Below are 144,179 nucleotides of genomic sequence, written 5' to 3' on the forward strand. Positions count from 1 at the left end.
ATATATATATATATATATATATATATATATATATGTGTAGTGGAAACGTGCAGAAACAGTCTCTCTATCAGTTTTTCCTCTCTTGCAGCTGAGACGCATGCAGCAGATGATCGCTCAGATGCAAGCTCAGATGAAGATGAAACCAGGAGATGACTAAGTGTGTGTGTGTGTGTGTGTGTGTGTGTGTGTGTGTGTCTATTTGTGTCTTGTGGGAACAGGAAGTGCCATCTGACTGGAGGTTACATTGTCCTGCCTATTTCTAAACACTATATGCTTGTCCAATCCCTCATGTTTATCAGATTAATGGAACGTAATTTTAATGTCGTTTAATTCATATCACTATCATAGCTCAACTCATACGAACAACCTCAACGTGAAACAAACACTTTAATCTGTCAGGTTAAATGCTGTTTATAATGTATATCACCTGTAGCCAATCATGGTTTTATTGGCAATGTTCAGCATATCTGTAGATTTTTTTTTTTTTTTTTTTCTGTGCCAAACACTCTTTTTAAGCTGCTTTGCTTGTACCAGTCATGCATCAGACTGGCATATGTTTACCTGATCACCTCGTCAATACTTTAAAAAGCATATGCATGGGATAAAATAAGAGGACGATGCACTGGTAGATGCACCTGGCCAGGTTTACAATTTTAGAAAATGTACCTGTTCATAATCATCATACATGCACACAGACATGAATTAATATCAGAGTTTGTTGGATTGGTGTTTGAAAAAGCGGTCACGTGTTAGCACATACAAATTTAAAAGTATCGCTAACAAATAAACATGCTCTCAAATCATGTTTCTTTTAAATGGCATTGATTTGAGCTGTGTTTGGCAGCACTTCCCTCTAGTGGACTATACAGACAAACAACCTAGAAAGCACATTAAACTACATTTTGGGTCGTGAAAATACTAAGACTAATGGACAATCTCTTGACATCCTGTCAATAATGATGCAAAATCTGATCAGCTTGTTGAAGGGAGATCAGTTAATAAAGTGGAGCAGCAAATACTGTTCACCTTTCTTATCTGTAGAGTGGAAATCTGATAAAATGACGGTAAAGTTATCTGTTTATTGTGGATGCACGGGTTCAGCTGTTGGTTTATTTTTTGATTCACAGAAATGCCTTAAAACTCCATTTAGAGACATTTCTTTTACACTTTTATTCTTACGGTTTGGGGATTGTTTTCTATCACTTTTTCATTGCTTGACTTTCACTTTATTTACTACTTAATCATTGATATCTACCGCAGGGATCTTTATATTTCTTGTTTAACAGCTGGAACATTTATAACTGTATGTTTTAAAGCTCATCTAAACGGTACAAGGTCTAAGAAACGGACTGAAACGCACCATCACTGCCTGCACATTGATGTCTGAGTCATTTCACTGCATTGTAGGGAGCTATTTGACTAATTATTAATGTTATGTCTGCTGTAAACACACTGATTTTGTTTTGTTGTATTTGTGGTTCAGCCCACTTATTTTGATTGGGTTATCTCCTGTTTAGGGCTCTTTTAAAGGATTAACACAGTTACAGTGTGGTACAGTAATGCTCACTTCTCTGTTTTACATGTTCCTTTTTGTATTTGCAGATGTTGAGAAATAAATCACTTTCGGAGTCATTTGTTTTGAATGCTTTAGTTTCTTGCAAGTATAAAGTCTCAGAAATGGTTTTGTAAATATCATCCAGGTCTGTTTGTACACCATAAATACTATTTAGCTTAACAAGGATTTTTTTTCATTAACCAATTTTTGACTAGTTTTGTTGACCCTGCAAAAACAACCTGCAAAACTTTTTTACATTATTATTATTTTTTTAATTATGTGAAATTAATTGACACCAAATGTAGTTTTTTTTAAACTACTTATTAATTTTTAGATATTTATAAAATTAGGTGCAATAAAAAATGTTTTACTTTTTTTATTAAAACTAAAATTAATTGACACAATTAATAATTTTTTAGTAAATGTAAACATTTCGGGGTTTTTTAGGTAAATTTACAGCATGTTTTTATTAAGTAATGCAAAATGAATTGACACTTAATATAGCTTATGTTTTAACTAAATGTAAACTTTTAGATAATTTTACAATTAAGTACATTTCAAATGCATTTTTGAAATATAAACATTTGATTTTTAGATAATTTTCACGGTAAATTTAAAATGTGTTTTTATTAAAGAATGTAAAATTTACACCAAAAATACCTTATTTTTTTTAGATCTAAATATTTTTATGTCATTTTAAAATTAGCTACATTTAAAATCCTGAATTAATAAAGCAAATTCTTTAATAAAAGCCTTGAATATCATTGCTATAAAGCTATAGATTTATAAAGCAAATAAACACATTTAATTATTTGATTTTTGGTTTAATATATTGTTTTATATTTAACCTTATTTATATTTGTTTGTACACAGCAAAAAACGTTGGGTTGTTCTTTTTAACACAACCGTTGGGTTACACATGTTGGGTCAGTGAGTTGGGTTATCTTAAAAATTGTTGGGTAATTTTTTTTTCGTCGTTGGGTTATTTTTAGTCATAACCCAACTGTTGGGTTGAATATGTTTCCCGCTTCACTCCTGTTCCAATTTTAACGGTCCAGTCAGAGACTCAGCGCGGACATCAGCGGCAGTCTGCCTGATTATGAAGGGTAAGTAACTGTTAATATAATCGTACGATGTATATAACTGTCATAACATTAAGTAATGTGTCTGATACGTTCATTTCTTGTTTTTATAAACGTAAAAAAAAGTTTTAATTCCCTTTATTCCGTTTGTTTCCCCCAGATAATCAGATCGATTGTAAATGAATGCTATTCCTGTTTGTTCGCCGGTATTAAAAGATTAGCTGCAAAAAATGTTTAGACAAGCATACATGGAAGTGACGTCATCGGCCCGAGACGCAGCTCACTGATCCAGGTCCTGTCATGATGAGCAGAGACTTTCGAATGGATCGTGTATCTTTATTCGGTAGCATTAAAACATTCATGTTTTCGTTTTATTTACTTTATTAACAAATGTATGTGTGTTAGCAGCGTTTGCTCAAGTTAAATTAGTTGTTAACATGAACATCTGCTGTTTATTTCTCTCGATTTGGGATCGCAAATCATTTGATTCAGTTCGGGAGTTTGTAGCGGGTTCGCGAATCATTTGAGTCAATTTGATGATCGCGAATCATTTGAATAAATTCGGGAGTTCGTAGCGGGATCGCGAATCATTTGAGTCAATTTGGGGATCGCGAATCATTTGAATAAGTTCGGGAGTTCGTAGCGGGATCGCGAATCATTTGAATAAGTTCGGGAGTTCGTAGCGGGATCGCGAATCATCTGAGTCAATTTGGGGATGGCGAATCATTTGAATAAGTTCGGTAGTTCGTAGCGGGATCGCGAATCATCTGAGTCAATTTGGGGATCGCGAATCATTTGAATAAGTTCGGGAGTTCGTAGAGGGATCGCGAATCATCTGAGTCAATTTGGGGATCGCGAATCATTTGAATAAGTTCGGTAGTTCGTAGCGGGATCGCGAATCATTTGAGTCAATTTGGGGATCGCGAATCATTTGAATAAGTTCGGGAGTTCGTAGCGGGATCGCGAATCATCTGAGTCAATTTGGGGATCGCGAATCATTTGAATAAGTTCGGGAGTTTGTTGCGGGATCGCGAATCATTTGAGTCAATTTTGTGATCGCAATCTTTTAACAGTATCAAGTATATTAAAAAACTAAACAAATCGTGCCTAAAAAGTGCATGCATCTAGGCTAATGTTAAGTTACATGATGAAGTCATACTAGTGCGCATGTGCATTTTGAGTGCGTTCTTTCACTGCATTATTCGGTGTATTCAAATGCATTTATGAATGCATGTGAATGATCACAAAATTCAAGATATGAACCCTTTTTGCCAAGGGGCAAGGAACTCGACCGGAAGTTGAAGTCGGGTGGGGGCTGCCATCTTTTAGCAGAACTTCACTTGCGTTAGCATTCCCATTGACTCCCATTCATTTTGGCGTCACTTTGACAGCGAATAACTTTACATCTGAGGCGTTTAAAGACTCTGTTTGTCCATTATTTATTTCTAAAGATACACGACAATGTATAAAGGGCTCCATTACCTTCTATGTTACATTATGGCCCCGTATAAATAGTTTTTGTAAAAAATAGGCTAACGATTGCGTCATAACCACTCGGCTCTCTTTCGCATTACCGTACAGACAGGAGGAGAAGCTCGCAGGCAATTAACTTAATATGGCGTACTGGCGTTACATTTTAAAATACTATACAAAATAATTAATCAGAATACTTACTCCTGCTCATTCACGACAAAGAACTCCCCGCTCAAGCTCGCCGTCTCTGCAAGATTAGCGATGGCAGTTTGCACGCACAGCTACTAGAAGATTTACATCTGTCAGACAGTTGGCTGACGTCGTCAAGCTTCGTTTGAGTCTGCGCGTCAGAAACGGAAGTGCTAAAAAACGCTAAAACCGGGCTTCATTTGTCTCAATTGAGTTCCAATGGGGTCGCTGTGTCCATTTCTTTTACTGTCTATGCTTTTTGCCAAAAGGGTCCTTTCTTGTCATTATAGAACCTTTTTAGCATAAAAGGTTCTTTGGAGTTGAGTAAAGAACCCTATGGTTCTAAATAGAACGCCAATGATCCCTTTCTTCTAACAGTTTGTTGTCACGACTAACCTTTAAGAGGGGAGCGTAAAACAGAAGCCATGTTCTTCTTAGCACACCAGCACTAATTAATTGTAATGTTACTGTAAAAGTGTTTTTATGATTTATTCATATTGAATATTGTTATGCATCTATTGGAATACCCTATAATTACAGCAGTTTCTCTTATAAAGCTAGATTGATTGACATGTTTTTAAATGTGTTTATACTTATGTTTTAGACAATGGACTTTTTCATGAAGGAAAAAATGCAACAATAGAATTTCTGCCTGTTAACTGAAACATCTCAAGGTAAGTAACCTATTTAAATTAATAATACGTAAGTTTTCAATTTTATTGACCTATGACTTCCAAAAATTATGAAAAAGGACAAATGAGGTGAAATAAATGTATTGTTGCATTCCGTCCAACAAAGCTTCCTTTCATTTACAGTGTACTTTTGTTCCTCCCTACAAGTCCAAATCAGTCAAAGTGTAAAGGGTGGTAAAATTTACTCACATTAGCCGCAAATATTGCCACAAATTTTCTGGAGGGAGTGAAAACTGGTTTAGTCTGTCTCTTAGTGCAAATGATAGTAGATCCCCACAAAGACTGTGAAAATGTAAACTGTAAGCTTAGCATTTTTTTTTTACTTGTCTGTAAAATCTCTGTACTTTTGTCATTTAAAAGTCTTTGTGCAGACATTTTCTTTAAAACCCTTCCTGCCATCTGCACCATACCACATTAATGGAAAAATGGTGTGCACATCATACACGGAAATGAAGCGGTCCTTCATTGACATTCAACCTTTAAGTAAAAGCAACAATTAAAATTACAGTGCCCTGTGTAGTCAAGTCACCTTTATTTATTTTGTATAAGACACACGTTATACAATACAAATAGTCCCAAGAAGATATTTTGAATAAAGAAATGATGACAGAATTTTAATTTTTGGGTGAATTATCACTTTAACCAATTTAAATTTGCTATAGCTTTTAAATTCACTCATTTGTGAAGTGAGTTCATCAATGAAATATCATCACAAGGCATGTTAACAACTTATTATTATTTTTTTTTATTCTTTTAAGGTTGGCACTAATTAGTGCTGTACTTGAATAACAAGACAAGCCAGAATCCACATGTCCTGGTGCTTGGTGACAAGGAAATCTCCTCCCAAGTTTTTATTATATTAAAAGGTGCAGGCGATGGAACAGAAGACGATACTACAAGCAGTCGATCTGTGTTTTAAACTTTTCTTTGTATATGACATCTACTACCCAAAGCCCTCTGCTCATATTTGAGAGTTTTTGTAACACACAGTCTTTAATAGTTTCTTCTGAACACTGTCTCCTCCTTAAAAACTTTGTATTTAGTAATCAGTAATAAACTTTTTTATTTTATTGATCATCAGTAGGTCCAGCAATATGTTTTTTATTATTATTACTTGATTTTATGATTATTATTTTTTTTATTATATGTTATGTTCATTTTATTTGAAATCCGTAATATTTGCCAAGTGTGGTAACCCATATTCGGAATTGGTGCTCTGCATTTAACCCATCAAAGTGCACACACACAGCAGTGAGAAGTGAACACACACCTGGAGCAGTGGGCAGCTATAGATCCAGTGCCCGGGGAGCAACTGGGGGTTCAGTGCCTTGCTCAAGGGCACTTCAGCCATGAGTATTGAGGGTGGAAGAGAGCACTGTTCATTCACTCCCTCCACCTACAACTCCTGCCAGTACAGAGACTCAATCCTGTGACTTTCGGGTTACAGGTCCAACTCTAACCATTAGGCCACAGCTGTGAACTTTATTAGCACATTTGTGTGTTTTGATATGAATATGAATCAACACATTTGTACATCTTGAAAATGTCAGTTTTTACACGTTCTTGTATATTTAAATAAGATATTTTTAAATATATTTATAAATGTGTTACTTGCATATTAAAATAAAACATGTAAGTTAAAACAAAGCAGTTTCAAAATATGAGTAATTGTTAATTAAAATACTGATGTTAATTTATATAAATAATTAACTCAACTGTTGGGTAACTTTTAACCCAACAGGATTTTAACCCAATGGGTTGGGTTGAAATAATCCATAGATGGGAAGGTGCTATACCAACCTATAGTTGGGTTAATTGTTAGGTTATTTTTAACCCAACATTTTTTAGTGCGTAATGATTTTAATGTACGATTATTTTAGACAAGCTAAATTTTATATTTCTGCAATGCAAATTTTGTATTTGCCAAAGTTACGTTCAACAGCACTTTTTTTTTTTTTTTTTTTTTTTTTTATATATATTGCCATTTATATTTGAGTAGTTTTTTTTTTTTTTTTTTTTTTTTTTGCAAGACAAAAGAAATACAAATACAAAATAGCACTGCATTGTCATACAATGACACAAAAAACACGTTCAACAGCACTGTTGTGGAGTCCTGTCAATGAGTGACGTGTCTATGGGCGTGGTTTCGTCTGCGGCGGCCCCGCCCCTTTACTCCTGGGCTTCCCAGCGGAGCTGAGCGAGAGACAGACGGATCCCGAGCAGAACTGAGACAGGCTGAAACATGACCACCAACATCCGATATAAGAGCAGGCTGATGAAATCCGGTAATGACAAAGAGGCTGGCGCTGTTTTACTCTGTTTTTACTCTGTTTGACTGATGAAATGCTGATGATTTCTCTCTTCCTGCCTGTGTGTCTCCCGCATCCCGCACCTGCTGATGCTGACGCTGCTCGTGATGATGATGATGATGATGATGGTCGCATTCAGAGGACAGTGAGGTGAGAAACGACAAACTTCCGCACATCTCGCAATTTTACTTCACTTTTAGACTTCCTACGTATGCGGTTTATTTCCACACACCGATAAAACCGCGCGACGTAAAATCTCACGAGCCTTTAATGCATATTGTGTTTTGAAAACATGTGTTTGTGTGTTCGTGCACGTGTTTACGAGCTTTAAATCGTTTCGGCAGATCGTGTCACCCACCCTCGACTGACGCACTTTATTTCTCATCATCAGCATTTTTATAATGCATCAGTCTTACATTCATGCCTCGAGGAAGTCTGATGTCTGCTGGCTGTTTTGTGTCGTTCTGAGCTCTGATGGAGGATGATAGTGCTGTTTCTCTCTGGAGGTGTTGTCATGGTTACAGGAGCAGGAGTGTGTGAGAGGCTCATATAGCAGATACCTGAAGAGTTTATAGTATTTGGTGAACAGAGTGTTAACTGCTCAAGCATGAGATCTGGTGCTGTCTCACATATATACATACACTATACATTAATGTTTTATTTATGTGTTGGTGTATTAATAGACTTTAGTTCATGATACAATCCAATTTATGTGGTATTATCATGTTATTGGACACATATCCACAATTAGACATCAATATTTTTGAATTACTGTATATTTTAAATGCATATTTTAGACATTAAAATGTTTGGGGTCTATAAGATTACTTAAAAAAATGGATTGTTATTATTATACAATAATTAAAAAACATTAAATTGATCAAAAGTGACAATGAAGACATTTATAATGTTCAAAGAATCAGTTTCCAAAAAAAAAAAAACATGAAGCAGCTCAACTGTTTCCAGCATATAATAGTCGTAGATATGACACTGAAGACTGGAGTAATGATGCTGAAGATTCAGCTTTGAATCACATAAATAAATTGCAGTTTAAAATATATTCAAATAGAAATCTGTTATTTTAAATTGTAAGTTACAATGAAACTTTTTAAAATGTATAACTTAACTTTTATAACTTAAAAAAAATCATTTTGTACCATATAAAAGCATATTTTAAATAATAAAGCAATACTTTAATGCTGCAAACATTCTGTTTTACTGTAGAGACTGAAGCTGTTCAGAAGGTTAGTGGCTTCACACAGCCTCCAGCACTTGACCCATGAACATGAACACAGACACGCTTACACACATATGTAGTTACTAGAAAGCTCATCCTACGCAAAAGCAGAAATGCAACAATTCACACCCCCACATGCACACATTCTGTTAGTGCTTCAAGATCTCTCTCTCTCTCTCTCTCTCTCTCTCTGCATTGAGGCTTAATAAGTTAATGGCGTGGAAGGCTGGCTGCCATTTCAGACATCTCTTATTTATCTCTAAAAAGGTCACTGCATTGAAATAGGATTGTGTGAAAGTGTGTGTGTTTGTATTTAAGCTGTCTGCTGATATCTGCGCAGCTGCATGCAGCGTGACAGATGGCAGAATTGAAGTTTCCTTTGATCATGAAGTCAAATGGCTGTGCAGTTATTCAAATGCCACAGCAAGAATCATCCATCTCAGTATCTACAGTATGAGAGAGGACAGTGTTCTGGAAGTGACAAGTCAAATTCAACAACGAGTGTAATTTTGCCCAACGAGTTATGGTTCACTTATATTTGAATTGACTCAGTCATCATATTTACTCTAACAGAATTCTTATTCAGTGTATGAATTGAAATGAATGCAGGTAGTGACTCTGAAGACTAGAGTAATGATGCTGAAAATTCAGCTTTGCATCACAGAATTGTGAAGTACTGTGTAAGGTTGTTGGTTTAAACCCCAAAAGGGATGATTTATCACCACCATTGACCCCTGAGCGAAACACTTAACCTCATGTGACCCCAGAGGAACCGTCCCTGTGATAAGTGTACTGTAATAAGGATACAAGCTGCAGTGCTGGTGCAGTGAACCATTCAAAAACATGCCCGCAGTGTTACTCACAAACTGCTGAAGCAGAAAAACTGACATAGTCTGAAAGTAAGAGGAAAGCAGTTGTCCTCTGGGAACACCGTTCTATCTATCTGCCCTATCAGGTCTGTTTGTGTTTGACCCAGTAGAGCTGCCATAGAGGCCTGAGGACGTTTAGTGAGGTGCTGACATCTCTCCACCCGTCATATCATCATGACATCATCAGGGTGTTCCAGAGTGGTCACTCACTCAGTGTAATGTGAGACGCACATGTGACATTAACGGATGACATCACTCGTCCCACCTCACTGAATAGCAGACAGGAAATCACAGTCTGAGATGAGCAGGATATCTGCACCATCTGACCAAGACTTGCTGGAAGAAGACACTGTATTATCTCAATGTACCGGTCTGGTTAAGTAAATACGTTTGTGAAAATACAATAAAAAATGTTCATGTACATAACCAGCAGTTGCTTAAGTGATACAGTATATAGGTGCATTGCTGTGGGGTTACTAGGGTGTTTCGGTGGTTGCCAGTGCATTGTCGGGTTGTGTTTAGGGTTTGTCATCAAACTATGTGAAATGAATGCTGTTTGCTCCACGTCTTTTGATATGTTTGAAGATGTGTTTCTTTGATACTCTGGCCGTATTAGAGTTCCTAACTGATTAAAAACATTAGAGATATGGGTCTGTGTCTGGTGAGGGTCGCTCCAGGTGGCACTCAGGGATGGCAGCTGGACAGTGAGAGGGTGTTGTTCTGTGTTAGGAGGGGCGATTAAGGCTATTGTATCACTGAAGGACATCTGTTCTGCTCCATTCAGCAGACCCCCTCTGGACCCCCCACCCCCCACCAGCACACTCATCATCTATATGCATGACCAGACCCCCACCAACACCATAACGGGGTGAATCATGCTTAATATGAAGATGTCTATTAGTGCTGCTTGCTCAAACGTCACTAGTACTTAGCTCATGTAACGGTTAGAGATCTGAACCAACCCCAAACCTTTAACTCAAACCCTAACAGAGCTGCACAGGCTTCAGTATGAGTGTAATATTACACATTAGGCGAGAACTTTATGACACATTCAGTAATGAGGCTTTTAAAGCATTTAAGCTTACATTCATTAACTCTTGTGGTTCATTACAGGCCTATCATCTTAATATAATGTCAATTTATTCCATTAGTATTATATAAGCGAGAGTCACAGAATTGTGTCATAAAAACACTTAGCTGTGAGGTGTCAGGATGATTTGAGAAATATTGGAGCATTTTTGTTTCATAACACTAGCACCCCCTGGTGAAATTATATTTAGAAAGAGCGGGAGAGGAAAATAAATCTATGAAATATTATTACAATTTTAATAACTGTTTTAGATGTATTTATTAAATTTAATTTATTCCTGTGATGGTAAAGCTGATATGATCCTAATATGCTAATTTGCTGCTCAATAAACATTTCTGATAATTATCAATATAGAAAACAGTGCTTCATATTTTGTCGAAACTGTGAAACATTATTTACGTTTTTTTTTTTTTTTTTTTTGATTAATAGAAAGTTCAAAACAACAGCAACTATTTGAAATAGAAATCTTTGTAACATACTGAATGTTTCACTGTCACTTTTGATCAAATTCATCCGTTCTTGCTAAATTAAATGATACATTTTATTTAAAACAATCTTACTGTCCCCATGCATCATCATATATCTGAAAATAACACTCTAGTAAAGGTCAGGCTGCTGTGCTGTAGTATGTAGTAAAGCTGTGCCAGTCTGGCACGGTCTGTTGGGAAGGGTGTGGCTGCTGTCTTACTAAATGTGTCTTGTTCCCTAAAACACACACACACACACACACACACACACAGAAATCCTTGCACTCCAGAGCCGGCTGTGGAGAAAAATAGTGGGGGAGGAATGAACAGCTAAACGAATGAGTGTTTTTATACCCGTTTTCAGCTTCCCCCCTCCTTTCCGGTCTAAAATTGCTTCCATGCTTTTTTTTCCTTTACGTCTTTTCACTTCTCCTGCTCACCCTCTCTCTCTCTCACTCACTACCTTCTTTTGTCAGTCTTTCATTCATTCACACAGGGATTCCTCTCCCTGCCTGTCTGAACACGGCACGCTGGGATGTGTCGTAAGCAAGAGACAGACAGAAAACAGGGAAAGGGAAATCAGCGAGGGTATATAGAGACAGAGAGTGATAAAGTCAGGGTCACGCAAGTTTAAAGAGGGACGGCACACATTTCTGAGACGTCTGGTTCAGGATGGACACCATGATGCTACAGGAGAAACTGGTAGAGAAACTTCTGTGTCCCCGAACCAGAACCACACGACAGAAGGTTCGCTTCTATCTATCTATCTATCTATCTATCTATCTATCTATCTATCTATCTATCTATCTATCTATCTATCTATCTATCTATCTATCTATCTATCTAAGTTAGAAAAGCTGCTTCAATTTAGTTTATGAGTAGTATGCTGCCAGATGCATGATGTTGTGTACATTTAGTTTGTGTTAGGGATGTTTAAGATACTTAAAGGATTTAAACTGAATATTAAACTAGCAGCCACTTAGCAACACCCTAGCAGTCTTATAGTAACATATTTAAATAAATCAGAACAATTTAACTGCTGCACAGCAACACCCTTACACCCTTTGTTTTTTTTTGTCCTACCTTTTGCACTTTTTTCCTTACAGTTCTGTGTTAATATATAACTTATTTTGACTTTTTTTTAGATATTAACTCAATATTTCAAGATATGTGCTCAGAGTTGTGAGAAAGAAAAAGTCTGAATTGAGATAGAGACACAGAATTGCAAGAAAAATAAGAATTGCAAGATGAAAACTCAAAATTGCAAGAAAACTAAGTCTGAAATGTGAAATATGGACTCAGAAATATGACAAAAAAAAAAGATTTATCTATTGCGTTGCAGAAACAAGCTTATATAATAATGATGCATTTAAACACATGATAAACAACCAATTTTTAGATATGTAATCAAAGTTAATTAAATATTGATTAAATGTTTTTTTAGCTTTTATTTATGAAAAGATCATAACGCATCACAGTGTGCATTATGAATGCCTTTAAAATGCATTACACATGAAGGCTACAGGTAAAGTGTTACACTTTTTCTTCAGAAAATGTACAAATCTAGTTGATGTTGTGCACACATGCATCTTTATCCCTCTTCTCTCTCTCACACAATCACTGTGCCAGGGTTTCTCTTTTCTAGGATGATGGACAGCGGAAACACACATGACGGGTTGTGAGATGCTCTGGCAATGGGTTGAGTTTGGCCCAAGCTTGAGTGTGTTAAAAAGGCCTTTTCAGCTTATGTAAATATTGCTTCTGTGTGTGTGTTGATGGTCAGTGGGTTTGGCCTGGACACTGAGCTGCTTCTGCTGTCTGGTTTAATAGTGATTTTGTTTCCCGTCAGTAATTTCTGTGTTCTCAGTGTCAGTTTGAGCGGTTATGACTGCTGAGCGGTTTCCGGCACAGTTGCTGGATCTGCAGGAGACTCAGCACTGCTGGGCTTTTCATTCTCTGCTATTTTTGTGCCAGTCTGACGATTAACATACGTTCAGTCTTAAAGGGACAGTTCACCCAACCAGTCATCCTTCAAAACATGTATAACCTTCTTTCTTCCATAAAATGTGAAAAAGGTATACAGAACATTAATGTTTTGACTTTGACTCTGTTTTTGTCTTTCAGGACAAGCAGTATGTTGGCTTCGCTACGCTTCCTAATCAGGTCCACAGGAAGTCAGTGAAGAAGGGCTTTGACTTCACTCTGATGGTGGCAGGTACGGCTGAAATCATCACTGTATTTTTCACTGACTTCATGCTCGTCTTTGTCATTAACAAGAGCATTTGATGTGTTTTTAGGTGAATCTGGATTGGGAAAGTCTACTCTAGTAAACAGCCTCTTCCTCACAGATCTCTATAAAGACAGAAAATTACTAAATGCTGAAGGTAAGAATTGTCTTAAAGCAACAGTACACCCAAAACAACAGTTCTGTTATTCTTATATAAGAATACAACATACACTGCTGTTAATAATCTCTTTCTCTCTTTCTTTTAAGAAAGGAATTAATACTTTTATTCAACACAAATTCATTAAAATTATCAAAAGTAACGGTAAAGACATCTATAATGTTACAAAAGATTTCTATTTCAGATTAACTGTTCTTTTGAACTTTCTGTTCATCTAAGAATTATAAAAAAATCAATGTATCAGTGTGTCTACAAAAATATAAAGTGTTTTCAACATTAATAATAATCATAAATTTTTATTTAGCAGCAAAGCAGCATATTATACTGATTTCTGAAGATCATGTGACACTGAAGACTGGAGAAATTATGCTGAAAATTCAGCTGCACATCACAAAAATAAATTATATTTGACTATATATTCACATAGAAAACAGTTATTTTGAATTGTAATAATATTTTTAAGAATATTACTGTTTATATAATGTAGATATAGGCTTGGTGAGTAAAAGAGACAAAAAAAAATACAACAACATATAAACAAGACCCCCAAGCTTTTTACCAGTAGTGTAGCATATACAGAAGTGTACACCTCTTCAACAGGTTTGTTAGTTTGAGCATTATATTGTGTGTTTCCTGTAACAGAGCGTATTAATCAGACAGTAGAGATCACCAAACACACGGTCGACATCGAGGAGAAAGGAGTCAAACTCAAACTCACCATTGTGGACACGCCGGGGTTTGGAGACGCAGTCAATAACAATGAATGGTGAGAATTCAGATGTTCCCAGCATCCCATGAGCACAATTACAACTCTGATAGTTACGCTCGTAGACGCTGATTGCTCAATGCAGCATTTTAGGAAAGCAAAAAGAGCTTTAGTCATATCTGCAGCCAAGAGAGCCTGTAAGTGGTTTCCCAGACTGGGATTCATCAGTTGATATGAAGCAAAAATGTAAAAAAAATAACTGAAATAAAATACATAAAAACAATCCAAATTAAATACTTAATGTATTTGTTTGCATGCATGTCATGTGACCGTTAACTGATACTAGAGAACTGAACCGTGCACATGCAAATGAGTTGTTATTGTAATACTAACTTCTCAGAGTGACTCAAAGTAACTATTTTAGGTCAAATTAGTTCATCTGACAGAAAACAGCCTTAGTATGTTATTGTGTACAGTTCTGTCTCTGTGAAGAGTGTGTGTTTGTGTGTGTGTTTGCAGTTGGAAGCCCATCACAGACTACATCGACCAGCAGTTTGAGCAGTACTTCAGAGACGAGAGTGGACTGAACAGAAAGAACATATTAGACAACAGAGTGCACTGCTGTCTGTACTTCATCCCGCCGTTTGGACACGGGTACGAGCGGGTGTCACGGGTCTGTCTTATATGGGTCAGGTTCAAATGTGCATAATCAGCCTCTGACCAAGATCCAAGCTGTTTCTTCATCAGAACAGATTTGGAGAAATGTAGCATTACATCAGCAATGGATGCTCTGCAGTGAATGGGTGCCGTCAGAATGAGAGTCCAAGCAGCCTCCAGTCCACCAGTTAATGTCTTGTGAAGCCAAAAGTCATGTTTGTAACATACAAACATATCCATGTTTTTAACTTCAAACTGTTACTGAACTGAACTGATTCTCATGTAAATCAGGAGAGAAATCTGCACAGATTTACAAGCCAAAACTGTTTTAATCAAATGTATGGGTGGATTTTTATGTGAAGGACTACAGGAGATGGACTTTTCACTGCTTTACTATGGATAATGGACTCATATTTTGTCTAGAAGCAATGACTCAAAGTTAAAAACATATTAATGATGGTTTTGTCTCTTACAAACACACAAGTCATTAACTGTTGGACTGGAGTGGTGTGGATAACTTGTGTTGTTTTTATCAGCTGTTTGGACTCTCATTCTGACGGCACCCATTCACTGCAGAGCATCCATTGCTGAGCAAGTGATCTGATGAAGAAACAAACTCATCTATATTTCGGATGCCCCTCGGATTTTCATTTTACATGAAATATTCCTTTAACAAACTGACTCGCAGATGTGAATTCAGGATTTCATAAAATATTGACTTATTTGTTCTTGCATCATGAAAAGCAGTTAATGCAAGAGGTGTTTCATGCATAATAGAAGTGAATGTAATTGCAGTTGGAGTTAGCATCAGATAATCAGAGGCTGTTATTTCCGCTGTGCAGTTTGCGGCCGGTGGACGTGGAGTTCATGAAGGCTCTGCATGAGAAAGTGAACATCGTTCCTCTGATCTCCAAAGCAGACTGTCTCACTCCTAACGAGGTCAAGAAGCTGAAGGACAGGGTGAGTGCACACTATCTGATCGCATCTCAATAGCTAATCGGATTCTTTTTGCTAAGTGTGCTCCTGATGGAAGCAGTTGTTTTATACTAGGCCAAAGGCATCTGGTTCAAGCCAGCTGTTTCCTGCACATTTGATAGTGTGCATCTTTTGTCCTGCAGGTGCGAGACGAGATCGAGCGCTTCGGGATTAAAGTCTATCAGTTTCCCGAGTGTGACTCTGATGAAGAAGAGGAGTTCAAACAGATGGACAAAGAGCTGAAGGTCTGAAAGTCTTAAATCCCCAATCAGACTAAATCATTTCACTCCATTTGGTTTGATTTTACCCTCACAGTGGACTTTTTACTGCTGCCAACAGCTGGAGGAGTGAAGCTGATAAACTGATCAAACGTGCAGATGTTTTCCATGAAGCAAATTAAAGTGTTGCTGCATATAAATATGTGTTTATATTGAATATTACATGATTTATTTGTTGTGTGTGTGTGCTTTAGGAGTGCACTCCGTTTGCTGTCATTGGCAGTAATACAGTGGTGGAGGCCAGAGGTCAAAGGGTCAGAGGTCGTCTTTACCCCTGGGGTATCGTGGAAGGTCAGAAACACTCAAAAGGAGATTAATGCTTAGTAAATGGATTGTACATATTTATACTAGGTTAAAATCACTATATCCGAGGTGCCATGATGATAAACAGCATCATATCAAGATAAATGTGATGATCAGCTCTCAATGTTTTTACTCTGATGCACTTTTCATAGTTTCACCTGAGAAAATACTACATGCTAATACACACCGAAACTCAAAGACAAACTGCCAAAATAATTCATTAAATTATAACAGAAATATACTACTATTGTCAATTGAAGTATTTCTCAAAGTAATAATAATAATAGTAATAATATTTTCCAGGAATATCAACAAAAAGATTAATGTATGGAGCATCATCTTATTTGATTAAAAAAAATGCACAGAAATGTTTAGTTCCAGATTACTTGTTATATTTTCTTTCATTTGATTACATTTGAACATCATTTTTGATGATAGATTTGAAGAATATCATAAAACAGATAATACAGAAAAATAAAATAAAATGGAAACACAGTATTTAGGGGAAAATCTAATGTATTTCTTGTGGCCCTAAATCAAAAGGAAACAACTGTGTAGAGTTTAATTGTGAAAAAAGAAAACGGTTGCACTTTATTTTACAGTACGTGTACTAACATGTACTTATAGTGTACTTACAGTGTATTTATCTAAGAAAGTTCTGGTAACACAAGGTAACTACATGGGGTAGGGTTAGGTTTAGGGGTAGGTTCAGGGTTAGTACCTAGTTATTACATAGTTATTGTAATTACTATAATAAGTACATAGAATCTACATGAGGACCAGGACTGTAAAATAAAGTGCTACCAAGAAATTTATATAAATATATATAAATATATATATATATATATATATATATATATATATATATATATATATATATATATATATATATATATATATATATATATATATTGTGATAATTATCAATATCGTATAGTATTGACCATATCAGAAATCCATATACTGAAGTGTGCATGTTTTTTTAGGCTAATATTGTCCAGAACATTGCAAGTTTGTCCCACTATTAGTCTACTGCAAGAGTTTCTGGCCATTACAGCGTGCACTTGACAGATACCTGTATGTAATAGTGGTGTTACAGCAGGGGAACACATGACGTGATCTTTACATTAAATTCTCTTCCAAATGAAGAAATGTAAGTGTAGTTTGTGTGTTGGTGAGCGTGAACTCTAACACATTTCTTTGTGTGTGTTGTTCAGTGGAGAATCAGTCTCACTGTGACTTTGTGAAACTGAGGAACATACTGATTCGCTCTCACATGCACGACCTGAAAGACGTGACGTGCGACGTGCACTACGAAAACTACAGAGCCCTGTGCATCCAGGAGATGACCAGGTGTGGGACATTCACCAGAAGATGAAAACACAGTCAGCGCTGTTTTCCTGAGGCTGCTTCAGGTGCTTCATATAATGCATGTATGTGTGTGTGTGTGTGTGTTTCAGTAAACTGGCGCAGGATAACCGTACAGACAGTCCACTACCGATCCTGCCTCTGCCAACACCAGACGTGGAGACGGAGAGACTCATCAAGATGAAGGATGAAGAGGTACACAACATTCGGCACTGATATTAAACCAGCACTATAGCAGATGTGTGCTGTAGATTATTATAAAGCTATTAGGACACTAGTGCTATTTTACTGACACTGAGGTACTTATTATAGTTTTTAGTAATATGTTGAATTTGTTTTTATTAGTTTTATATTTTCAAATTCGTTTTAGTCATTTTGTGTTTTTGTCTTTTTTTGTATTTTTTTTGTATTTTTGTTTTTGTATTTTCATGTTATGTCTTATGTCAGTTTCAGGTTTAGTTATTTTAGTACAAGTTAAAATAAATGAAAATGAATAAATGAATAAATACCTGAAATAAAATAAGGTTACCCTTTGAATATATTTTATTTGAGTTAACATTTATTTTATTTCAATTAATGAAAATGTTTTTTTGTTTGTTTGTTTGTTTTGTTTTAGATACTGTAATAACTTAATATCCCTAGGATATATGCTAGTTTAATTAATATTTCATATGGATTCATTGTTATAGATACTTTTGATGATTTAATTGCTAGTATTTATCATGCTCATTATGGCCAGTATTAGAAATCTATACTTGTTGTGTTTTTTTGTGTGTTTGTGTGTGCGTTTATCTTTCAATTTAGCATTTTTTCCCCTTCATTTTAACATTTTAACTCAAACAATGAAAAACATAAGCAATTTATTGTAACACAGCCACACTGGGATAAAAGAGTTTGATTTAAAAAATGCAGAAAAGCAAAGCAAGTACACAGCTAGAGAAGTGAAATATTGAAATTACACTAACATTAAACATTTTTGGGTAAAACATACAAAATACAAAAACTGTAAAAAGGCAGGAAATATATATATATATATATATATATATATATATATATAGAGAGAGAGAGAGAGAGAGAGAGAGAGAGAGAGAAAGAGAGAGAGAATGTCTGTTTTACTTATAAAGGCTGTGTTAATTTGAGAGAAAAAAAATCCAGTAAAATATTAAATATTTTATCAAATTTAAAATAATCGTTTTTAAGTGAATATATTGTAAAATGTAATTTATTTCAGTGATGCACAGCTGAATTTTCAGCATCATTACTCCGGTCATTCTAATATGCTGATTTGCTCCTTAAGAAATATTTATGCTTATTATCAATGCAAAAAAACAAAAACAATTGTGCTGCTCAATATTTTTTTGAAATTTATGTTACTTTTTATTTTTCAAGATTCATTCATTATAAATAGAAATATTTTTCAACATTATAAAGGTTCACTTTTGACTAACTGAATGCACCCATCCTAAATAGAAGATAATAATAATACTTATAAAAACCTAAGTTACAATGCCGTTTTCCCGGCTGTGTGTTGTTTTGTCTGTGCAGCTGAAGAGAATGCAGGAGATGCTGGAAAAGATGCAACAACAGATGCACGAGAAAGACCAGTGATGACACACACACACACACACACACACACACACACACACACTACGGCCCTCACAGCAGCCCTCAGATGTGAATGCATTTAAATGATACTGTACAAATCTCATATCTATAGGTCTGAGCTTCAGATCTTCTCTGTTCATCTGCTCGATGCTTCTGTCTGCCTGCATCAAGAACATGATTCCCTTAAAGTAAATTCCCTTCTGAAGGCATCTCTTTATTATTGACTTTTGATTTGCTTAGTAAGAAAATGTGCAAGGGTTCATTGACGTGTGTGTGTGTGTTTGGAGAGACATTTGTGTACTTTTGCTATGAATTTGTTAGGTTCGATGGTGGTTTTGATTTTTATAGTGAATGTGAACATACAATACGGCTCCAACATCCTCAGTTCAGACGGCTGGGTTTCGCTCGTTTTATAACAATAATAATCAGAATAAAACCTATTTCATTACTGTATTAATGGCCTTTAATAATTTATATTATGTCAATTGTTTATGTAAATCTTGAAGTAAAGCTTGCTAATAAATGTGAATAATTTATCAGTTGCCGTTGTTGTTTGTTCACTATAGATTCATATCCGTACGATTGATCAGCAAGATATATAGTTTCCAAGCAGGGGCGGATCTAGAAAAATATTGTGGCAAGAAGGGGGCAGGAATTTTTGAGGTGTGGCAACATATGGCAGACATATATATACTGAATTTAGTCACAGTTATCACAGTTTGATGATAAATATATGTGCACACTACAAAAGGACACAGGCTATCATTTACAAACTTAATCTCATGCAATCAATGTCTTGCATTTGAAACAGTTCATATAAGGAATAAGTGACCATACCCCATAAGCACCACACACTCACTAATGCATACAGTATGCATCAACGTGTAATTAAGAGCGTTATAAAAGGTTCAGTGTTATCAATATGTCAATTTATTATGAGAAACATAAGATCTTAACAGCCAATGACATTTCCAGCTGGGGAGACTCAACTGATTTTCTACTGTTTAGTGTTAATCATCATCTAACTCAACCAGTCAAGAGCTACATTTAACCTTAGATGTTATATGAATATGGTCCTGAAGCAGAGGTTTTATTATCTGACAATAATAATAAATAAATAAACATTATAGGTACAAATACAAATGTACTTTTAGAAAAATAAAATGATTTTTGAAAAATATGGTGTTATTGTTTTGGCAAGCTTAAATTAAAACACCACGCGTGCTTCTGTGTGTGTGTGTGTGTGTGTGTGTGTGTGTGTGTGTGTGTGTGTGTGTGTGTGTGTGTGTGTAGTAGAGCACACATTTCCAGAGACGTGTATAACAACACCTTCAGGGCCGATGCTGGCCAAATGGGTGGAGCAGGATTGTATTGTTGTGCCCCCCTTCCTCAAATATGATGATGGAAAAAAAAACACCTACTATAGGATTGAAAATAGAACTTTAATCAAATAAAAAACTAAATTAATAAATTGTATTATTTACAAATCACAATTGTAGCTCTTGACATTTACCTGTGGCTATAACTTTATTATGACTCTAATTTATTTTATAGTCTCAAGCATTCAGAAATCATGCAAAAGGAAACTAAGCAGTTTTACTATGATAAAACTTTGAGATATGCACGTTTTTTGGGGGGTTTTTTTGTTGAAGAAATTATTAAGGCTGTGTCATCTAATAGCAAAAAGGTGGCCAAAAATGAAACATGAAGTGAATGTGAATTAAATGTTTGTCAGTAGCCTAAACAAGGATTTGATCGTCCTGTAAGTGTAACAGCAGCAATCACATGGCATTTGTAATAACATGTACATAAATTGTTTATTTTGTATTTGCCTACATTATGTATTTTAACAGTGTTATTATTAACCAATCATTATTGCCTCATTATTTTTTTATGTAATGCATTTTAAGTCATTTTAAAGGCTATTGATGGCTTAGGTCTGTTTTTATAGCAACAACAACAACCAAAAAATATTACAGTATATTAATACTCTGTAAATTATTATTTGAAGTAACAAAATCATGGTTAATTTGCAGTTACCATGGCTACAAGAACAATGATTGGTAGTTTTCGTAAGGGAACCTGAGGGGGAAAAAAAATGTTTCACAGGAATGTGCCTGAAAATGATAAACGTACCTCGTTTTTACCTAAATGATTTATAATTTATTTTATATATTAAAAAGGTGTGCATTGTAGCTGACACCTAAATGAACACATCACAATTGTTTTATGACTGCAAGTCTTTCTCCTCAAATGCTATTGAGCTTCAAATTTGCGTTTGAGCCCATGTGAAAGAGTAGAATAATTTACATATGATTTACAGATTTTTTTAATAAATATCAAACATTTAATACAATTGTACATTATAGCTGACACCTACATGAACAATTACAGTATTTTTTATGACTATAAGTAATTATCTTGTTCCCCCTCTGACTTCTTAGAAAAGTGTATACCAATGCCCCCTCTGGGAGTTGGTGCCCTACTCAGGGAGCAACGGTACTGAACACCTTTAATATTACAGACTAGTCCATATCGAGATTTGATTAAATGCTATACTTTTGATTTATTCATTTAAAAATGGCCGAATTCCGTGACGTTCTGCTTTATACAGCAAGTTCCAGTTCCGCGATTTAATCCCTGTTGCTTTTCAAACAGGGTTGTTATGTATCCTCACGCTTTTTAAAAGTGGTTAACTATGTTTGACAGATGCAATATTTGAAAATCGAAAATTATTAACTTATTTTTTAAATTACATTTATATCTGAATATATGTCAGAGTTCGGAGCAGGTTCGCGAATCATTTGAGTCAGTTCGGGAGTTCGGAGCGGGATCGCGAATCATTTGAGTCAGTTCGAGTTCAAAGCGGGTTCGCGAATCATTTGAGTCAGTTTGGGAGTTCGTAGCGGGATCGCGAATCATTTGAGTCAGTTATGGGAATCGCGAATCATTTGAGTCAGTTTGGGAGTTCGGAGCGGGATCGCGAATCATTTGAGTCAGTTCGGGAGTACGGAGCGGGTTCGCGAATTATTTGTGTCAGTTTGGGGATCGCGAATCATTTGAATCAGTTCGGGAGTTCCTAGCGAGATCGCAAATCATTTGAATCAGTTCGGGAGTTCAGAGCGGCTTCGCGGATCATTTGAATCAATTCGAGAGTTCGGAGCGGGTTTGCGAATCATTTGAATCAGTTCGGGAGTTTGTAGCGGGTTCGCGAATCATTTGAGTCAGTTCGGGAGTTCGGAGAGGGATCACGAATCATTTGAGTCAGTTTGGGGAACACAAATCATTTGAATCAGTTCGGGAGTTGGAAGCGGGACCACGAATCACGAAAGATTCGCGCTTGTAAAGTATCAAATTGGCCATAACCTTTAATTCGTTGTTGCCAACTGGGGTGGCAGCAGTGGTGGCAAGGCTTTCTTTTAGGGTGGCATTTGCTATGCCACCCTGGTAGATCCGCCCCTGTTTCCAAGTTATTTTGCTCCATCAAATTTACTGAAAGAAACTCAGTTCGTGTTTCTTACTAATTCTGAGATGCTTATTCCAAAAATAGTGGCTTTTGGTTTTAATATGTTTTATATAGGCCTATTACATTTCCATGGATGAAATATACTGTCATATAGTTGCTACATATAAAACAATATGTGTCCCTGGAGTACAAAAGCAGTCTTAAGTCTCTGGGGTATGTTTGTAGAAATAGTCAATAATACATTGTATGGGTAAAAATTATAGATTTTTCTTTTAAGTAAAGATCATGTTACATGAGGATATTTTTTCAATTTCCTACTGTAAATTTATAAAAAGATTTGATTAGTAATATGCATTGTTAAGAACTCCTTTGAACAACTTTAAAGGTGAATTTCTCAATATTTATATATATTTTTTACACCCTCAGATTCCAGATTTTCAAATATCTTGGCCAATCATGTCCTCCTAACAAACCATACATCGATTATTTATTCAGCTTTCAGATGATTTATGAAACTCAATTTTGAAAAATTGACACTTATGAATGGTTTTGTGTTCCAGGGTAACATATAAATAAATACAATTAACTAATAAATTAAAAATAAAAACAATGTATTTCTGACTTATGGAGTGACAAAAAGTAATGTGCAAAAACTTCTGTATAAAAAAAACCCATAAAACTTTATTTCAGCTTGTTACCAAGGCAATATTTTATTTTATTTTAATAAAAAATAAATAAATGTATGCATTTAGCAGATGCTTTTATCCAAAGCGACTTACAGTGAATTCAGGCTAACTAATTTTCATTATTTTAATTTCTCATTTGATGTACCAAAATAAATATAACTGGAAATAAAATTCAAATAAAAATAATAAAAACTATACAGACAGATAAAAAAAAAATAATAATAAAAAAAAAAATATATATATATATATATATATATATATATATATATATATATATATATATATTTTACTACAAAACACAAACTTCAACTAAAATTTAAATAAAATCAGAAAGTATAAAAATATAAATTATACAATGATATCAACAGAATGAAAACTGTTGAACCTTAAATGTATGCAAATCTGTGAATTGAAAATAATTATATATTTTTTTTAATAATTAATAAATATGTTATACAGACATTTAATATTTTATTTGGTGTTTGATTATTTTAATTGCATTTAATGTTTTTATACTTTCAATAAAACATTTGTAATGGGTTTGTGGAAGCCGATGTAGGATGTTCTGGAACAAACTACAAAGGGGAACCATGAATCCCGGAACCTTTTATCGCTGCTGAAGTGCAACGGGCTCATTTAAAGGTTGCATAACATCATCACAGGATCAACAAGTGAGTCTTTTTGAATGTTGTTATATTAATATGTTACAGTTATTTTTTAAATGGATGAAGGACGACGCGAACATTATTTATATAATCAATATTCGATACGTAGAAGTTTTTCAGCGTCAGTAATTTTGAAGTTTTTAATGAATTATATATATTTTTTAATCTGATCTCGAGCAGCGTAAACACTGACATCCAGCAGCACATATGAGCAGATGTGAAAATATGATCTCTATATCTCATATTATAACACAGAACAAACTCTAATAACCCGAAACGAGTGGTTAAGATGTGTTTGTCAACATTAGCTGTGGAGAAACTACCCACAATATCGATGTCACATTTCAACCCCAAATTTGCTTGAAATAAAATGAAGCCTAGTTGGGGGCCTTTAGTATTTCTGTGAAGTGACACCTGCATTAAGTTTCTTGCCATGTTCTTGACAGATTCTCATCACGTTCTGGGCTTCACATCTCTGAGGGTTTGTGTTTGGAGCTGTAACTCCTGCCATGGGCGGATTGAGAAAGAAACACAACTGGAAAAGCAGACAGAGCACATCTGGACAGACAGCTGCTTTAGACAGACAGACAGATGTGCAGGTGGAGGTACAAGGTAAGATGCATGTGCTATCATCATTGTGAGGGATGCAATAAGAAGCAGAAACATTCATTTAATATGTAACGATGCTACCATAAAAGATTCAAATACGTGTTTTCATGCTCGTGCACTAAATCATCCTGCACTATTCCTCAGCCAGCTGCTTGACTTACAGTGTTTCTCTTTGCACATGTACAGTATTATGGGAAGCATTCTCATAGTCTATATATTTTTCCTATTCAGTCTATATATGAGTAAACATTTGTATATAGTATATTCATATTCAAATCTGTAGGTAGTGTTTATGTGTAGCTTTTTTATAGTTAGTTTTTTTGTTTTTAGTTTATGCATAGGTTAACATTTATATATAGTATTTAAAGTCAAAAGCAGCATGCAAATTGCAAAGTACTTAAATGCAACACAGTTTATTACGGCAAATGTAGTATTCACTGTAAATTACCCTAATTTCTGTGCATATTTACAGATGAACGTGAATGTTTGTTTTTGTTATTCGTTTATATATCAGTTTCTTTTTATTTCTTAAAATTCATTAAATTTAGAAAATTAGTTTAAAATTGCCAAAAAACAAAGCATCATTATTATTCTCTCTGCTACAATTAATAAAAATTTAATAATTTTTTTGTGTGTGTTTTCAATAATTAAATTATATTGATTATATTAGATTGATTATAAATGCAGAAGAAAAAATATATATATATTTTTTTTAATAAATAAAAATAAAAAAACATGAAAAATGTTAATGTTCAAAAACTTTTGACTGGGCAAAAAAATATATAGTAAAATATATATTTTAAAAATATATTTAAAAAAAATATTTAACATTTAACGTTGCATATATAACCATTTTCTGAGCTAAGAGTGTATTTGATTAATTCCTTGCTGATTTCCGTACTGGTAATCTGTGCTTAATCAAATTGAAAACAATTTGCCCAGGAGTGTAATTTGTTTAGTTTTTGTAAACAAAGGCTAATTCCCATTGAATTTTTTAATCGTATTATAATTATTCATAATTGTTTTATGCCCCTCTCAAGATATTCAGTGTGTCAGCACTCTTTCAGTGTGAATGTGTGTGTTCTGGAGTTAATAACTGTGTAATGTGATCGTGTGCAGATGGATCCATGCTTAAAGGTGTAGACACCTGCAATGCTCTTGTTCTGCCCGCCACCAAAACCAAGAAACCCAAAGTAGAGCATCCTGTAGCCAAGAGAAGAGACCTGACAAAGAAGCAGAGGAAGAACCTGGAGAAAGTTCTGGAGCAGAAGGAGAAAAAAAACCACGTAAGGAGAGAAAGAGTTTTTAGTTGGTCTAGAGAGCAAACCCTCCAGGACTCTGAGCAGCTCATACTGAAGATGTGTAAATACATCACTGTGTGTGCTCGCAGATCTGTGAAAGAAGATCAGGAGACTGATTCAACCCCCATCTGAGCAGAGCAGAGAGGAAGAGAGGAGGAAGAGGGATCTGAGACATCAGAGGAGGAGGAAGAGGAGGAAGAAGATCTGCAGCTGCTGAGAGAGGAGGCCAAACAGAAGCAAACCCATGTTAAGGAAGAGAAGAAAGATCAAGACGTGAAAGAGGAAACGCAGAAGAAGGAAGAATGTAAACCTGCAGTGTTTATTCCTGTGGATCGACTTCCCGAGATTCAGGTACAGGAACCAGACTGGTCTAAAGTGTGTGAGGGTCACAAGAGTTTTAATACAACGATTGCATTATATTATATTATATTATATTATATTATATTGTATTATATTATATTATATTATATTATATTATATTATATTATATTATATTATATTATATTATATTATATTATATTGCAACTGATTCTGAAGAAAACTGGTCACAAACTATACTTTTTTCATAATTGTTACTATTTTATTTATTTATTTATTTAATTATTTTAGTATGTTTCACATATTTTATATTATTTTATACGATATACTATATATTATATTATACTATATTATATAGACCACATTGCAATTTATTCTAATGAAAACTGGTCACTTAGGCATTTAGTGATTACAAACTTTTTCATCATTATATTATATTATGTTTATTATTATTTGATTTATTTACTTATTTTAATTTGGTGTGTATCACATATATTATAATTTAATATAATTTTATTGTATTATATTCCATTATTTTTATTTATTATATTTATATTGTATTGTATTATAGTATATTATATTATATATTATATTATATTATATAGTATATTAATATAGTATATTATAGACCACATTGCAACTGATTCTGAAGAAAACTGGTCACTTAGACATTTAGGGACCACAAATTAGAGTTTTTTTCATTATTATTATTTTATTTATTCATTTTAATTTGGTATGCATCACATATAGTATAGTGTAGTATAGTACAGTACAGTATATTTCAGGTTTTGAAATGTTTCTCGCTGTGAAAGTTCAGTTTGACCGCAGGGAAACAGCACGTACATGTAGATTATGATGATGATTTATAAACTGATAAATAGATGAAAGTTCAAATATGATAATATATAATGCATTTCATTTTCTCCTTAATAATTGTAAGTACAGTTTGAATGCATTGTAATCCTTTATTTTACAACTTTAGAAAGCATAATGTATTAAAACACGTAATGAGAGATATGCATCATGGAAATTATGAATAACTATACCATGTTGTCACTTGGATTTGAATCACTTTGGTTTGATATGCACAGATCCGATTCAGTTCTGAAGCACGGTTCACTCGTAAGCTATTGATTCTGCCGTTCATAATCCAGCTATCGATTGACTTTGCATTTGTTACTTGCGTTTGGCCGTTGGTTTTGGACTCTATAATTGTTGATGTGGATTGCAGGAGGCTCGTCTGAGGTTGGTGATCCTGGCGGAGGAGCAGGTGATCATGGAGGCGGTGAGAGAGAACGAGTGTGTGGTGTTGTGTGGAGAAAACCACACAGGTGCCTCAGTTCCTGTACGTAACCTCGTCATACCTCACGAGCCCTTGCTTGTTTGTGCTCTGTGCTGTCTATCTCTCATGGTTAGCTTCTCTGTTCCTCAGCTCTGGGGTATTATTGGTGTGACGGTGTCCAGGAGAGTGGCGGCGATCAGCATGTCTCACCGTGTGTCAACAGAGATGAATTTCCCCAGCGGGTATGACATCTGTGCAGTGAAGAAATAAGCTGCTTCTGGCCATACAGTGATGTTAGCTCGCTTAAAAGCTGTTTTTAGGCTTGACATGACCGTATCAAACATATTAAAATCACTGTGAGTAGCTGTATAATAACAGATGATATTATTAAATATTAGATCAGAGTAAATATAGACATTTTATTAATTATCATCAGTATTATCGTAATTGTTCATTATCGCAATTTAAAGATACGTTGCAAATAATCAGATTTGGCACATACAGTATATAATTCAAGTGGCGTTTATGCATTTTTCATCTGAGCATGAGTCGTTTATTGGATCAAAAATACAGTAATATTGTGAAATATTTTTACAATTTAAAATGACTGTTTTCTATTTGAATATATATTAAAATGTAATTTATTCCTGTGATTTGCAGCTGTATTTTCAGCATCATTCCTCCAGTCTTCAGTGTCACATGATCTTCAGAAATCATTCTGATATGATGATGCGTTGCTTGAGGAACATTTCTGATTTTCATTGTTGAAAAAAAAATTTTTAAATAATTTTTTCAGCTTTTCTTTGATTCATCCAAATATCCATGCAGGCATTTTTACTCTTAAAATGTATCTCATGTTGACTTGAACCTGCTCTGTTAGCGTGTTTGTGTGCATGCCAGCAGTTATTTTAGACCTTTTACAAACATCCTGCATGAAGTCTGAACAGCTTTAATGCCAAACTGAAATATGTGTGTGTGTGTGTGTGTTCAGGGTGGTGTCTTATCAGATCAGGTACGAGGGGAATGTGACAGAAAACACAAAGATTAAGTTTATGACAGACGGTGTCCTGTTGAAAGAAATTCAGAAGGTAACACGCATGCACAAACATGCACCATGTATTACATTGTTTTTACACAATACTGGACTGTATTATACTTAAATGAGCAAAGTTTACACACTAGCTCTCAAAGAAAGCTTTTGTGCATCTTAAACCCATTTTTAGCTGCTGAAAAGAGAAGCTGCAAGAGAGCCATTGGTGTATTTCTGCTTGTTTGATGATGTATCTTCTGTCTCTTAATATCCCTGTCACGATGCATGTTTTTGCAGGATTTCCTGCTGCAGAAATACAGCGTGATCATCATAGATGAAGCTCATGAGCGCAGCGTCTACACTGATATCCTCATCGGGCTCCTGTCACGCATCGTCCCACTCCGTAACAAGGTGACACACGTGAACATGCTTGATGGTCAGGTTGTGAGGCTGGCATGTTTATAACGTGAACGTTAACGTGAAAGGCTTACCCATGAAGCTGATCATCATGTCGGCCACGCTGCGTGTGGAGGACTTCACTGAGCACTCCTCCACCGGTCATCAAGGTGTCTGATTTGTTTACACAAGCATGTTCATGTCATTGGCATGAAGTAGGGTCCGATGAAATATGTCTTTTTTTGTTTCTCAAATCGCATTTGACTTTTCCCAAATTCAGTTGTTTCCTATTTATTAAAATGTTTATAATTTTAGTAATCAAAAACCATAACTTATACAATTTAACAGCAATTAATTAAAAGTTGATGAATTCCATTTTCCCTCGTTTTTATTTTTGTATTTTTTCAAATTCAGTTTTTTTTTTTTTTGTCTGTTAACATTTTTCTGGATTTTTTTTTTTTTTTTTGTATTTTGGATTCCATTTTAATTGTTAAATGTAATTTTAGGAATAAAAAAAAAACCATGACTAATTATTGAAAATAATTAATTTCTTGCCACCTATGCAATAAGTGTAATTTTTTCCAAAATTCCATCAAATTTGGAAAATCCTCAAATTCAAGAGTTTTCTTGGATTCCATATATTAAATTCGGAATAATCAAAAAGCATGTCTAATTAATTCAGTTCATAAAACTTAATAATAAATAATTTATTGCCATAATTATTACAGCTGTCTAATTTTTTTAAATTATAGACTCCTATGAAATGAAAAAAAATCTGGATGTATGATTTAATACAAATGTATAATCAAAAACTGTAGAAAACAAATGAAGGCATCAGGTGTGTCTTCTGCAGATTACGATAAATTAAACATATTTTAGGAAATATTGTGTAGGTAATCAAAATAAATCATCAGTCACTTTCTTAACTGGAAGTTTAGTTTAAAAATAAAATCATCCTAACAATAACCAGTAGAGTTATTTTCAATGTCCTGTATAAGTTGGTGTTAGGTCATCAACCCCCCCCCCCCCCCTCCCAAAAAAAAACTAACTCTGAAATATTCTAGCATTGTTATTTTATGGTTGTAAAAATAGAACTTTAAACAATATTCTTGGAACATTATTATGGAATTCCCAACAAACGCTATCAGGAACCAAACACTAAGACACTTTTATATGGAGATAACTTCTGATTTGATCAAGAAAAAGAGCGTTGTCACATAAATGACCGTTTTAACGCTGTTCATGTGTGTGTATAGGTGAGTTTGCAGTCACGGTTCATTTTAATAAACGCACACCAATGGACGACTACACTGGAGAAGCTTTCCGTAAGATCTGCAAAATTCACCGCATGCTGCCGCCAGGTCGCTTAAACACAGAAACAAAGATACGTGATATGCACAGATGCATGCAGGGATCTAAACACGTGTGTGTGTTGTTGTAGGTGGCATGCTGGTGTTTCTGACGGGTCAAGCAGAGGTTCATTCTGTGTGTCGCAGACTGAGGAAAGCCTTCCCTTACAGACCCCAGCGAGGTCTGAAATATACTTCTCTCTCTTTCTGGCCGATCCAAATAGATTTGAAATGCTTTACAGTAAAGGTGTTAATTGTTAAAATTAGGTACAGTGATCTAATTATAACCAATTCAGCGTTTCACATCATTTACTCATGCACTTTTGAAAGTTCTGATATAAGTAAAGGATTTTTTAATATTAGTAAATGCACTATGAACTTACATAAACAATGAACAATGGTACTTTTATTAGATTACATTAACGGGTTAATAAATGCTGTAATAGTATTTTGTTCACTTCTATTTTAAAATGATGAATGGAAATGAAGTGGTGTAGTCAGTAGGGTTGCAAAGGGGTGGAACATTTCTGGAAAGTCCCTGGAATATAAAAAAAAATCCTGGAAATTTCTGGAATGTTTTTCTAAATTTACTGGAAATGTTCCACCTTTTTGCGACCCTAGAAGTCAATAATGTAGCTTATTACAGGTTATTTGACACCATTTATTAAAACCGTATTCAGTGTCCAGTATATTTTGTGCAAGAAGTGTGCTGTATACTCAACACGGTTACAATCTCTGTTTCAGGCGCTCCCAAAGATTAATCTGGACCGTTACTCGGCTCTGCCCGTGGATGAGGGGGATGAGGATCGGCAGGATTTTAATGAGGGTTCAGACCTGGAGCCGACCCGTCCATCCCGCTGTATGTGCTTCCTCTCTACTCTCTGTTGGCGACTGAGCTGCAAGCGAAGTTGTGTGCCTTACTTCAGTGGCCTTCACTTCATTTACTTTATTACAATACAATAGAACAATAGATACTATTTAATATTATAGGATAAATAAATATCATTTTCTGAAAATAATAATATATGCAATTATATAATTATATTATGTATGTATATATAGGGCTGTCACTTTTGTGAAAAAAATCTTTTTCGATTTTTAAGACATAAGTGTTCATTTAATCGATTGTAAAATCAATTTTCCATGTCTAAAAAAAGACGTTTCCTTTTTCAACGTCAAATAACGGACGAACGTAAAGAGACAATATTCGGCAATATTTCTTATTTATTGGCATTAAGTTTCGTGCAGAATAGCAAACAGCAACAGGAGTACAACGTTCTCGAAAAAATATATATGCAGAGGGGACGGCTGCCATAACATAAAAGAAAAACATCACTGCAGGCTTCAACCCAGCTGCATTTATGATTTAAGCAATTAATAATGATCAATCCATTTCAAACAACTGTTCAAAAAAATTATACTTTAAATGGACTTGAGAACAGGCCATGTGTGTTTTATTTTATTTTATTGAATTTAACCGATACTTAGTCTAGGCGGCACTAGGCAGGCATGCGCAAAAAGGCTAGGGCCATTACAAATTTATTGGACAGGAAAACAAGTCGATCAACATTTCGGGGTCCAGAGAAGAGGGTTTTTTATTCACTATATGTCCAGCTGTTGAGAAGACGCGCTTATTTTCTGTTTAGCTTTCGCAAGGCATACTGCACTTTCGGAATTTTTTTTTCTTTTTCTACTTGTTTGTGAATTTTGTTACATGTATATTTTTTAATTATTTCATTATTTTAAAATTAATAGTGTACATAATTGGTTAAAATCGATTCCCTATTTTCATTTTCGAAACTTTTTTTGGTTGGTTGTGCAATCGATTTTCGAACTAAAAGTGACAGCCCCAGTGTATATGTATATGATTTACATTAACATTACAAAATAGAACTACATTATACTATAATGTAAATTTATTTTCTGTTATATTATAAATAATTAATATAAATAATATTTTAAACTGTTTAATGTTATTGTTTCATGGAAAAATTAATCTCCACAGCCAATTTTGGAGTACACTTAACACTTAAATTTTAATTTAATTTAACTTAACATACATAAAAAAATATATATATACATGTGTGTGTGTATATATATAAGGATTTAGATAAGGATTTAGTCTGATCCTGTCTCTTTATAAATTATCTGCAAGAGCCTTTGAACCACTTTCTTTTTTCTGTCAGTTTGAAAAACTGTTCCATATTCAGTATTTAATCATTTTTGTAGACCATTTTTAATTATGAAGCTCTGAATTACAGAACCAAATTCAATATTTCTAGAGATAAATGAATAAACATTATCAATATGAAAAAATATCTGTTGTTTAATAATAGTAAGATGCTGGCAGATGTACTAGCATCAGATTGACTTCAACCCTCAGACGTGTCAAAATGAAACATTTGTGACTGTTCTGGTAGTGTTCAGCTCGTTTAGATGCGTTGTATTGTGTGTGTTCAGGTTTTCCGTCCTCCTCCGGCTGGAGCGCATCTGAGTGTCGTCGCCACTAATGTGGCTGAGACGTCTCTGACGATCCCCGGCATCAAGCATGTCATGGACTGCGGTCGTGTGAAGAAGAGGTTTTATGACTCTGGGAGCGCTGGAGGAACCTCCTCGACACGGACGGTACACCGCATTTCTCCTCTCTCTCGTTCATCCCTCACTCTTTCCTCTAACTGATCCATTTTATGTGCTCAAAGGAAGCTAGGATGACTTGATGGCTTTTATGAAAAATATAAACTGGTGTATGAAAATCCCATTGAAATGGGATGCAATCAAATTTGAAACATGCTTTTTTAATTGTTTTATACATGATATAAACTCAGAAATGTCACAGCCTTTCTGTGTACTGATATTTCATGTAAAATTATGACATTGTGCATTGTCTTATTAAATATGCACATATTTGCAAAATATTAAAATTAGTGATATAAACTGTTACTTTGTAACTGTCATGTCTAAAATACATATTTATTGTAATGTGTTCATGTAACAAAATGGTTAACAAACATGTGAATATGAACTACAGATCCCATAAAATTATGAAAAATAATACGTTCATTTATGAAGTCCAGTGTTGTTTTAGAATTTAAGTATAGTTGAGTTATAGTTTGTATTAATACTTTGACTTCATATTTATTTTTAAATTATCCTTTTTCATTGAAATTTTAGTTATTCAGCTTAAATTTTAGTAATTTCGAAGGTAAAGTATCGAAGGATTTAGTCCCAACAAAAGTCCTGAAAATTTAATTTGGTGCATTTCAGTGTAGCTGTAAATACAATGTATGAAATGTAATGTCATTAAAAGTGCACATATTTTCATAGTATTCCATATGATTGCTATTGTGTTTATTTATATTTTGTTATATAAAATATTAAATATTGTATAATAAAAAATTTAGATATTGTATCTATTGTAATGTGTTGAAAATAGTTCATAACCACATAAATGTGAACTATATAGGTCCCATAGAATGATAATAAAAAATTATTTTCCACAAAACCCTGACAGTCGAGTGTAATATAATTAAATGTAGTGCTTCGTACCTATTAAAAATGTGATCGTTGCATCGTATTTCGGAAAGTTGTTAAATGAAACCATATGATCATTTGCACTCATATGGCAGGGAAGAAAGCCAGATGTGTCCAGATGAGGAGGTTATAGGCTGGGCAAGGACAGTCGCTCCAGCTGGGAGATCTGATGGTTCTGCTGGGTATGAGTTTGAGTCCGTAATCAGTGTTTTTCAAATGTTCAGACATCCAGGTTTAATGTGAAAAAAAACTCTTCAAGATTTATATTGTCTGAAACCTTTCCTGCTATTTTAGTATTATTTATATACTGTTATAGTATTTATTCATATTTTGAATTAGCTTATTTATTTATTTTGTTTTCATTTTTTAAATTTTGTTTGTCTTAGTAATGTTATGTACTTTGTCTTTTTTATTAGTATTATTATTTCAATATTTCTATATTTCTGATCGTTTTTATTTGAGTTTTAGTCATTTTAGTAAAATGAAGTTTTATACTATTTTGAATGTTTCTGTGTGTTTTTTTTCATGTCTGTATAGGTTTTTTAATATATAATTTTTATTTCAGTTTTATTTAATTTAGCATATCAAGTTAAACTAAATGAAAATAATGAGAAATGTTGAGAAACTAGCTGAAATAATATTATGGCTGAAATTATGAATCTAATAGTAAACATACATTATTATTATCATTATTATTCATTTCTGTTTAAGTAAGTCTTTTTTATGGCATATTTTTAATTAACTAAAATAACCCTTGTTAGCAGCCAAGAAAACATTTCTAAAGATTCAAAAGATTTTAAGTCTTTTTTTCCCCGTCTAATATTTATATTGAATTTTTTTGGGTTTCAATTAATGGAAATGATTTGTAATAGTTTCTGTTAACAATATCAATGTCAGTGTCTTATAGAATTTTTTTTTCTATCTATATATATATGTCATTTGTATATATTTTTAATGATATGGCCAATAGCCGATATATACGATATCACCATTTAATTGAAAGATAGTAATTAACATGCATGCCAATCACTGCAATTAAATGCATAATATTTACTGTAATAACTGGAAATGAATGATTTGAATCTTCTCTGCATGTTTCTGTGACTAGCTGGTGTGGTTAGTGTAAGTGTTGGGATGTTGATGGTTGTTTAGGGGCCGTGGGTACTTGTGAATTTGCGGGCGGCCCTCAGCAGTTCTGTGAAGACAACGGGCTTCGGTACAAAGCCATGCTGGAAATCTGAAGACTACGAGGACAACTGACCAATGCAGGTACATACATGAAGAAACACGTGCTTTTTCTGTATCTGCCTGCTAGTGTATGACTGAGCCATGTCTCTCTTTCTCTCTCTCTGTCTCTCTTTCTCTCTCTCTCTCTCTCTCTGTCTCAGTGAACGCGGTCTGCTCTGATGCTGGTGTATTCGTGGATAATAAGATGGCTCCTCCGACAGAGTCTCAGGTGGTGTGTTTACGGCAGATCGTACTGGCAGGTTTAGGAGATCACATCGCCAGACGAGTGCAGGCCGAGGAGCTGCTCGACCCTAAATGGAGGAACGGCTACGAGGTGCCTTTAAAGATTGCTTCTGATTTTGCTGTTGAATCTCACAGAAGTCAGAGAGATTAATCTGCGTGTGTGTGTGTGTGTGTGTGTGTGTGTGTGTTACAGACCCCTCTTCTGGATGATCCAGTGTTCATTCACCCATCATCAGCCCTTCATAAGACCCTTCCAGAGTTTGTGGTTAATCAGGACATCATGGAGACCACCAAGATGTACATGAGAGGTGTGTGTGTGTGTATGTGTTTGATTTCTATACATCGGCCTAAAATACTTACAAGTAAACACGTCAGTTATAAAAAAAAAAAAGAATTTGTAAAATAAATGAGAGCTCTGTTGAAATAATACATTTGTTGTATTTCCCAAGTGTAAAGGACATGTTTCTTGCAGGTGTTTGTGCCATTCAGGAATGGATTCCGAAGCTCCTCCCACAATACTGTCACTTCAGCGCTCCGGAGGAAAGCCCCGCCCCCTGGTTCTGCCCAATGATCGGCCGAGTGAAGTGTCACAGGCAGAGCACCTTCTGTAAGAGCCGCAGCTCTAGTTTTTAGTGTGTGTGTGTGTGTGAGATCACAGTCACATGATGTGGGTGTGTCTCTCTCCACAGACAGAGTCAGTTGGAAGCTTCCTGCCATTAAGATGGATTACCCAGAGGGCCTTGAGTGTTACAAACTGTTCGGAAAAGTTTTTCCTGGAAGCACAGGTGACGTTTCTGTGTGTGTGTGTGTGTGTGTTTAAGTGTGGGTGTCAAACCAAAACAAGATGGAAATATCAGTTATTTGCACTACCAGTTTAAAACCATGACAGATTTGGTCATTATGAATAAAACCTAACGTATGGCCATAATCAAGATAATGATGGCTGAGTGTATATTTATCTTAATTATTACATGGCTACTTACAAAATAAATCCATTACAGTTTAATAAATCTCTTCTGAACAACGAGGCTGCGTTTATTTGATCAAAAATACAGTAAAATCATTCAATTGTTTTAAAATGTTTTTTTAAGTGTAATTTATTCCTGTGATGCGCAGCTGTATTTTCAGCACCATTCCTTCAGTCTTCGGTGTCACATGACCTTCAGAAATCATTCTGATCCATTCTGATTATTAGTGATGTTGAAAACCGTTTATTTGGAAACTTTGATGCATTGAATTTGTCAGGATTCTTGGATGAGCAGAGAGTTTAAAAAGATCAGCATTTATTTGAAAATGCTTTTGTAGTATTATAAATGGCACTTTTGATCAAGTTAATGCGTCTTTGGCAAAAAAGAGTATTCATTTCTAGCAGTCAGAAAAGTCTTACTGACCCCAAACTTTAAACAGCAGTGTAATTACACAAATTGAAACATACCATATTCATAAAATGACGTATGCACTCATTCCTGGCTGAATGTCTGCAGGTTTGTCCCAAGATTCAACAGTACAGCCGATGTTTACTGGTCCCCCTCCACCGTGCTGAAGACGTGGGCCAAGTAAGATCTAATACACACTTTAACTTCGTTGGGAGTGTAAATACTTATTGTTGAATAATCTCAGGCTGCAGCCGCGGAGTGAAGCTCTTCTGACGGCGCTCGTGGCAGAGAAAGTCGACAACAGAACGTCTTTAGAAGCTGCATGGAAGAAAGATGAAAAATGTAAGTTCCTATGCATATGAAAATATGATTCAGGTTCATACATTCTTGTAGTCATTTAGTGGAAAAGGATTGATTTTACCGTAGTACAGATCATGCAGTGCAGAGCTGTCACACATCATTCCTTAGAATGATTTCTGAAGATCATGTGATGCAGAAGACTGGAGTAAAAATGCTGATATTTATATTTATATTTTGCAATCTTGAGTTTTCCATGCAATTCTGAGGAAAAAAACTCACTCATACCTTTTTCCAAGAATTCTTTGGACATTTTGTATTGAGTTCTAAATTTACATCACAGAATGTAAATGATAAAAAAATACATATACTTAAAAAAAATTACTTTAGTTTTCAGAAATGAAATGCATGAAAATTAAAAAAAAAAATTGTCAGAAAAAAAAATCACAAATAGCTAGCTTTATTTTCCATAGAAAATAATTTAAGGAATACATTTTTTCAGTAAAACAATTGTACAATATTATTTTTGTTTTTGCTGTATTTTTCATCTGATAAATGCAGACTTTGGGAGCATAAGAGACTTCTTTCAAAAACATTAAATCTTACTGCCCCTAAACTTATGAATGGCATTGTGTGTGTGTGTGTGTGTGTGTGTGTATATATAATATATATGCTGATAAACATCAAAATGTAAATTTTTTGCTCTGACAAATACATTTGTGTGAAATCTGAAGTGTGGAAAGGATCTGCTGTCAGCGTTTTGTCAGTGGATCCCAGAGTCTCTTCATCCAGAGGTCGGTAAAGTCTGGCCACCGATCTGATATACAGTGACCTCTGACCTGTCTGCCCAGCACAGGCCTTTAACTCCGAGACGCTGCAGGATACACATGCCATAAGAGGTTTAATGAACAGGATCTTCCTGACATGGCACGGATGGATTCCTCTGAAAGCCTGTGGACAGATGAAGATTTCCAGTGTAAAACGATGGCTAGACCTCACACCGTATCTGCAGTGCAAACTGGACTTCTGTAAACATCTTCAGATCAGAACACCAGAGCAAATAAAGTCCTTTGTCTTGAACAAGCTTGTGTCTCCATACTGTCTGTTCTGTCACTATTGCATTGTCTTCAAACCTCTAACAGTATTCGAGTTGAGCAGCGTTTAGCTCCAGATATCAATGTTTTCAAGTTGAAGTGTGCTGGGGCTTTAGTATGTGGTCAGACGTACCATCTTTACCTGATGGAGCATAAAACAGATGGGAAAATACTATAGAAGTCAATGGCTACCGTCAACTGTCTGGTTACCAACGTTCTTATTCATATCTTCAGCAGAAGAAAGAAACCCATTCAGGCTTGGAACAAGTGGATGGTTGAGTAAATACTGAGAGATTTTTCATTTTTCAGGTTCATTATCTCTGTAAAGAATAAACCTGAGCCATATATAGTTGACAGGGGACTCTTTTGACCCTAGAAACACACTAAAGTTCACAAAAGATCACTTTAGTAACACAAAGAAACATGACTTTTTGGTTTAAAAAAAAAACTAAACTTGGATTATGGAAGTTTCCTTTTAACACTTTTTTTCTGTAACATTTTAATAATATTTCACCCTTGAGATTGCATTAATTTTTTTTTACAGTGTACTATACATTTCAATAACTCATTTCAAATCTACAAAATTACTTTTGTGACAGTAAAATATTTATTTTTATTACTATAATTTTTTAAAACCTCTATTCCATTGTGTAAGACATTACTTTTGTTATGCCTCGAAGAAAATGAAGCCTATTTTAAGCATCAATTTCATGACAATTATATGCATGCATGTATGTGTGTGTGTGTGTGTATATGCATATTTTTCATAGTCTGCATGTGTTGGTTTAAATGTGACTATCCCAAAGAGGTCATTGAGGGAGCAAAACAAGATCTCATGAATATTTCTCAACTTGTTAAGTGAGTTTGTAGCGTGGGCCCTTCCCTCGAGCGCTGAAATGGTGAAAGTGTTGTTTCTGAGTCACTTTCTAGAGCTTTGTTTTGTGATCCACTCAAGTACTTCTTTTTGTTGTCTGATCTGCTCAGCTGTGACTTATTTCACAACGAATAGGAGTTAAATGTCAGCAGCTGCTGGGATGCGTTATGTAACTGAGGTGCACATGAACGGCCGTGGTTTCCAGCTCAAACCAGCCAGCGCTGAACCACTTCTGGCCTTTTATTCGGATTTCTGTCACATTTCAGTCCTGAGAAGGCCAGCAGTGAGCGTTACTGCAGGACTGAATGCTAAAAGACCTTGAAATCAAGCTAAAGAGCTGGATAGGTGTGTAAAGGATTGGGAAATCAGTTACTCCCACACACAGTACATGCACAAGTACATGCACTTCTCTTTAAGGAGGTAATTTCTTTGACTATCCAGCAATTTTGAGTCATCCAGTCATCCAATCAAATGACCTGGTTTTCTTCCACAAAACCCTCTAAATTACTACTGTTTTTACTTTTTACTACCCCATTTTCAGGACCATTAAGGTGTTTTGGCAATAAGAAGAAATGCTCAAATGTTTTAATTAATGAAATCTATTTTGAAGTCTATTTATTATGTTTTGGTTTTTATTTTCCCGGTAAATATTTAAATTAATTAATAAAAAAAAAAATTTGGAGTAAAGAAATGCCCATTTTGAGGAGCATTAATATTATTTAGCATTGCATTTTTTTTTTTCATAACCTATTTATTTAGAAATTTAACTGGAGGAAGAGAACATGGATCATATTAGTGTTATATGTATAATTGTAGTGTTTAACTAGTTGGAAAGACACTGTTTTAATATTAATATTTTATTTTAAATTGTATACTTTTTTACAAAAAAACAATTTAAACATTTTTTTTTTAAGGAATATTTTTTGGTCTATTTTTTTATTTATTTTTATGTCCATTTTTGGTTTTTATTTATTAAATTTTTCTGTTTTCAATTTTTTCAACATTTTTAAGTAAACGGCCAAGGCAACATTTCAAGTTTTAATATTTATGTTCCTTACAGGTTACTTTTCAGGTCCATTTTAGTTTTTATTTATTTCTAGTTAATAATCTTAGTGCTTTGACCTAAACTTCTTTCAATTAGTCGCGAAGGCAACATTTCTAAGTTGTAATGTTTATTTTATTTTTAACTTGCCTTTTAGGTGTATTTTTAGGATCATATTAGTTTTTATTTATTTCCATTTAATAATTTTTGTCTTTTATCTTATTTCAGCTAGTTGCAACACTTTGTCTTTTGTGATATTATGCCTATTTAATTTTATTTTACCCTTTTTTTTATGATAATAACCCTGATATGTATGCATTGAATGAGAATTTGGAAATTAAATGCACTTAATTGCAATGAAAATAACTTTACAACACAAAAACTTGTACTGGCTTAAAGTTGTTTGTATTTTGTATATAATGTTATTTAATGCATTTATCTGTTCATTTTGTGCTGAATGCATTTGATGTGGTTGGTGAGATTCGCTCTGTGGGTGTGTGTGTGTGTGTGTGTGTGTGTCCAGGATCCCTCCCTGCCCTGAGGGAAGTCAGAGGGGGAGGGAAACACTCACTGATCTCTTGCAAAATGGAGTGAAGAGTCACGCCCAGCCAAACAACAGAGAGAGAGAGAGAGTGGGAGGAGAAGAAGCTCTGCCAGCGCTGGAGGGAGTGGCTGTCCGAGGGAAAGGAATGACAAACTAAAAAGACGTGTTGGGTAAGTCACACCTGACAGCTCTCCGAACACACTGTGTCCCGAGTCAAAGAGCAAACCAGCAGCCACAGAGAGAGAAAACCAGAGCAGAAATGAGGGACACGGCGAAGAAAGGAAACGGAGAGAAGAGAACTATGGGTAAGAGTTGAGTTGCTCTGATTCATGCAGTCTCCTCCCTCTCTCTCAACTTCTTCCTGATGTTTTCTCATTGCTTGGGATCAAGCTTTCTTTTGGTGTTTGTGTGAAAAGTTTGATGCATGCATGCATTATGTGCATGAAGACACAAACACATGTAGCTTGGATTATATTCATGGTGCTGCAGCTTTCACAAATAGCAAACTTCACCTTTGACCTCCTGGTGATGTATTCGTCTGTATACTTCTGTGGTTCTTTCCTGCTCTTCTGAACACACGTGTTAAACCGAGGAGGCAGAGCTGTGAGATTCCTCATGGCATCGGGCCAAACTCGCAGACATTACTGTCTCTCTTTAACTCTCGGGGCAAACGCAGCTTGTCATGATCGCGTCCCTCTCGAGGCGCTCGCTCTAGAGGGCTGATGTGTGCCCGTCTTAAAATTGTATGCTACTTAAACCACTTTAACACTCGTGCACTAATGTACCCCCTAAAGTTTTCAGATCAGCCCCTGGTGGAAACTGAAAGGCTGTAGTTCTGCATGGATTGATCTTTTTTGAGAACAGATTGGAACCAGTTAACTTTTTCTGTGCTTATGTTTTAGTTTAAACCACAAAAAAATAAATAATAATAATTAAAATAAAAACTTTTATGGAGATGAAGAGTACCATTTCTTTTAATTATTATTATTATTATTTATTTATTTTTTCAGGATAATTGCATGCACAATTTACCTAACTTTATGAAAATTAGAATTTTTATTATTATAATTTGACTGACATATTTACTACCAATGCATTTTGTTTTGCAGGATTTTTTTTTTTTTTTAAATGTATTGCATTGCATTGCAACATTATTCTCAGGACATTTGTAATTTTACATTGTATAATTATTGAAATGTTTTAATTTAATTTGATATTTGTTAGACATTTTATTTTTCCACATCACAGGATTTATTTTGGCAGTACAAATGCTATCATTAAAACTAAACTATTGAATTGATGTATTTTAGTTCATTTTAACATTTGGGTATTGAGAAAAAAAATCATAAATGCAATTTCGTATATTTACTCAAGTTTTGAAAATGTTACATTTTATATTAAATTTTTCAACATTACAGTAAAAAAAATATAGCTGAAAGATCAATCAAACTAGCTACAGGTTTGATAAACAAACACAGGGCGTGGTACAGCACTATATTTCTGACTATATTTCAGTATATTTCATGATATTTCATCTCGGGTTATTCCAGGTGAACTCTCCAAGCATCTGCTTCCCTAAATAACTTGTTACTAATAAAGCTAGTTATCTTAAAATCAAGACAGACTTCAGCAGGTCGACAGATGAAAAGAAATGCCCATCATTCATAAAATTCTACACATGCCTCAACCGCACTGTCTTTTGTTTACGAAATATTTTTATTTCATTTATGGATGATGATCAAAAAGCACACCCAGTTCCATTTAACACATTTACTCTCATTAAACACATTTCTTATTAACCACTGAAATGTGGCTTTACGAAAGGATACATTTATTTATATTTACTATGACCTATAAAGTATGCATGAACAATAGTCTTTGTCCTGATGATGCATCTCATCCTGGGTTGTGTTGGATGTTTGTGTGAGAGTATTTCCTTGCTAACGTCCAGCGAGTCTCGGAGATCAGTATCTGCCGTCAGTGAGGGAGTGTGGTGTGTTAGTACTAGTAATAGCGCCTGTTCTCCGCTCTCATTAGCTAGGGGGAAGTTTGGAAGATGTCTGGACATGCTCATGCCATATCAAGCCGAGTCTTGCTGTTATTAGAGATCTTAGACTTGCCTACAAATCCAACAAGAGAGACTCAGATCTGCGGCTCTAATGGATGTCAGATGAGTCAAACCTCTGGGAGACGTCCATCTGACGTTAGAATAGTATTTTGGCAGTACCACGTCAGATGGTAATACTGTGCTGCTCTGATATACACTCAAACGTTTGGACACGTTTGAATTTGTTTTTCATTAATCTATTAAAATGTTTAATATTCAAATTTTACTACCTTGTTGGTAGCCCCCCCACCCACATACACACACACAAATTGTTTATTCAAAAACTTAAATAAATTACTTAAAACTACTTCAATTAAGAAAAATATATAAAAACAAAGGATTTAAAAAAAATTTTTTTTTTTTTAAATATATATATAGTTGTGCTTCCCAATTAATTGTATCTTATTTTAAGAATGTTAAAATATTTTTACAGGAAAATAAAATCAGTCAATAAATAAAAAATAATAGTTTATTGCGCTGTGACAAAAGTTTGTAAGTTTTATTTCCTTTTTCGTATTTTTTAGTAAAACTAACAAAAAAAAAAAATGTTCTTACCTTATTGGCAATTTTTCTCCAGTTTGTTAACTCAAAAACTTCAAAATAAGATAAAAAACAAATATATATAGAGAAAAATGAATGCTTTTAAAATTTTGTGAGATATTTGTTCGTTTTAATTTAATTTTTTTTAGTAAAACTATAGTTATTTGTTAAGACGAAATTCCCATGTAATCTTGTTTTAAGAATGTTAAGATATTTTACAGGAAGAGAAATGCTTTAGAATGTAGTTCTTTGCACTATGCTAGAAGGTTTTTTTGTTTGTTTGGCACATATCCCTAAAACACTGTAATGCCAGGGCATCATGCCTAAAAAAACAAGCTAGTACCATGGTACTATTGTCTTGATAGATTCTAGGATGGAAAACTGCTTTTTCCTCCATTCCTTTCGTGACATTTGGACAGATTTCCTAACTCTCTTATGTAACTTCTGTTTTGGCTCGAAGCACATTTTTGAGCTCATGTTTGACCCTCTTCACTCCGCAGATGTCTCATGTTTAGCCAATGGAAAAAAAGCTACTGGAGGCAAAAAAGACGATGATGGATCGTTTCCAGTGAAGATTCAGGGTGCGGGTGTCGAACCCTTCGAGCTGCAGGTGAGCTCTACTCCAATTAACATCCAGGAATCAAGTGTAACCTTAGTAGTCTGATTTGTGTTGATCAGCAATGCAAATGTTTTCAAATATGTCTGTTAACAGAACATCAAAAGATTTAAAGCATGTGTCATCCATTAATGCAAGGATTGTATCTTCTATGCTGGTAATGTTTGCTTTGCAGGTTCATGGATTCTGGCCGGTCCAGGATGCCATTGTGACCCTACTGGGCCGAGAGGAGGTGGCACCGCGCACGTCTGTCGCTCTGGCCCTTTCAGGTGTGACCCTTGACCCCATGACGGAGCTCAAGGACGTCAAGGGCTTCAAAGCTGGAGTCACTCTCCGTCTGGTGGAAGGTGAACAGAAAGACCTTCCATTTGGAACGTTTACGTTTTGTGCTTTTGTAAAATACTGAAATATATTGTACATGGATATTTGGCGGGAAATTCTAATTACTACATGTTTTGAATGGATTTTGGAATGGAATTTGAATGTTTTATTTTATTACTTTTATTTAGCTTTTTTAAAGCTTTATTTTTAATTTTTTTACCCTTTTAACAGCCAAGCTTAAGTCCTTATTTTATTTTAGTTTTTATATTTAGTTTTGATGTGTGTGTGTTTGTGTGTGTGTGTATTTTGTTTGTTTGTTTTACTTTTAATAATAATAATAACAACAACAACACTGATCCAATATTTAGATTCTAGCTCATCCAGTGTTCATAAACCATTGGAAAACTCATGGAAATGCACAAGAAAGCTCCAAACGATCCAAAACCAGTTTGACCACCTGAAGCAAGAATGACCAGCAGGTGGTCTACAACCAACCTGAACCAGCTAAAAACCATCCACCATACTCCAAAATGCGGCAACCAGTTTAAGCTGGTTTTAGTGATAATTTCCACAGGGATCAGTGGGGTTTTGCTATACTGGTTTTGCAACTTCTTGATTTCATTGCGAATCGTTTGACGGCAAACTAATGAATCCTTTCTCTGAGCCAAGTGAGTCACATGGCCCTCATTATAAGCAGTGTGGGAAAATAAATGATAGAATAGAAGATGTTATTGCTCACTGGATAAATCATAGTTTTACAAGATGAGACGCCTTGAAATTCAGCATAGCTGGGGTAAAAGCCTGATTTTGGTATCATGAAGTGTTCTTGTGTGTGTTCTAGAGCCGTACTCGCCTCGATCCGCGCAGGCTCATCTGGCACGAGTGCAGGAGATGCTGAAAGCTGTCAGGCCCCAAGATGCCCTGATGGAGGGCCGATCTCCCGCTGTACTGAACACACTCACCCAAACGACCGGTAACAAATACACAATAATGCATTTAAGTTGCTGTTGAGTTCTGTGGATTTAATTATGTCTTTGTCCACAAATGTTATTATAAAGCACATAAAAGTGCTTTTATTTAGTAATGCCTCTAAATAATTTAAAATGCATTAATTATTTTTTTAAGCCCATGGCAATGGGATTGTCTGATTGCGTGTTTGATGTGTGTGTATTAGAAGTCCCTCCCACTCTGCACTCCTCAAAGAACAAACGAGCCAATAGTAAGACAGAGCAGTCTGCTGAAGTCCCGCCCCCTCCTGCTTACATTCTGCCTGGAGTTTCAGAACTTCCTCCTTTGACGACCCTGCTGCCCACCGTCACACACAGTGAAGTATGTCAAATGCACACGAATAAACCTTCAGGCATGTGACTTTGTTTCTCACTCAAACTGCTGCTCCTATAGGCTCCCAGTTACATGCTGGACCTGTCACTCAGCTGTTGGAACCCTCCCCCTGGTTTCCGGAAGCTGCAAGGTGACTTCATGTACATCAGTGTCCACACTCTGGAGGACAAGCAGTATGACATCACTTCCTGCCCACGTGGATTCTACATGAACAGGTAAGACTCTCCGTATAGCTAAATTCAGAACCACTGACTCTCATGCCACTTTTAGTATTTCTGCCTTCTCCAGTGTGACAAATGAACTGGAAATAGTTTTGAAAATCTATCCCTTGACTCACTATTTAATTGCACACTCAAAACTTACAATGTACACAAAACTGGAATAAAAAAGCAAAATAACCATACATTTTTTAAGATGAATTAAGGTCATGTGACAAAAATGTGACTTGCTACTATCTTAAATGTAGTTTATTGCATTTTGCATACTGTTTCATATATATATATACTATATACTATTTTTATAAATATAGTAGACATTACATGAAATATACTAGATTTTGCATAAGGAAAGTCTAATTTTAACAACTATATATGTTATAAAATGTAAAAAAAGGAAAATATCTGTATACATGTTATGCATATTATTTGTACAAAATATTATTTCTTTTTATTTAACTTCACATATGAGATTATTCTCATGAGATTTACCCAATAATATAATTTTGGAAGTAACAGACTGTTTGTGGCATATTCAATTCACAGAATTATAGAGATTTTTTTTTCTCAAAAACCATGCTGGAATGGAGTTAAAAAGTGAATAAAAAACTAAATCTATTCTCAAAAACCGAGCTGTATTTTGTGTTTCAGGTCGACTCCCGAAGTGTTTGACCCTCGTCCTGCTCAGTCGACTCCAGTGTGTCACTGTCTGACCGACCTGCTGTCCCACATCAGCCCACAGTTCAAACACAACCTGAGCACACTGCGGCACAGGTGACGCTCACACACACACACACACACACACACACACACACACAAACAACCCTACACCTAACCCTAAGCCTCACAGGAAACTTTGTGCATTTTTACTTTCTCAAAAAAACTCATTCTGTATGATTTATAAGTTTTTTGAAAAATGGGGACATGGGTTATGTCCTCATAAGTCACCCTCTCCTTGTAATACCTGTGTCATACCCATGTCATTATACAGAGTTGTGTCCTGATATGTCACAAAAACATGCTCACACACTCTCTTACACACACACTCACATCTCTCTCTTACACACACACTCTCATATCTCTATCTCACATGTTTGTCAGATAGTTGATTGAGCGTCTCTGTTCATTCAGGCCATCTCTGCCGTCTGAGGAGACACTGTCCACCCCGTACCGCACTCTCAGCTGGCTGGGCATCTCCTCACTTCACTCACACAAACCCAGCTTCAGCGGCCGGCTGGGTCTGGACCAGGACCTCAACGCCCAGGTGAACACCTATCAGTGCTCTAATACAAATCTCTTTATTGACACGACTGGGTGAGAAATAATGACGCATAGAAATGCATAATCATGAAGTAATGAAAATAATTTAAAGTAAAATGTTTAGGTATGCCTTCCTGACAAAACACTGAGCCGAAGACTGTCACCACTGCATAAATTAAATAGCTAAAATGTACTTTTTGACTTGGATTTTCAAAGAAAAAATGTAAAGTTTATCTCGGATTCTCTCTCTGTACCTGTCTATTCACATTGGTCTGTCACATTGTCCCCCTGCCTGTCTGTGTGTGTGTGTGTGTGTGTGTCATTCAAATGTTCTGCTTTGAATTTTAGGCTCCTGACTGGAACAAGGAGCTTCAAACAGCCAGAGATCTTCCTCAGAGGAGTCTGGAGGAGAGACTTCAGAGGGACCGAGCGTTACTTCAGGTCCGAGCACACGTTTGTTAAGATATCCACAGACTTCTGCAGTTTCCATATATAACTCATTATTATTACTACAGACTAAACCAGACTCTTTTCTCCTTCTAAAACAAAGCATACTGTATTCATTTACTTAGGAATTTTTATCTTTGAGAATGATGTTGTGTTTTCAGTTGTCTAGCTTAATTATACTGTAAGGACAAAGTAATCACCTGAAGTAAACACAAACTAAACAGAACAGATTTCAGCAGTACTGTTTAACTCCACTACATTCATCAGTAGTGTGACAGTAACTCTGTTTGTCTCTTATACTGTAGTAAGCATGATCAAAACTGAAGTCGAGTTTCTTTAGTGAATTAGTTGTCCACATGGTTCGGTTTAATGATTCAAAACCGATGCAACAATTCATTAAATTGTCTGAAATGTATATTTATTAGATTTTTTATATTATAATTCATATTTTATTGTTTATTCATTGGATTGCATTACATTGCATTGCATTTTTTGCATTGCACTTTTTTGTGTTTTATGAAATTGCATTGCACTGCATGAAAAACCATGGTTTTCATAGTTTACACCGCTTACTTGTCTTTGCTTGTTCTTGTAGGTGAACAGTGCTTTTGTGTGGGCTGTTGCTCAAGCAGCAGAGAAGGTGATGGATGGCTTTGTCGACCCAGTCAGTGGTTCTCACGAGGACCCGGCGTTCTTGTGCGGCGGCGTGTTCATGAGTATCCCGGCACACAGAGACCACTGGCTGGGAGGAGAGCGGAGTCACAGAGCCGCTCAACGCCACGAGCTGCGATGTGTTCAGGCTTACAGTGACCTGGACGGAGACCTCCAAAACCTGCACACCATCCCCACCGCGCTGGCCGACTACCGCGGCGTTCGGCTGTCTGCGCAGGGCCTGGCTCCGGGTATTCAGGGCCCCGAGCAGGCTGAGGTTCCCAATGGCCTTTTATACGGTTACAGCGCAGGGCCTTTGGAAAATCCATCCAGACGGAAACTCCTACAGCTGCTGGCTCAGTCCGCAAAGGCCCTTTCTCTGCAAAGACATGCAGTTCTGGGGCCGACCGGGCATCAGCTGCCCCTCTTCACCTCTGTAGATGCCCAGGGGATTCTGGGGGCCGATGGTCGGTTTTACTTGCTGGATGTGTATCGCACTATGCCAGCTGATGCCAACTTCCATGTAGAAGATGGAGAAGGAGGAGCAGAAACAGAAGGGAGTTTTCCCAGACAGTACCCTCATGTTTTGTGTCGGTTACGGCCGGAGCTAGTGAAGGCGTTCATTCAACACAAGTGAGTATTGACAGGTTTCCCAAGTGCTTTCATTGGTTAATTACATAGATAGCCACGCCCCCAAGTCCACGCCATTGGTTGAGCCAGTGTTGGTTTGTAAGAATGCTACAGCAAAGTATTTATTGTCTTTCTAGCAGTGTTATTATTGTTATCTAAAATTACTATTATTTCTTTTTTGTTAATTGAAATAAAATGTAACCAATTAGATTGAAAACTTTTCTAACATTTCACATTTTTGTTTAGTTTCATTTAGATTAAATTTACTAAAACTAAAAAGAAATAAACCTAAATAATACTATTTAAAATAAACAAAAACTAATAAAAATGACAAAAAATTTGGCTAAAATTAATATGAAAACTGAAAGTATAAAAAAGGCTATTTCAAAATTAACTATAATAGTTTATTAATATATTTATAATGTATAATATATATTTAATTATTATAGTTAATAAATATTACTAAAGTAACACTGCTTTCTATGTTGAAAATTAATCCGTTTTCTTGCTATTAAAAATTAACATTATTTGTGTATTAAATGTTTCAGACAGATTGAGTTTTAAGTTTCTCCAGTGCTTCCATTGGTCGATTACATTGAAAGCCATTGTGCTCAAAATAAAACTAAATTGTCTGAGTGAATTAGTATTTGTTCTAAAATGTAACATTATTTACAATTTATTATGTTAAGAATGCATCATATCGTGAGAAAGCAACAATTATAAATGCATGAATCAAACACACAGTTTTTCCACACATTCCAACTCATGCATATATGTAAAAGTTTGGCTATTAAACTGGATATTTCTGTTTGTTAATCTGTGTGCATGAACAGGATTTGTCTTGATGTTTCAGACATGCTCAGTTCTCGCAGCGAGTGAAGGCTCACATGGAGGAGAATGGAGGGCTGGAAGAGTGCATGGAATCTGGTGAGAACAAAAGCAAGTGTTCACGATTTGTCAAGGGATGTTGGACCGTGTGTCTGAGTGAGATCAGTTTGTTTAACAGGAATAATCATATGTGTTTATTTGTGATTTGTCAGCTGACTCCCGGAACATTGACGCAGTCAGGAAAGCATGCAAAGATGTCGGCTCCGTCAGTGACATCATCTTCGAGATGCGTTTCAACCCTGATGTCTACTCCCCAGGTCAGGAAACGCTCATACTCACATTAACACAATAATATGCATTAAAACAAACTGCATAGAAGCTCTGTTCCAGTTTACTTGTAAACTCTCGATTTAGGCAGTATCTTATGAAATTAAACCTTTTGAATGCTCATATGTGACTCTGGAGCACAAAAGCAGTCTTAAGTCTCAGAAGTATATTCGTAGCAATAGCCAACAATACATTGTATGGGTTAATATTATTACAAAAATCATTAGGATATTAAGTAAAGATCATGCTCCATTAAGATATTTGGTAAATGTCCCACTGTAAATGTATCAAAACTCATTTTTGATCAGTAATATGCATTGCTAAGAACTTAATTTGAACAACTTTAAAGGCGATTTTCTTTAATATTAAATTTTTTTTGGCACCCTCAGATTCCAATATGCCAAATATTGTCTTCTCCTAACCATGCATTCATTGAAAGATTATTTATTCAGCTTTCAGTTGCTGTATAAATCTCAATTTCGAATAATTAGCCCTTTTGTGCTCCAGGGTCATGTATGAACAACATGAGAGACTTGACATGTCGCTATGCTTATGAGAAGAAATGCATATCATATTGAGTTGAATATTCAGTTATTTAATGGATTATAAATATATTTAATTCAATACTTAAAGTATAATAAAAAGTTCAGTTTTTCTTATAATTTAAGTATTGAATTAAATATATTTATAATCAATGTTCAACATCTTGAATGGAAGTTATTTCAGTGTTTGTTATTTCACTTTTCCGTGTAGATGCTGCATTAGATTTATGCTCAAACGTTTCTTAAAAGCCAACATCATCACCTTAAGCCTTAAGATGCTGTCTATGTAGGCAGCTTTCAGAGTACAGCTAAAATAATCACGTCTGTCTTCAACAGAAATCATGTTTGGCTTTTTTACTGCTAAACATAAGAATTTCCCTAATTGGGCCCTTAAATCCTGTTTTCTGTCTCTCTGAGTAGGTGTGGAGTTTCCCAGCTCAGACAGTGAGGCCTTGGAGCTACAGAAGAGATTGTTGAAGGAAGCAGCATCGTTTATCATAAACCACCAGATACCAGAATTTGTGAGTGTATTTTTTTTTATAGATTTCCATTTGGCCAAAAAATAGTTTTATTCAACAAAGACACATTAAATAGATCAGAAGTGACAGTATAGACATTTATAATGTTACAGTTTTTTTTTTTCAAATAAATACTGTTCTTTTAAACTTTCTGTTCAGCAAATATTCCTGAATTATAAAATGTAGCGCAGTTTCCAAAAGATATGAAGATCATGTGACACTGAAGAGGAATGATGCTGAAAATTCAGCTTTGATCATCTTTGAAAAAGTTATCTAATGTTTCACAATGTTAGCGTTTCATTTTTTTACTGTATTTTGATTGAATGCACGTTAACTTTCAGATGAACGACTGCATTCACGGCACTGACATACCCATGGATGGTGCTTCTTTACGACAAGCCCTCCATCAGAAAGGCATAAACCTTCGTTATCTAGGTCACCTGATCTTATCTATCAACCAATCAGATCTCAAACACCAACTGAGACACATCACGGTAAAAGCTTTTAAAATCCTCTATATTGGGGGAGATTTTACGTTTAAGAACATCTTAATCATATCTGATCATCTCTCTCAGAGGTTGGCGTTTGCAGAGATTGTTGTGCGCTGTGCGCAGCGGTTCTTCAGTGGCTACATCCAGGTATTTCTTACCACTGAGTCAATCTAAGATGTTATGTTTATTTAAAAGATTTGTTTATTCATAAAAACGCAACTGTGTCTTCTGTTGCTCAGGGAGTGGAAACATCTAACCTGTCTGCAGCAGCGAGTCATTTCCTCTGCTGCTTATTGGTTCCCCACTTCAGTTCCGCATCAAATGGGGAGGAGTCTAAGAAGCGCTCTAGGAGGCGTGGCCGCGGAGGGGGCGGGGCTTCTGATAGCACAACATGGACCGCACTCAGTGGGAATGAACTGTGGAGTCTGATCTCTCAAGATGCTCAAGAAACATACAGACTTAAAGAAGGGCTTGGGTGAGCCAAGATAATCCGATCCAAAAGACTGAACCTTTACATGTCTCTCATACACCCTTCATAAAGTAAACGTTTTTACAGGTCAAACGTGGATCATCTAGTAGAGCAGTATGGACTCCAGAAGATATCCTTGTTGAGAGAGATGTGCCTGAAGACTGGCATTCAGGTATTGCATTGAACCAATCAAAAAATTGTTAAAATTGAAAGACTATAGTAATACTTTTTCTTTTTTGCATGCGATAATTTATCTTATAGTGTATGCTAGGCTCGCAGGATAATCTCTTAGGTGTAAGTCAGAAACACAAAGCAAGACATATGTAATAAAGTAGACTAAAACTAATTTCAGTTTTTTTTTTTTTTTGCCAAGGTGTCAAGAAATCTATTCATCAACAGAACAAATGTACAGTATTATTATACCACATGTAACTAGGAATGAAAAGCACCAATTATACAAATAAATAAATAATAATAACAATATACATCTCAGCAAAATATAGTGCATCTTCTAACAAAATATATTGAAAAAGCATGTTTGAGTCAGATATTTTTTTCAGGAATTAATACTTTTATTTAAGAAAGTGATCAAAAGTGACAGTAAAGACATTTCTACTGTTACAAATTATTTATATTTTAATTTTTGAATTTTCTATGCATCAAAGAATCCTGAAAAATGAATTTTCACACTTCTCACAACACAGCACAAGAGTTTTCAACATTGATAATAATCAGAAATGTTTAGAATGCAGATATAATATTTTCATGATTTCTGAAGGATCATGTGACACTGAAGACCGGAGTAATGATGCTGAAAATACAGCTTTGCATCACAGAAATAAATTACATTTTAAAATGTATTGAGTTATTTTAAGTAGAAATAATATTACTTTATTTTTGATCAAATAAATTCAGCTTTGGTGCACAAGTAAGATCATGCCTCCCTTGATTCCAGCTGTAGAGCAGTGCATTTGTGGAGATCTTTGCTGCTATCTTATGGTGTGTCTGTGCTGTGACTCTTTCTCATTGGTCTGTTTGTGAATGTCCCACAGCTCCGTCTCAGAGAATACATTCTTGACAGCCGTAACAAAGCGCCAGTCTCTCCTGAAGACGTGCTCAACATCCTGCCTGTCGTCAAGCACACAACCACAACAACCACCGACGCCAGCCGGATGTTCAGCGCGGCTCAGAACAGTCTTCAGAAAGGTATTCACGACGAGCCAGTGTGCAGTAACACAGTCACGTGTGAACAGCTTCGCCTGACTCTGTTCTCTCTGTAGGGTTACTGGAGAAGGCGTACGAGCAGCTGAAAGAAGCGGCGTACCTCTACGGTCGTGTGTGTGATGACCTTCACCCTGAAGCCTGCCGTTGTCTTAGTGAGCTGGCAAAAGTGGCCTATGTACAGGGTCATCCTGCTGAGGTGGGTGTGTGTGCACTATCTAGGGTGTGTCTTGCTGCCTTGTGGCTTAAAGAAATCTTGTGGTGTAATAAGATCATTTAGGTCAAATGAAAGCACAGACAGCTCACATTTAAAAAATTAATCAAGCAAGTTTTTTTTTTAAATCATAGAAAAATGTTTAATACAGACTATACCTTTTATAATAAATATAATATTTTATATCTATTTTATATAAAGTTTATAAATAAACTAGTGCTGTCACAATTAATCGCATGCAAAATAAAACGTTTTTATTTACATAATATATGTTTACTATCCATATTTATTATGTGTGTGTATATATATATATATAAATACACACACGTGTATGTTTATATTCAGAAAAAATATATTTTTATATTAAATATATTTATATTTTATATAAATATATACTTGTATGTATTTTTGAAATATATAGTTTATGAGTGTGTTTTTATTTATACATAATAAATATACACAATACACACATATATTTAATGTGAACAAAAAAATGTATTCTGGATGCGATTAATCATTTGACAGCAATTAAATAAACACAATATAAGATGCAATTTATAGTGATGAGTATTTTTTTATTATTATTATTATTGAAACACAGAAACCAAAATCTCATTTAGCCCAAAACCGAAACCTAAACCAAAAATATGTTTACTTAATAATAGATTAGCTAATAAACAATCAAGTTTGTAAAACATTCACATAAAGCAGTTTTTATGTCAAATGATTTATGAAAAATAAGCATTTAACTAGTAACTGTAATAAAAACTTGTTTTTATTCAAACATTTAATAATGAGGACAATAGGTTAAATCGAAATACAATTAATATATAATAAAACATAAAGTAGTCAACATTTGAATTGTAAAACCTTTCATCAGTCCTAAAACATAAAACCAAATCGATCTTGTCTTAGGATAACTACGATCCACTTCAAATGTTAAATACTGTATTTAGCAAAATGCTGCTGTCTAGAGCTATTTTCGTCTGCTTAAGAACTATTTTCAAAATGCTTAAAAACGTTTTGTTTTCTTTGTTATGTGAATGTTAAAGAAAACATTAAGGAGAATGGAACGTTACTATTGAAGGTTTTCTGAACATTCTAAAACAAGCAGTAAGTAGTAACGTTTAAAAAATATTCCAAACATTCCAAAAACCTTAGTCCTAGAGTTTTAATGTTATTAAAGACCATTACTTTGAGCAAACATTCTGTTAACGTGACTGGAAGAACGTTTGTTAGAATGTTAGCTAAGGTTCTAAGACTGTTCCGTTAGGTTTGTCATGTGCTCCATGTCTCTCTTGTGTCCTGTAGGCTCGCAGCGTGCAGCTGAGGGTCGTGGTCATCAGTGAAAGGGTTCTGGGTTTCGATCATCCCAACACCATTCAGCAATACGTGAGTCACATTCTCACAAAACCAGACAGACCTACTTTTTCAGATGCACAGAGATGATGATGATGATCTTCTGTTCCAGGTGTTGTTGGCAGTGTATCTGTTAGCTGGAGGTGAAACCGCTCTGGCTCAGCGATGCCTGTATCGTGCCAAAGTTCTTCTGCTGACGGTTCACGGAGCAGATCATCCTTACACTGCAGTCATTGATGTAAACCTCATCTTGCATCATCAAGCTATGACTGACCCCAAATAGAAATATTGGTTTGAGTAATAATGTTTCTCTCTTTTTTTTCTCCCTCAGGCTTCTCTGGGCTTGGTTCTTCAGGGAGAGCAGTCTTTACAGTATCTACAGAGCGCACTGAAACTCAACAGCTCCTTCAGAGGAGACACGGACCTGACCACCGCTCTGATGTAAGATGCTTTAACCATGAAAACAAAAACAGAGAGAGATGCAAAGTAATCTTTAAACACAATGGCTCTGTTCCAAACCCTAGTGAGCTGCTTATATAGACATCTTTTAAGCTTCCACTTCCAGTCAAAAACCAATTTTTAAATGCAACAAAACATTTAAAGGAATTTTCAGTTTTAAAAATACATCTATAATACTGACAAGACTGATAGAAAATAGTGCATTCATAATAAAAAATGGCCTTTTAATGCAATAGTTGATATTATTTTTATCATTTTATTTACGAACAATAAACCAGTAATATAAAATACTCAAAAACTGCTAATAATAATACAAAAACAGTGTGTAGATTATTATTTTTTTTAATGGAAAATCAAGTTTTGGAAAGAAGTGCCATCTAATTAGGACTTGTTAGAACTAATTAGAGACTTTAGGGCCATATTTTTGTTTGCCTTGTAGCCCAGTTATTTGTTTGCATTGTGACATTATTTTCATGATATTTAATTCTGAATCCGATTTTTTTTTTGTTCTAATTTTATTTCTCTGAAAATGCATAATTTATAATTAAAGACACACACACACACACACACACACACACACACACACACACACATATATATATATATATATATATATATATCTCAAATAATTAGTTGATGCCCATTAAGCGTAGTTGAGTTTTGGTTACCCTAAAGGTGATTGCATAATTAGAAACTGAGGCAGCCCATTAGGGTTCCAACTCATCTAAACGAAAAATTATTTTACCCGTGTGTTTAAAGTAGCTTGAGGTCATTTCTGATGTTCGGCAGGCACCATCTGCTGGCTCAGAGACTGTGTGTGGCTGGAGACTTCAGAGGAGGCATGAATCATGAAAAGGAAGCTCACCGCATCTTCCAGATCAAGGTCAGATCCAGTGTCCGTGTGTTGAACTTCTGCTTTGAATAAATGATCATGTTCTGAGCATGTTCATGTGGTGCAACAGTACGGAGAAGATCATCCTCAAACCAAATGCAGCTCTGACTTCCTGAGGAACATTACCCAGCAGGCCGTGCGTGTAGAACGGTCCATTCGTCAGGGAGGCGTGGAGCTTAGTGATACACCGCCTGAGGTAAGCACAGCTTTAAACCGCTGTCTAATAGAGCCCACGTGTGAAGACTTGCAGGTTTTTGTTGAACATGAGCTGTGTTTCAGGGTTTGGTTCCCTCACAAGACATCACGCTGGAGCAGCTCGCTCTGGTCAATGGCATACTGAAGACTTCATACAGGTAAGAGACTTTCAGGATTTAACCACAGTGAAATTCACAAACACGTCAACACTGAACATTAAGAATCCCTGGAATTTCAGGACAATTAATGTACTGTTTACTTTATATATGAATAATAATACAAATAATATAAAACAATACATTACATATAAAAATAAAATGTGTACCTGTAGTATTTATAAAGTATTGTCATGTTTGAAAATATATATATAAAAAGATTTATGCACACATTTTAATTTCTCATCACTTTTGTTATTTTGCTATTTTTTTTAATTAGATTCTCATAAATGCAGTGTTATTTAAATAAGCATAAATTAAAGCCAGAACGACAAATACTAACATATGATGTTAATTTCTGCATTACGGTAGAATGTAAAATGTGTTTTCATAAAAATATTGTGTATTTAAATAAAATCTTCGCTTGTTAGTGGGAGTTGCTACTATTATTACTTATTATAATTACATTTTGAAGAAACCAAAAAAAAAAAAAAAAAAAAGAACAACAACAGCAAAAACACTTCTGGGGAGTTGTAAAATTTAGTGAATAATAAGCATTTAGTTTCGGCAGAATTTCCAGGTTCTGATTCTGTATAAGGTGCATTTTTAATTAATGGAAAAAGCTAAATATATCACTTTTATTGTCGCTTAAGCACAAGAATGATGGAGTTCAAAGAGAAGCTGAAAGAGAGGAAAGCCGCAGAAGAGGCGGAAAAGGCCACACTTGAGAACTCTGAATCGACCAATGAGAACAAAGCTTCAGAGCTGCAGACCAATAATGGAGAGGTTACTGAGAAGACCACAGCCAATGGGGAACAGACGCAAGAGGCCACAGACACTAATGCAGAAACTGAAGCTTCTGAGAAACCAGACCACTCTAAAATGAACGGCCAGATCGAGTCCCATCTGCATAATGGAGACTGTGCCACAAAAAACAAAAGTGAGGAGGAGGAGTCAAAAGGCACTAATGGTGTCTCCACTGACAGCCAATCAAAACCGAGCAATATTATGATGTCAGTGAAAGTAGCACAGTCAGAATCAGCAGTGGTGAATGGAAAAGAGTGTGTTGTTGTGAAGGGAGATTCAGGAGATTCTGAGAAGCAGGTAGAGACCGAGTGAGTGAGATGGGATTGATCCAGTGTCTAATAACACGAGAGAGAAGTGTGGCGTGAAGATGAAGCCAAAAAAACACATTATCTTGAAGACAGTTTTTGAAGTCATTAAAATGTTTGACTAAATAAAGTTTAATTTCTGTGAGTAAACATCAGTTATGTGACTTTCTTCATTTCTTAGTTTCACCAACGTTTTTATGAAAGCTGTTTTTTTTTTTTAAACAATACTGACTTTATTTCCTGAAATTGACTTTTTTTATATATTGGTTTCCATTTAAAAGAAAAACGTGTCTTGATTTTTTTTGTTATACCACAGAATTAAAAATATTAATTATAATTGACTTTTTATCTCACAATTTTGCCTCCTTTTCTTGCAATCTTGATTTAATCTCTCATAATTACACATTTAAATCTCGCAGTTACTTTTTTTTTATCCTCCGGCAGAAACCGGCTTCCATACTGTCTCCAACTCTGTATGTTGACACCAGTTGTACAAAGAAAGAAACACTTAACCTTTAAGTCCCAATAAAACAAGACTCCAATTAAAAAAGACAAAACTACAGTATATTTATTTTTAGAATAAAAAAACATAACGTACACAAGAAACTGATTTTTCTGACACAATTTTTAAGGCTGTGATATTTTCAGCTCCTTTTCTCTTTCTGAATGATCTCGAGATCTTGGCAGTGTTGGTACAGTGGCTCTGAAGGCTCGGTCCAAATGCATTCTGGGAGTTTATTTAGATTTTCCAGAGGGAACTGAATAAGTGCTGTGTCATTGAACACATCCAGGAATCGCGGGGAGCAGGGCAGAGACGTCTCGTCACACACACATACCACCTAAAACAACACTTAGTCAAGGACTGGGGGACTTTGTGGAGGAAAAATTGTATATGACCCTTATATGAAACCAACAGTACAAGGGTCAACTTTTGTAACTAATAGACTCGAAAGAACAAGATATTCAACCAGATAATAAATAACATTTTTATCATACATTGCAGTGTAACTGCATAACAGGACATTTGTGTAAAAGGTGAGGATTTTTATGTCATCTCAGGTATTTCTCTACATTTATGATCTTTATAAACATGCATGAATTGTAACTGTGTAATGTAAGTTAGAAATCAAGGATACATTTGAAAGGAAGCTGTAGTCTCTCTCAAACTCTCTCTGAAGCATCCTAAGAAAAGAAAAAACTTATGGTTTAACTTATTCACAGTTTTGCATAAATTCTAGTAAATAGTGAGCACAGAGACTGAAGGAGTGTTATATATTTTATTAATATATAAGATTAGATTTTTGGAACCACAAGGCTATCAGTGCCCATTTCCATTTTAATCTTAAAGTTTAAATAATTGTGTTGTTTTTGTCATTTAACATTTTTGTCTGGTATTTCTTTATTTCAGTTTTAGTTGTATTAACTAATTCCTAATATAAATAATTCCTAATAATGTGTTTTATAGCACCAGAAGCCCACCTCTCTCCAATGCCATGAAAACTGTTGCCAATTATAATAATTTTTGGCAACGTCTGAAGCGTCCAGTTTTTCCACAGCAGGTTGTTATACAGAGCCTTCCCACAATGCATCAGGTAAAACAGGGTGGGTTGATAAACCACTCGCTTTCCCTCCTGTTAAGAAAAGAATGCTTAAAAACGGACAGCAGAACAGATGTCTTCGTTCACGCCAGTATATGTGTGCACCTCATTTTCGGTCAACACGGTGAAGCCCAGCTCCTCGAGTACATCACACTCTGACTCAGAAAACACAGGATCATACACAGAACAACTGCCCACTGGGATCTGAGGGGGAAAGAATATCTGTATGTTGAATTGACAAATCATATAGTCATATAACTCCTTAATGAAATGTTCATACCTGCAGTGTCTCTAGAAGCAGTAACAACATTGCAAGCTGATACCGGGCAGATACACAAGAAGCAAAGTGACCCAAACCATAACACACACAGTGCTGAAGAAAAACTTCTCCATTCTGCTCCGAGGAACCAGGAGCACCGGGTAGAAGTCGCTCGGAGATGAGATCTGAGGGTGGAGATGGGAATGTGGTCATTACAAACTGTGTTTTTATATTTGTAGACAGTACAGCTGTAATTCAACATCACCTTTCCACTCCATCCAGAAGTTTTCTCCTCTCAGTTCATTCCTGTGATGGTAAAGAACATTTCACAGAGCTCACTGACAACATGAACACAATTCTTAACATAATTTAAGCAGTTTCCTATTAACTTAAGTGTGTTATAATGCATAATTTCTGCTTGGATTCGACCCAGACACTCCGATGAACTCTTACATGGCATTTATTATCTTCTTCTTGTCCGGTTTGCAGTCAGACAACTGGTGTGAGTCTAGTTTGGGGTTTGAAGCGTGTTTTCCTCTTCTAGCAGTTCCTTTGCGGCGCGCAGCTACCTGCCAGTCATCATTACAAGCCATTATCGCAAAATCCTCCTATTTCAAAAGAATTATTTAGATTCGGACTGCTCGAAATCAATGGTCAGACTAAGTGGAAATCGATCGATGAACACATTTCGTATTTTTGTACGTGTAGATGTTCATTGTTTACATCTACAAACACCATGTGAGTGTTTCTGTGTTACACTATAATCGTTCCGCTCGCCCAGACGCCCACTGCTCTCAATATATTCAGTTCCTATAACTTACTTTGTGTTTAGGCACAAATCACTAATAAGACAAATTTTAAATAAATATGATATTTTATTATTATTTATTTATCGACATATCTATATATGTTTATATACATTTTTAAGGTTAAAACTTAAAGGTTAGTATGCATTCCCTTTTCAACAGTGTCAGGACGTTAAATATCACGCACCTTGAATTCTATTCTATTCTATTCTATTCTATTCTATTCTATTCTATTCTATTCTATTCTATTCTTGTAAACCCCCTTAAAAAATAAAAAAATAAAAACTCTAGTGAGAACACGAGCGCGCGCTCTGTTAGTTGGACACTAGATGGCGCGCGCTCGCTTCTTTTCCGCGCATTAGCTCTGAGGTAAAAAACAAACAAGAAAGCAGTTTATCGTTTTTATTCTCTAAATTAACTTTCCTCAAAGCTTTCCTTAGGTAAATATTGTGAAGTAAATAAAATGAAGTGTGTAATTGAAGGCAATGGCATTAAAGGTAGGGCACAATTTTACTCTTATCTAAATAAGGCTAAGTTAATGTAAATATTTTCTGACCGCCTTCCGTTAAACGTTAGTTTTTGTTGTTAATAAACATCTCTATTTAGTTTTTGGAAAAGCAGTTCATGCTCTGTCAAGAATTGGTGATGAGATATGGTTGGATCCACTGGAGAAAGGGGTACGTTAAAGTTAAATCTGATATATATATAAGGTTTGGGCCCTATGAAATCCGTTTTATTTTGGTCCAAATTCTTTTTTTTCTTTCGATTTATTTTTATGGATTTCATTTTTTTTCTGTTAAAATTTTTCTCAACTCCTGTTTTTAATGGTTAAATTAAATCGTATTAATCAAAAATCATGTCTAATTAATTAAAACCATAAAACGTATACATTTTCACAACAATTTATAAAAAGTTGAACAAAAATTACGTTAAAGTTAAATGTTTAGGGCCCTATGAAATTTTTTTATTTTTTCTTCACTATATATTTTATTTATTTTTTTTTACCTAATTCTGTGTTTTAGCATGTCTAACTATTTAAATGCATAAAAACAACTTAATTTATTCAAATTTATTCTTAAAATACCCTTATGAAATGTTTTTTCCCCTCAGAAATTCTGTTGTGTATTTAAATTTTTCTGGTTAGTCATTAAACATTAATTTAACATATCTTTTAATTACTGAAAATTAAGCTAACTTTATTTTTGGTAAACAAAGGGGATTTACTATTAAAAAATAAAACATGGAAGAAATGTGTGATTATTCCTTTGAAAAATAGTAGTAGTAGTAGGCTAAGTACAGTCTGCTGAACAATAGTTATAAATTTCTGGCAAATATTTGTCTTTAAACTAAACAGGACTTTTATTTTGACGGGTTCCGTGAATACCTTTACACTTCTGTGTATGTGATGTGATGCTAGTTTTACTCAAATCAAACGGTCAAATGCTCATGAAGTGACTCTCAGTGCAGTTTTAGAGATGTTCATGAGTTTTCGTCCTCATTTAGTGAGACGGCAGACGTTGAAATCACAACAAGCGTCGTGCGCTTCCATTTGTGTAATAAGCGAAGTTGGCTTCTGAGCCAGTCATTAACACATCAATATATTGTGGATAATAAATAAAGTCAAAATATAATGAGCTGCCTGTGATTAATTGACAGCATTTTTGGGCCTCATCATCTAAATTAGGTATGTTAGGCAGCTCACGAGGTTTTAATGCACAATCTTTTCGTTTTCAGTCTTAATCTTCAATTTTTGTCTAAGATTTATCGGTAACACTTTACAGTAAGGTTCCAATTTGTTAACATTAGTTAATTGTATTTGTTAACATGAACTATCTAACGTTATCTTATTTGTCTCTCATTTCTGATTCTCTGTCTCTCTCATCTGTAGTTGGCTGTAAGGACAGTGAACTCATCTCAATCGGCTTATGCCTGTTTCTGCTTCACTCCTCTGTTCTTCCAGCAATATATTCCAGAACCAGACATTCAGAAAGACTGTGAAGCAGTAAAATGCAAGTTAAACATTAAGGTACTAAGCGGCCAGAACCACAGTTTTCTTTAAGTCTTGCAGGATTGGACGATGACGTTATTACTCTAAAGTTTCCGTGGGTCTTAAAAAGGTCTTAAGGACTCCTTATTCAGTCTTCCACAAATTAAAGCTTTAAAAAGGTCTTAAATCAGAGCAGAAAATCTTAAATTCTCGGCTTACATTCTTAGTCATGGAATTAAATGTTGCATGCACTGTAAAAAACAAACAAAACATATATATTTCTAGATGTTTTTGCCTTGTTTTCCAATACAAACTTAAATGAAGATATATTTACTTTACATGCAAAGTGAAAATGTAAAGTCTTGTTTTCTGAGAAATGTAACAAAATCAGGGTGAGTTTATACGTACAACAAAAATCTGACAACATGGCATGTAAATTAAGTTGCTTTAAATTAATTAGATTTTTCTGAAACAATTAGCAGATATTTTTCTTTGGTTTATGTTAACTATAATAACTTCATTTTGATCCATTTCTCAGAAAGGGATCTTAACTTTTGCCATTTTGTATATACTGTACTATATATATATCTTAACCAATAATATTAATACCCAGTGCCTTAACTCATATGCATCAGTAATTATTAATTCATAGTACAGCATTTACTAATTATCCTATGCTTTTTAATAATTTTCAGTGTGTACTTCCCCTGTTCCGCTGTGCATCATGGAGAGAGCGCAGTGTGGACAAATGTGAGATATCCATCAACATCCCAAATAGCAGGGTGATATTTCAGTTTCACTGCAGACACGGTTAGTTCTATTGCATTGAATCTGGAACAGATTGGTGTTGGTGGATGTAATCACAGGGTGATAGCACACATCACTGGACTCTCTTCTGTGACGATGAGATGCTACAAATAATTTCCATATTGTATAATTCATCACAACTTATCACATTAGTTCTAATCAAGATGTTGGCACTTACATGTTTTAGGAATAACAAAGACCTATAATTTGGGGTATCAGGAATGTGAAGCTTTGCAGGCCGTGTTCCCAGCTCACCTCTGTCCAAATGTCCTAATGGCCCAGTCCAAGTAAGTGCACAAATAATTCAGCATTACTTTTTCTGAAACTCTTTGTGGAGTAGTTTGTAAAAAAAAATATTGTAAGTTTTTAAGTTATAAAAACAGTCATTGTCTGTGTCTGAAAACCTGCTGTATTATAATTTCTGGGCATCATAGTCTTGAGCATCCAAGCCTTTTTGATGCACATGCTATGTAGATATGCAGCTCATTAGGTTTTAAGACACAGTTTTTAGTTTCTAAACTTAATTACATTAGTTATTAGTTGAATAACTGGTCACCATACTTGGCTACACATCACTTTTATCATTCACTTCACTTATTAACAGTGCTTTAAGTGGGCCGGTACGCACCGGTACTCAGTACCGCCACTTCCAAATATAGCTCTTGAGTGTGCCGCCACCTCTCCGTGCGCCCAGAACGTGCTTTTAGCGTACCCTTCAGGAGTTTGTAGCGGGTTCGCGAATCATTTGAGTCAGTTTGGGAGTTCAGAGCGGGATCGCAAATCATTTGAATCAATTCGGGAGTTCGGAGCGGCTTCGCGGATCATTTGAATCAATTTGAGCGTTTGTATAGGGTTCGCGAATCATTTGAATCAGTTCGGGAGTTCAAAACGGGTTCGCGATTCATTTGAGTCAGTTTGGGAGTTCAAAGCTGGTTCGCGAATCATTTGAGTCCGTTTGGGGATCGCGAATCATTTGAATCAGTTCGGGAGTTCGGAGCGTGTTCGCGAATCATTTGAGTCAGTTCGGGAGTTCAAAGCGGGTTCGCGAATCATTTGAGTCAATTTGGGGATCGCGAATTATTTGAATCAGTTCGGGAGTTCGGAGCGTGATTCATTTGAGTCAGTTCGGCAGTTCGGAGCTGGTTCGCGAATCATTTGAGTCAGCTTGGAAGTTTGAATGCAGTAATGCAGTAGCTCTTTCTAAGGGAAATTGTATTTATGTTCAGTAGTTCTTTCTAGCTCAAGCAAATCTACAAACTAATAAAAAGATTTTTTATTAAGGTTGCCTGTTGACTGCTGTATGTAAAAGCCCTTCAGTAATAGTTGCTGTTACCCAGTGATGGGAATAACGGCGTTATAAATAACGGCGTTACTAACGGCATTACTTTTTCCAGTAACAAGTAATCTAATTGATTACTCTTCTCATCTTAATAACGCCGTTACCGTTACTGCCAAAAAATGCGGCGCGTTACTATAACAGATGATGAAGCTGTTCTTTTTTTTCATCAGACCAACTAGATCTCTGAGCGAGAGGCAAATATTTTTTTTTACTGTTCTTCCTTGGTTAGTGGGCAGAGCACGAGACAAGCCCATAAATGCTGACGATTGGCTGAGGTAGAGTAAAATGTCATTGTAAGCCAATCAGAGGTAGAGTTGGGCGGGTGTTCGAAAGCACGCATAGTAGTGATGGGAATTCGGCTCTTTTGACTCAGCTCACTGAAAAGAGCCGGCTCTTTGGCTCACAAACGGCTCTTTAAATGACTTTGACTATAATATTTCAATTTTTATTACATAATTATTTAATTTCTATAGGCTAAATTTGAAAAAATAGAGTCGGCTCTTCAGATATGCGAGCCAGCTCCCGAAGTTCAACTAAAAGAGCCGGCTCTTAGAGTCGGCTCATTCGCGAATCGCGAACGACTCATCAAAAGCTCATTCGCGAACGACTCATCAAAAGCTCATTCGCGAACGAGTCAATCCATCATCACTAACGCTCATTCGCGAACGACCCATCATCACTAACGCTCATGAATTGCGAACAACCCATCATAACGCATAGTCGGACAGGACAGGACACACAAGGAACAACACAAGCCAGTCAGTCAACGAGAGACAGGTATGGCGACGAGCCCAAATAATCCAACAGTAGCCTTCTCTAAATAGAAGTATACATTACTTTTTCCTTCAAGAAATTAAAGAAACAATAAAAGGAAATATCAAAAGTTCCCAAAAATCTATCGTGTTATTTGCATTGATCCACTATATAAACATAATATCTACATACATGGAATTTGATTGGAGGCTAGTCTCACTTCAGATGTGTGTACAATGTTTCATGTTTCTGTTAATAATGTATTGTATTAAGTGTCCATTTCATTATACTATTCAGATTTATCATAAATAATTGAACATGCACATGTATTTTAAGTTCCTTTAAAGAGGGGTAGAGGTGGGGTCACATTTGAGCATTTAAAATTTAATTTTACTTGAAAGTAACGCAATAGTTACTTTCTTTAGTAACTAGTTACTTTTAAAATTTGTAACTGAGTAACTAATTTAGTTACTTTTTGGAAGAAGTAACTAGTAACTGTAACTAATTACTTTTTAAAAGTAACTTGCCCAACACTGCTGTTACCTCAGGGGATGAGGGGAGTAATTTTTTTTGGCTATAATAGAGTACCTCTTTTGGGCCACTTAAAGCACTGCTTATTAACAAAGATTAATAAATACGTCACATATTTTAAATGTTAGTTGATGCATTAACTAATGTTAATTAATAAGACCTTTCATTTTTAGTAGAATAGTCCAACTTATAAGCTAACTTTAAGCCATTTTTGTTTTTCAGACTTTTAGGTGACATTGTGGTGCATTTTCCGGTTTCCCAAGAAGAGGTCACTCTTTCCATTTCCTCTTTTAAAGTAACCTTGAAGACCTTTTGTGAGGATGAAAATAGTAAGGAAACTTTTGCTGTCTTTATAGCATTCCACTAGCATGTAGTACTCTAACTATTATTGTAGTATAAACCATGAATATTATGAATATTACATATAATATTACACAAATATTTGATGCATAGGGTTATCAACTCATTTGAATATTATTGTTATATTACTATATATATATATATATATATATATATATATATATATATATATATATATATATTTGCAGTAAAATTATAATTAAATTAAAATTACAATATTATAATTTTTTTTAAAGCCTAATTTAAAATTACTAAAATTTACAGTATGATGAGGTCATGTGGTACTATTGTGTTTCTCATTATATAATGCCTATTGCTTAACTTATAATATTATATTAATAATGATATATTTGTATGGTTATTTTCCCAAGCTCAGAGTGCTTTACAATCAACAATAAAAATAAATACACTGAAAACAGGACAAATACAATAAACAATAGACTAAACACGTCAAACTCCACAGACAATAATGGAATCTGAGCCAAATGAGTGCATATATATATATGCTGGGCAACGATTATTATTTTTTTATTTATTATTTATTTTGATTTCCAGATAATTTTTTACCTATTTAAAGGATCTTTATTTCCCTAACCATATTACATACATGCACCGTCTTTCATATAAAAACAATTACATTTTATTATTAATTTTACTTAATATAATAAGACAGTAAAGGGCTGTTGCCAGTCAAATTCAATCAGTATTAGCAAAATCAATCTTTTCAGTGCAGAAGAAACCGAAGTGACTGAAGATACATTCAGATTAATTTACACAGACAGATGAAGCTGAAATATAGCATGAATGCATTTATACTGCAAAATTATAAAATCGTAAATATTGTTGTGTGTTTGGTGTTTGAACATAGTTTAGATATCCAAATAAAATGTTAGTACACAAATGCATTTGCTAATTACACGACGTGGCGCTGGACTGAAACTAGCAAACACACTTGCGCTGTGCCTTGTGTCGCATTGCGCCGGGTGTATTATAGGGCCCTTAATATATATATATATATATATATATATATATATATATATATATATATATATATATATTATTTAATTTGAGCCCATTTCATTTGACTATTGTGCTCATTCTATTTAGCAGTCCCTGGCTCAGTTGGAAGAGGTGGACAAGAGCGCGGTTCAGTTATATATAGATCATTGAGTGTGGGCACTAACCGTGATGGAACGTAGATCTCCTGATATGTGCTGCATGATTGCGTGAATATCTCTGAGCAGCAGAAGCAATAGAAGTGTAATATATTGTAAGAGGGCCGTGTGTTACCGTGTCCCATACGACTCACAAAGTTAACAAAACGATGCATTCCACTGTGTTGAGCGAGAGCGCTTCTCTGCTATTGGAAACTTCCTATTTCCCTCTTATGAAGTCATGATTATGAGCTCATTGCATTCTTTTCTGTTAAAAACAAAAGTGGACAGTGGTTTGTGAATGTGGATGCTTAGCCTTAATATTTTGATCAGGAGCATCCCCTCCTATGACCCATGATTTGTCTGTACATGTATATATACAGGGTCGCCGAGATTTTAACAAGTACGACATGTTCCTGGATCAAAAATATGGACTTAAACCAATCCCGACCCCTAAACCTAACCCTACCCATAATTTATTCCTAAAATCAGTGTGAAATTAACAAGAGTGTAGAATTACCTAACCCTGATTTTAATCCTAAAACAGATATTTCCTGAAAAGTGATATCTGAATTCTGATTGGTTGATTGGAATGTTGTTCCAGGATCAACAAGGATGTTGATCCAGGAACATGTTGTACTTGGTGAAATCACGCTCACCATATATACAGAGCCAGTGAGCAACGGTCTTTCATATTAAAAAAACCCTGAGTTATCACGTGCTAAAATAATTGTCAGTATTAATTAATGAATGTATTAATTGCTTGTTTGTTATCAGACTGTATCAGAGGCATGAACACCGAGCTGATGCTGCACGCAGATGAGTTTGACTATTTTCAGGTTGGAGAGGATTCAGCTGTGACCTTCTGCCTCAAAGAACTGAGGGTAAACGTTCAGCACAGCATGTTTTAAATATACAGGATATAGTAGGCTTAAGTTGCTTGTGTTCCCGTGCAAGTATGATTTATTTGATGTGTGTGCTGGCGAGTGCACGAGGGTCTGTCATATTCATTTTTATTGCCACTTATTTCTGTCCTGGGATGTCCAGTAGTCGTTGTGCCTATCATATTCATCCAAGCGAGTTCAGAGGTGTGTTATGCATGTAAACTGAACAGACTGCAATGTTCTTTTAACTCACATTCAGGTATGGTATTTTATTTATTTTGTTGCATTAAAATGCAATATTGCATTCCTCAAAAATGCATTAGTTAAGCATTTGTATTATGCAAAACATGCAAAAATACAAAAAAACTAAACAATAAAAAGTTATATGATTGCGTCCGTGATTTTGAAATTGTAATGCATCCAAGATAAATTATAAACATAATGTTGTTTTGTATCCTTGCGCTCAACTTTTGACCCTGATTTCCACGGAGATTTAGTGGCAGTGGATTATGCCCAACAGTACCCACCCTTTTCACTTACGGGCTTTGGCTGTGTGTCAGTGGCGTAACTTCTTGGCAGGTCACAGTGTATTTGTGTCAGTCATTGATGCAGTGGGACAGATGCTTGGATTCGAACCAAATAGCCTGTCACAATGAGTAACAGCACTGGACAGCACACTGTGATCTGGACACACATGACTGACCTTCTCCTCATGCAGTCTTAAATAGGGTCAAATACATCTGTACTGATCAGTGTGTCCCTTGTGTATAAAATACTGTTGGAATCTGTTTTGACATGTATTATATTAAATATTATTTTAGTAATTAATAATAAATTTTAAATAGTTGATATCTGTCTATCTAACATAGATAGATAGATTTATTGACAATTAATATACTAAACATAACTTTAATTTGTGTAATATATAATTAATAATATAAAATATAAAATTTGAATACAATTATATGATGTATGATTATATATCTCTCTCTCTCTCTATAAAATGCTAACATGCTATGCAGAGCTTGACATGAACTTTTTTTACTCATCAGCCACTGTGGCTAGTGGTTTTCCAAATTTACTTGCAACTCAGTATTTTCACTGGCAAGAATTTTGTTGTTGGGATGTTACGTTTTATATAACTTACACAAAATTTATTTTAATTGATTTCCAGATACTTTTTTACCTATTTAAAGGATCTTTATTTCCCTAACCATATTACATACATGCACCGTCTTTCATATAAAAACAATTACATTTTATTATTAATTTTACTTAATATAATAAGACAGTAAAGGGCTGTTGCCAGTCAAATTCAATCAGTATTAGCAAAATCAATCTTTCCAGTGCAGAAGAAACCGAAGTGACTGAAGATACATTCAGATGCATTTACACAGACAGATGAAGCTGAAATATAGCATGAATGCATTTATACTGCAAAATTATAAAATCGTAAATATTGTTGTGTGTTTGGTGTTTGAACATAGTTTAGATATCCAAATAAAATGTTAGTACACACATGCATTTGCTAATTACACGACGTGGCGCTGGACTGAAACTAGCAAACACACTTGCGCTGTGCCTTGTGTCGCATTGCGCCGGGTGTATTATAGGGCCCTTAATGTCAAGCACTGGTGTTATATATATATATGTATATGTATAAATGAAAATTATTATGTGTTATTTACAATATTTATAAGTATTATTAGTTTATAAGTATTATTAATTATTTATTGTTAAATTGCTTTTAGGGGCTGCTGTCCTTTGCTGAGTCTTATGGCCTATCAGTATCTAGTCAGTTTGGTGTGGCTGGACAGTAAGTATTTTAACTTTTTTGATACTACATCCACATGCATTTAGCATAAAATCATACAGTAAGCATACTATGCATAACCAGCTAACACTGTAGTTGATTCTGATCTCTTTCAGGCCTGTATTCTTCTCTGTAAAAGACATGACGCTGGAGGCCCATGTTGTGTTGTCCACCTTAACGGATCCAAACCACAAGAGCCCATCTCAGCCTGTACCTGGGTATTTCATTTTGTCCCTCATATTAACCTGAATGTACTGTATGTGTAAAATGTACTGGAACAGTTCACCCATAAATGAGCATTTGGTCATGATTTAATTACATTCATGTTGTTACCAACCTGTATGCCTTCCTTTTTTCTGTGAATATATTTAATAATCTGAATCTATATGATAGCTTTTTGTGTAAATGCTTTTGTGTTCCACAGAAGAAAGTAAGTCTTATGAGTGTAATTTTCAGGCTTTGGGTAAAATATTCTTAATTATTTGGCCCATATAGGTAAAATATTCTACCCGGTAACATTGTTTCATAGAATCTAATTCCTGTAATGTAAAATTATGGTTGCAGTGCAAATGCAAAATCATTGACATATAGGAGATATAATCAATGACATATACAGAACTAGAGCTGTGACATAATTATCACTTTAGCTCATCCAGTCCAGGCAGTGATGTCACTGAAGTTGCTCCGCCTCCTCGTGGCATTTGTGCATATTATTGTTTCTGTGTGTTATTCTCCAGCAGAAACAAACATCTGGGTCACCTGTTGCACGCAACTTACGTCACTGCTGACTGTTTAAACACCCTACATTCAATAATTTATTCTAACACAAGCTAAAGTAAATAAAAACTCTTGATTTTTTTTTTAATCTTTGATTTCAAAAGGGCAAAGGGTTTATTTGCATAGATGTCAGCAAAGCAGTTTAGTTTAAAGACAAAGTCTGTCATCCAAAAACAAGGCGATTTATGTTGATTCTTTGGCTGTAAATGATTTTTAATTATTATAATAATTAAAATAATATAATTTATTTATTTATAAATGTCATATGTATTTATAATTTTTATTTACTTTTGAATATGAAATATAATATAATATATATATATATATTAATTAATCATATAATAAATTTTTTTTTTACATTTATAAATGTATATACAAATTATAAATACAAATTAAATGTATATATCAAAAGTTATATGATTATAATTATTATAATATAAATATAAGTAATATCAATGACCAATATCTCTTCCATCACCTCTACTGACACTGGTATTTCTGATCACAAATTTCTTGATTTTAGCTTCAGCCTGCCTATGCATAAGAATTGTTCTACAACTGTCATATCTTACCGCAATCTCAAAGCTGTTGATACTGCATTATTTTGTACCTCCGTTTCCTCTTCTAATCTCTCTGATGTCTTTGATATCTCCTCACCCTCACTGATACAATCCAACTATAACTCCATAATCTCGGATATCTTAGATAAGCATGCTCCTGTCAAGACTAGAAGTGTCCCTTCCACACATTCGTCTCCTTGGTACACTCCTGAGCTCCGTATCTTAAAGGCCACTGGTAGACGGCTTGAGCGTTACTATAGGAAAACTGGCCTGACTGTTCACCATTTGGCATTCATCGAACATATCAAGATTTATAAATCGGCCCTGAGTTTGGCTCGTTCCAGTTTTGTATCTGCTATAATCAATAAATCAAGCAACAGGCCAAAAGCATTATTCAACACAATAAATAAACTTACCAAACCTCCATCTCATGTTGCTCTAGTTTCTGATGAACTTTGCACTTCATTCTTGGCTCACATGCTCGAAAAGACAGATGCCGTAAACCAGTGCCTCTTTAATGATGCCAGTAACATTAGTCATCTGCCGAATCAACCTTGTCAATCCCTGCCTTTTTTCTCTCTGTCTACTCCTTCTTCTGTCTCTGAGTTAATCTTGAAATCCAACCCTTCATCTTGTCATCTTGACCCTGCTCCTACTACTCTACTGAAACTTTGCCATTCAGTTATTTCTGCACCTATCTCTCACTTCATCAACGCATCTCTTACCTTTGCTTCATTTCCTCTGTCACTCAAAACTGCAGCTGTTACCCCTGTTCTCAAGAAACCCAACCTTGATCCCTCAGTTTTAACTAATTATCGTCCCATTTCAAATCTCCCCTTCATAGCTAAATTATTGGAAAGTACTGTTGCCTCCCAGCTTCAGTCTTTTCTAGTTGAAAATAATCTTCTTGATCCTTTTCAATCTGGTTTTTGCCCTATGCATAGTACTGAAACTGCTCTAGTTAAGGTACTAAATGATCTGCTTCTCTCTGGTGATTCTGGTTCTCTGTCTATGCTTTTGCTGCTCGACCTCAGCTCTGCCTTCGATACCGTCTCCCATCAACTACTCATTTCACGCCTTTCGGATGTGGGTATTTCTGGTGCTGCTCTTTCCTGGTTCTCCTCTTATCTCTCTGACAGACTGTTTTACATTTCACATTAGAATTTTCGCTCACCCACTGTCCCCCTGAAGCAAGGTGTCCCTCAGGGATCCGTTCTTGGGCCATTATTATTTATAATCTATATAATCCCTCTTGGTCAGATCCTCTGCCGTCATGGTTTTAATTATCATTTCTACGCTGACGACATTCAATTATATACTACCTGTACATCAACTTTATCTTTCACAACTGACAAAATCTCTGCCTGTGTACATGAAATAAAAGATTGGCTTCATTCAAATTTTCTAAAACTTAACATGGACAAAACTGAGATAATTTTCACTGGACCTTCATCACTCACTAATAAAATTCCTACTAACTTCACCTGTGAGATCGCCGGCTCTCTTATCAAACCATCTAGTACTGTTAAAAATCTTGGTGTAATTTTTGATTCCTCTCTATCTTTTCACTCTCACATTAATTCCATCACTAAATTGGCATTCTTTCATCTACGTCGTATCGCTCAGCTCTGTCCCTTTATCAGTATCTCAGATGCTGAAACTGTCATCCATGCATTTGTCACCTCACGTCTTGATTACTGCAATGCACTTTTCATCGGCCTACCAGCTAGCTCCATTTCCAAATTACAATACATTCAAAACTCTGCTGCCAGACTACTCACCCACACCAAGCGTTCTGCACATATTTCCCCAATTCTGCATGATCTTCACTGGCTTCCTGTGGCTTACCGTATTAAATTCAAAATTCTCCTTCTCGCTTTTAAGTCTCTGCATGGCCTTGCTCCCCCCTACCTCTGTAACCTGCTTCTCCCTTACACCCCAACTCGCTCTTTACGATCCGCTGATTCCAGCCTCCTCGTTGTCCCTCGGCATCGCCTTGCTTCAATGGGGGGCAGATCATTCAGTGTTGTTGCACCCAAAATGTGGAACTCTCTCCCCCCATCACTCCGTTTTGTTAACACTATCTCTGAATTCAAATCCATGCTCAAAACACACCTATTTTCTGAATGTTATAAGGTCTTAGTGTGTTTTTTTTTTTTTTTTTTTTTTTTTACTTTATTTTTTTTTTTCCTCTCTCTCTGCTGGTTGCTGCCCCATCTACACAATTCTCACTTACTGTACTTGCACTCTCATTTGCCTATTGTTGTTCTGTCTGCTCTCTTTGTCAATTGCCTTTATTGTTGTTTGTTTATTGTAACGTGTCCTTGAGCTCTGGAAAGGCGCTATATAAATAAAACTTATTATTATTATTATTATTATTATTATTATATAAATATAAATAATAAGTATATTTTACCCATTATACAATTATAAAAAATACAATTATAAATGTTAAAATAAATATAAAAAAAAATCTATATTAAAATATAAATATAAAACTATAGGGTTATTATTTTATTTTATATTATTTTAATCTATAAACTAACATTACATCTTATAGTTAAAAATATCGAAATGTTCTGTTACAAATTTAAGAAAAATAATAAAATTACACACGCACACACACGCACACACACACACACAATTATATTATAAATAGAATTAAATGTAATTTTAAAAAGTTGCAATAAAGCAAGTATATAGCTTAAGCATGAATAAGAGTAGATCAAATTGTCATTCACTTTTATTTAGTAAATGTTTTAATCTAACGTGATTTACAAATGAGGAGCCACACAGTGGATTACTATAAGAAAAGGAAACAAAAACGTAAAATATTTAAATGGATGCAGACAGCAAAGAGACAGACAGTCATACAAGTTTGAAATGACATGAGGGTGAGTAAATGATGACATAATGCTCATTTGGAGTAAATGAGATCATTTTAATAAAGAGTGCCCAAATTCCCTCTTTGTGGAGTGGATAAACAGATCGTTGCTAAGTTGAAACAGTTGTTGTAGTTGCTTTGCTGTCACGAGCAGTGGAGCATTTGTCCCGTGGGATGCAGTTCTGGAACAGGGCCAGACATGAACATAGAAATGCCCCGCCCCCCCGGGGCTCAATTCACATATTCAGAGGCATGCATTCATCTTTTCTTCACACACCCTCCCCCACTGACTCCATGTGATTCGTCCCATCTTTCTTTTGCCTCTGCTGTCCCTCACACATGCCTGCACGTGTTTTGTTAACCATAGCACTCACATCACTCAGGCCTCGGTGAAAACTCTTTGCTTACAGGCAGACATTTAGTAAAAAGTTTTTCGGCCATTAAAAATAAATAGCATGTTTTTAGAATATACACACTCACATAAGATGAGAACTTGAGTCATTTATCAGACACATTTATCCAAAACAACTTACAGTGCATTCAGGCTGTACTTGTTTTTGTTTTTTTTAATCAGCATGTGTGTTCCCAGGGAATTGAACCCATGACCTTTTGCACTGCTAACACAATGCTCTACCACTGAGCCACAGGAACAGCAGTACAACAGACTGCAATGGATTATGGGATTTGTTAGGACATTTTTGTTAGAAATTATTTTATCCCACATGGAAAAAACCTATATAAACATATATGTTTCAATATAGGTTTTTAATATATGTGGCATATATAAAATTGGCCGTTTTCCTATATTATATGTACATATATATGAACACTTATATGTACATATATGCACACATATGCACACATATATGTACATATATGCACGCATATATTTAAACATATATGTACACATATATATGTGCATACATACAATTTCATATTTTCGCACATACATAAGTTCTTGCATAATTTCTTTCGTTAATTCTTAGTTTTTGCCTTGATAATAGAAAATATGAGCTAGGCATCATGTATGACAGTCAAAAATGGTATATGAGCTACAAAATGACCAGATCCTGCCATTAGCTAAATAGAAGACATATCTTGAATGTATAGGGCTTATATGTGGATATGAAGAAGCAATACAGGAGACCTATATTTCCTATATATGCACATATATGCACCTCAATTTTGCCTATGTGTGGCATATATAGGCATTTATGCAGCATATATGTGCATATACACTGCATATAGGTTTCATATTTGTGCATATATCCACATATAGGTTCTTTCCATGTGGGATTCTGTGTAACAAGGGTCATTCATTGCTGGGGTGTGTTGAACAAACTTTAGATGAATTTACCTAAAACTCCAGTAAACCTCATGCTTCAGGAGGATTTGCATGAACCATTTATTTACGAAATGTAATTTTTTTTTGTATTATATTGTATATAATATATTGTACAATTATATAAAACATATATAGTATAAAATATATAGTTAATGAGAGAAAACATTTTTTTTATATAGTACTATATATCTATATATATATATATATATATATATATATATATATATCTATATATATATCTATCTATATATATATAGATATAGATATATCTATATATATAGATATATATATATACCTCGTTTAACGTTTATGTGAATTAAAAAGGAAAATGTGCAAGATTTAGTGATTAACATAAATATTATCTTTGATATAAAAATAGATTGTTGAATACCTTTCCAGATTTCTACATAATCACAACACAAGGCACTATGCCATTATTATTATTATTATTTTTAAATAAATTAAAAAGTATGCCTTAAATTTCTGTGATTTGAACTTTTTTTTTATTCCACTCACTAATGTTTTTTTTGTTTCCTAATCCTTATTTTCTTTGTCCTGTTTTATGATGCTTGTTTCACTAACACATTTTTTTATATTATACCAGGCCAATCCTGTTTGGTAACTTTCTACAGTTCAATAAAATCCTTGCATAAAAAATAAACAACAGTAATAATAAACCTTGTTCTCCAGAGCTGGAGGGGGCAGCAGAGCTCTTAATGCTGCTTGTTTAGAAAAACCAAAAAGAACCAAGGAACAGAGAATTCACTGGGCATGTTTAAATGATTAAATTGTAGCTTCAACAACAAATAGCAGTCTGTTTTTTTTTAGGGAGGATTGTCCTGTCGACGTCCCCAAGATCTCCACAGCAGAAGTCTCCACATGTGAAGGCCCTATGGAGACAGAGGTGTGCGTCGATGATGGGGAACAGGTGGCTTCCAGTCAGGGCAGTGAAGTTTTTAATCCAACCCCTCATATGAGGAAGATGTTTCAGCTTCAGACACCTGGAGAGATGCTGCCAAGACCCAGACTGGCACCTGAATCGACTTTGACTACACCAGTAACACCAGCCACTTTCAAGGTTAGAGTCTTCTATCAGACAAACAATAAATTGCATCAGATCATTTAGCATTTGAACATGATTTTTCCAAAGGATGTCTGGATAATCAAATAAACCTAAGTTGGTCAATCTTAGAAAGTGTTCGTTTTGAAATATCACTAACAATTTAATTTTATTCTCATTTACTTTATAAAAATCTGTCGACATTTGACAGAAAAACACACCTGAAACTTAACTTGCTGAAAGTGTACAAATGAGCAGTCAGACAACAGAAGGTATGTGCTAGATAGTGTGCAACAGGTTTTTCAACAAGTTTTGGTAAGAGGCCTTAGAAATGGATGTGTCAAATATAATACATCAGGCTTTACAAGGCACTACAAAATAGTAAGACATTGTTTTTATCTCTCTACAAAACTTGTTTGAGGTATTAAAGAAGCAGCATTTAGATCAAATGATTTTTAATATCACAAGAAACATAAATTGTGTCCAAACCAAAAGTCTTTCTGGGGTCTTTTATTCATTAAGTCATACTTTTAAGTCATACTTTTTTTTTTATTTGTATACATGTATGTATCCATGGGATACAAAAATGCACCAATTTTGTTGAATGATCCAACTACAATTTGGTCAAAAAAATCCTCAGATGTTTGCATTTACTGTAAAACTTGTGGGTCTCTTTTCAGATCCGCTCGCTGCTCTTTGGGGCTGTATACACTGATGTAGTAGACAGTAAAAGTGTGGATTTACCCAGCCTGGCATGTTCCAGTGACACAGAAGAGTGACTCGAGTAACAACGTAATCTAACCTCACACAGGTAACACCTACTGCAAGAATGCATGGACTTTACAACACGATGTAGCCTACAGTAACTCAGTAGATTATAAAGACAACCCACAGTGTGTTAACACAGTTCTTCCGTTTAAGGTTAATATGATTTAAAATTTGATGTTTTTCTTAAATATTGCTGTCGAGGCCATCACTAGGTCTTGTTAGGGCACATCTTGTATTACTTTGGTAATGTAAGAAAGGTGTAAACCAGTTGTTTGCTTCTGTTTCTGTTCTACCACAAACATCTTTGTAATGTAATTTTTTTTTAATGAGTTAAAAATGTTCTTGAAGAGGTAAAAGGAAAACTATAAGACTGTAGTAAAGTAGGGCAGGTGGGGCACAATCGCTTTCTGTTGCATAGCTGAGGAGTGTCTACCTAAACACACAGTTCAGATGAGTTCGGTTACTGTGGAGAAGATAAATCAAAACAGACACATTCTTGAGGATTGAAGGACTCCATGTTCTGTGTGTCCACCGATGACTCAGAGGAAGCTTTGACTCACTGCTGCTCGAGAAACTAACGTTATATAAGTCTGCAGCAATAACTGCTATTGTACGCATACCTCACCACATCCTCCAGAGAAAGCCTTGTGCTATACATGACCATTGAACTGAAATATATGTCAGTTAGAAGCTCGACAAATCAGATCATGTCAGAGTTCAGCTGGACAGCCATGCAAAACAGATTAACTTCATTTAGCATCACTTTTAGAGGCATTTTGTCATTTCAGCTCTTAATGTGATGGTTAAATCGATTGCTGTTGCATTAGTCCATGCTCATAATGTTGGGGTCACAACCATTGCTGCTGTTTTTGTTGACTGCTGACATACAAATTTCATCTCCAGCCACTGGCGATTGTAATGTGATCAGTATTTTAGGCTCTCATGCCTTTTTGTCACAATTTACACCTCATTTGAGCATTAAATGTAAGTTAGTTACACTATAAAATGTTTACCGGCATGATGCATGTAAAATTGCAAAAAAGAAAAGAAAAAAAAGAATGGAAGCATTAAAGCGTGTCAATTTGTCACTTTCTTTTCTCTTTTCTCTTGTATTCATCCCCATGATATCCAAGATGTAAATGAGTTTGTTTCTTCATCAGATTTGGAGAAATGTACCATTGCATCATTTGCTCACCAATGGATCCTCTGCAGTGAATGGGTGCCGTCAGAATGAGTCCAAACAAGTGCAAGTAATCCACAGCACCCCAGTCCATCAGTTAATATGTTGAGAAGTGAAAAGCTGCAAGTTTACAAGAAAAAAATCCATCACGAAGTTTTTAACTTTAATCCTGTCACTTCAGGCCAAAATATGATTCCATAAGGCTTCCTCCAGTGGAAAAGTACATCAATTGTTTTCCTCTCACATCAAAATCCACCCAAATATTGGTTTAGAGGTGTTTTGGCTTGTAAACAGTGTTTGAACTGCGCATATTTCTCTGGTTCAGACAAGACGACTTTTCAAAGGAGGAAGCAACACTATGGATAGAGTACTGGTATTTGTAGCTGAAAGCAATCTGTATTATTTATTTGTGGAATATTGTGATTCTGACAGCACCCATTCACTGCAGAGGATCTATTGGTGAGCAAGTGATAATGCTATATTTCTCCCAATCTGAAGAAACAAACTCATCTTGGATGGCATTAGGATGAGTCTGTCTGAAGCATATAACATTTTTGGGTGATCTATTCCTTTTACAAATTTGAAAACACTAGAACTAGATCCCCTTTTCTGCAGGTGGCCTTGAAGATTCATCTGATAGTGTAATCCAGTTAATTCATCAGGGTGCAAATGTGTGATTATAATAGCTATGTGGCTGAAGTAAGCATTGGTGTCTGTGTGGGTGGTACACATCGCTCTCCTGCAGTGTGAGATGCTATACTTTATCTAAAAATAGGTGTTTAATTATTATACATGTCTCTTGTGAAAGTCAGTTTAATTGAGAAATTACATGCAGCATTTGTTCTTTTAAAAATACATTTGTCACACAGCAGGACAATTAAGTAAACTTCAAAATAGATTTTTTTCAAGTAAAAAAAAAAGCACCCAGCTCTGATAAAATTACAATTACAGTTTTACAATTAAAAATGTATTTGTAAAGTGTTATGCGTGTGTGTGTGTGTGTGTGTGTGTGTGTGTGTGTGTGTGTGTGTGTGTGTGTGTGTGTATGTATGTGTGTATGTGTGTATATATGTGTGTATGTATGTGTGTATGTATGTGTGTGTGTATATATATATATATATATATATATATATATATATATATATATATATGAGATTATTAAGAATGTATTTTTTAAGATTATTAAATGTGAAATATTTCTTCAAATAAATATTAATAACAACTATTGACAGCATCTCTGACATTATCACGGACCATAATTTACACTCGTCAATTTAATATTTACTTTAAAACAGCGAAACCGTAATTTGCTGTGAAAAACTGTGACCTACAGAAGTTATAAAAATATAACTTTATTACATCATGTGATCCATGACATACCCACTGAAAGCATTCACAGATGCTAGCATTAGCTTTGTGCGTAAACACCTTGATGGATATTTTAAAATTACATTTTACAAAAAAAAAAAAAGCAAGAAAAATATTTTTACAGATTCCACACAAATATCAAATATACTCTCATATACATCTGATGTGTAATAGGCTACACTTTCCAAATACATACATGCCATATATAAATATTCAGCCGGTTTTCCAAATATCTACACATCGTAAAGTGGTTTAAGTGGAACTGCTTTTCATCTCAACACATCCCACAATCCCTTGCATTTTCTTGTTATGCTGTCATTACGTAAAAAATTTAATACGGTTTTAAATTAATAAATATTAACGGAAAAGGTCTCTGTCTTCCCTAGTTAACTGTAATTTGCCCTGTACTTTGAATCACTTAAACAAAACACCCATGAGAACTTATTCTGCTAAAGCGTCTCCACTAATTATTATCTCAAAGGAAAGGCATTTCTATGGTTGATTGTTAACTTTGACAGCATTCTGATGTTGTTAAGCTTCATAATCAATCTAGTACTGTAAAGTTATGCCTCGTCTGAATTCTCAACATACTTCCCAAAATACAAACTGTCCATTAGCTATTGAAGAGTTTGTAGTAGTCACTCGTGCCAATAAACATCACATCTCAGCTGGCATTCAGCATATGGCTATCCAGAGGTTACAGATCAAGTGTCTTTTTAAATGGCAAGTAAACAGGCAACATGTACCATCTCAAGACTCGTGTAACTTAAGCACATCTCCCATTGGCCTTTTGCAAAGTTAAACACTCCCACTGTTTGACGCATCTTAATGTCCTTCTTGGGAATTTTCTTTTCCCTAATCAGATTGGTATTCCTGTCTTGCCCATTCTTTCTAAATTTTTCTCTTCACAACCTTATCATCACCAAAATTTCTGGATGACTGGGTGAGTGTTCAACACCTGTTGTAGCCCTTGTCAAACATAACTCAATGTTTCCAGTCTGTATCAAGGTGGTCTTTGACTTGAGCCTGCAGACTACATCATTTGAAGAATGGTCTAGTAAGGGCGAAGAACACAAGGATCAGTTGTGGGATCCAAGTCCCTGCCAGAAACAGAAAACTCAGACAGCCCTCAATCCTGCCAGCAGGACCGAGAGGAAGACAACAAGAGAAGCATTTAGCACCCCTTGCGAGCATTAGTCTGTGTACTCTGCTACAATTGACAGCAGAACGGTGATGTCATCTGGTTTTCCTCCTTTGGGATGAAAATGTAGAGGGAATTATGTCAGGCAAATGTCAGCATTAAAGATTTACTCAACAATTACAAACCCTGTTTGTAAGGAGTGTAAAAAATGCATCAGTCTGATAATGAATTTAATGCATTTAATTCAAGTAACTGAAAATAATATAATGCAAGAATATAATTTGAAGCCACTGAATTCAAGTAAATGAAATGAAAAATGTTGCTTTGGCAAAAATAGTGAAATCGAAATTGGTCAAATTTCCAAGTGCACTGGTCTGATAAATTGCATACTTTCAGTGGAATGTAAATGCATCTCAAATGCGTAAAATGCAAAGAATTGCAATCAATTTGTTGTCAGAGCAAATGCACACACTCTTAATGCCAATGATGACTATCAGCAAGACCATTATCTCACAGAAAACTATAAAGATAAAGTCGGTCAAGAAAAAGGCTTTCTCATTTTAAAATCAATACATCTCACCTCTGACATTCAAACCATTATCGCAGGCAAACTGTGCAAATGGAGACATGTAATTGGGGTCGTATGCTAGAACATGGGCCTGTTCTGCAATACTCTTGGCTGTTTGCTGGATGCTTTCATAGTTGGTATTCTGAAAGAGGACACAATCCGTATTAGTGCCAGTGTAGGACAGAAAAGTGGACCGAGGGAAGTGTTGTTCATGGATGTTTGGTACCTTGAGCTTTTTGAGTTCTTGTAAAATCATGTAGTCTGGCATGTTGTCAAAGAGACCATCTGTAGCCGTGAGAATGATGTCCCCCAACTGGACATCGAAGGACGAGCTATCGGCAGCCTCAGGGCTGTGGGAAACAAGAGAACAGAAAGTTGTTACCTAAAAATCCAAGTAAACTTTTAATAGTTTAGTTATGAAATGTGATATTATGGATTTGAAGGTTCATATATGAGTTTGGAACTCTGAAATATAGCAAGCACTGCTGTTTGCTGACCATATTTAGGAGCACAAGTTTAGAGGAATAAAAGCAGTTTCAGTCTAAGAAGCTTATCTTGATCCTCATCACAGTATGAAGCACACGGAATCAGCTGTGAAGTGTCGTGTTCTGTTCCAGGAAGTCTGCGGCAGACGCTATGTATGAATACACTGGCTATCTTTCCCTCTGTCTGTGCCAGACTGGCCGGCCAGCCCCAGGTCATGTGGTTTAAACATGATACTTATTTTGGATAAAAAATTCTGAGATATTAAGAAGTGGAAACAGTTCTAAATTAGAACGGTTTAAGATTCAGACCCACAAACTGTAGAATATCTGGCCTCAGAGAACTTCTTCCACTAGCTCATCTGTCAAAAAGAAACCAACTAATTCCTGGATTTATAGAGGCCACGCTAAGGTCATCTCCACTTGCTCCATTGGCAAAATTTAAACTGACCGGATGTAGCTCAGTGCGAGAAGAGTCCAACAACACCGCTTAACCGTGATAACGTTACTGTAATTACTGTACTGTACTGTAATGCACTGATTTAAGGTCATGTTCACCAGACATCGATCAGAAATGTTTTTTGGCAACGTTTAGTGAATGCACAACTTAGAGCTGCAAGATTATTCCAAATAAAAATGAAGTGTGGCTAAGTATGGTGAGCTGTACTTTGTGTACTGTAATTTGTGCTCTGCATTTAAACCATCCAAGTGAACACACACACTGTGAACACACACCCAGTGCAGTGGGCAGCCATATTTGGTGCCTTGCTCAAAGGGGTCTCAGAGCAGCTTGCTGCACCACATATGTCAGAGAATTTAAAATCAATTTCAAACTACATATGTGTATTTCATGTTACAGGTTAAAGGATGTTACAAATCACAGGATCAGTTGATGTTAAGTTGCAGAAAACATGTTAAATGCTAAACCAAAGGGTGAATTTAGTCACATATTCTTTTCAATCATGCAAATTGCATTGACCCAGAACTGTTTGCAATTTACTCAAATTTACCAACGTTGCACTTTTTTTTTTAATGATTTCAGCAATCAGTCAACATTGCAATCAAATCAAAAGTGTGATTCAACCCCTGAATTTTGAATATAAAATATTAGTAATGAACAATTAATTAAAAGAACACATCTCAAAAAGCTAGAGAGTAAATCAGTGTTGTAAATAATATTGAGGTAGTAGATTATTTATTGACTATAATAAATAGTTAAGCCAGTAAACTGCATCTTAAAATTCTATCCATTTTTATCCATGTGCACAATTATAATTTATATCTTTTGAAGGTTTAAGCTGTTCTGATCTGAAATATGAGCAGGAGATCATTACATATCCTAAACTTCAGAGTAGACGCTGCTGTGTTCACACCGAGTGACTCATTTCTCACCAGGAGGAACTGATAATCCAGTGGGGTTAATAACCAGGCTCACAGAGTGAGGACCTAATCATGCTCTCATACTGACAGCCAGTGGATTACACCTCGCTTGCATCGAGCTCGGGGACACAGTGTCGTTGCATCATCAGAAAGCGAGAGGAAAAAGTCACATAACAGAGCAAACGGACTCACCTATCACTGAGGACGGAGCCCTCTGCCTCAGGAGGGGCGATAGAGAGCTGGAAAGGGGTGTTGAAGTAGTGCTGCTGTTCATCAGACCTGTGGACCACCTCTCCTCCTCGAACCACCAGAAAGCCAGAGTCGCCCAGGTTTGCCGTGTGTAACCGGTGACTCTGCCTGTCTAGTACCACGAGACACGCTGTACTGCTTCCTGAAGACAAGAAAGAACCTTAGTCAAAACAGAGGTACAATAAAATATTCATTTCTTTTTAAAATGCCCTACTGAGCCACAGTGTTCAATATTTATTTTTAAGTCATATTATTTAACTCTTGTGCTCTGCTGAAAATAGGTTTAGCTTATATGGTCTTTCCAGTGTAACTTTGCCCACACATGGTATAAACACAACTGCTCTCCCTAAAACAAAACAATTATAATTTTTGTACTTTAAGGGTTTTTATTTTCTCCTACTTGTGTTTTCGGTCAAAAATGACCAGTATTTAAAATATTGACTGTAAATCTCTCATTATGCTAGATCAGTGTATTTCAGTGTGATGCTAGTTTTGTATTTTGAAATTCTTGGTCATAGACCTCATAGATATGAGCATATGCACCTCTGTTTTTGAGCGATACAAAGGCATTATTTGTGGATAATTCTGGCAATGTTCACTCAAAAACTAAGCTGCATATTTCAGATCAATGAGGCCTACGATCAATCAGTTCCAAAAAGAAATACCAAACCTGTGCAATTTGAAAGAAAACATATTCAGTCATTTCTAACTGTTACAAGTATAACAAGGTGGGGAAAAATATATTACAAACATTATCCTCATTTTGGGGAAGCAAAATTAGTCAGATTTAGTCCAATGTGATAATATTAACAGAATATGCTTTCTGAGTTGGAATGAGCAGAACACAACACGAGAGTTAAACACTAACGAATTACTCTTCACTCCAAACGGTGGTTTTCACAGCAGTGCCATGGAAGAACTATTTTGGGTTCCCCAAAGAACCTTTCAGTGATCAGTTCTTAAAATAGCCATTTTCTTAGTGTGAAAAACATTCTAATAATAATCTAGAACACTTTTCCTCTATAAAAAAACAATGGAATGTAAAAAAAAAGTGAGGTTCTATGCATGTTGAATGCTTTCATGGAACCACTGATTTTATTATTTATTCATAACCGTGCTTATTTTTAAGAGTGTAATATCAAACCTGGAATATCCCTTTAAAAGGGTCAACAACAAAAACTGCCATTAAGCTTTGAATCTGTGCAAATTTACCAAAATCCAATCTTGTGACCCAGTAGTACACTCTGTTTGTGACTCATCCAGTCCACAGCGTGTTTTTAAGAGTAGCACAATGACTCATTTCTGTCCATTATATTTGAGTAACTTCTTTGATCTCATCCTGAGAAAAAAAATGAGCCAAGGCCCTTCCCAAAAACCATTTCCCCCCCAAGTCAGGAAAAATAAAACTTTACCCTTGATTGTCCCAGAACATAACATCCATTCCTCAGTTTTATGGCATATCCGTTTGTACGGTCTCACATGTCTCTGCATGCAGAGTAAAGTAAGTTGCCACTGCACCGAACACCTCAGGTGGGAATGATAGTCTGACTCTAAAGTTACATCACAGTCTGTGGATACTTGGACTAAACGTGTTGCAAATGTAATGATTAAAGAGAGGAATTTTAAGCATGCAAAATTAGTTGAACTTCAGTTGATACACAACTGAACTTTGTTTTGTAGTGAAAGCATGACGCATGCTCTTCTGTTTACGTCATATTTTTAATGGAAGTGAACAGAACACCAAATTGTGTGACCACGCCTTAATTGAAGCCAGAGCATAATGCTGCAATCTCAACAGCGTTAAACATATTAGAATATAATCTCCCTAATGTTTTCTTTAGAAAACAGAAAATATATTTGAGAAGTAAATCAAAAAAATATACATTTAAATGCAAATGCTTTTTCTGCAATTAATTTTAAATTCCATTGTACAGCATTGTACAACACTTCCATTTTGTAGCTTGAAATGAATTCACTACATAATCCATAATCTAAAAAAGAATGTTCTCACCTAATAGTGGTACTTTGTTCTGAAGTAGCTCATAATAGCTGGTGGTGAGGATTCCCACTGGGTTGCTTGGCACAAATCGTCCTTCTTTGACCATCCTCTCACACGTCCTCATGAGCGTCCCAGAGAACTGTGAGGGATCGACGCCATAGTCACGCCAGCCACCTACTCCATCAGCTACACCTATAGGTCATAGAAAAGACACACAGTTAGGACCAAAGCCATTAGAAGGCAGTAAAGACATTTAGAATGTTACAAAAGATTTCTATTTCAGATAAAAGCCTTTACACTTACCACAAAGATTTGAACCAGCACAACCATTTTCAACATTAAAATAATAAAAGACAATGATAAATAATACATAATATTTTACTTAAGAATGGAAAAATGTTGCCAAAAGCTTTCTATCACAGGATTACATTTTTAAAAAATTACATTTTACTAAATATTACCACAGAAAATAAGTGTAATAATATTTCACAATATTATGTTTTTTTTTATTGTATTTTTAATCAAATAAATGCAGTCTTCATGGGCAGAAGAGACTTCTGTTAGTGAGATAAAAAAAATAAATGTGACATTGTATATATGATATATATGGAATATATGGAAAAACACATAATAATCAAACATTAAGTAAATGAAATGATTTGCAAGATGCGCTGGCCATGAATATTAAGAAAGCAAACGTTTACAGCCTACACCCCACAGATGTCATGTGCATATCCAAATCTGTTCACCAGACGGGGGATTTTCCCTACGAAGCGCTCCCAGCTTCCCTTCTGACAGACAATGAGCAGGAACCCTCGTTTGTGACCATACAAGGAAAGTCCCCTCACATCGACCTTCATCCTCTCTAAAAGCAACTCTGGGATTTCCACAGCTAGATTTTATGGCTTAAAGTTGCTCAGAAGTCTCTGTTCTTCCTTCTTACAGCCATTTCAAAGACAAGAACCCATGGCAGATCCCTGCCCTTGTGTTTGAGCTGCAGAAGAGGATTTATATCCCGGGTTAATTTGACTTTGACATACGGCTGTCCAAAGTAGGCCTTGGCAGATGCTAAGAGACCTGCTAACATGTTTCCGTTTGAATGTGGAGGCGTACTTCTTATGAGTGGGTTAAACGACAGACAAAACAGGTACAAGGACTAATCAACTTTGAAGACTACTAAAAAAATGTCCTTCTAAAAATACAATTAACTAATTAATTCCCAAATGAACGAAGCATGAAATAAAAGAATTGCTTCCTTTGAAGATTGGCACTCTTGAGCACAGCCATACTCAAGACAAATGAAGACTGAAACCCTGGTCTGTTCTCTTCGATGTTCATCTTTTGTTTTGCACCCATCTTTCAAACTGACTTCCTTGTAACTGAAATAGTGGGTTTTGTGTCACATATAAACTAATGTGCACTCTTTATAACCCTAACAGTTTAAATTCTCAGGTTACAAACAATGTTGTGATGTAACAGGACTATTAGGTTATGGATTAGTAGTAAATTCCAGCAGCTATATCAAATGATCTACTTTCACTGCTACCAATGTTTACATTTTAATTTAAAGGTGTTACACTTACTTTGCGTAGCATAACACATGATTCTTTTTAATATCTTATCTCACTTTGTGCTCGTAACCCTCCATATCGCAGAACAGAAAGTACTGTGTGGTGCTTTTTTAACAGTAGCTAAAACAGTTCAGACCCTCCAGTCACGTGGAGTACTAAACCATAGAAAAACTCCCACTGGTTTTATACTTTGTTATTGTTTGCTGACAGCTGCAGCAAATTCTGGGTTCATTTTATTACATAGTAAATGTATACATGCAACAAGCATGAACACAATTTAATATATGTAAAAAAGAAATAAAACATCAAAGGGGAAAATAAAGAAGCAGAAAATTAATAACAGAACATTTTCTTCTAATGTAATAATGAGACTGAAGAAGGGAGTCTGTTTCCAATTAAAAGTGGGAGCACTTCATAATAAAATAGTAACAAACACTCTAATAATGATCTTTGGAATGAAAGGACTGGGTCATTTCAGTAGGTTTATGGAATGCGTCGTTCTTAACGCTACTGACGTCACAATGGGAAATGATACTTTGTTGCAGCAACATTGCTTTAAAATTCGATTCACAACGTTCGGCCCGTCTGACGAGTGTTACAATAAATTGTGCTCCCTTATTTATAGTAACAGTAATAACTGTGATGAAGGTTTATTATGTAAAATGTTTTTCAGTATAATAATAAAATACATTCAAATAAATATTAATGTTAAAAGTAAGATGAAACCGGTTTATGCTAATATACAGTGTGATGCTGTAAGGCTTTTGTTGATGCCACCGATGTGTGACGTCAGAAGCGAGTCTTTGCATGCATCATAAAGAGCCTTTAATCGTTTTAATGATTACATACCTAGCACATCAGCAGACCTGTGTCGGGCTATGAAGCACGCATCGTCTCCATAACACATCCCTTTCTTCAAGATCCCCTTCCGAAAATCCTTCCCGAAGCCGAAGCTGGCGGACACCAGGCTGTAATCGCGGCTGTCGGTTTGAGAGAGTCCGCCGATGACCGCTCGGGCCACCAGTCTACCGTACGAGAGAACGGACAGCATCACCCCCGGACTGCGCTGCAGGGGTGCTTGGGTTAGTTAGACTACTCAACAACAGATGCGCGGCTCGAGATGACGTCTGGAAGTGTCACAAAAAGCAATCCACAATGTCAATCAGAGACGTTAAAACAGCATCGACGTTCAAACTCTCTCTGTGTTTACGGATCAGCTCTCCATAGCGATCGATCCGATGCGATTCAGAACATCCACATCGATCCGGGTGTTATGAAACTCTTTCTTCTCGCGCTGAGCCCCATCGCTGCGCGCTCGCGTTTCTGTTCGTGAACTGCTGCCGAGGGCCGCGACGCGACTGAAGTCTTGTGACTGCTTTGACGTCACACGCCGTTACGCAACCCCTGTACTTTTAATAAAATTATTAAAAACTAGATAAAATATAGACACCAATGAAAGATATTCGTTGAAATAAAATAAGACATGTCAGAATGTAGCCCCTAAGTAAAAAAAAAAAAAAAAAAATTATATATATATACGTAAGTGTACACAAAATTTCAAAAGTAAAGGATAATTATAAATAATAAAATATAAATAATAAATATTACATATCCTATATATTGTCATATTAATAAGTGGTTCACAATATTTGTATTTTTCTAGTGATGCAGAGATCAAATGAGCTTGGCCCATCTATTTCTATTTGTTTAGGTGTTGTCTTGATATTGCAGTTCCTTACTTGGTAAAATACAAAGAAGTTCCAATTCAGATTCTGTTCATCATATTTTATATAGTTCAATGCAAATTGTGATTCGGGATGGTGCACTTAGAGGTTATAATGCATGAGTCAAGAGCTTTACTCTGAAACAGCTTGTGGTTTCAGTCACTCACATCAGGACACAGTCCAAGAACACGGACTTACAAAGCCAGCTTTTGAAGATCTCCGCACGTGTTAAGTGAACTTGGCTGAACCACAGATTCTTCAAATACATACACTAGATCAGCACTGACTCTGATGTTGATTTGTAACATTCTTGAAGGAATTAAAGCTGTACAGAGTGATAATTTGGTTATCTGTTGGAAATCTATTTTGTTGTTATGGTGAGTTATGAAACCCTGTATGAATTATGTAAGGCTTTGTCGCCATCTAATGGTCGTACTCGCGCAGTACATTTTATACGAACAGGATTTATTAGCAACACGACCAACTCGAATGTTATTAACTTATCTTATTTTTAGAGCGGCACAGCTATTTGTAACTCGAGTTTGTTTCTCTTCCAGATATTTTTTATGATCATAATCATAAAAATAGTTTGTAGTGCAAATAGCTTTACTGTTTATTGCACCTTGTTATGCATCTAGTCATTTCAGCAAGACTAATACATCGGATGTCTCTCACAATTACAGAAAATAGCTTGCTTGTTTTGCAAAGGTTGATAAGGTTAGTATGTAGAATGTTGTTAACGTTTTTATAACTGATCAATAAAAAAAGTTGCCTCAATGTATTTAAGATTTTTTTTTTTTAAATTTGCATTAATCTTAAATGTCTTGTATAGTTTTTGTAAAGGCAGTCTAATATGTTGTTTCTTATGACTCGGTAATCTCAAGCTTCTTTCTGTGCCAGTCTTTTGATATGTATTCTACATTTTATTCAAAGAGAGAGAGAGAAACTTGTCAAAGCACTGTAGAAATCAAGGTCATTCTATGCAATTGCTAAATAAAATCTTGTTGAGCTGTAATGTTTCACATCTGTGAAAGGCCATGATCTGTTGTGGTTTAATCAGTGTATTATTGAGGTTATATGAATTTGTGTTTGTATAGACTGTAATGACTCACTTCAGCAGAATTTAGTGTAAAACTGTGCTTTGACTGCCTTTGAGGTTCAGGGTTGTGTTTATAACAGGATCGGAGGCCTTGTAAGTACATCTCTCGGGCAGTAGGTGGCAGTAAAGACTAATGTACAGGTCTCTTCACTCGTGTTTTCTGCACAGCTTGGCTTCTGTGCCACTGAATGTGAGTTTGCCGTCTGCATTGGATGTCTGCGTACTAGTAAGGGCAATAAAAGACTTGTGTTTATATTAAACACGGGAGAACAACACAATTTAGAATGATGCGCAAATAAATGACTCGTATGAGTCGGTTCTTTATAGTGAGTCAAAAACATATAACACAAGTGTAATCAGATTCCTAAATAAATGACTCTTCTGAGCCTGTTCTTTTTAGTGACAAGTGTCATTCTATTCTCAAATATTACTCTCATAAGCTGTTTGTTATATTGAATAAATCAATAAATAAAGCATGACCAGCCTGCTCCATATGAGCCATTTTGTAGTGAATCCTACAGAACTGCCAGTGTAAATTATTTCATGAATAAAAGACTCATTTATGCCACTTAATGAAATGTTCAACAAGACAAGTGGACGGTTTGAGTAATTTTCAGAAATTAAAAGAATACTGGACTATCTTTCAAAATGGTTACTGAATCAACATCAGACTATGACTGAATTGCTACTCTACTCTTATCATTTGACCAATGGTGTAGGTTTGATTTTGATTTTGACCGCTCCGAACTGATTCAAATGATTCGCGATCCCGCTCCGAACTCCCAAACTGACTCAAATTATTCGCGATTCCCATAACTGACTCAAATGATTCGCTATCCCGCTACGAACTCCCGAACTGATTCAAATGATTCGCGATCCCCAAACTGACTCAAATGATTCGCGAACCCGCTTTGAACTCCCGAACTGACTCAAATGATTCGCGATCCCGCTCCGAACTCCCGAACTGACTCAAATGATTCGCGAACCTGCTCCGAACTCTGCCACTGTAAATTATTTCCTGAATAAAAGACTCATTTATGCCACTTAATGAAATGTTCAAAAAGACAAGTGGACGGTTTGACTAATTTTCAGAAATCAAAAGAATAATGAACTATCTTTCAAAATGGTTACTGAATCAACATCAGACTATGACTGAATTGCTTCTCTACTCTTATCATTTGACTTTGAGTTTGATTTTGGCTTTGGTGGGGACATAGCCGCAGACAACAGACATTTAATTGTCCTTACTAAATTCTACACTCGTGCATTTTACATGATGGCTGTTTTGATATAAATATTATATGTGAATCATTTGTTCACTTATGTCATTCCTACAAATGCGAATGTCAATCATTAGATGAAGTGTTTGTATTCTGCTCAAAATCTGCAGCAAAGTTTATCACATTGAACTTTTCTTCATTTCTGCCCACCGTATATCTCATCTTATATTCAACATTACACCTAATTATGATGTTTACAACGTTGAATCTTAAAAATGCATTTTTGTTTTACAGATGATTGTATTATTGTTCTTTAACTCAAATCACACTTGCTTCGATATTTAAAAAAAAAATCAAGTAAAATGACATTCATACTTAATTGTGCAAATACTGCTTGTGGCTGTTGTAAATTCAAATGAATGCAAATATGACTAATTTTACTGCACCTGTTTTACGGCTCCCTGTTTATCATTAAAATAACAAAACCAACTCCAATATTAGATGCATTTTATTCTCATTTGGTTTAATTGTTCAGTTCAGTTCTGTAAATGGAAGATTACAGTATATAGAGCAGGACAAGATTTATTGGCATACATGTGTCATGATGTTGTTGAACATGAGATATTCACTCCTGGTCCTTCTCCTCCCCATGTGTGATGATGTAGACCAGATTCTTATAGTCCAGATTACCTGCTGCGTCTGGAGGAAAAGCACTAAACATCTGCTCCATCTAAAGAGAGATGGATGAAAAATGGTATTATAATGTTTTTGTGGTTGTGTGGTTAACACAGTATACAATTCACTAGTCATATTCATAATCTATAGATAAACACAATATAATGTCACCTCCTGCTTTCTATTCACATAGAATATAAATGTCAATGTGACACGGCACAGTGCTGTCAAGGACACGGAGAGCTGAAGTGTTAGACATAAAACAAATACTCTCAGATGTCAGACCTCTTCTGGAGAAAATCGGTCCGCTTGCGTTGTCAACATCTGTGCCAAACTGTGAGGAGAGACAAACTTCAGTTTGACCTTTTGAGATAATCGAATTACTTCTGGCAAACACTTCAGACTCAGAAATATTTAGGCATGAATTTCAGATTTTAATTACATTATACACTGAACAAAATTATAAAAGCAACACTTTTGTTTTTGCTCCCATTTTTCATGAGCTGAACTCAAAGATCTAAGACTTTTTCTATGCACACAAAAGGCATATTTCTCTCAATTATTGTTCACAAATTTGTCTAAATCTGTGTAAGTGAGCACTTCTCCTTTGCCGAGATTATCCATCCACCTCACAGGTGTGACACATCAAGATGCTGATTATACAGCAGGATTATTGCACAGTTGTGCCTTAGGCTTGCCACAATAAAATACAGAGATTTAGACAGATTTGGGAACAATATTTGAGAGAAATAGGCCTTTTGCATACATAGAGAAAATCTTAGATGTTTGAGATCAGCTCATGAAAAATGGGGGCAAAAACAAAAGTTTTGCGTTAATTTTTTCTTTAGTGTAGAATTTCCATCCATTTGGATCACACAGTTTTAATGTAAACCATTAAACCTAATATATTGCATATTTTCAGACACATATAAATGAAACAAGTATGATTTCTGCACTCAGTACTCACCTGTTTAATTTATGTCTAACTGAAAATTATTCATCAACCTGAATAATAAACCAAATGGCTTTATTTTATATATATAAAATGTATTAATTATTATTCTTTTTTTATTTAATTTTTTTTTTGAGTGCACATGCATGCAGGGTTTGAAAAGTCTATATGTAGTGCATTTTTTACTTCATTAGCTTGTAAAGTCATAATATGAAAAACAAAGCAGAATCCCTGGAGAAATGGATTTGCAGAGAAGCAGGGCAGAATGTGTTGTTTTAATGGTACTCACAAATCCTTCCTCAAGGTCCCCTTTCCCTCTGGGTCGAACACTTTAAAGGCATTCAGAATGGTCTCCTCTGCATCGGCACCTGTTTTTTTTAAAAAGAGTGCACAACAGAAAACTGACAAGAGACCTAAGTGTCTTTAAAATCCTCCTGGAATGCAATAAGACATACTTTGTACAGGATTCCTTGTGGAAATTCTATCACAATTTTGAGCTTCATCCTATGGGAATCGTCATACAGGCTCATAGCTTCCAGAACATAGTTCCTATAATGATTCCCAGTAGGATCAAATGCTTCTGTAGGACTTCAGAAGGAAAGAAAATCCCTGTGTGATTTCTTGTCCACTCATGAGACTTTATTCCAAAATGCCTCGAGTTTTGTTTAAATTAAGTACAATATATTTTAACTTGATTATACATTAAACATCTGTTATGTTTTTGAAAGAATCTCTTATTGCTCACCAAGGCTGCATTTGTGTTTTTATTTAAAACAGAAAAATGTTATTATTTTGAAATATTACAAATTAAAACAACTGTTTTCAGTTGTAATATATTCTAAAATGTGATTTATTTCTGTGATGCGCAGCTGGATTTCCAGCATCATTCTTCCAGTCTTCAGTGTCACATGATCTTCAGAAATCATTCTAATATGCTGATTTGCTGCTTGAAAACATTTCTGGATATCATCAATAGTGAAAACAGTTGTGCATATTTTTGTGAAAATGGTGATATATTTTATTTTTGTAGATTCTTTAATGAATGGAAAGCTCAAGCTCATATATATCATATATATATGATATATGAAGCTCATATGAAGCTCATATATATATATATATATATATATATATATATATATATATATATATATATATATATATATATATATATATGTGTATATATATATATATATGTATATATATATATGTATATGTATATTTTATTTTTGTAGATTCTTTAATGAATGGAAAGCTCAAGCTCATATATATCATATATATATGATATATGAAGCTCATATGAAGCTCATATATATATATATATGTAAATGTGTATATATATATATATATGTATATATATATATATATGTGTATATATATATATATATGTATATATATATATATATATATATATATATATATATATATATATATATATATATATATATATGTGTATATATATATATGTGTATATATATATATATGTGTATATATATATATATATATATATATATATATATATATATATATATATATATATATATATATATATATATATATATATATATATATATATATGTAGGTCTTAGTTACTTAGTGGCATGTCGAACAGGGGCGGATCTATCAGGGTGGCAACAACGAATTAAAGGTTATGGCCAATTTGAAACTTTACGAGCGCGTGATCCCACTCCAAACTCCCGAACTGATTCAAATGATTTGTGATCCCGCTCCGAACTCCCGAACTGATTCAAATGATTCCCAAACCCGCTTTGAACTCCCAAACTGATTCAAATGATTCGCGAACCCGCTCCGAACTTTCGAATTGATTCAAATGATTCGCGAACCCGCTCCGAACTCTCGAATTGATTCAAATGATCCGCGAAGCCGCTCCGAACTCCCGAACTAATTCAAATGATTCGCGATCCCCAAACTGACTCAAATGATTCGCGAACCCGCTCCGAACTCCCCAACTGACTCAAATGATTCGCGATCCAGCTCCGAACTCCCAAACTGACTCAAATGATTCGCGATCCCGCTCCGAACTCCCAAACTGACTCAAATAATTTGGCGATCCCCATAACTGACTCAAATGATTCGCGTTCCGGCTACGAACTCCCGAACTGATACAAATGATTCGCGATCCCCAAACTGACTCAAATGATTCGCGATCCCGCTCCGAACTCCCGAACTGACTCAAATGATTCGCCAACCCGCTCCGGACTCTGACATACGTATATTCAGATATAAATGTAATTTAAAAAATAAGTTAATAATTTTCGATTTCCAAATATTGCATCTGTCAAACATAGTTAACCACTTTTAAAAAGCATGAGGATATGTAACAACTTCGTTTTGTGTCAGAACTTTCACACTTTCATTCATAAATTCACCCTGTTTGTATTTGAAAAGCGACTGGGATTGAATCGCAGAACTGGAACCTGCTGTATAAAGCAGAACGTCACGGAATTCGGCCATTTTTTTATGAATAAATCAAAAGTATAGCATTTAATCAAATCTCGAAATGGACTAGTGTCTGCAATATTAAAGGTGTTCAGTACCGTTGCTCCCTACACGCAGAGTAGGGCACCAACTCCCAGAGAGGACACCATCCCAGTTGCTCAAAAAAAAAAAAACTTCCTCCATTCTCCCATCCGCGCTCGCGACCGCTCGCACCTCATGTTTGCGGTTGAATGTTCATGAATGATGGATGAACATCTATGCCGGGTAGAGTACATCAGCAATCCAGCGAAGAGAAAAGAAAACTAAAAGTTAAAAAAACATTGGACGTTGGACGAGTCTCAATTTAGGGACCGTCTCTAAAGTTACATGCTATATTGGTATACACTTTTCTAACGTCAGTAGCATTTGAAGATAATTACTTATAGTCATAAAAAAATACTGTAATTGTTCATGTAGGTGCCAGCTATAATGTACAATTGTATTAAATGTTTGATATGTATTAAAATTAACGGGAAGTCGTGGCCTAATGGTTAGAGGGTAGGACTCCCAATCGAAGGGTTGTGAGTTCTAGTCTCGGGCCGGACGGAATTGTGGGTGGGGATAGTGCATGTACAGATCTCTCCACCTTCAATACCACGACTTAGGTGCCCTTGAGCAAGGCATCGAACCCCCAACTGCTCCCCGGGCGCCGCAGCAGCATAAATGGCTGCCCACTGCTCCGGGTGTGTGCTCACAGTGTGTGTGTGTGTATGTTCACTGCTCTGCGTCTGTGCATTTTGGATGGGTTAAATGCAGAGCACAAATTCTGAGTATGGTTCACCATACTTGGCTGAATGTCACTTCACTTTCCCTTTCACTTTCAAATAATCCGTAAATCATGCTACTCTTTCACATGGGCTCAAACGCAAATTTGAAGCTCAATAGCATTTGAGGAGAAAGACTTGCAGTCATAAAACAATTGTAATGTGTTCATTTAGGTGTCAGCTACAATGCACACCTTATACATTTTTAATATATATTAAAATAAAGTATAAATCATTTAGGTAAAAACAAGGCCCGTTTATCACTTTCAGGCACATTCCTGTGAAACATTTTTTTTCCTCAGGTTCCCTTACGAAAACTACCAATCATTGTTCTTGTAGCCATGGTAACTGCAAATTAACCATGATTTTGTTACTTCAAATAATAATTTACAGAGTATTAATATACTGTAATGTTGTTGTTGTTGCTATAAAAACAGTCCTAAGCCATCAATAGCCTTTAAAATGACTTAAAATACATTACATAAAAAAATAATGAGGCAATAATGATTGGTTAATAATAACACTGTTAAAATACATAATGTAGGCAAATACAAAATAAACAATTTATGTACATGTTATTACAAATGCCATGTGATTGCTGCTGTTACACTTACAGGACGATCAAATCCTTGTTTAGGCTACTGACCAAACATTTCATTCACATTGACTTCATGTTTCATTTTTGGCCACCTTTTTGCTATAGATGACACAGCCTTTATAATTTCTTCAACAACAACAACAACAATAAAAAAAAAAAAACGTGCATATCTCAACCCTTACAAAAATAAACCATGGTTTGGTTTTATCATAGTAAAACTGCTTAATTTCCTTTTGCATGATTTCTGAAAGCTTGAGACTATAAAATAAATTAGAGTCATAATAAAGTTATAGCCACAGGTAAATGTCAAGAGCTACAATTGTGATTTGTAAATAATACAAATTAATTCATTTCGTTTTTTATTCGATTAAAGTTCTTTTTTCACTCCTATAGTAGGTGTTTTTTCCATCATCATATTTGAGGAAGGGGGACACAACAATACAATCCTGCTCAGGACACCCATTTGGCCAGCATCGGCCCTGAAGGTGTTGTTATACACGTCTCTGGGAATGTGTGCTCTACTACACACACACACACACACACACACACACACACACACTGAAGCACGCGTGGTGTTTTCAGCTCTTCACTATATTGATGCATAATGTATGCTATACATGTGTACGTCAGCGCGCTATGAGAGGATTTTACCATTTCATGTGATAAAACTATCATCATTCATTCGTAACGTATACACAGACAGAAACGGAAATGTCTTTACGACAACCTATCAAAATAAAATTTCTATATAACTTGAAGAAATTCAAACAGAAATATAATACTATTGCACAGTAGAGTACGCTATACTTCAAGTAGGCCTATTAAAATAGTTAATTAAAAAACACAAACTCTGGTTACAACCCACCAAAATAAAAGTTTGGTCTAACTCAAAGAAATCATGTAAGAAATTGCTTAGTAAAATATACTTAAAAGATATACTAAAACATTATTTTAAAGGAATATCACACAAGTTTTCATAGAAGTTTTACTTTAAACTTGCCAAAACAATAACATCATCTTTTTCAGAAACAATTTTTTAAAAGTACATTTGTATTTGTGCCTATAATGTTTATTTATTTATTATTATTGTCAGCTAATAAAACCTATGCTTCAGGGACCATATTCATATAACATCTAAGGTTAAATCTAGCTCTTGACTGGTTGAGTTAGATGGTGATTAACTCTAAACAGTAGAAAATCAGTTGAGTCTCCCCAGCTGGAAATGTCATTGGCTGTTAAGATCTTATGTTTCTTATAATAAATTGACATATTGATAACACTGAACCTTTTATAATGCTCTTAATTACATGTCGATGCATACTGTATGCATTAGTGAGTGTGATGGTGCTTATGGGGTATGGTCACTTATTCCTTATATGAACTGTTTCAAATGCAAGACACTGATTGCATGAGATTAAGTTTGTAAATGATAGCCTGTGTCCTTTTGTAGTGTGCACATATATTTATCATCAAACTGTGATAACTGTGACTACATTCAGTATATATATGTCTGCCATATGTTGCCACCCCTCAAAAATTCCTTCCCCCTTCTCGCTACCCCATCAATATTTTTCCAGATCCGCCCCTGATGTCGAGGCAACATAAGATAAAAAGATAGGTGCTTTTATAATCCCGCTGGATAAATGAAAGTTTCAGATTTTCAGATTCTTAGTAACACTTCACCCCACCATTTACCTTTAAGCTTCTCCCCAAACATAGTGAGGAAGACGGTGAAGTTAATGGGTCCTGGAGCCTCCTTCAGCATCTCCTCGAGCTCCTCCTGTTTGACGTTCAGGCGGCCTGCGGAGGCAGAGGACAGAACTGCTGTCAGAGAGACGCTTCCTCCACCAATGCAGAACGACAGTGACGTATAGCAGAGATTATTACAGTTCACCTAAAGCTGCGAACGTATCCCTCAGGTCATTCTTGTCGATAAAGCCATCTCTATTCTGATCCATGATTGTGAAAGCCTGAGGCAGATGAAAGAGAGAGAATACAGAGTGTGTGTTAGAGGGATGCATAATGTAGTTTGGTGGTGTTTAAGGTGTTTGTCAAAGGTGAAGCATGTCATTTCTGCACCTCTAGTGGCATCCAATGGAATTGCAAAGAATTATAAAAATGAGTTGGACATTGTTCCTCATTGTTGAATCAGTAGTTGACATATATATTGTGTTGCTTTAGCATCTTTGATATTGATGTTTATCATTTTAGTGATCCTTTTGGAAAGCAGCATACATGACTTCTGCACTTTGACAAACTTATAACCAAACTTTTGAAAACATGTTTAAATGTTCCTCATGAGATGCGTAGAATTAAAACAGTTCTGAATGCATTTTTTAAGACTCTCAATTCGTTTGTTTTCACTTGAAAGTTAAACTAAAAATGAATAATTGATTTAATTTATTATAATTTATTTACTCAGGTTGTTTCAAACCTATTTGTGTTTTCTGTGCAATGCTAAAAGAGTATATATATATATATATATATATATATATATATATATATATATATATATATAATTTTTTTTTTAAGCTTGTGCATCATGAAGGCAAGTCAGTGTTAATTTAGTATCGTAGAGATACTGTGCTAGTCATTATGACTACATTGTGTTTTTTTATTTATATATTTTGTTTTAATTTTTGCATTTTTTAATATGCACAATACACAGTTTTTATGTTTTTTATGATTTAAATTTAGTGCATCAAGTTAAACTTAATGAACAATATTTCTTTAGCAACTATAGCTGAAATAAAATATTAAAAACCTATTTGCCAAGGCAACATTTATCATTTTCATTTAGTAACTTGATGTGCTGTGATGTGAAATAAAAATGAAAATATATATATATATAAATATTACAATTATTATTTTATTTCAGTTGAAGTTTATTTTATGCATGCATGTATTTTCAAGGTTTTAGTTTTTGTTAGTTGACTCAAACCAAAGACAAATTTTTGAGTTATTGTGTAATGACATGAGGGAGAGAAAATAATCCCAAACTCATTCTTTAACTAAAGGTCAGACCTCACTGTCACGCTGCTTATTTAGTGTGTATTTTTTGCCAAACTCCCTCAGTTGTGTATTTATAGTTCCTGTAATTCCGCTTCACTTGGTGTCTTTGTGTTTGTTTGTGAGAGACAGACTGAAAGAGAGAGCGAGAGAAAGACGGCTAGCATTTGTCTGCACGTTCTCATCACTGCCATCTCGGATCAGCGTCATGCTTATCCTGTTTGTCGTGATCTTTTCACAGCCGCTTTGAAACCAGAGAGAACGTCTGTCCTGCTGCATTTTCCACGCAAATCTCAGGGCCCTGACAGCAGGCTGGAGTGTGTGTGAGCGAGTGTGTGTTCAGGGTGTAAATCACTCCGCTGTGCTAATCGTTACTGACACATTCTGAATTATTCACTAGCGATGATGAACACAGACATATTGAAGTCACATACAGGAATCTTGCTGTAGATGCTCGATATCACAGTGAAGGAGTCACGATAAAGACAATTGTCACAGCAATTAGAGTCAAACGAGCGCTTGGTTTGTACCTCTTTGAACTCCTGGATCTGTGTTTGCTCAAACATGGAGAAGACATTTGAATTGGCTCCTTCTGCCCGCTTCTTTGCCTTTTTGGGTGCCTGCAGAATAATCACACGTGGCTTGCTATGCAGAAGTACACTTAGGCATGCCATTTCATTGGTGCACTTTAGATTCATGCTTCAAAAACCCTCTGAAATGTCTTTCCATTTGGCTGTAATAATCATAATAATATGAATTTGACCTCTTATTTTACTAGAAAATACACTTCTGTTCAAAAGTTTGGAGTCATTATTTTGGAAAGGTATATATTTGTTTCCAGTTAGGATGCTTTAAATTGATCTAAAGTGACAGTTAAGACATTTATAATGTTACAAATGATTGCAATTTCATATGAAAGCTTGCTTTTCAGTTTTCCATTCATCAAAGAATACTAAAAATAAAACTGTGGTTTCCATAAAAACATGAAGCAGCACAACTGTTTTCAACATTGATAATTATCAGAAATGTTCCTTAAGCAGCAAATCAACATATTAGACAATTGACAATTGCATTTTAAAATATATTCAAATAGACAACAGTTTTTAAATTAAAATAATATTTCAGAATATTGCTGTTTTTGCTGTTTTAATCAAACAGATGCATCACTGGTAAGCAGAAGAGACTCCTTTCAACAGCATTTACAGACTCCAAACTTTTTTTTACACCATGTAAAATGGGTTGCAAACGCCATTTCAAGTTGACTCTGATCACACTTGTTTCTCCTGCACTGAAGTCTGTTTAAATGCAAAATTTTACTGACGTCTCCTGCTAAAATGCCCCATAGATCTCACAAGACTACTCTCAAAGTGTACTACTAACTCAAAACTATCTTATCAAATTCTTCCTGAGCGGCTATTCACGTTCATTTGAGCTCTTGTGTGTTTTTGCATTTCTCTTCTTCAGTGTAGCATCCTCCTCTGAGCAGTGAGGATGTATAATTAGCCGGGAGAGCGAGGACTCAGCCTGTGGATCAGATGTGGGATTACAGACTGGCGCTGGCTGCTGACAGCCTCGTCTCGGAGCCTGTTGAGAGGTAATCCCACCAAGACAGGGATTAAGCGCTACTATTTACATTCCTGCCACACCATTCGGAAAACATTGCGAGGTGCGTTTCTGCTCGATGACATCGCAGCTCGACAGCTGCTCGTCTGCCTTCTGTCTGGATTACAGTTGTGCTTCAACCACGAAATATGCAGAGTATTTTCAAAAGATTTTTTTTTTAATGAACAGCATAAATAAACCCAGAGGAAAATGTTATTGCTCAAAGGATCATAACTCAGGGCAGATCTTATTTATGTATCAACTCAAGAATTCCTTAAGAGAAATAAAAGATGGTTTACATACAGTAGTATAACTATAAAATTAACAATGGATAGTAACTGGATAGTGCTCATCAAGGCTGCATTTATCTGATCAAAAATACAGAAAAAAAACAGTAATCTTGCAAAATGTTATTACAATATAAAAGAATGGTTTTTATTTGAATATCCTTTAAAATATAATTAATTTCTGTGATGCGAAGCTGAATTTCCATCAGCCATTACTCCAGCATAAAGTGTCACATGATTTATTATTAGCAGAGGCGGACAGTAGTGAAGTATTTTTACTCTGCTGTAAAAGTACTTTTGAAGTGTCAGTAATTTATCAGTGTTTTTCTTCAGAAAACTTTAATTGAAAGCATATTATTGTACTCTTTTACTGCACTACATTTCATATTAAATATCCTTAGAAATCTATTACTTTCTTACTTTTTCTTACCAAGTAAATGTAGTTCAAAGATTACTTGAGTATAAGAAAGTAGTACATTTTTTATGTTCTTAAGTATTAAAGGTAAAAAAAAACAACAACTTAAATTTTTGAAATGTAGTGCAGTAAAAAGGATGACATTATGCTTTGGAATGTAATGAAGTAAAGTGTTGTTCTCATGGGCCTCGCTAGGCTATTTTTAGGGGTCTATAGTTTCAGTCCCCTTTAAATTTCATATGAAAATGGCAGCAGACTTCGATCAGTTCCTCGGTTAGAGCATTTTTCTGCAGAGCGAGAAACAGAGGAGGTGTGTGTTTATCAATAGAGTGTATTAATATCTGCATCTGTGCAGTTCATTGTCATAAATGCAGTTTACAAAATATCATTGGGGGAGCAATCAGTTTTCCATTTCCTGTGAAGTTTTCGCTGTGTTCACCCCTTATTACACCACAGCCGTTTCCTCCAGCGAAAATGAAGCCCTAAAAATATATAAACACATACTATATAAAACGATCATGTTGCCATTTTTATTTGAAAATGTAACTTTCAATATAAAACATATTAATTACAGTGCATGTGGCAAATAGGTTTGCGTACCTGAGCTAAAGAAAGAGGGTTTTACTAGAAATCCAAACAGTAACATTTTGTGTTCGTAGAATAAACAGGTGTGTGTGTGTGTGTGTGATCAGGATTCAGGAAGACTGCTCTAATCTTATACCAGGGGAATACAAAATGCTGTAAGTTTAGTTTAACACTTTACCCTATTAGATAATTATTTTTAATTACTATACCCTCATTGGGGGCTGAGCCCAGCTAAAACGAAAGTCTTAGAATCGCCCCTGGCTCTTCTTTTTAACTTTTTATTCATCAAAAAATCTTGAAAAGAATTATCAAAGGTTCCAAAAAGATATTAAGCAGCACAACAGTTTCCAGCACTGATGATAAATCATCATATCAGAATGATTTCTGAAGATCATGTGACACTGAAGACTGGAGTAATGATGCTGAAAATACAGATGCGCATCACAGAAATAAATTATATTTGAATGTATATTAAAATAGAAAAACATTTAACATCATAAAAATATTTCACAAAATATTATTTATTTTTTCCCTTTGTTTTTGATTAAATAAATGCAGCCTTGATGAGCATAATTAAAAATTTAAAATCGTTCTGATCCCAAACGTTTGACTGGTGATTATATATAATTTTTTATTAGCACATTGTGACAGTGGTTTAAAGATATTTTTTCTAAAAGGTTACTTAAAATATAAATAAAATAAAAAAATAAAATAACACATTTTAAGCAAAAAGTCTTCATTTGCTCCCGTTTCTCTAGGATTTTATTAATAAAATGATAAATAGATGAGTCACCGATCTCCTTTTTAAATTTTTGGCTAATGAAAATGTTTGTATCTATCTTTGAGAACAAAAAGTTTACTTTTAATGTATTTATTTGTAGAAAATGAAATGAATAAAAGCTGGATGAGTCAGATGTAAGTGGCTCTGATGAAGCAGACTTAAACTTCAGACTCAAACACTGACAGCAGGAAAAATCAAATTATTTTTCATCTTCATTCGGATGCATCAAGAGAATATTGAATTAAATGTCTGCTTATAATCAAAGACAGAGTAAATCAATGAATAACTGTATGACAAAGCAAACTCACCATAATGGTAACTCTTGAATTCAGGAGACAAAGTGTGAATGATTTCAGACAGGGTGGAAATGCTGATTTTAATATATACATCCCCATTCCCCACCTCTGACTGTCTATAAATACATCCTCATGCGCTTCACCAGGTAGCCAATTGTGGACTTCATAAGTTATTATAAGAATCCTGATTAAAGGGGTTTAATCCAGGAGCCAAAGGGCTTCAACTTTCCTAAACCTGGAATGTGTGATTGACAGCGGCTTTAATGCTGTTTCTCAGTATTTGTAGGTTCATTATGTGATATTTAGTTGGAAACAAATGGATAAGAAAGCTCAAGTTTTGAATATTTAGACATGAAAGTGTCACTATCTTCATCATTTTTGATATCATTTGTGGTGGATGGATGAAGGCGGCTCTCTTCGAGGAAACTGCAGTGTTATTTTAGTATATTAAAGGGTACATAACACACACACAGTTTCACCTAATCTCATGCTAATCTTGAGTACCTATAGAGTACTGCATCCTTCATATATCCAAAATGTCTTTAGTTTTATCATATTTGTAAATAACAAATACAGCTTTCCGAATCTTTCTGGAAAAAGCCGAGCTCCTGGAGGCGTGCCGTGAGCGGAGCTATAATACTGATGTTTCATGTTGTTTCCATTAACATATATTCACTTATGTGCTGATTTCCAACAAAATACAGAAATCTGATGAAATTGTACTGACGTGTGTAATGATATTAAAACTCCATAATCATCGGGAAGAAGGAGGCGGGAACCGGCGCATAATCAAACGTCATTTTAATAATTAAAAATAAACATAAAACATAAATAAAAAGCAAAACATAAAAAAATGTCCCAGGCCTGGTCCTCTCTCGTCCTTCACTGTCGTCGCTCCAGTTTTATATCCTTCCATCTCCTACGTGGGACTCGAGACCGGCGGTGGGGCGCAGGTGTCGCTGATTTCCCAATCATCCCGCCGGCCTCACTCCTTGTTCCCACGTCCCTCGGCCCCGCCCCACTCGCCACAACATGAATGGGGTATTTTATCACAGGGACGGCCCCATGTTTTAATAGCAAACGATGTGCAAATAGGGCCAATAGGGCCTTGTTTCTAAAACATTCCTCACTCAAATGACCAGAACACACAAACACACTTGATACACTCCTGCCCTGGAAAAACAAACTTCATCCACTGTTCATGTAACAATGGGTTCTTGGGGAAGCTGAACACGGTAAACTTTCCCTCACATCCAAAAATGCACTTATTTGGAGGCATTCTCGAACAAATCCTGCAGCGCTGCCGACGATTTTGAAGTGTGTTGATGTGCGCGGTCTCGCTCTCCTCTGGTCAATGTGTGTGTGCGGGCGCACTTTTCCCAGAGAAGTGCTCATATAAGGAGTTCCGCTCTAGTCTACGTCATTAGATCCACGATCGAAAAAAAACAGCCGAAACTTTTACTAACAGAAATTCTCAGTCATTCTTCTAAATTATTTTTTACAACTTTGGCCATGTTTAGCATGAAAATCCATCTCTTTAAAACAACTAAGTTAATTTTATATTTTATTACATTCATATCATGCATTTCAAGTCATCTTAATGGCTTTAGTTTTACAGTAGTTAAATATAACTAGTTTTTTTGTTGTCATTTTTATTCGTTCTTAGTTTGTTTTCGAATTTATTTCATTTTCAACTTTATAAATTTTATTTTTAAGCAACAAAAGTTATAGTACCTCTGGTGTAGAGAATGCAATGTAATCAGTGTTATCCAGTAATATTAAAACAGTGTCTTCACGAATGCCTTTAAAACGTGAAAGGATCGTTTAGTCCAGTCGATGTTATCAGGAGAGAGGAGCACGACCTCTGCTTGACCTCTCATACTCAAACCCTGCAGTATGCACTAAAATTAGATTATACTACTACACATTTAGTGGCAAATTGTCATGACTGATAAGCTGTGTTTACATCAGGAAATACCGTTTAGCCTTCCAAAGATGATCATGTGATCAACTCAAATAGCATTGCTTTAGTGAAAGCAGCATAGAAGAATGTTTTCTATGAAGGTTTTGGTGCTGTTCCAGGACAAGCATTCATTTAGTGGGAAGTTGGCAGAATAATGTTCACCTGTTTTGCTCAAGAGATGCTTAACCTTTCCAGCCACCTGGTGGCAGTCTCAACAAGCTTCAGTTTCAAGGCCTTTTGCACTCCGAGTCGATCAATATATCAGAGTTCAGCAGCTCTCGTCAATATTCCTGGAATAACATTGAAGCGTAGTCAAACATTCATGTGTCCTGTATCTAGGCCACTGCGTTCCCGTCTTCAATCCACACGCACTCATCTGAGCACTCATCAGCTTTCACTTGTTTTTAGCATTCATTTTCATTCCACATTATTAGTATTGATGTTTTTAAGTCTCAAATATTACTTGATATTTTTTTTTTCACAAAACCTTTAGAAACAATCTCACAGCTTGCCCACTGAGGTTCGTAAAAGTCTCCCACTGGTTCATGCGCCCTGAAAATATCCGCATATTTAGATTTGAACAAAAGTAATAAGTGTTGCTGCATCAGGCTTGTATTTCAGAACTGATTTAAATTTCAAATTTAACACTGAGCCATATCAAAACAAGATATATTATTCCTTTCTTATAAGACCGATGCTGTGTTTTTTCCCCCCCTGAAGCAATAAATAAAAAGCAATAAAACAGAAACTTTTAATAAGCACCTTTTATATTCCCCGTAGGTGCCTTACAAAGTGCAAATACATTTCTACTTAAAAATAGACTTGCGTTTGGTTTTAATAGCGAAGAGGAGAATGACAGATGTGCTCTCTTAGTAATTGCTCGCAGTCCACAATCCACCGGAGCAGTTAACCTCTTAAACGCTTTCATTTCCAGACATTATTATACTGATATCAGTAATCCGCCGCATTTCGGATACGCAACTCAAACTACTTTTTCTAAAGAGGGAAATAAATCCATAGACTTTTTGTAATCGTCTGAATATAGTTTACCAAATGATGGCTCTGTTAAAATTTCCAGAACTGCAGCTAGTCATTATGCACAATGTGATAATGAAACTTCCTTACAGGGAAAGGCCACAATGGTGTGATGTGTTATTTTAAGGGGAATCTCGACTCTGTATGGTCATTCTGATGTTATACTAATGATAAAGATGTTATTTGGACAGTGTGTGCTATATTTAAAGCTACTAATGTCAGAATATAGTCTAATATTAGAAGGGCCACTCAGCTCGGTCCAGTAGAAACGTCCTGTTCCACAAGAGGGAGCACGTGTTAAGGTTTGAACACTATGTCCATTCACAATTTCACATCATGCATTGACCGCACAATCCCTTAATAACATTTATGCTTTTTTTCTTTGAATGCACTTTTTTTATTATTTATTTAACCGTATTCAGACATAGAGCTAAAGAGCTTTTGCAATATAAAAAAGAAACACCTTATGCATTTGCTTGCGTTAACAGTGAGTGCTGTATAACTGAAATAGTCCTGGTGTTTTTATTTTTAATTGCACACATTGCTGCACAGTGCATCTCTTTATTTAACTATAAGTGCATGGACTAAACTTAAACTTTTCGTGCACTGTATGTTTAATCGTGTTTTGTGTATAATGTTACCTTTTACATATTCTCCTCAAATGTTTGTATAAAAGCCTAGTAAGTGTTTGAATGGGCATAAGCACTATTTTATTACGCTTATCTCCGTGCACTTCATTATTCAAGGACACTATCAAAATACACATTCACTCTTTTCACTTCAACACCTGAAGCTTTCACCCATTCAGTGTTTATTTTATTCTCACGACTCTTTCGCTGCATTTATGACATGCATTACGTATTATTGAGCTAAGTTGCAAATCTCATTATGTGGGGCTCATTAATGATATGGAACGATTTCGCCGCTTTACGCATCAAACATCTGGCGATGCGCATTGGTTGCTCGTTGTTCTCCTTCCACTTCCCAGACGTTATTGATCAACCCGTTACGTCAGTATTGATAACTTTACCGAACCCAAAATCAAGTGCAATCCCGGGAGCAGCACTAATGCATCTATATGCATCTATATTCTGTTCATATCGCAATCCACCGGCTCTCGCGCGCTGCGCGTCCCGTCTAGTTTTCCACAACTGTTATTTTGTTATTACATTTTTTTCCATGTGGAGTGTAATCGTCAACGCTGTTTAACGGGGGGAATCCAGCCCATATATTTATTGTAGCCGCTCTTGAATATTGTGCTCAAGATGGCCGCCGATGTGGGATCGATGTTTCAATATTGGAAGAAATTTGATCTCCGGCGGCTTCAGGTTGGTCTTATTTCTCATCTTTTGTACACGACGCGATCATATAGGGGATAACGCACCGTGCATTTCATGCATTTTCTCTTTTGGTGACTTTTGAGGGACGGGATGGTGGTGTTGCATTGATAGTTATTAGTAATTGATCCTCTTCTGCCTTTTGTTCGGTTCAATCATTGATCAGGAGCGCGCAAGAGCAGCGGCAGCAGCCTCGCGCACACTAACGCGCTTTAACGGCACGTTTAGGGCTATCTGAACGCTTCATTCGCGAGCTTTGCTGGAAACAGAAACTTTTGATGCCTTTCCGAGTTGTGGACTTTAACTTTTTATCAGCCTAATGTGTTTTATTCTAATAGAAATACGGAACGGTGACGCGCGGTTGCGCGGCTCGTTCTGTAAAGTGCCGGTTTGTGATTCACCTCAGACTTTATGAAGCAAACAACTCGTGTATTTTACACCTTTAATGTTCAGTAGTATGTATATCTCTCACGTTTTGACTGTATTAGTGTGTAATTATGACGCAAAGCGTAATGATCAGAGTTTCTGTTTAGGAAAGTTTATGCATTTATTATTGTCGTCTTGATCTATTGCGACAACTTAATAGTGCTTAACTAAGTAGTAAGTATTCGTGTTATAAAAAGTCAGGTTAATGAATGCATATTTACTTGAACATGCTCATGTGTTAAGGTTATGCATTGCATGTAGTCTTGATAAGCTGTGCACATTGTAATTCATTAACAACGGAAAAAAATGCGCTTTTAAATACGATAGCTTGAAATCGACTTAAGACGCGATTCTGTTTAAAGATCAAAACTGATCCTTGCTGATGGTGTTGCAGGTTTGGCTGTAAATTGACTTACGATGTCAGGTTCAATGTCAAAAATGAATGTCCAATATGGTTAAAAAGAAATAAATCTTTGAAAAATATAGTTGATGTTGTTTTCATACGTTTTTGAAATACTATATTATACATTTTTTAAATACATTTTATTACTTTAAACACGTGGTGTAAAAATGTGACATTTAAAAAAATTGTATTATATTATTCTTTAGCATATATATGCATATATATGTGTGTGTATATATATATAACTGAAAAAAAAAATCTCATTAACCCCTTGCTAGCATTACTGTTTTCATGTCCAGTGTTGCTGGACACAATAGCTAATCTGGATCAGCCCCGGTTTCGTTCTGACCGCAGTGTGCACGCTCCATCCACACCGCTTGCGACGCGTCTAACCCAGAATGCTCGCTGACTGTTCGCGCTTCTCGGACTGTGTAATTGCATTCCCTGCTAATGTTTGTAAATCTGTTTCGGCCAGCGCAAGGGCACAGACTCAGCCCTATGATTGATGTTCTGTAACATAAGAAATGACAAGAGCATGCCAAGCCAAGCCGGAGAGGAATCAGATCCGTCTCTGTGTGTGTGTGTGTGTGTGTGTGTGGCCGATTGTTATTCAAGCCTTTCCAAAGAAGAGCTGCTCATGAAGGCTGTTATTGGAGGGTCTCTCTCTCATGTTTTCGGTTTGTTCTGAATACAGACAGACTGAGGTTATCCAAACCCTGAACCTGTTTCATGGACAGGGAGAGCAAACATGTTTTCAGCGAGGGCTCATCTGGACAAATATCAGATGGTTATTGTCTGGACTGTGCTCTGAATATTTCTGCCAGACTGATAAATCAAAACGCTCTTCATAAGAGTAACCAGACTGAGGAGATTAAACGTTAAAGTGTAAGAATTAGTCATTGACAAACACAGATCGACTGCTAATCTGAATATTGAACATTTGTACGGAGAGGAGTCACGTCCCTCACATAGTCTACGGTGACCTTAAGAGGACACGACAAACCGGTTTTGTGAATAAAAGTTGATCTTTTTGTTTTAAATACTGAGCAAGTTGTCAAATGACAGCTTTGTTTAATCAGCTTCGAGTTCAACAGTCAGGATCCATCTGTCATCATGAAAAGCACGCAGTACTGGGTTATTTCCCATGAATCCGCTGGGCTCGATGTATGAATCACACACACTTGCACATCGGAGTTTTTCTTTGTTTCTGGAGTTAGTCTAGGTCACACCTGGTTCAGGTTATTGATGTGCTCACCTGCAGCCTGTGACAGTTCAAGCTGTATTTAATGTGACGTGAATGCATCCACAGCATCTTTCATCTCAAAACGCGATCGCATGTGGGTGGAAGCTAAATAATACTGTGCTATTGAACCTTTTGTGGCCAATTCCACATCCAGTGTGTGATTTTAGTTTGTAGAAGCTATTTATTGAGACCTAATGCATTTGAGAAGCAAAAATGCAGTTTATGTAGTTTTATGTCTATAATATGTGCCATATAAGAGTTGCGTTACTCCTTTTTCCCATTCCATATGGATGCATTTTGCAGATTGCATTGATTGTGTTTAAAACACTTAAAAATGTGTTGAATAATTGGTTTCAAGTCAGATGAAGCTGTTTGATCACAAAACATTCACTTCCAAGTTATTATGCCTCATGTTCCACAGAAGCAAAGCTATAAATATGAAAACCAGAGGAAATATTCTTAGCTTACATTTAAGTCTTAAAAGTTTGTTGTTATCAGTTGCACATGCATACTTAAATTTTATGTGTTTATATCCATTTTTTCCTATTCCATATGGTTCTCTTTTACATTTTGCAGATTGCACTGATTAGGTTTTAAAACTAAATATGCTTTGGGTCGCAAGTCATAAAATGCACATATGGAGCGGTTTGCTCACAAAATACACACCTGAAAGTTATTCTTCCTCGTGTTACAACAGAAGAAAAGCTATAAATATGAATTCAGTGGAAGCAGTGTCAGCTCACATTAAGTCAGTAATCTTGAGAGTTGCTAGGTTTGTTGTTATCTGGTGCACATGCATGCTTTAGACATGTTAACTTTTTTTTTGTTGAGAAAATATGTGTCATTTATGAGTTGCATTAGCCATTTTTCCCATTTCACATGGGTAGCTTCTATTTTTCATATTGCAACGATGAGTTTAAAACTATTTATTAATGGTTTGCAAGTCATAAAATGCACATAGAGACATATGAAGCTGTTTTCTCACAGAACATCCTCTTAAAAGCCATTCTTCAGGTCGAAACAGAGGAAAAACTATGTCATTCAGAGGAAGCCCTGTCAGATCACATTAAGTCTGTAGTCTTGAGAGTTGTTATCTGATTGGACATGTTAACTGTATATATCTGAGGTTTCAATTTTATGTGTAAATGTCATTTAACAAGTGCGTTAGCCATTTCTCCCCATTCCGTGTGGATGCATTTTGCACTGATGATTAAAAATGCATTGATTAATGAATTGCAAGACCACAAGTTAGGCATGAAATGTGCATAGATGAAGCTGTTTGCTGAGAAAACATCCACTGAAATTTGTTTTCCCTCATGTTACAACAGCGTATGAAAAGATGCAAAGCTACAAATATGAAATCAGGAGCAGCTTTCATTAAGTACATGTAGTCGTTAGAGTGCACATTTTGGACATCTTAACTTTTTAAATATCCAGGACACATCGCTGTTAACTCATTTCATGAATGTAGTCCGGCGCTGTTTATTGCACGCTGTGATGGTCTTTGTTATTCTCCCGTGTGGCCCCTGCGGGACGTCGTGTCAACAGCGGCCCCCGAGGGCCCCTCACCCACTCTTGAACTTGGACTCCAGCAAGATCTATATATTGAGATGGGTAAAAAAGAAAAGATGGAAAATATTCAGCACATCTGCTGCAGCACCTCTAATTCGACTAAAGGTTCGAGTTCAAGCGCTTCTTCCCGGAAGATGGTTTTTCCTGTATTCCTCTAACCCCAGACCCCCCCTGAACAGACACCACTGCTTGTATTGACCAGCAGACGAATACGTTCAGGAGAGGGGGGTGTCTGCGGCTGACAGCTGATTTATGACCCTCTTTGTCTGTGTTGGTCTGTAGCGGAGCATCTGGCCGTGTCAGATGATTTTTTTCGCTGGGGTCTGTGGCTTATAGCTGTCGCTTTGGTTGCTCTCAAATTACATCATTTCATACAGCAGTTCCTGTACTGCCATTAATCCTCAGAGGTGTTTCAGTGATATTCCCTTGTGTTCCGGTCTCGTTGGGAATTCTTCACGAAAGGGAATATTTAACATCCTCTTGATTTGATATGAGGCGTAGCGATAAGGGCTTAAATTAAAAAAATGAGCATCATGCATGTGGTAATATGAGAAATTGTGGTAACTCTTTACAATAAGGTTTCATTTGTTGCCTATATTAACTAACTGGCATTACGAGTAATACATTTGTTACAGTGTTTATTAATCTTTGTTTACATTAGTTAATAAAAATACAACGTTCATTGTTAGTTCATTTTAGCTCAGGCCCGTTAAATAACATTAATATATATATAAGTGTTCATTTTAAATGTTGGAATCAACATTAACTAAGATGATCTAATGCTTTAGAAGTATTTTTCATCGTTAGTTCATGTTAACTAATAAATTGAATCTTATTGTTACTGAAACGGTTTTGGAAATAGGGTTGTTATAGTTTTTGTTATAATAATAAAAAAAAATCTAAATATCTTTTATTATAATTTCTAATATAAAAGTAGTGATAAAAGTAATAATTCTAGTAATAATAATAACAACAATAATGATATATATCATTTATTTTTTTTATCTAGATTTTGTTTCTCTATATAAACACACTTATAACATAAAAATATAAAAAAATTAAGTACTCCTAATCATATATATATGATATTAAATACTACATTAAAAAAAACTTTTAAAATATTTATTAATTATTTTCCAGCTTTCAATTGATTTCTGTTGACGTCTTAGAAAGGAATTTGTGGATGCTAGTATCTTGTGTAAATGGTAATGACCTTGTTTGAGACTTGTGAAGTGAAGATGAGAACGACACTGAATGATGTTCTTCATTTAATCTGTTTCCTAAGCGATAGGACACGTCCTCGTAAGAACGGACGCCGGGTTCTTCTAACCTCATAAAGGAGATGACACAGAAATAGACGGCTACAGGTTTTGGTGACCTTGGTTTCCACTGGTCTCAGGTCACATGGCCGTTGCTGTGGTAATAATTCACACCAGCCAGATGGCATTTCCGTGGGCGCTCGTGGAAAGGACAGGCCAAAAGGTCCCCGCTAGTCTCTTTTAGGACAGATCTGACCAATAGGGAGCAGGCTAACAAGATCCCTGTGCAAACAGACTGTCCTCTTTTGTCCCAGAGTGTGCAGAGCATTGGTGACCAATATGAAAGCTGATGAAATATGCAGTTGGTGCTTTCGCATTTTTATATTATAACACATAAATCAAACTATGAGGCTGTTTATTTTTGTATATTTGCGTTCTAGCTCGTCTTTCCTGTCATTTTTTGATGTTTAAAAACTTTTTCCTGTCCCAGTTTAATGTGCAGAGGCTACAACTACTCTCCAATGCATTTCAAGAATACGTTTTTAAGCAATAGTTTAGCAGAGTGTTTAAATGACTATTTTAAATGTTTGAGTAAACCATCCTTTTAACGACTTTAAAACAAATGATGTTTTTCAGGTAGCTAGCTATAAACCAGTGCTATTTTAGTATCATTGATATACTATTATAGTTTTTGTTAATATTTCGAATGAGTTCTCAAACAAATGTGAAAATGTTTTCAGTGATTTTATGTTGTTTTGTCATTTTTTAAATATATATATTTTTGTTTATATGGTTTAGTTATTTTTGTACTTTAAACAAACAATTTGAAATGTTGCCTTGGCAAAAAAAAAAAAAAAACCTTAATCTCATGCAGTAATGTTGCACATGCAATGCATATTTTACTTAATTCTTAATGCAACAAATGTTACTTACTTGTGTAGATAATTTTTTTTCACTTAAGAAACATTCGTAGGCTGTAAAACTCATCTTATCTCAGTTTGTTTTATGCAAAATAGATCATGACATGTTCAGTGACAGATGTGTTTAGGAAAACTGTTTAGAAACCATGACTGTTATGTTTTAGCATTTTTTGAAATTGTAAACCAAGCAAACTTATATTTTCATCTTTTAAAATTAATGTGCATTTAAAATGTGTACTATACACTTTTTTTGTGTGTTATCTATTGCCTTTGCGTTAAATTAAACTAAACACATTAAATTACACTGCTGCATGAGTGTTTCTAATGCAACTCAACACTTTCTCTTTTAGAAAATCAAAGAAATGCTATTATAGTATGTTAGTGTTATATAGTTTGCTGTTGGAGCCAAGATTATATTTGTTGTAGTTTCCGTTCATTGTTATAGAAGTTTACTCAACTTTAATGACTTGGCGCTTCTGAGAAGACTGGAAATGTGAAAAGTGTCCATTGTGGTGCAAAAAAGAGGCTTCATCTTGAAGTCTTAGGCTGTAGTGTGCTGTCAGTTTTTAGTAGTTTTTGTATTTTCTCAGAGACCGCGTTTTGCATGACTCAGGTGTTTGCATGTCGTCTTTACACCTCAACACATGACTGTAATATCGTCAAACAGTGCAATCACTCTTTCATGTGTGTGTGGCTTCTTTGTGCTGTAGTTTGCTCAGAGCTTTTCCCCAACCAGCTCAAATTGGCCGTGAAAAAGACTCATTTCAACTCCGAATTCATTCACGGCGGAGGGGGATCTGTGTTTATTGCTGTTATTGTTGCTGTCAAATGTGCTGGATCTGGAAACGGTTTAGAGAAATTCTGCAAGGCGCTGGGATTTGCAGGGATAAAATACTGTTGTTGAGAGGAAACGTCAGCCACGTTGAGCACAACAGAACTACAGACAGTTTATGCTGTGCTAATGCATGACATTCACATATGATGGCTTAATAGATACTGTACACATGAATTAAGTAACATAATTGCCTGTTGTTTAGAAACGCTGCTGTTTATTCCCATGTAGATCCACTGTAAGATGCATCAAACTCTTTAAAAGTTACTGCTCGCTTTTTGTTGGAAGATCTGCTAGTGCTAATTTAAAGACTTTTTAGATGGGAACCGTTTTATTTGTGCTTCATAACGATGCAAGGAAAACTGTAACAGATTTTAAATCATGTAAACATTTTGCTCACAATTTGGAGTCCTGATGCATATGAATCCACAGCTAGGTGCATTAAACTCTTTAAAGTAACATTTTTTTCCCCTATAGTTTAGAGCCACACTGCATATTAACACAAAGTAAGATGCATCAGTTTCTTTAAACTTACTCTTCACAGTTGTTAGGAGATCTGCTAGTTTTTACTGAAGTGGTATTATTTTAGTTGTACTGTATATGTTCAGGACTGATTTGTGAATGTTGGATTCATTCTTTAAATGAGAACCATCTCAGTTGTGCTTCATACTGTAATGATGCAATTGTTTAGTAATTATTTGTTACTTATTTTTTAACGTGCAAAATTTTCTGACTCTTTGTGTAATGACCTTTACTCTTCACCATTGTTGGAAGATCTGCTAGTGTTTGCAGACTTTTGCATACAAGTTCAGGACTGATTTTTCAATGTTTGGTTCGATAGATGATATAATTGCTCACAGTATGGAGTATCGACGCATATTAATCCACAGTAAGATGCATAAAACTCTTTTAATAAATTACTTTTTGTTAGAAGATCTTCTAGTACTTTTAGATACATTGTATGTTCAGCACAGATTTGTGTATGTTTCTTTGGTTGTTTAGATGAGAACCGGCTTCATAACAATGGAGCCCAGCAGACACAGGACGTCAGTATAACGTCAGGCAGACGTTGTTTAGATGTTGCATCTTGGTTGAGAATGAAAATCGTGTCGACATCAGTATTTGACGCCAATTTGACGTTGACTTAGCATTGGATTTAAGTACACAACCTAAAAACAACAATGTCAACGTTAGCTGACATCGGTATTGGACATCAAATTAACATTGACATTAGACATTTTGTTCACCCATTGCAAGTGAAATTTTACCAAATATGAATGTCTTAAGTCGTTGTGTGCCTGCTGGCAAGACTCATTGTTTTTAAATAGTTGACTTTTTTGTGACATTTTGCTTCTAATTTGGTCTCCAGATACATATTAATTATGAGAAACAGTGCTTGTGCATGTATGAGGCCATTAGGCACGTGAATCGGGTTGTAATGAAATCGACTCGTATGTGCGCGTGTTTGCGCTGACCATCATTAGATTGTTTTGAAAAGCTAATCTGTGTCGAATTAGGCAATTATAAACTCATATTCGCCACCGAGAGCTTCCGTCTGTGCTGAGAAACAAACATTTCCATAAGTGTGCACCCTAATGTCTCACCCTTCACAAAAAAGAGCTGCCTAGAACAATCTCTTATCCATCAGGCTGGCAGAATGGAAATTCCATCTCTCTCTGTGAAGCTACGGCGGAGGAAACAAAGAGGAGAGAAAAGCGTCGAGAAAAGGCTTTTACGGTGTCTGCAAATTGAGTTGTGAAGAGTCACATTCCCCTCCCGCTCAGCAGACAACATTAGAGGAGAAGTGAAACTGACTCAAGATTTAAGCAGTTTAACCTTCCTCTGTAGAATTAGCGCTTGAGACTTCAAAGCGGATACTTCAGCACTCGGAGAGGAATGATAAACCGTTTTTTGCTCTGCGCCGGGCGCCTATTCACCGAGCGAGAGAGCCGGTCTGTCATAAAACAGCCTCTTAATCGCTGTGACCCTCCTAGGGCTCAATTTTCATACCTGTCCACACTTATTTTCCCCCATTCACCTCCACTGTTCCTGGATTAACCCTCCGTGCATGCGCTTTGATTGAACGGTGCACTTTTTTTGCTACATTGGTGGCTTATTTCTTAAACTACACAAATCCAGTGACTCGCTAACACTGTGTGTGTTACACTGAGGTTATTAGCAATGGCCTGTCTTTTTGCGCTTTCACTTGGAGCAGTAAGAAACCCACTAGCAACTAGCAACTACCCACAATACCTTAGAACAGAGTGGTTCCCAACCCTGGTCCTAGTGGCATCCCAACACTGCACGTCTCCTTTCTCTAATGCACCAATTTCAGGTCTCTAAGTCTCCACTAATGAGCTGAAGACCTGAATCAGGTGTGTTGTGTTGGGGTGCCTCCAGGACCTGTGTTGGGAACCACTGCCTTAGAAAATGCATAGCAATGCCTTGGCAGTCACTCACTACATCCTTAAATCATGGTTGCGGGTTTTGCACGAGTGAGCATGCACTTTTGATTCAGTTTGATTAATTTGAGCAAATTAATTCATTTTCTTATTTTCTTCCTCCCCAACTTAATTGTATGTAAGTGACTTGTGCATATGATAGACTTATTCATGGATTAACTGGTTCTCACCATGAATGTAGACATAGATGCCGAAATGGTGATGAGAAAATAAACATTTAAAAAACTACATTTTTTGTGGTAAAAATGCTGATTATTCCAGTTTATTTTAAGGTTGTTTGTTTGTTTGTTTTAGATTTTAAGTTATGCCATATTCTGTTGTTCATAATATTCTCAGTGTTGTTGCTGTTAACAGTATTTCCAAAACTATTAACCCTATTAACTTCAGCATCTTGCCAATTGCAAACTGGTTCAGCTGAATCACTAAAAAAAAAAACTTTTGAACATAGAAGGAAAGAATAGTTTGGGTGATGTTTAAAATTTTTTTTTTTTAGTAAAAAGTATAATTATTCCTGTTTATTTGTTTTGTGATCTAGGTTAAAGGTTATGACATATTTTGTTGTTTATTATTCTGAACATTACAGTCGATCCTGTTCAAAGAATCATTTGGATCTGAATCATTGATTATTACTCATTCCTATGTAGGGTGGCCATATGCACCGTTCATACGGGACACGTCCCAGCCAGAATTTTAATAATGCCTTAAACATCCAGAGCAGCTTGACCAATAACATGCAGGTATTGTACATAGTCGACCAATCGTCGGGCTGCGTGTGAGAAGGTGAGATCTAGAGGGAACAATCAAAGCTATGCAAATATGCGCACCTGTTTGTGTTCAATTGACTTCAAGCGTCTCTGCGCACAAATCCAAAAAAAACAAAAGTGCGCCACAATCCTTCAAGTCAAACGAACGAACATACACGTAAAAGCGATTCAAAAGCATAAGGAGCCGTCTGCTCTGCTCTTTATAGCTCTCATGATTCACAACAATCAATCTGCACAGTACAAATAGCCAAAACCTGGATATTTTAGGCAATATTAAAATCCTGGCTGGGACGTGTCCCGTATGATCGGTGCATATGGTCACCCTATTCCTATGTGACATTTAAATTTTTGTAGTAAAATGTTGATGTTTCATTTTGTAGTAAAATTTCAGATTGTTCTTGTTTATTTGAGGTAATTTAGGTTATGTCATATTTAGTTGTTTTATTGTTCCAAACACAAAAATTGTCTAAATAATATTTTCAAAACCCCTGACACTACGTATTAAACTTCATCATGGTTTGTGAATCAGTTCAACTGAATCATTAAGACGATTCAGTTCAGCAGAACGATTCATTTGCTGATTGGCCAGAATCACTAGAATCAGAATGAATTAGTTATAAGCACCACACATAAGGTGATTTGCATTGACAGATCACACTGCTGACCCTTGCATTTGAGATGCCCCACACACACACACACACACACACAGCTAAACCATGACAGACACTTCCCGTTTAAGCCAGTTCCTCCTCTAAATCCTTAACAACGTCCCAAAAGCACAGATCCTTAATTTTTTCCCCATCGATCCACGCTGGAGTCTGAGTTCACCATGGCAATGAATCTCTGCATTTTCATATTAATATGCTCACACGCTCAGGGATGGTGATGGTCTCGGCACTTCAGTAAATAATGAGGTTTTAACAAAACTTCGGGGAGACATTAGTCTAGCACAGCGGAGCGGTAAAGCCCCGACTCTCGACGACCGCCTAAACCTGATCGCGGCCCCATAAACCAGATCGAGAGAGAGAGAGAGAGCTAATGGCTCATCTGTTGGAGTATATAGCTGTGTCTTCTCCCCGCTGGCAGCCGAAGCCGAGCGAGTGAGGCCATATTGAGCTGTGTACCTGTACGGCAGCCCTCTTTATTTGTTTTGACTGTCTGATGGCAGATGTATTGAGCACCGGCCTTTCTTGTTCATTTTACAGAGGCCTTATTGAATCCCCTCCATTCTTCTTCTCCTGCTCTCTCTGTGCCTCTTTTATATCAGCCAGTTCTTCAGTCACCATAATTCAGCTTTCTATTGTCCATTCTGCCCTTCAGGGATAGAGGAGACCCTGTGAGTGTGTGTGTGTGTGTGTGTGTGTGTGTGTGGCTGTACGTGTAATGTGTTTTTCTTTTTCCCCACCCAGTGAAGTAGAACTAAAAATCACTGTATCATGCAAAAAAATGACATCTAGAAAAATGACTACTATTTATTAAGGACGTCTTAACACTTGCACAGAAAAATTTTGTGTAACATTTCTCACTCGTAAATTTCACAAATAATTACAAAGAAACTGCAAGTAACCCAGGATGCATTGACTTGATCAGTAGCGACATCACATTGCAAAATAATTATTTGTCAAATAAATGCTGTATTTTGAACTTTCTGTTGATAAAGTATCACAGTTTCCACAAAAATATGAAGCAGCACAACTGTTTTCAGCATCGAATCCAATAAGAAATGATTAGCAAATTAGCATATTTGAATGTTTTCTGAAGGATTTTACACAGAAGAGTCTTTTTTTATGAACATTTTAAAATCCCAAAGCTTTTGAATAGTAGTTTGAATCATAAATGTTTAGTATCTTAGCATGTATCAAAGCACAGTGCCACTGTTGTTGTGTAAGGCTTGTGTTTTATAAACAAAATCACATTTTTTTGCATGTTTGGGGGCATGTAGTAGGAGAGTGCATTAAATTTGCATGTAATGCGTGCGCTTCCCTGTCAAGCAAATCTAAATGCAGTTTATCTGTAGTCTGTCGCCTTTTTTGAATTGTCATTTCTAGTTTTTAATATAACTGCTTCTGAGAGAAACAGAGAAAATCAGCTCTGACTGGAACCAGTGGGCAAAGTGCAGTTTAGATACAGGGACACACGCGTACAAACTGCTCCTAGAGATCTCTTTTTGATTATTTAATTAGTTACACTGCTTCAAATCATGTGTGAATGCAAGTTTAACCACCAAAAGATGCCACATTTTGGTGTCTGTTTACACCGCTTCAGCATTGCAAACGTGTTTCGTGAAGCGTATTGCCAGAAACAGGAAGTTGATATGGATTACAAATGTGATCTTTGTTGATAGAGACGTTATTACGCACGCTTTTCCAATGCAATTTGGATTTGGGAAGTTATCCGGAGTCGCCCAGGAGCTCTTTGACGGATGATGGAGTCGTTTTTCATTCCGGGATGATTTTGATCGGTGCGCCGGCGAATAGATTGTGCTCGATGACACCGTGATCATCTCCGCCGGTTTATTAAGGAGCTCCAGGCGCTTTGTTCTTCACTTTTTGCGAGTCTGGAAGTGCTTCCTGAACTCTTTAATATGAATTAATGGCGGGGGTCATGCTTTTTGGATGACAACGGTGGTCTCGGGGTCTTCAGGAAAACAGTTTACGGGGCGGTTTTGATTTTAGTAATTAAAAAAAAATAAAGACGGGAAGAACAAAGCATTGAATTGAATCGTTCCCGTTCAATTCCTCTTGTTAGTAGCTTACTGCATCCCCCCCATCTCTCTCTCTCCAGATGAATTTTATGTTTTTTCTTCTCGCTTTCTCTCCGAGGTTTTCCCCAGACAGATTCCACAGTGTTTTAGAGGGGATGGATTTAATTGCTCTGTGGGGATTGGTTGGCGGTGCTGGGCCCGGCTGTTTAATTAGTGTACCCTGCCGGGATTGGTTTAATGCTTCGTGATCTTGAAATTGTCTGATTGTTCAACCCTCTAGGGACCCCCTCTCTTTCTCTTCTTCCTCTCTTCCGCTCTCCGTTGCTTCTCCATCTCCGTGCCCCTATCGAGAGCAGCAGGTTTAGCTAAACGCCGCTGCAGGTCTTGTTGGAGAGGGCAGGAGCTGGCCGTTTCCCTCGGGACGCACCGACAGGGTGTAAGTGTGAGATGAGGGTCATCTGCTCTGATCTGTTCTGCCCCTCGTCCTGAAACGCATGGATGTAATAGAGGTCTCTGTACTTGTACTGTAGGTATTCCAAAGTGATTTTGTACTGGCTTGGTGGTTGATCACATGGTCTTTCCTGCTTGCGCTCCCATTGGTTGTCGCAGCATTGTATCACTGCATCTTTGCATAAAAGTGTATCTCACCAGTGGTGTCTCTTTGAAAGCAAATGACTTTAATGCTTTCAGGGAGAATGTTCCATTGTGTGCGATTCTGTAAGATTTGTACAGTGTTATTGTGAACTAAAACTAAAATGAAAATTGTTTTCGGTTAGTGAAATCAATTAAAATATAATCGAAATAACACAAATATAAATGTAAAATAAAATATAAACAGTAGATGGGAAACCGTAACTAAATATGCAAAAAAAAGAAAAAAAAGAAAAGTGTTGCTTTGGAAGCTAACCAGAATAAAATAATATTATGTTGAAGTACAAAAGTTATTAAAATAAAAAAAGTGAAAAAAAGTGCAAAAATAGAAATGTTGCCTTAGCAAAATCTAAAATAAATTATAGCTACAGTATAAGATGAAAACCCTTAAATGAAAATTAGGAAACTAACTGAAATAAAATTAGTTTGAGTTGAAGTATTAAAATTACAAAAACTAACACAAAAATAAAAATAAAGCTAAATAGATGCAAAAATAAAATAATAAAAATTACAAATGCACATAACAAAGTAACTAAATCTTTAACTAAAATGAAAACTGATGATTATAAATAAAGCCTAATTCAAACTATAAATAAAAGCTATAATCGTATTTGAATAAACCTAAAATAACAATGGTTCTTAAGAGATTCTGTACTGCTTGAGACTGTATCCCACAATGCAATGCATCCAACTTGACCTTTCACGTCCTCTGTTATGAATGAACAAGAAAAAATATATTTGCAGTCATTTTAACAATCTTAACAAAATGTTAAGGCATTTTTTACACAAAATTGGATTAAAAATGCAAAAGTATTTCTGAGGTAACCACACATCGCTCATTAAATTAATCATGCGACATTCTGAGACCGCTTGTCAACTGTTATGTACTGTTATATAACAGGCTACCGCTAGCAAGCGGCTAACCATGTCCTTTTAGTGATGCATTATTTATTTTCACTGCCTTTCTGAATACGGATTGACGCTTCGGGGAGCCTTTAAAATATCTTCTGTTTTCCACAGAATGAAGCAATTTCTACAGATTTAGATAACTTAATTGCACAATTTTCATTTTCTAAATGGTCACAACTCAATTGCATGCAACAGTTAATGTGAATTTTTTTCAACCCATCTTTTGCAAATAAGGCTCAATATTATGAAACTAAAGTATATGATGCACACTATTTGCTTTCTCTCAGTTTCTTTAGCTATTACTCTATTGCTACTGCTCTTTTGTCCGATTTCGTTTGCTGAAATGCAGGACTTTTAGTCGCAGACACAAAATATCAAAGGGCGACGAGCTTGATTCTTGTAGTGTGCACTTGGCTTAAGAATGGGAGTGTGTTTTTGTTGATGCTTCACAGAATTGTTCACTGTATCTGCCGCTTTCAGTGCATCTAATGGGATACCTGCACAGGTTTGGTTATTGTGCAGAGATGACCGATGTTACTGAAACAGAGGACTGTACCACACAAAATGCCTTTGTAAAATAAGAAAATCAATGAGGAGAAAATCAATTTGGTGAAAATACAATTTGCCTTCCAAAAGAATGACTGGACGAATGTGTTGGCAAAGCTAAAGCTTGCTGCTAACTCAATCATCTTCCACCGAGCTGTGGAACATTTTAATGGTTTGTTTTGAATTTTTTTAGATCTTTATTTCAAAAGGGAACACTTTTTGTGCCGGTGGCTCCGGCGTTTTGCTGTTTATGTATCGACGGGTTATTTTCCATAGAATATAAGCTATTACTTTGGTTCTATATGTAGGAAATCGGTGGTGCTATAAATCAATGTCATTTCAGTTGAAGTGTTCACAGTTCTTGCACTGAAAGCTCACAGTCTGTAAATACAGGAGCTGTCTGTATGGGTTCCACCAGCATTGAGCCGGAAATGATCAAAGCACCATATGAAGCATCTTTAGCTGAGATAGACTTCTGACCTGTGCATTAATCCCAGAATGCTCTTCTGGGGAGCCGCTTCACAGCTGTTTTACTGCCAGCAGCACAAGCGCTCGCATGCCTTTTGAAAAACTATATTCAACAAACCTGGTGTACAATAACTGCTGGATGAAGTGATGTCTGTCCTCCGAAGGGTTTACATTAAAATCACCTTTCGCAACTTGTTTTTCAATCTGACCCCATTCCACACATTTCCATCATTCTGGGCTGGAAAATTGTCTTTGCAGTGGCCTGCTGGGCTTGAACCACTAACATCTTCACCACCGAAATCTTCCAAACCAACAACAGTGGAATCATTACAATCTGTCTACACTGAAGCACTTTCAAGCCACTTTCATTTCCCCATGCATCTGAATTTTTATTTTATTTTTGTTTATTTGTTTGTTTGTTAATTTAATAATAATAGTATTATTGTTATTAATAATAAAAAGTAATAGAGAGCAATAACAACAACAATAGTAATTTATACTAATATTAATTAATATACATTTTATTAAATATAATTTTATTTAGTATGTGAATCGATTAATAATTTGTATTTATTTTCTATTTAAATAATTGTATGTTTAACGTAAGAAATACATTTTTATTTATTTATTAAAAATAACGTACTTGGGTCAAACATGTTCTAAACAAATAAGAAAAGGCTTATAAACAAAGTAATGCAGCACATATCTTTGAACATCATGTAGTAGCACTGTTTATCATTGTTCTGTGCATTAATCTGTGTAGGTACGGGCTGATGAGGGGTGATGTACTGCGCTGAATTGTGTTAATGGCTAAAATAAGTAGTTGTGAGATTAGTGTGTTCTCAGCTGGAGTGTGTGAATATGAGAGCTGTTCCTCTCCAGTGGTCCTTTCATATGAATAACACCAGCTCAAATAAGACTTTTGCTTGCTCAGCTGCCCCTGCTGGAAGGACACAGTGAAGGCAATTCAAAATGAAGGAAAAACTCTGATGTTATGTAATGTTGTGTCCCCTCTCTGTGTTTTTTCCTGGCTGCTGGGATCGCCCTCCGCGCTGCTGGATGACTTCTCTGCACACTCACCTTGATGGAGGGAGAGTGTAGCGTTTGTAAAGGGCGACTCCAGATGGGACACCTGCCCTTGAGTTTAGCTCCGTCACTGTTAACCTCCGCTGTTATGACACCAGACATCAGACGCACTTTAAGCACTTTGTCTCTCTGAACGTACACACAGGACAGGTTGCTGTGGCTTTCACTTTGTGTGTTTTTGTTTTCGCCACTCAGCTGAAAGATCTTGCATTCACTGAATTAGTATGCATATGCTTTGATCAGATTAATAATTGCTGGTATAAACTGTAGAGAAACACAGTTAGCAGAGTTAAAAGAAAAAGCATTTTAGCTTATACTAAAACTACTTCTTTATATATTTCCTCATATATTTGAAAAACACCAGTTTCTGTGATAGAGCTCAATATATCACATCCGTGTTTCTGAATCTTTTTGATGCTACTAGCCACTGAGTTTAAAAGCATCATAATTAACATTTTATCTGTTTGATGTGAAGTAGCTCCGCCCACACTGAATTCTCATTGGTCCAAAATCATGTAACCCATTTCAAATAACTGATACCTCAAAGGTGTTCTGATTGGCTTTGATCTCTTTCTGTTTGCTGAAATATTATTTTCTATTATAGTGTTTACTAATATTTTGAATTACTTTTTATATTTTCCATTTTAATTTTAGTTTAAATAGTTTTTTTTTTGTTTATTATTTATTACAGTTTTAGTTATTGCTTCAGCTTTTTAAATTTTAGTTAGTTATTGATCTGTTATTAATCAAAATAACAACAACTACAATCATAATAATAATACTAATAATATGAGTGCTTGTTTGGGGGAGTGTTTATTTATTTAAATATTATATTATTATTTATATTTTAATAATTTTGACTACATCAAAGCCATCTTAAATGATTATAACTTGTTTATATAATCTACTTTGGATGATCAAATATGCTGTAAAAATTAGAAAATGGCTCATGAATGAAGACTGTAATGTACTTTTATATTTAAAAGCACCATTTCTCTTTTCATCTAATATGTATAATTTAAATATTAAGTTTGTTTTATTTCAGCTTTTATTCAGTAATTCATAATAGATTTAGCTCAGGGTTGAAAATGAGTATTTTAAAATGTATTTTAAAACTCGTTAGAACAGATGCTTAGGTTAGTGTAGCTTTCTTTTGAAGAGGCTTATTCTCAAGTCTGATGTTTGACTACATAAGCACATTTTATACAGTACGTTTGCATCATGTGTGGCCTTTGAAATGTTATCCAGAACACATTTAGCTCTCATAATGATTCCACTGGGCAGTGGTGTAGGGAGGGACCTGACTTTATCCGTGGTGAAACATGTTAGTCTGTGATATTATCGGTTAATTGGCAGCCCACCGCTGAGCTGATAGGAAAACCTTACGCAATGCTTTTACGATCTTACTACTAGCCACAATTGCACACTTGAGGTTTGGTCAACGGGATCACCAAGGAGATGGTCTCATGACGACAAAACTGTTGCCAGCCGCCAGCACCCCCTCCCTCCTGCTTTTTCCTGGAAGAATGATTACTAAACAGGTTGGGCTGGTGCTGATGGTGCAGTAATTGTGTGTGTGGTGATAGTAGGTCGAGTATTGAGTGGCGTACGACGAGGCTCTAATCACAGGAGGTTGTGTGGGAGAGGCTCTCGGACTCTTTGGGGTTTTATAGATTAGAAGCTGGTTTATGGCATATAACACCAAAACATTTCTTCAGATTAGGACTGGTGACTGTTCAGTCACTGGTGAACAATTTCAAATGACATCACCAGTATTTACACAAGCTGAGGTATCATTTTTATTGGTAAATCTTTAAAAACTGCCAAAAACTGTAAAATATAAAATAAAATAAAATAAAATAAAATAAAATAAAATAAAATAATTAATAAAATAAAATAAAATTAATTAATAAAATAAAATAAAAAATGTTAATAATAATAATACATAAATTAATAAATAAAAATAAGTAATAATAATAAAAAGCTTATATTTAAATTAAAAATATGAAAGTAAAGTAAAATACGAAAAATGTAAAATGTATTGCGTTAAACATTATTATATTGAATCATATACTGAATGTGCATAAGTTTATATATAACTTAAGGGTTTGTGAGCTGCCAGCATGAATTGCTGCATGAGGAAAGTCAAAGTGTTAAAGTGTTTCTTTATGCTGTTGTTGTCATTATTGTTAGTTGTACGTCATGTGGTGATGCTAAAAGCCTTTTTTTCCATATTTAATGGTGTGTTGATGATTGTGTCACCATTAATGAAGTTTGTGTGTCTATTTCAAACTGTTGCACAAATTGTTTCCATTTTTTTGCAAGATGTTCTTTCTGGAGAGGCAAATATTGCTTTTTTTCTGCACACAAAAGTAATTTAAGTATTACTAATTACAGTACTGCTTAAAAGTTTGTTGTTGGTTAATAAAAAACTAAAAACACTTTTAATCATTATTTTATTAGATCAGTCAATCAAAAGGGACAGTAGAGATGTATAATATTACAAATACATATTTAAATAAAAACTTTGGTACATACCATTTACCAATATTGCTATTTTTTACTGGATTTGTTATTAAATAAATGTAATCTTGGTATGCAAAAAATACTATTTTTTTATTGTATTTGTATTGTTAATTGATCATTTGCTGAAGAAATCTGTAGTGACTTGGACATTTTACATGTAGCGAACAAACAAATTCATAATGGCTAAAATTAAGAAATGAGCTCAAATCTCAATGCTACTTCACCCATTTCTTTTTTTCCCCTTTTTTTGCAGTGAATGTGTAAAATGTGCGTTTTTCAAGGTTTTTTGAAGCACTAAAATCCAATATCTTTGAGAGATCAGTTGAATCATCTGAATGTTTTTGATTGGCATCAGCTGTTTAGCATTCAGATTGATCTGTATTCTTCCTCGCACTGGATGGAAATGTAAATTTTGGGCATTTATTCGTGTTTGATGCAGCCTTCTGCCCTCGAGACATGATAATATTGTACACTATCACTCCGCTGTTGTAGTGCATTTATATTCTGGCATCACTGTTGGTTTAGATGAAACATGACGAATGGGAACCTCGTGTCTAGTGGTTAAAGTATAATAATCAGTGTGGCGTGGGAAGCGCTCTTATTCCCAGCCCTCCTGTCTCACCCGCAGCTGGCTCTCGGACAAAGGCCAAGAGCGGCGGCCGTCTAGACGCGTGGCATCATTAACCCGCGCTGACCCCGCCAGCAGCCCACCGGCCGGCTCAGACGGCCCCGTCCCTCCGCTGACCGCTCTTCAGGGGCCCCGGATGGTCCATTAAAAGCAAGCGGCCTGCATAAATTGAGGTGAGGTGGCCACAGAGTCTCCTGAATAATTCAAGACGTCTGGGCCGGGGCCTTGAGGGAGAGCGTGCATGAGTGTGTGTTTGCGTGGCGGATCAGGGGTTAATAACAGGTCTGCAGCCCTCGTGTCAGCAGCTGTGCCCTCCTCATATGAAAGAATCCTGTTCTGTTGATTAGATTTTTCCAAAGGGATCAATTTTTAATCAGCGGAGCATCTGACTTGGTCAATAATGGCGTCGAGGGGAAGACAGTTGCCGGACAGCCGTCTTTATTTACAGGACTGTTTGTCTTTTAACTGTATGCAGATCTCTGGGTTTCATTGCAGATTAGCACGAATGTTGGAGTTTGTCTGGTGCACGCTTTTATTATGTAGGACGGTGGAGATGGGACAGAAGTGACTCTGCTACAGCTTTCCTCCAACTTTTGTTGAACCAGCTCTGTTATCCGTGTCTATACCACCATTAAATGTTTATTGCACTACCGAGAAACTGTAATGAGCGCGTCCTAAACATTGTTTTTGAGGTTCTCCTGGAGTTTGGGATTTGTGTGACTGCAGATGAATTCATGGAGCGATGGACTTATGTGTATGTCAGTCTGGACGCAGATAATATAATAACAGGATTTAAAAGTTTACAAATGAAGTGAAGCACTGTCTGTTGTTGGATATCCATCATTTTTTTTCAGCCTGAAGTATTAAAGGATGATATTTGCCAGCATGGCAAATAACTAAAGCTCTATATAATTTAAGACATACATATTAGCATTTTAGTTTCAGTGTTGTTCTGAAAAATATTATTCATAATAATAATAATAATAATAATAATGTTTTGTTATTATTATTATTATTATTATTATTAAAATTAATTATTATCTCAACAGTAATTGATTGTTTGTTTAATTTCATAATTTAAATACCTATAATTGTAAATTATTATTAGTAGTTGTAGTAAATTATCTTATATTATATTATATCTTATATTAACTTATATTTTTAGAAACTATATTATTATTATTATTATTATTAATATTATATTAACTAATAAAACACGCTATTTATTATTGCAAGAGTAAAATATAAATTTATTGTTATGTTTAATTTTAATACTTAAAACAATAATAATAATAATAATAATTAATAATAATAATTAATAATTATAATGTTTATTATTAGTTAACATTTTATTATTTTGACTGCAATAATGATCATAGTAAAAATAATCGTTGTTGTTGTAATATAATAAATTAAATTAATAAGAACTGTATTTTACACTAAATATGTTTTTGCAGTAGTAATGTATTTATTTATTGATTTGTTTAATTTTATAATATAGATCATGCAATGCAATAAATCATGCAAAATAATAAAAATTACTATCGTTATTATCATCATGATCATCATTATTATTAGCACAGCAAGTTATTATAGCAGGTTTTCCTTCTTTTTTTGCCTGTAGTGTATTATATTTGAGAGCTTTTCAGCAAATAGTGATTTCAGCTTTTTTTGTTTCTACAAAAAGCTAGTGTACAATTTCAAAATAGATGAAATCTTGTGCGTGATTTCAGTGAAACTTAGGGCTGGACGATTAATCGAAAAGTAATCGAAACCAAAATTAAATTTTTATGGTTTGGACATTCAAGTGATTAGATGATCGGATGTGTGTCATTATATCGAGCTCCCATGTTCGCGCAGCTACATTGTGGCACGAACACTCATATAAACAGTAGCTGTGAAGATTGCACGCACAGATGAACACAGAAACTAGTTGTCAGCGCTGTCCTGCGATTTATCACTAAAGTAGCTTAGAGTCTCAAAACTTCTTATTTTTCTACTTCTGAAGGAACTAAGCTATTTGCAACCCCCAGCTTCACAGTAATATAGAGACAGTATGACTAATTCACACACACAATCACTCGTACTGGTACTGTGCTAATTTATCTTTACCTGATTGTTATTTATCTCTTACACCGAGCAATAATCTGTAAGAAATAGGGATGGGTATCGAAAACCAGTTCCATTTTAGAACCGGTTGCAAATTTCCCAAAACCGGGTATTCGATAAGACGCGTGCATTTCGATTCTGCTTAACGATTCCTGCGTTCACATTTCAATTTGATTAAAAACGATTAAGTGCAGGAATAGAAAACATTTGCGCCCTGTTTGTGTGCACCATGCATGAAACGCAGAGAGCTGACTGCTTTCATATTTGTCCACCAATATACAGAAAACTTCATCAGTATTTCATCATAAACACAGCCGTTTTTGAAAGAAAACTAAAAATAAACACACTGCCTGTAATTAATGTTCATCAAAGAACAAAAGAAAACCACTGATCTTGATAGAATATATTTAATAACTTTAATTGATTAATCTTTATTTATAAAAAGAAACCTATGCAGTGTTTTTAAACGTTTAATTACAGTTTCGGTACCCGAAATTGTGTTTGGTTGTTAAATATTTGACTTAATTTTTTTTTCTATTGGATTTTTTGTCATATTGGAATCGAAACTAAGAATCGATCAGAATCAGAGTCGATAAGATTCAAACGATACCCAACCCTAGTAAGAAATGTTACGAACAAAGATAAATAAAAATATCTCACCTTTAATAGTCAATCATAATTACAGTACAAACCTTGTCAGTGGACTATAAGGGCAAACAACTAAACAGAAACAAAACAATCGTTCATTAATCGTAATCGAGGTAAAATGTTCAATTAATTGAGGTTTTGAGTCTTTAAGAGTGAGGTAGATGTTCTTATAGAGCTGCGTTTTACATTTGGGTATATTGTGATGTGTGTAAATGTCAAAAATCTTGTTCCTGTACCCAGTTCTTTTGGGCTTTGTGTTAATATCGCCTCAGTTGACCAGCACAGCAGCTCTGGTCTCCTGAAGCTCGCTCTTGCTCGGACCACACATAAAAACATGTTCACAGCCGTGTCAGAACAAAGAGACAATAGCTGGCCTTGCCTTCAAGATACTTTTATGGTGTCACATGGGAAAATGTTTGTGTGTGTGTGTGTTAAACGTGTGTGTTGTGTACCCCGTCTCATTCTCTTATTATAGAGCTCTGGAGGCCAGGCTAGCTTTTGAATTCCTCACTGATTGCATGCCTATAGCAAATAAGCTCTCCGCACTTCTTCTTTAGAACTTCCCCCTCTTGTGAAAGTGTCCTACTTTTAACATCGCAGCGCAATAAATCAGACTACTATCCTCCCCATGCACAGAGCAATAATAAATACGTCCCCTCCAATGTGATTTTTACAGTGTTTTGAAATCGGGAGCAACTGCGAAATGCTTGCCGCTAATAGGAAGTGCAGTTTTTCTCATTGACAGACGTGATGTAACGTGACAGCGGTGTGATGAACAAGAGTGGTGTTGAGTCAGTGCTGGGACGCCAGGAGTTCAGACTGATCCTTTGATAGTTTGGATGGGATCCTTGAACAGCCAATCAGAATGAAGACGGAATGGTGACATGCATTTAACAGTTAGCTTATACTACATTTTATTTTTTTGTTATAGGTTTTTGTTTAATAAATTAATTAAAGAAAATGTATTACAAAAATAATTTATTATTATTAGTATTATTATATTTATATAATATTATTTTGTCGTGTTAGTCTGTTTATCTAGTTATGTAAAAATTAAAAATAAATTTATTTTTACATTTATAAAGTGTTATTTTTATTTTTAAATATATTAATACAATAATTTATTTGTAAATGCATTCATAAAATGTATTAAATTAATATGCAATTAAATGCATTTTTATTTATTTTTCAAATGTATAATAATAATTAAAAAAGAAATGGTAAATTATTATTGTGTTGTGGTGCTCATGCTGTGTGTTCATGTTTCAATCTTATTCCCTCTGATCCCTGATCATTTTCAGGCTCTCTCACTAAATTGAAATAAGATTTGGTCCTGTGGTGTCCCGCACAAACACTGCTCTGTTTGGTTTGGTTGTTTAATATGCACTGCAGTCATTCAGGGAGTCATTTCAGTCCAGTGCAAACGAATCACCGTCGTTCATTATGTCGTTGAGACTCGAGTGTGTATCAGGAGCTGCGTGGCCCCTGAGCTGAGGTTTCCTGCGGCCCTTGGCCTCTGGCAGTCACACACTGCAGGCCTGAAGCGGCTCGTTCCTGATTGACTCCTTGTTCTTTGATGTTGCATCATGCTAAAAAGATAAAGGCAAGCAAACAAAGAGTTGAACGTTTTTATTTTTTAACCATATTAAATGCACAAGCCTGCCGTGCAACAGCGAGTCATAACTGCGAGCCTAAATTCTTGAAATATTTGCCTTCATTTGTTCAGTGGCTGATGGGTATGATCGCATCTCAGTTGAAGGACTCTGTGCACCATGCCTTTAATAGAGAACGGGAAGAATTCATGCCTAAAATACTTAATGGGTAATCGCACCATTGAAGAAATATAGATGATCAAAATGTCATTTCTGTTATCTATCTTAAAAAGAAGTGTAAATTGTGACTATAGAAGTGATAAAAAACAAAAACACTGTATAAATGTCCATTTTATATACAAAGTCATGTGTTAGAAACAGTCTGAACTTTCAGTGATTATCCGAGGCTCTCTGCTCTATAGTGCTAGATTGAAAAAAAGTTTTCACTCAGGTCAAGTCAAGTGAAGGATTCTGGGAAATGAAGTGTTCTTCCACTCTGCTCCATAAATGTATTAAAAAAAAAAAAAAAAATACATATATATATATATATATATATATATATATATATATATATATATATATATATATATATATATATATATATAATTATTATTATTATTATTATTATAATAATTTTAATTTTTTTACAATTAATTGGAAATTTGTGTGGGTGTCATTTCAAACATATGTATCTGTCTGTAAGTTTCTGTAACCTTAAATAAATTTTTTATTTTTTTAATTAATTCTTTTTAGAAATGTTTTACAATTCGACAAGATCGTTTTAACAAAAACATATCACAGTTTCTTTGAATTTCAGTCAGTGTTATTTTTTTTTTTTTCAGTTTAAATATTTTTTTACATTTTTGTTTTAATTTTAGTATTTTATTCATGCTTTTTGTCTTTTTTCTGAACTATTAGAAGATGTTTATTATTATTATTATTAGTTTATTATTTTGTTTGGCATTTTAAGTGGCCATTAAAGCAACATTTTTTATGTAATATTTATATTTCAATTATTTTAACTCTATTTTTAACAGTTTAACAATAACAACATTAGTTTAATTCTACTTTCTGTTATTCAAATTCAAAATGCAATTCCATATTCGGTGTTACCTCAATTCAAATTCAGGAAATAAAGTGGAAATAAAAAAGCATTCTGCATAACAGACTGTAAATTTGTTTCAATGCCATTTTTTTTTCAGTGTACATATAACCCAAGCATGTGATCGTCTGATTTGTCCAGACAGTTTCTGTCTTGTATGGGTGGTGTTGACGTCTGACTGTCCGCATATAGAGGTGAGTTTCACAGGAAGCCGTGCTCAGGCTTGGCGTCAGGCCACTGACAAGCTTTTATTTACTGTCCAGATGGATGACTCATTTTATGCACCTAATCGTAAAGCATCAGGATTTATGGTGGGTAATGGGACGGGGGGGACCCCAGGAGACACACTAATTGAAGCCCACTCTTTCTTCTGCAGTTGGAAGCAGGTTTGGTTCTCGAAGGGACGGACCTCTCTCTTTAGAGGGTGAAAAGAGTGGGGCGGCTGAAGCAAAAGTGAATATTTCTGCCTCAGTCGGACAGCTGATCGCTGGTGTAATAACAGAGAAAGACTCATAAACAGGTACATGTGATAACTGACGAATGTGTGGAGGAAAAACAGGGTTACCAGAAATGGTTAGTTCAAGATTTATAGCTTTACAAGAGGAAAATGGAGCCACCGGTGAAGTTCATGATGTCTGAATATATGCAAATTATTTAGAGATCTTCAGTCAAAGGGAATATTTTCACCAAATAATTAAAAAATGTAAATCTGTTTCTCACAAACTTGATTGATTTCTGTTTAGGGGTTTGTTCAAACTCCTGTTAGGGATGATATTAATTTGTTGTTGATTTAAAAGAGAAACCAATTCAACATCTGTCCAGAAAAACAGATTTGCTTTCCTTAAATTGTATTTTATCATTGAGATTCTCTTTTAGTTTTAATTAATATTTTAAATTTTTTGTTTTCATTTAAGTTGTAGCATAGTTGTTGTGTTTTGATATTTTTTATTATTATAATTTTACAAAAAAGAGAGAGCGCCGCGTATCACGGACAGCGACACTGAACCGAGCTCTCTTCTGCGAAGAGAAAGGCGTCTCAAAACACTAGAACATCGAATTTGCTTATTTTTGCTCTTGTGCCGACAAATACATACAAAATATGTCAAAATATGCACCTTGGAAATTATGCTCGAAAAAAACTGTCAGTTATTTCTTAAGTGAAAGTAAACAGTTGAGGAAAAAAATGGGATGTGTATTATATTGGATGCGTTCATTGTCTCTTAAAGTGACCGCGCCTAATTTAGCTACTGGCTGCTGTAATGTTAATCCAAGAAAATGAAAATGAAAATCACTCACTGCTCTTGACTGAATTTCTTTGTAGTTTTAACAGTCAAACCAAAATTTATTCAGACAGCAGGTATAATTTTTGATATATATAGCAAAGCTGTGATAATGTGAGAAATGAAGGTGTCTGAATAAATGTAGGTTTGATTGTATATTTCATTTTTACCTTGAAGACTATCCAGTGCTATTTTACATTTAATTATTTGGTTTCTGTACCTTGACACCTACAAACTTGAAAAAAACTTAAACATTGGTGTGAAACAGGAGTAATGTTGTTTGCATCTTGTGCAATGTGGAATTAGTTTACAGCTTTTCAAGCAGTTTGTGATACATTTTGGAAACAGAAGATGAGCCCCTTTTCTAATGCACCACCTAGCTTGATAAACCCCTTCTCAAAGACTTACTGTTTGTCAATTTTATTTGGGTAACACACATATTCTGAATGCCTTCGGCAGAATTCGAATGAGCCATTTTTATCTAGATTAATTTCAAGATCACAGTGAGATTAATCTAGATTTAAAAAATTAATCTATGCCCACCACTAATATATATACTTGGAGAGAGATTTTCATTTTATTTCAGTATTTATTTATTTATTGCAATTAAACACTATTTTAGTTTTTATTATTTTGAATTTGTTTCTATTTTTCACATTTTCATATTATTTTAAATTCGTATTAATTTTGTTGTGGTTCTGTCATTATTTTTTTTTTAAACGTCTGTTTATTTTTCTATTAATTTATATTAAAGATTTTCAGGTTTTGTTTATTTCAGTTAACACTGATTTTATTTCATGCAATATTTTTTTTAAGTCGTTTTAATTTAACTATAATAGTTAAATAGTGTTGATAGTGACATTTAAGAAGTTTATGTGAATGATGCTTCCACAATTAAAGTAACTGAGATGCTGGGAGGTTGTGGGTGGTTGCTAGGGTGTTCTGGATGGTTGCTAAGTCGTTCAGATTGGTTGTGAGGTCATTTCTTACTGGTCAACTTGAATTTCTTTTCTTTTTAATCTGATCACTAAAATAAATGAGAATAAGAGTAATAGTGATGCTTGATTTAGATGCAATCACTTCTGCTCTCTCAGTACCATTATGCTTCATATTGAAGTAAATGCTCAAATTTGTAAGCATGTCCCGCATGGCGATGTCCTCAGATATAGCTTAATTGTCTTTCCTCTGAAATATAGACTTTCTAATCTGTTCATGTTGTTGTTCTCATTAGGCCTAATGATAAGCTTATAAACACAGTGCTGAAATAACTTCTCTTCTCCACTGACCTCCATTGATTTTTTCCCAGCAACTCTTTAATCTGTGTAGAAAGAAACTAGCTTCAATAGGAGGTTGATTAAGGTCAGGGGAAGGTTTAGGGACGGGTTTAGGTCAGGTTTAGGTTGGTGCATGATCTGGGTTTAGTTGTGAACAAAAGGCCAAATTCTCAGCAGACACATTAAACTCATCAAAACCTTAAAGATCGTGCACGGTTGCAGTCGAAAGGTGTTCTCTGAGGCTAATTGGCTCAAATGCTTTACTAATCTTCGCTTTTTGTTTTTAAGAAAACAATTACAGTAAGCGCTTGACCCGGGAACGTCACAGGAAAGATCGTCAGACTCTAGTATCAGCTTTGAAAAAGAGGAAAAAAAGAAAACCCTCTTTGTTCTGACAAGTGTACTCCCAGAGCCGGCTTTGTGTGTACATCTTGTAAATGGATAATGAAAATTTCATTGTAGTGTGAGCGTGTGCAACATTTAATCCAATAATGATCTGATGTAACAAACTGCGCTAATATCTCTCAGCATAGTTAATCAGAGCAGACTTAGCCCTGTCGCTTTTTATTAACCTCTGTTGAAATGGGAGAAGGGCTTCACTAATCTGTGATTGTTGGCTCTGGCAGTCTGAAGCCGGCACAAAACATTCTTGGCAGTCTGCAAGAAAGTAACGGCTGTATAATGACGCCAGGGCCGGGCTGCTATTTGAGCTTATTAAATCTAATAACGTGGTGCGAGCGCTGAGTGGGATGCTGTTTAAATGAGGGTGGATCTCTGCTCTGATGGCTTTCTGGGTTTTTAAGAGCTCAATTCACGATTGTTTAACTTCCCCCTCCACCCTGTCCGGTCTTCCCAGACGTGCCGCTTCCGCTCCTGGTCCTCACAGGGAATTAGCCGTGCAATTAAAACCTAATGACCTTTAAATGAAGGCTTGTCCGCGTCCAAGCGTGTTGGGATGCGTCAGGATCTCCGGAGAATGTTTAAGGTCGGGTCAAGACCGCCTTCATGAGGGTTACTGTCCCAGAAATCAATGACTTTTTTTTTTACATCGCACTTGATCAGAAACCGTCAAGTCTGAATTTGAAAGGTTGCTCCATGCTGTATTTTATCGTTTTTTTTTTTTTATATTTATTTTTTTTAAATCTGTGAGGTGCCATAGTTATATTCAGATTTATTTTACATTTAAGTAACAATAATAGTTTATAATACATATATATATATATATATATATATATAAAATCGCATCCAAAAATAAAAGTTTTTGTTTACATATTATATGAGTGTGTAGTATGTATATTTATTATGTATATATAAATACAAACACATGCATGAATATTTTAAAGAAAGTTCTAAGTTTATATATTAAACATATTTATATATAACATAAAATATAATAAAATAAATATATAAATGTATATACATGTAAATATTTTCACAATATATACTCCATGTTTGTGTGTGTGTGTTTATTTGAATATTAATTACAATAAATGGTACTGAATATGCAAACAAAAATAAATGAATGCATTCATATTTTATTTGATTTATATATAAATAATTAAAATATAAGCGTTTTTTTTTTTTACTTATATCCACGCACACATAAAAAGCAAAGCAGTGAGGTAATTTATTTAATTATTTTTTACATGTGCATACTTAAAAAAGGGCACAAATGCATTGAGCGCTGAAGAAAGTGATGCGCTGTTTTCACTGCACTTTCCTCTGTTTTTACTTTGCAAATACCAACAGTACTATTACCATGACTTTCCCAGTGGTATTTTTATGATAATTCCTGAATTGTTTTTTATACGAGAGAAGCATGTGATCGGCTCACTCCTAGGCTTCTGTTCATTCATAATCACTCATAAAGATGAGATTTAAGCAGTAAGATTATGTGGCATCTAGTTTTCATCTGTTCCGGCAGCTCCACTTCCTCTTCGTGTATATTTCAGACTCTCTACTGGAGGGGACGGGAGGGTTTTTGCCTGTTTGCAGGCAGATTGAAATTGTGTTGATTGAATTAGACTAAGTCGGGGGATAATTAAGGACTCCAAGTCTCTGCGAAACTGTCGGCTTTCCAACTGGAAGAAGGAGGCTGTGCCACATCAATGTGGGCACCGCTGGCACAGGCGGGTTATAGCTGTTGACATTTTGCATTTAAGCTCAGTTCACGCTTCTAAAATGAGTTACTCAACTCGGCAGGTCAGCATACTGTTTTATAACTTCAGTAATAGAGCATTACATGGCCTGTGCAGTATACATGCTTCAGTAGCTGATGCTACTGATATGATGCCCATATATAGGCGTGTCTTCATTTATTTTGTGTCTTTATTTTAATTTTGTTTCTTCACTTTTGAAAAGTCTTTTTGAAGTTATGTGGCTGGATTCAATTAGAATGTCCAGATTAATTTCTGATTCTCGAGCTCTTGATTCAATTAATATATTTCGTTTCAGTTATTTTATCTATTCATATTATGTATGAATTTCTTTCTGCTATTGCTGTAAACTTATTGTTTTTAATGTAAATAGACAATTTTTGTATTTATGTATATTTTTGTTGTCGCTTGTATGACTCTTATTTGCATTGTTCTCAAAATAGATTACTGACTTAACTGCTGACTTGTCATTAAAATATTTGTTTATTTAAGTTATCATTACTTGTAGTAATGAAATAGTTTAAAGCATAACATCTTGGATGTTGTGCACATTTGTCCACCCTGTGATACATTTAAATGACCATCCACCCTAAACCATATTTACCTAGATAATATTTATTTTCCACTGTTAATCAATTTTGATTAAACATTTCACTTGACAAGTACTGCATTTTTAAATTGGCCTTCATTTATCTTATCACGAGCCGCAGCTTGTGCAGAAGTCGACGTGTGATCGGTCACAACAGACAAAAAGTGAGATGTCAGTGACCCGCATTATATTTTTTAGTTGTCTCCCACAGTATTTGTTTCAGACCAGACAAAGGTCACCCAGGAGGTTGAACTCTGACCCCCTTCGTCTGCTCCAGCCGTCTGCCTCGTGAATATCGATCCTTCTGTTGCATCTCCCCTTTTATTTTTGGTTTCCCACAGTCTAGGACAATGTCCTCAAAGCTCCCAATCCTGCATTCGTCTGCATCGGCGACCGTTTTGTCCAAAACAGCTTTATTAAAAGCAGCATTATCTGTTCCTCACCGAGGAAAGTCCCAAGCAATTTAGTTCCTTCCCAATACCCCAGAGTTCCCTCTATCAATAAGCCAAAAGGTGAGGCATAATGAACAACTGCAAACCTGGCTGCAAAGCAAATACTTTCCTGTGTTTAATATAGAGCGCAAAAGGCCGCTCAATGAAATGTCAATCTTGTTTTCCGGGGCTGAAACGCGATCCAGCATGCGGGGTGCAGGATGAGGGTGATTGTATTTACATTTGCTGAAGATAATGGGATATCAGGAGTGGCGATCAGCCATCTTGTGCATGCTCTAGTTGCTCAGATAAGCTGCAAACGGCGAGATCTTGAGGTGTGTGCGCATTTGTGTTTGGGTCCGGTGATTATCCAGGCTGGGGGTGGGGCGAATACGTCCGGGTCACGGCACCATTTTTTTGCTTGCACGCAGGCTCTTGGGGGTTGGGATGCTTCTGGGAGCACGTTTGGGGGGTGGGGTGTCAAAGGCTAATTTCCCGAGCCACTCTCGGGTGCCATCTCTCATCAAGGAGCGTCTCGAGCGTCTTGCGTGTTGTCATGGATACTGAAGCATGGTGCCCAGGAGAAGGCGGGCAGGGGATGAATGGCCGCCCTGCGTATAGGATTCCTGTCAAGCACCTTCTGATAGATGGCGTTGATGGACCATTTGTCATACTGTAATTGTTCCAGCAAACACGGAATACCCACTAGTATAAACAGTGGTCCGCCGCGCCGCTAATAAAGCGGGGAAATGGGGAAGAAAGCTGTGATACAGTGCTGCTCTCAGTTAAAGAGACAATCCCTCTTTTGTTTCGGCCCGCCGTGCTGATTAGAGCAGAGCGGGCGGTAGGAGGAAGAATAGAAAGAGGTAAAGAGAAAGGTGAGCATGGGAGAGAAAATAAAAACGGCAATCATATAGCAAACGGCCATCACTCTTCAGTATTGACGTGGCCAGGCGGGAGAGATGCGTTGACAGGCTGTGGAACAACAGCAGCAGATTTGAGAGTGATTTGTTGTCTTTCCTCTTCATTTTGCCGGTGAAGTGGTCACAGAAAGAGAGAGAGAGAGCGATGATCCGGGAAGAGAGTCTCTCTCTCTCTTTCTCTCTCTCTCTTCCTGCATAGAGTACAAATGACATGGGGTACAAAGGTATCATTTGTTTGTGTTTGTGTTAGCATTACTCTCATGTTCGCTTGAGCTGCTGGGAGTCATTTAGAAAGCTTGCTCTCTGTCACACAAGTTCATATTGAATTAAGTTTAGTTTAATGGGACTAAGTCGCAAAATATCGTAATCGCTCAAAAAATTTACTCCCTCACAAGATAAAAAAGTCCTGCCATGGTACAGGGACGGTATCACATTGTAATACCATGATGGTTTTCTGCAGTATTTTGTGTTTTGCAATTTGTATTAGAAAACATTGAATTAATTTTTATTCATATACAATAATTATTTTACCAAAATATATAATACATTTTTATTTTGCATTTTATTTATTAATTATTTGCCATTTAAATATTTATTTAATTGTTTTTAATTCAAATATAATTCAAATTCAATTCAAGTAGCATTCATGTTTATGTTAGTAAATGTTTTTCAAAACATATTAATGAATTAAAATCTGTAGACATCTTATATGCCCTACCATTTTTGTATTGACAATGTAGACTGTATAATTTATTTTCAGTTATTATTATTTTATTTGTTTATTAAAACTATTTAAATGTTTTAATGCTTTATCTTTTATATGAATATACATCATGGTCTATAATTGTGTATTGTGTAATTTTTTATTAATTAATAGCTGTAAAAACTCTTTTTATTGTTGTTGTTGAATGATTTATTAAAATAACCAGCTCATAGGAGGAATTTATTTGGGAGTTTTTATGTTTTTCTTAGTTTTCTTATGCTGCCTGCAACACTTTTTATTTGATCAATATACTGCCACTTTTGAATGAATGGAGAACGACTCTTTTTGGAGTCATGTGATGTAGTAACGACATCTGCCAGCAGGGGCTAACTGTACTATGCTGACCAGCCAAACCTTGACCCTTCGTCTTGACATTTCCTGTTGGAACAGGAAGCTGGTGAGGAATATATTGACATAAGGCCTACTTGTCCATTTCTTTAAAGGAAAGATAGAAAAGTAGTTTGTCACAGCCTGGTAAAACAATGACTAGCTGCTTGTTATTGCTAAGTCAAAATCCAGTGCAATTAGCAGAACGAATATTACTATTCTAAAGAGCATTTAACAAAATTGTGTAGATGAGAAGAAGATACTTTAATCTTTTTGGTCAGTTTTCATTTTATATAATATTATATGAGTGCTCTGTAGAATAAATATAGCTTTTTTCAGTTCTTTTTATGTTGTCAGTCTGTTTTCTATGTTTAAGTTGAACTTAATGCTGTTCTGAAATGTCTGCATTAAAGTCTCGCTCTCTCTCTACACTCTTTTCTCTTCAAGTGTAGTTTTGAGGCTTCTGACAGACCAGAGGTAGTGTGTGTGTGTGTGTGTGTGTGATGGGCCGGTTGTCGTGGTGTTGTGCGACCTCTAGCTTGCCGTGTGACCCTGGAGCACTTTAGCGTGCCCCCTCCCTCTCACCTCGTCCGTGACGGACAGATTAAAGCATTATTAAGTGTAATTACCATTTCAAGAGAGAGAATCTCTCATTGTCAGAAATTATGCTTAATTGCTCCAAAATGCACGCTCTGTCCACTTCATACACATTTTCCACTGGTTAACTTCAGTGCTGTTGAGTCTGGGTTTGGATTCTACAAAGACTGAGAGTGTCTCTCAGAAATGACAAGACTTTCTTGCAGTATTTGGTCACATTTAGTTTTCAAGTAATGGAAAGCAATTTTATGTAGAGTTTGTAAATAACCCCTTAATTGTTCCAAAACTTGGTCAATAATATATAAAAGTAAAGGGTACTGCCATGTTTTTGCATACATGTGCCAGTCTTAGCATGGTATACCTTGTGAGTACCATGGTATGCACTTATATAAAACATTGTCTAGTAGTACTATTTGGCCAGAACAATTAATCCTGGCAAAAAAGTGTTGATTTCATCTAATTTATTATATTCATGCATTAAAAGTCATGAAGTTTAAAGTCTAAAAAACAGGTGGCGAGATATTGTCTTCTGTGTTGTGTTGTGCAGTGTATCCTGGTGAAAAGGCTCATTCACACCAACAACGATAACTATAAACCTTTAATAATCAGTGTAATTCCACTGTCAACACTTCAGCTATAGAGAGGAAGAATGTCATCAGAATCACTTTGGTTTTTCCAGTTAATGAAAAATAACAACGCTGACACCCAAACAGAATCCACTCGACTTGACTGAAGTGCAAGATAACAAAAACTGCAGACAGAAACACTTAAAACAATGTTATCATACTTTGGTGTAGATGATGATAACACAAAATTTAGGTTTACTTAATGTGAAGCTCGTCTGTCGTTCATACATTAATGAAACTGAAAAGAAACCGATGCAACAGTACTAAGAAACGAGGCTTATAGGTAATCAATCTCATACATTTTATTGCTAGCCATATTTAACCATGTTCATATTTCTTAACTAAATGCATTTTCCCTGTGAACAGACTTATGCTGATTCTAAGCAACTTGAATTGATGCATTTTGAAAATATGTCTATTTTGTAAATAAACTATACCACAGTTTGTATTTACTTATAATTCTTTTTTTGTGCAGAAATACTACGTGTTTCATTTAAATATGCATCGAAATGTATTAGTTTGTTAAAAATGTAATCCAAATGAATGGAAATTTCATATACATAGTGTGCAGTTTTCATTATAGCTGTCATTTTTGGTGTGGATGAGCTTTAACAGATTATTAAGGAGGAAATAAAGTAGGTTTGCATGAGTTGTTGATTGGATGTTTAGTTGTGGGCATGTCTTTTAAAAGTGGAGGCAGATGAATTTAAGCAGACTAAATGATGCGATATGTCCTGATTACATCACTGGAGAGAACTATTGTTCTGATATTTTTGATTCGATATGAAAATGCATAGTTGAAATCATTAGGAAAGATATTAAATGCGATTGCATTTTAACATCGGGCCTACGAGAGAAGCTTGAGAGCGCTTGATAATCTGTCTAGCTCTTCCAGACCACCCACAATCCTTCACTTCAGCCCACTGGGAGATGGTCAATGCCATCATCACAGCAGGTGACCACAGTCACACAACAACTTCCTTCAGAGCTCGACGAGAGCGGCGGTGTTTATTACCACCAGTCTCGCTTTCTCTCCCCTCGTTTGTGCCATTATTATACTCTGGGTAAGAACAAACAGTATCTCTTCTTAATAATTCACATCACTTTCATCTGATATTCAGTTACCATGGGCAATTTAGTAGTTGAATAATTTTGTGAAAAATTCATTTATTATGGCTGCGCGTTATGAGGCTGCGGCGAGTGTTGGAGGGGTTTAAATTGCATCTGCCGAGGGTTTCCAGCGGAAGGTAATGCGTTCTAATGTTCCCTGCCATATGCATTGTTTTCAGGGCTCATCAGTTTTACATTGATTCCCACTGAAGTGTTTAATTGCATCATGAATATGATCTAATTCCGTCCTTTTCGCTCGGCGAGAATGATGTACTGTCTCCACAGCACCATATCGGGACGTATTTTATACGGAACGTAAATTATAGTGTTAAATTAGCCCAGAAAGATAACTAGCTGGCACAGGGAATGGACTCAACAGTTTAATTTAGTGTCAAAAGGCCGTGAAGGGATAAATCTCGGCTGGCTCGCTCTACGCCATTGCGTTGGCGCTTTTACCCAAGCACTTTTCACTTTAATCACCTGTAGTTTGCGTTTAGTCGGCGAGGAACCAAGAGGAGCGTTTTATTGTCCCCTGCAATGGAGGAAAAACTTACTGGTGTGATGATCGGAAATGAGGCGTTTTAGTCTTGGCGTTTTTCTGTTTGCTCTACTTGAACATGAGCAGGTGAATGCATCTGCCTTTGAAACGCTCAAGCTGCTTCGTTCATTGAGATTATGAAAGACATTGTGTGTGTGTGTGTGTGTGTGTGTGTGTGTGTGTGTGTTGTTCTCAAGCTGAAGTGTTGAGTGGCTGCCAGTCGGAGGTTTTCTGTGTGAGCGTCTGTGCTTTGCTCTCATCTGGCCTTGGCAGCTTCTTCAGCTTCTTCTCATTCTGTAAAGACACTCATATAAAGGGTTAAGAGTTGACCGTCTGTGCTGTGTTCAGTGGCAGAGGAGGTCAAGTTCACCGTATGTTTAATCACAAACTCTTGGCTTGCTCTTATTCTCTTCAGACAGTCGGTAACTTCTCATATCTAAATAAGAAAAGTAATGATTATACAAATCATAGTATGTTATCAGAATCTAGAAAAGAAGAAAAAAGCCATAGTCCTGCACGGTAAAGTCATTCATTAGAGCAGTATGTTTTGAAGGGGTGTGTTACAGTGATTTAACCACAGTTTGAGTCAGCAACAGCACAAATAATTATGATAATGGAAATAAATTCAAATGAAATATACAATTTACAATAAGTTATGGTAAAACAATAATACAATATTTCAGCAATTGTTTAGTAATAATAATGATGATTGTTTATTGAAGTTACTAATTCCAATAAGCAGTTACTAATTACT

General features: G+C 35.5%; 9 protein-coding genes across 16 annotated transcripts in view; 6 read left to right on the top strand and 3 right to left on the bottom strand.

Moving 5' to 3' along the window:
• zgc:63587 (septin-2) overlaps positions 1 to 1,632 on the top strand; it is a 26,957-nt gene extending 25,325 nt beyond the window's left edge. The window contains exon 12 of the mRNA XM_026268984.1: positions 89 to 1,632. Coding sequence (XP_026124769.1) covers positions 89 to 157 — 69 coding nt within the window. The 3' untranslated portion in view covers positions 158 to 1,632. The remainder of the gene's footprint in view (positions 1 to 88) is intronic.
• A 5,500-nt stretch (positions 1,633 to 7,132) lies between these two features.
• Positions 7,133 to 19,799, top strand: septin5a (septin 5a). Of its 2 annotated transcripts, XM_026268983.1 has the most exons (12): positions 7,133 to 7,276; positions 7,440 to 7,450; positions 13,088 to 13,178; positions 13,261 to 13,347; positions 14,011 to 14,134; positions 14,594 to 14,728; positions 15,574 to 15,691; positions 15,850 to 15,951; positions 16,179 to 16,275; positions 17,505 to 17,640; positions 17,748 to 17,850; positions 19,201 to 19,799. In XM_026268983.1, the coding sequence occupies exons 1-12, from the start codon at positions 7,234 to 7,236 to the stop codon at positions 19,261 to 19,263; spliced, it is 1,110 nt and encodes a 369-aa protein (XP_026124768.1). In that variant the 5' UTR covers positions 7,133 to 7,233; the 3' UTR covers positions 19,264 to 19,799. The 2 variants fall into 2 exon arrangements, with proteins under 2 accessions (XP_026124768.1, XP_026124767.1); XM_026268982.1 differs by lacking the exons at positions 7,133 to 7,276; positions 7,440 to 7,450 and adding an exon at positions 11,354 to 11,710.
• A 4,236-nt stretch (positions 19,800 to 24,035) lies between these two features.
• On the top strand, positions 24,036 to 37,081 carry LOC113107912 (probable ATP-dependent RNA helicase DHX37). Its single transcript, XM_074559925.1, is given in 21 exon segments — positions 24,036 to 24,083; positions 24,524 to 24,689; positions 25,806 to 26,048; positions 26,121 to 26,338; positions 27,537 to 27,650; positions 27,738 to 27,829; positions 28,579 to 28,675; positions 28,915 to 29,028; positions 29,099 to 29,183; positions 30,270 to 30,374; positions 30,455 to 30,609; positions 31,107 to 31,221; positions 32,823 to 32,858; positions 33,989 to 34,075; positions 35,046 to 35,162; positions 35,282 to 35,454; positions 35,557 to 35,671; positions 35,836 to 35,970; positions 36,053 to 36,148; positions 36,848 to 36,919; positions 36,984 to 37,081. Coding segments are annotated over 19 exon segments (2,259 nt in total). The 5' UTR covers positions 24,036 to 24,083; positions 24,524 to 24,586; the 3' UTR covers positions 36,907 to 36,919; positions 36,984 to 37,081.
• Positions 37,082 to 40,578: 3,497 nt separating this feature from the next.
• On the top strand, positions 40,579 to 57,655 carry LOC113106933 (clustered mitochondria protein homolog). 2 transcript variants are annotated; one of them, XM_026268980.1, is made up of 26 exons: positions 40,579 to 40,895; positions 43,738 to 43,847; positions 44,029 to 44,200; positions 45,016 to 45,147; positions 45,349 to 45,503; positions 45,576 to 45,730; positions 46,382 to 46,504; positions 46,862 to 46,994; positions 47,339 to 47,431; positions 48,033 to 48,721; positions 49,572 to 49,657; positions 49,759 to 49,863; positions 50,836 to 50,936; positions 51,275 to 51,427; positions 51,509 to 51,571; positions 51,664 to 51,899; positions 51,981 to 52,065; positions 52,946 to 53,099; positions 53,174 to 53,313; positions 54,640 to 54,720; positions 54,800 to 54,925; positions 55,019 to 55,128; positions 55,936 to 56,029; positions 56,109 to 56,234; positions 56,318 to 56,391; positions 57,042 to 57,655. In XM_026268980.1, exons 1-26 carry the CDS (start codon positions 40,850 to 40,852, stop codon positions 57,505 to 57,507), a joined length of 4,008 nt encoding a protein of 1,335 aa, XP_026124765.1. In that variant the 5' UTR covers positions 40,579 to 40,849; the 3' UTR covers positions 57,508 to 57,655. The 2 variants fall into 2 exon arrangements, with proteins under 2 accessions (XP_026124765.1, XP_026124766.1); XM_026268981.1 differs by having other exon boundaries at positions 40,592 to 40,895; positions 49,572 to 49,645.
• Positions 57,656 to 58,042: 387 nt separating this feature from the next.
• Positions 58,043 to 60,129, bottom strand: srrd (SRR1 domain containing). Of its 2 annotated transcripts, XM_026268986.1 has the most exons (8): positions 60,009 to 60,128; positions 59,811 to 59,972; positions 59,623 to 59,663; positions 59,379 to 59,542; positions 59,204 to 59,302; positions 58,980 to 59,131; positions 58,637 to 58,682; positions 58,043 to 58,339 (listed from the first exon to the last, which is right to left on the bottom strand). In XM_026268986.1, exons 2-8 carry the CDS (start codon positions 59,948 to 59,950, stop codon positions 58,145 to 58,147), a joined length of 837 nt encoding a protein of 278 aa, XP_026124771.1. In that variant the 5' UTR covers positions 59,951 to 59,972; positions 60,009 to 60,128; the 3' UTR covers positions 58,043 to 58,144. The 2 variants fall into 2 exon arrangements, with proteins under 2 accessions (XP_026124771.1, XP_026124770.1); XM_026268985.1 differs by having other exon boundaries at positions 59,811 to 60,129.
• Positions 60,130 to 60,486: 357 nt separating this feature from the next.
• rad9b (RAD9 checkpoint clamp component B) lies at positions 60,487 to 83,490 on the top strand. Of its 3 annotated transcripts, none has more exons than XM_026268988.1 (12): positions 60,487 to 60,532; positions 60,594 to 60,660; positions 60,770 to 60,840; positions 62,052 to 62,189; positions 62,846 to 62,960; positions 63,145 to 63,244; positions 65,803 to 65,909; positions 67,872 to 67,978; positions 69,730 to 69,794; positions 69,908 to 70,009; positions 76,186 to 76,435; positions 77,098 to 78,337. In XM_026268988.1, the coding sequence occupies exons 2-12, from the start codon at positions 60,627 to 60,629 to the stop codon at positions 77,194 to 77,196; spliced, it is 1,188 nt and encodes a 395-aa protein (XP_026124773.1). In that variant the 5' UTR covers positions 60,487 to 60,532; positions 60,594 to 60,626; the 3' UTR covers positions 77,197 to 78,337. The 3 variants fall into 3 exon arrangements, with proteins under 3 accessions (XP_026124773.1, XP_026124774.1, XP_026124772.1); XM_026268989.1 differs by lacking the exon at positions 60,487 to 60,532 and adding an exon at positions 83,320 to 83,490 and having other exon boundaries at positions 60,535 to 60,660; positions 77,098 to 77,228; XM_026268987.1 differs by lacking the exon at positions 60,487 to 60,532 and having other exon boundaries at positions 60,535 to 60,660.
• pptc7a (protein phosphatase targeting COQ7 a) lies at positions 79,702 to 88,482 on the bottom strand. Its single transcript, XM_026268990.1, has 6 exons — positions 87,973 to 88,482; positions 85,565 to 85,744; positions 83,497 to 83,695; positions 81,669 to 81,792; positions 81,455 to 81,584; positions 79,702 to 80,985 (listed from the first exon to the last, which is right to left on the bottom strand). The coding sequence occupies exons 1-6, from the start codon at positions 88,172 to 88,174 to the stop codon at positions 80,927 to 80,929; spliced, it is 894 nt and encodes a 297-aa protein (XP_026124775.1). The 5' UTR covers positions 88,175 to 88,482; the 3' UTR covers positions 79,702 to 80,926.
• Positions 88,483 to 91,680: 3,198 nt separating this feature from the next.
• myl2b (myosin, light chain 2b, regulatory, cardiac, slow) lies at positions 91,681 to 103,709 on the bottom strand. The gene is made up of 7 exons (XM_026268752.1): positions 103,639 to 103,709; positions 100,191 to 100,280; positions 98,546 to 98,621; positions 98,347 to 98,451; positions 93,083 to 93,161; positions 92,127 to 92,175; positions 91,681 to 91,896 (listed from the first exon to the last, which is right to left on the bottom strand). Exons 1-7 carry the CDS (start codon positions 103,639 to 103,641, stop codon positions 91,792 to 91,794), a joined length of 507 nt encoding a protein of 168 aa, XP_026124537.1. The 5' UTR covers positions 103,642 to 103,709; the 3' UTR covers positions 91,681 to 91,791.
• Positions 103,710 to 107,818: 4,109 nt separating this feature from the next.
• The window catches only part of cux2b (cut-like homeobox 2b), a 148,836-nt gene continuing 112,475 nt past the window's right edge, over positions 107,819 to 144,179 (top strand). For 2 of the 3 annotated variants that reach the window (XM_026268992.1, XM_026268993.1), the window contains exon 1: positions 107,819 to 107,952. In XM_026268992.1, coding sequence (XP_026124777.1) covers positions 107,890 to 107,952 — 63 coding nt within the window. In that variant the 5' untranslated portion in view covers positions 107,819 to 107,889. Of the gene's footprint in view, positions 107,953 to 132,911; positions 133,006 to 133,187; positions 133,332 to 144,179 lie in introns of all 3 variants that reach the window. The other variant, XM_026268994.1, reaches the window with a different exon arrangement.

Source organism: Carassius auratus, chromosome 8 (assembly GCF_003368295.1).
Source record: "Carassius auratus strain Wakin chromosome 8, ASM336829v1, whole genome shotgun sequence".
Taxonomy (NCBI): Eukaryota; Metazoa; Chordata; class Actinopteri; order Cypriniformes; family Cyprinidae; genus Carassius; species Carassius auratus.

Coding starts and splice junctions, on each gene's coding strand:
- septin5a (XM_026268982.1), top strand. CDS start 11,636: ATGGACACCATGATGCTACAGGAGAAACTGGTAGAGAAACTTCTGTGT. Junction 14,729..15,573: donor ATCCCGCCGTTTGGACACGG/GTACGAGCGGGT, acceptor TCCGCTGTGCAG/TTTGCGGCCGGTGGACGTGG. Junction 17,851..19,200: donor TCAAGATGAAGGATGAAGAG/GTACACAACATT, acceptor TTGTCTGTGCAG/CTGAAGAGAATGCAGGAGAT.
- LOC113106933 (XM_026268980.1), top strand. CDS start 40,850: ATGAGGGACACGGCGAAGAAAGGAAACGGAGAGAAGAGAACTATGG. Junction 40,896..43,737: donor CGGAGAGAAGAGAACTATGG/GTAAGAGTTGAG, acceptor TTCACTCCGCAG/ATGTCTCATGTTTAGCCAAT. Junction 44,201..45,015: donor CACTCTCCGTCTGGTGGAAG/GTGAACAGAAAG, acceptor TGTGTGTTCTAG/AGCCGTACTCGCCTCGATCC.
- srrd (XM_026268985.1), bottom strand. CDS start 59,950: ATGGCTTGTAATGATGACTGGCAGGTAGCTGCGCGCCGCAAAGGAACT. Junction 59,303..59,378: donor TGCTTCTAGAGACACTGCAG/GTATGAACATTT, acceptor TTTCCCCCTCAG/ATCCCAGTGGGCAGTTGTTC. Junction 59,132..59,203: donor CCGTGTTGACCGAAAATGAG/GTGCACACATAT, acceptor TTTTCTTAACAG/GAGGGAAAGCGAGTGGTTTA.
- rad9b (XM_026268988.1), top strand. CDS start 60,627: ATGAAGTGTGTAATTGAAGGCAATGGCATTAAAG. Junction 60,841..62,051: donor TGGATCCACTGGAGAAAGGG/GTACGTTAAAGT, acceptor TCTCATCTGTAG/TTGGCTGTAAGGACAGTGAA. Junction 70,010..76,185: donor CCATCTCAGCCTGTACCTGG/GTATTTCATTTT, acceptor GTTTTTTTTTAG/GGAGGATTGTCCTGTCGACG.
- pptc7a (XM_026268990.1), bottom strand. CDS start 88,174: ATGCTGTCCGTTCTCTCGTACGGTAGACTGGTGGCCCGAGCGGTCATC. Junction 85,745..87,972: donor CAGGTCTGCTGATGTGCTAG/GTATGTAATCAT, acceptor TATGACCTATAG/GTGTAGCTGATGGAGTAGGT. Junction 81,793..83,496: donor GGCTCCGTCCTCAGTGATAG/GTGAGTCCGTTT, acceptor TGTTTCCCACAG/CCCTGAGGCTGCCGATAGCT.
- myl2b (XM_026268752.1), bottom strand. Junction 98,452..98,545: donor GGATACGTTCGCAGCTTTAG/GTGAACTGTAAT, acceptor CTGCCTCCGCAG/GCCGCCTGAACGTCAAACAG. Junction 93,162..98,346: donor GTTTGGGGAGAAGCTTAAAG/GTAAATGGTGGG, acceptor TAAAAAAAACAG/GTGCCGATGCAGAGGAGACC.